This window comes from Ascaphus truei, chromosome 4, assembly GCF_040206685.1.
Source record: "Ascaphus truei isolate aAscTru1 chromosome 4, aAscTru1.hap1, whole genome shotgun sequence".
Classification (NCBI taxonomy): domain Eukaryota; kingdom Metazoa; phylum Chordata; class Amphibia; order Anura; family Ascaphidae; genus Ascaphus; species Ascaphus truei.
In genome coordinates, this window is record NC_134486.1 from 263269054 (window position 1) to 263400630 (window position 131577).

At 44.6% G+C, this 131577-nt stretch overlaps 3 protein-coding genes and 1 long non-coding RNA gene across 17 annotated transcripts; 1 reads left to right on the forward strand and 3 right to left on the reverse strand.

Moving 5' to 3' along the window:
• Positions 1-25433: 25433 nt before the first annotated feature.
• Positions 25434-60752, reverse strand: MTFR2 (mitochondrial fission regulator 2). 3 transcript variants are annotated; one of them, XM_075597418.1, is made up of 10 exons: positions 60604-60752; positions 55793-55929; positions 52608-52700; positions 50636-50740; positions 47507-47631; positions 46796-47028; positions 46110-46440; positions 43975-44155; positions 42230-42362; positions 25436-26776 (listed from the first exon to the last, which is right to left on the reverse strand). In XM_075597418.1, the coding sequence occupies exons 2-9, from the start codon at positions 55853-55855 to the stop codon at positions 42270-42272; spliced, it is 1224 nt and encodes a 407-aa protein (XP_075453533.1). In that variant the 5' UTR covers positions 55856-55929; positions 60604-60752; the 3' UTR covers positions 25436-26776; positions 42230-42269. The 3 variants fall into 3 exon arrangements, with proteins under 3 accessions (XP_075453534.1, XP_075453533.1, XP_075453532.1); XM_075597419.1 differs by lacking the exon at positions 42230-42362 and having other exon boundaries at positions 25434-26776; XM_075597417.1 differs by lacking the exon at positions 25436-26776 and having other exon boundaries at positions 41055-42362.
• A 60-nt stretch (positions 60753-60812) lies between these two features.
• Positions 60813-83998, forward strand: LOC142493402 (armadillo repeat-containing protein 1-like). 3 transcript variants are annotated; one of them, XM_075597421.1, is made up of 7 exons: positions 60813-60955; positions 78186-78403; positions 79128-79219; positions 80083-80272; positions 81699-81815; positions 82024-82098; positions 82719-83998. In XM_075597421.1, the coding sequence occupies exons 2-7, from the start codon at positions 78242-78244 to the stop codon at positions 82908-82910; spliced, it is 828 nt and encodes a 275-aa protein (XP_075453536.1). In that variant the 5' UTR covers positions 60813-60955; positions 78186-78241; the 3' UTR covers positions 82911-83998. The 3 variants fall into 3 exon arrangements, with proteins under 3 accessions (XP_075453536.1, XP_075453537.1, XP_075453538.1); XM_075597422.1 differs by having other exon boundaries at positions 60837-61014; XM_075597423.1 differs by lacking the exon at positions 60813-60955 and adding an exon at positions 60993-61126.
• LOC142493403 (uncharacterized) lies at positions 61727-80023 on the reverse strand. The gene is made up of 3 exons (XR_012801097.1): positions 78575-80023; positions 62667-62715; positions 61727-61893 (listed from the first exon to the last, which is right to left on the reverse strand). It is a non-coding gene; the product is annotated as an uncharacterized LOC142493403 (long non-coding RNA).
• A 1870-nt stretch (positions 83999-85868) lies between the features above and the next one.
• BCLAF1 (BCL2 associated transcription factor 1) lies at positions 85869-107328 on the reverse strand. 10 transcript variants are annotated; one of them, XM_075597414.1, is made up of 13 exons: positions 107085-107328; positions 101732-101798; positions 101128-101255; positions 99576-100469; positions 97975-98622; positions 97710-97879; positions 93234-93339; positions 92409-92493; positions 90838-91013; positions 89746-89908; positions 88132-88278; positions 86609-86803; positions 85869-86189 (listed from the first exon to the last, which is right to left on the reverse strand). In XM_075597414.1, the coding sequence occupies exons 3-13, from the start codon at positions 101223-101225 to the stop codon at positions 86184-86186; spliced, it is 2688 nt and encodes an 895-aa protein (XP_075453529.1). In that variant the 5' UTR covers positions 101226-101255; positions 101732-101798; positions 107085-107328; the 3' UTR covers positions 85869-86183. The 10 variants fall into 10 exon arrangements, 9 of the variants coding, with proteins under 9 accessions (XP_075453529.1, XP_075453523.1, XP_075453524.1 ...); XM_075597408.1 differs by having other exon boundaries at positions 88132-88281; XM_075597409.1 differs by having other exon boundaries at positions 88132-88281; positions 101718-101798.
• Between the last annotated feature and the right edge of the window lie 24249 nt (positions 107329-131577).

Genomic DNA, 131577 nt, shown 5'->3' on the forward strand with positions numbered 1-131577 from the left:
GAGTCGTTGCTGCTGCTGGATAGATACTGTACCTGAATCCTGAATCATGATCCCTCCCTGGTTCCGAATCTCTGCTTCTGCTGCTTGATAGATACTGTACCTGAATCCTGAATCACGATCCCTCCCTGGTTCCGACTCGCTGCTGCTGCTGGATACATACTGTACATGAATACTGAATCACGATCCCTCCATGGTTCCGACTTGCTGCTGCTGGATAGATACTGTACCTGAATCCTGAATCACGAACCCTCCCTGGTTCCGAATTTCTGCTTCTGCTGCTGGATAGTCACTGTACCTGAATCCTGAATCACGATCCCTCCATGGGGCCGACTCGCTGCTGCTGGATAGATACTGTACCTGAATCCTGAATCACGATCCCTCCATGGTTCCGACTCGCTGCTGCTGGATAGATAGTGTACCTGAATGCTGAATCACGATCCCTCCCTGGTTCCGAATCTCTGCTTCTGCTGCTGGATAGATACTGCACCTGAATCCTGAATCATGATCCCTCCAGGGTTCTGACTCGCTGCTGCTGGATAGATACTGTACCTGAATTCTGAATCACGAACTCTCCCTGGTTCCGACACGCTGCTGCTGGATAGATACTGTACCTGAATCCTGAATCACGATCCCTCCCTGGTTCCGACTCACTGCTGCTGCTGCTGCTGGATACATACTGTACCTGAATCCTGAATCACGATCCCTCCCTGGTTCCGAATCTCTGCTTCTGCTGCTGGATAGTTACTGTACCTGAATCCTGAATCATGATCCCTCCATGGTTCCGAATCGCTGCTGTTGCTGGATAGATACTGTACCTGAACTTGCTGCTGCTGGATACATACTGTACCTGAATCCTGAATCACGATCCCTCCCTGGTTCCAACTTGCTGATGCTGGATACATACTGTACCTGAATCCTGAATCACGATCCCTCCAGCTGCTGCTGCTGGATAGATACTGTACCTGAATCCTGAATCACGAACCCTCCCTGGTTCCGAATCTCTGCTGCTGGATAGATACTGTACCTGAATCCTGAATCACGATACCTCCCTGTTTCCGACTTGCTGCTGCTGGATACATACTGTACATGAATCCTGAATCACGATCCCTCCATGGTTCCGACTCGCTGCTGCTGGATAGATACTGTACCTGAATCCTGAATCACGAACCCTCCCTGGTTCCGAATTTCTGCTTCTGCTGCTGGATAGTCACTGTACCTGAATCCTGAATCACGATCCCTCCATGGGGCCGACTCGCTGCTGCTGGATAGATACTGTACCTGAATCCTGAATCACGATCCCTCCATGGTTCCGACTCGCTGCTGCTGCTGCTGGATAGAAACTGTACCTGAATCCTGAATCACGATCCCTCCCTGGTTCCGAATCTCTGTTTCTGCTGCTGGATAGTTACTGTACCTGAATCCTGATTCACGATCCCTCCATGGTTCCGACTCGCTGCTATTGCTGGATAGATACTGTACCTGAATCCTGAATCACGAACCCTCCCTAGTTCGTACACGCTGCTGCTGGATAGATACTGTACCTGAATCCTGAATCACGATCCCTCCCTGGTTCCGACTCACTGCTGCTGCTGGATACATACTGTACCTGAATCCTGAATCACAATCCCTCCCTGGTTCCGAATCTCTGCTTCTGCTGCTGGATAGTTACTGTACCTGAATCCTGATTCACGATCCCTCCATGGTTCCGACTCGCTGCTATTGCTGGATAGATACTGTACCTGAATCCTGAATCACGATCCCTCCCTGGTTCCGACTTGCTGCTGCTGGATAGATACTGTACCTGAATCCTGAATCACGAACCCTCCCTGGTTCCGAATCTCTGCTACTGGATAGATACAGTACCTGAATCCTGAATCACGATCCCTCCCTGGTTCCAACTTGCTGATGCTGGATACATACTGTACCTGAATCGCGATCCCTCCATGGTTCCGACTTGCTGCTGCTGCTGGATAGATACTGTACCTGAATCCTGAATCATGATCCCTCCATGGTTCCGACTAGCTGCTGCTGGATAGATACTGTACCTGAAACCTGAATCACGATCCCTCCCTGGTTCCGACTTGCTGCTGCTGGATACATACTGTACCTGAATCCTGAATCACGAACCCTCCCTGGTTCTGAATCTCTGCTGCTGGATAGATACTGTACCTGAATCCTGAATCACGATCCCTCCCTGGTTCCGACTTGCTGCTGCTGGATATATAATGTACATGAATCCTGAATCACGATCCCTCCATGGTTCCGACTCGCTGCTGCTGCTGGATAGAAACTGTACCTGAAACCTGAATCACGATCCCTCCCTGGTTCCGACTTGCTGCTGCTGGATACATACTGTACCTGAATCCTGAATCACGAACCCTCCCTGGTTCTGAATCTCTGCTGCTGGATAGATACTGTACCTGAATCCTGAATCACGATCCCTCCCTGGTTCCGACTCGCTGCTGCTGGATAGATACTGTACCTGAATCCTGAATCACGATCCCTCCATGGTTCCGACTCGCTGCTGCTGCTGGATAGAAACTGTACCTGAATCCTGAATCACGATCCCTCCCTGGTTCCGAATCTCTGTTTCTGCTGCTGGATAGACACTGTACCTGAATCCTGAATCATGACCCCTCCATGGTTCTGACTCGCTGCTGCTGGATAGATACTGTACCTGAATCCTGAATCACGAACCCTCCCTAGTTCGTACACGCTGCTGCTGGATAGATACTGTACCTGAATCCTGAATCACGATCCCTCCCTGGTTCCGACTCACTGCTGCTGCTGGATACATACTGTACCTGAATCCTGAATCACAATCCCTCCCTGGTTCCGAATCTCTGCTTCTGCTGCTGGATAGTTACTGTACCTGAATCCTGATTCACGATCCCTCCATGGTTCCGACTCGCTGCTATTGCTGGATAGATACTGTACCTGAATAATGAATCACGATCCCTCCCTGGTTCCGACTTGCTGCTGCTGGATAGATACTGTACCTGAATCCTGAATCACGAACCCTCCCTGGTTCCGAATCTCTGCTACTGGATAGATACAGTACCTGAATCCTGAATCACGATCCCTCCCTGGTTCCAACTTGCTGATGCTGGATACATACTGTACCTGAATCGCGATCCCTCCATGGTTCCGACTTGCTGCTGCTGCTGGATAGATACTGTACCTGAATCCTGAATCATGATCCCTCCATGATTCCGACTAGCTGCTGCTGGATAGATACTGTACCTGAAACCTGAATCACGATCCCTCCCTGGTTCCGACTTGCTGCTGCTGGATACATACTGTACCTGAATCCTGAATCACGAACCCTCCCTGGTTCTGAATCTCTGCTGCTGGATAGATACTGTACCTGAATCCTGAATCACGATCCCTCCCTGGTTCCGACTTGCTGCTGCTGGATATATAATGTACATGAATCCTGAATCACGATCCCTCCATGGTTCCGACTCGCTGCTGCTGGATAGATACTGTACCTGAATCCTGAATCACGAACCCTCCCTGGTTCCGAATTTCTGCTTCTGCTGCTGGATAGTTACTGTACCTGAATCCTGAATCACGATCCCTCCATGGGGCCGACTCGCTGCTGCTGGATAGATACTGTACCTGAATCCTGAATCACGATCCCTCCATGGTTCCGACTCGCTGCTGCTGCTGGATAGATACTGTACCTGAATCCTGAATCATTATCCCTCCATGGTTCTGACTCGCTGCTGCTGGATAGATACTGTACCTGAATCCTGAATCACGAACCCTCCCTAGTTCGTACACGCTGCTGCTGGATAGATACTGTACCTGAATCCTGAATCACGATCCCTCCCTGGTTCCGAATCTCTGCTTCTGCTGCTGGATAGTTACTGTAACTGAATCCTGAATCACGATCCCTCCATGGTTCCGACTCGCTGCTGTTGCTGGATAGATACTGTACCTGAATCACGATCCCTACCTGGTTCCGACTTGCTGCTGCTGGATACATACTATACCTGAATCCTGAATCACGAACCCTCCCTGGTTCCGAATCTCTGCTGCTGGATAGATACTGTACCTGAATCCTGAATCACGATCCCTCCCTGGTTCCAACTTGCTGATGCTGGATACATACTGTACCTGAATCACGATCCCTCCATGGTTCCGACTTGCTGCTGCTGCTGCTGGATAGATACTGTACCTGAAACCTGAATCACGATCCCTCCCTGGTTCCGACTTGCTGCTGCTGGATACATACTGTACCTGAATCCTGAATCACGAACCCTCCCTGGTTCCGAATCTCTGCTGCTGGATAGATACTGTACCTGAATCCTGAATCACGATCCCTCCCTGATTCCGACTTGCTGCTGCTGGATACATACTGTACATGAATCCTGAATCACGATCCCTCCATGGTTCCGACTCGCTGCTGCTGGATAGATACAGTACCTGAATCCTGAATCACGCTCCTCCCTGCTTCCGAATCTCTGCTTCTGCTGCTGGATAGTTACTGTACCTGAATCCTGAATCACGATCCCTCCATGGTTCCGACTCGCTGCTGCTGCTGGATAGATACTGTACCTGAATCCTGAATCACAATCCCTCCATGGTTCTGAATCTCTGCTGCTGGATAGATACTGTACCTGAATCCTGAATCACGATCCCTCCCTGGTTCCAACTTGCTGATGCTGGATACATACTGTACCTGAATCCTGAATCACGAACCCTCCCTGGTTCCGAATCTCTGCTGCTGGATAGATACTGTACCTGAATCCTGAATCACGATCCCTCCCTGGTTCCGACTTGCTGCTGCTGGATACATACTGTACATGAATCCTGAATCACGATCCCTCCATGGTTCCGACTCGCTGCTGCTGGATAGATACTACCTGAATCCTGAATCACGAACCCTCCCTGGTTCCGAATTTCTGCTTCTGCTGCTGGATAGATACTGTACCTGAATCCTGAATCACGATCCCTCCCTGCTTCCGACGCGCTGCTGCTGCTGGATACATACTGTACCTGAATCCTGAATCACGAACCCACCCTGGTACCGAATCTCTGCTTCTGCTGCTGGATAGATACTGTACCTGAATCCTGAATCACGATCCCTCCATGGTTCTGACTCACTGCTGCTGGATAGATACTGTACCTGAATCCTGAATCACGAACCCTCCCTAGTTCCGACACGCTGCTGCTGGATAGATACTGTACCTGAATACTGAATCACGATCCCTCCCTGGTTCCGACTCACTGCTGCTGCTGCTGGATACATACTGTACCTGAATCCTGAATCACGATCCCTCCCTGGTACCGAATCTCTGCTTCTGCTGCTGGATAGTTACTGTACCTGAATCCTGAATCACGATCCCTCCCTGGTTCCGACTCACTGCTGCTGCTGCTGGATACATACTGTACCTGAATCCTGAATCATGATCCCTCCCTGGTTCCGAATCTCTGCTTCTGCTGCTGGATAGTTACTGTACCTGAATCCTGAATCACGATCCCTCCATGGTTCCGACTCGCTGCTGTTGCTGGATAGATACTGTACCTGAATCCTGAATCACGAACCCTCCCTGGTTCCGAATCTCTGCTGCTGGATAGATACTGTACCTGAATCCTGAATCACGATCCCTCCCTGGTTCCAACTTGCTGATGCTGGATACATACTGTACCTGAATCACGATCCCTCCATGGTTCCGACTTGCTGCTGCTGCTGGATAGATACTGTACTGTACCTGAAACCTGAATCACGATCCCTCCCTGGTTCCGACTTGCTGCTGCTGGATACATACTGTACCTGAATCCTGAATCACGAACCCTCCCTGGTTCCGAATCTCTGCTGCTGGATAGATACTGTACCTGAATCCTGAATCACGATCCCTCCCTGATTCCGACTTGCTGCTGCTGGATACATACTGTACATGAATCCTGAATCACGAACCCTCCATGGTTCCGACTCGCTGCTGCTGGATAGATACAGTACCTGAATCCTGAATCACGATCCCTCCCTGCTTCCGAATCTCTGCTTCTGCTGCTGGATAGTTACTGTACCTGAATCCTGAATCACGATCCCTCCATGGTTCCGACTCGCTGCTGCTGCTGGATAGATACTCTACCTGAATCCTGAATCACAATCCCTCCATGGTTCTGAATCTCTGCTGCTGGATAGATACTGTACCTGAATCCTGAATCACGATCCCTCCCTGGTTCCAATTTGCTGATGCTGGATACATACTGTACCTGAATCCTGAATCACGAACCCTCCCTGGTTCCGAATATCTGCTGCTGGATAGATACTGTACCTGAATCCTGAATCACGATCCCTCCCTGGTTCCGACTTGCTGCTGCTGGATACATACTGTACATGAATCCTGAATCACGATCCCTCCATGGTTCCGACTCGCTGCTGCTGGATAGATACTACCTGAATCCTGAATCACGAACCCTCCCTGGTTCCAAATTTCTGCTTCTGCTGCTGGATAGATACTGTACCTGAATCCTGAATCACGATCCCTCCCTGCTTCCGACGCGCTGCTGCTGCTGGATACATACTGTACCTGAATCCTGAATCACGAACCCACCCTGGTTCCGAATCTCTGCTTCTGCTGCTGGATAGATACTGTACCTGAATCCTGAATCACGACCCCTCCATGGTTCTGACTCACTGCTGCTGGATAGATACTGTACCTGAATCCTGAATCACGAACCCTCCCTAGTTCCGACACGCTGCTGCTGGATAGATACTGTACCTGAATACTGAATCACGATCCCTCCCTGGTTCCGACTCACTGCTGCTGCTGCTGGATACATACTGTACCTGAATCCTGAATCACGATCCCTCCCTGGTACCGAATCTCTGCTTCTGCTGCTGGATAGTTACTGTACCTGAATCCTGAATCACGATCTCTCCCTGGTTCCGACTTGCTACTGCTGGATACATACTGTACCTGAATCACGAACCCTCCCTGGTTCCGAATCTCTGCTGCTGGATAGATACTGTACCTGAATCCTGAATCCCGATCCCTCCCTGGTTCCAACTTGCTGATGCTGGATACATACTGTACCTGAATCCTGAATCACGATCCCTCCCTGGTTCCAACTCGCTGCTGTTGCTGGATAGATACTGTACCTGAATCCTGAATCACGATCCCTCCCTGGTTCCGACTTGCTGCTGCTGGATAGATACTGTACCTGAATCCTGAATCACGAACCCTCCCTGGTTCCGAATCTCTGCTGCTGGATAGATACTGTTCCTGAATCCTGAATCCTGATCCCTCCATGGTACCCACTCCCTGCTGCTGGATACATACTGTACCTGAATCCTGAATCACGAACGCTCCCTGGTTCCGACTCGCTGCTGCTGCTGGATAATTACTGTACCTGAATCCTAAATCACGATCCCCCCCTGGTTCCGACTCTCTGCTGCTAGATAGGCACTGTTCCTGAATCCTGAATCACGATCCCTCCATGGTACCGACTCGCTGCTGCTAGATAGATACTGTACCTGAATCCTGAATCACGAACCCTCCCTGGTTCCGACTCGCTGCTGCTGGATAGATACTGTACCTGAATCCTGAATCACGATCCCTACACTGGCGACACTCTTTATTCGAGCTCAGCTAGTCCCACGAATTCGGGTATACCCGAGTGTATTGAGGTTTGTGACTGTTTTCTGCCCGAGTGCATTACGTTATTTTCCAGGCAGGGATTGAAGCATTTTATTCCCGCAGACTGCAATACTGCACAGTATATATATATATACTGCATTACAATTCATGAATTTATGCCATCTGGTAGACACGCGAAGCATTGCAGCCTATTAAATCCTAATCATTATCATTTAACAGATCAGCTGCCCATCAGAGGCATGAACCCAGGCTGGGAAGGCAAATGCAACGGGGCTTGTCAGAGGTGAGGAGCGGCGCATTCCAGGTATCTGCCAGGTACATACTGGGTATTTGCTCGAATAAAGTGTGTCGCAGCAGAACCTGGTTCTGACTCCCTGTTGCTGGATAGATACTGTACCTGAATCCTGAATCACGAACTCTCCCTGGTTCCCGAATCCCTGCTGCTGCTGGATAGATACTGTACCTGAATCCTGAATCACGAACCCTCCCTTTTCCAAATCTCTGATGCTGGATAGACACTGTACCTGAATCCTGAATCACGATCCCTCCCTGGTTCTGACTTGCTGCTGCTGGATAGATACTGTACCTGAATCCTGAATCACGAACCCTCCCTGTTTCCGAATCTCTGCTGCTGCTGGATACATACTGTACCTGAACCTGAATCACGATCCCTCCCTGTTTCCGAATCTCTGCTTCTGCTGCTGGATAGATACTGTCCTGAATCCTGAATCACGATCCTTCCCTGGTTGCGTCTCGCTGCTGCTGGATACATACTGTACCTGAATCCTGAATCACGAACCCTCCCTGGTTCCCAAATCTCTGCTGCTGCTGGATAGATACTATACCTGAATCCTGAATCACGATCCCTCTCTGGTTCCGACCAGTCTGGTCCCTCTCTGGTTCGCTGCTGCTAGATATATACTGTACCTGAATCCTGAATCACTATCCCTCCCTTGATCCGACTCGCTGCTGCTGCAGGATAGATACTGTACCTGAATCCTGAATCACGATCCCCCCCTGGTTGCGAATCTCTGCTTCTGCTTCTGGATAGATACTATACCTGAATCCTGAATCACGATCCCTCTCTGGTTCCGACCAGTCTGGTCCCTCTCTGGTTCGCTGCTGCTGGATATATACTGTACCTGAATCCTGAATCACTATCCCTCCCTTGATCCGACTCGCTGCTGCTGCAGGATAGATACTGTACCTGAATCCTGAATCACGAACCCTTCCTGGTTCCGACTCGATGTTGCTGGATATATTCTGTACCTGAATCCTAAATCATGATCCCTCCCTGGTTCCGACTCACTGCTGCTGCTGGATAGTTACTGTACCTGAATCCTGAATCACTATCCCTCCCTGATTCCGAATCTCTGTTTCTGCTGCTGGATAGATACTGTACCTGAATCCTGAATCACGATCCCTCCCTGGTTCCGACTCGCTGCTGCTGGATAGATTCTGTACCTGAATCCTGAATCACAATCCCTCCATGGTTCCGACTTGCTGCTGCTGGATAGTTACTGTACTTGAATCTTGAATAACGATCCCTCCCTGGTTCCGAATCTCTGCTTCTGCTGCTGGATACTGTACCTGAATCCTGAATCACGATCCGTCCCTTGTTCCGATTCGCTGCTGCTGCAGGATAGATACTGTACCTGAATCCTGAATCACGATCCCTCCCTGGTTCTGACTCGCTGCTGCTGGATAGATACTGTACCTGAATCCTGAATCACGAACCCTCACTGTTTCCGAATCTCTGCTGCTGCTGGATACATACTGTACCTGAACCTGAATCACGATCCCTCCCTGTTTCCGAATCTCTGCTTCTGCTGCTGGATAGATACTGTCCTGAATCCTGAATCACGATCCTTCCCTGGTTGCGTCTCGCTGCTGCTGGATAGATACTGTACCTGAATCCTGAATCATGATCCCTCCCTGGTTCTGACTCGCTGCTTATTCTGCTGGATAGTTACCCTACCTGAATCCTGAATCACGATCCCTCCCTGGTTTACCGAATCTCTGCTTCTGATGCTGGATAGATACTGTACCTGAATCCTGAATCACGATCCCTCCCTTGTTCCGACTTGCTGCTGCTGCAGGATAGATACTGTACCTGAATCCTGAATCACGAACCCTCCCTTGTTCCGACTCGATGTTGCTGGATATATTCTGTACCTGAATCATGAATCACGATCCCTCCCTGGTTCCGACTCACTGCTGCTGCTGCTGGATACATACTGTACCTGAATCCTGAATCACGAACCCTCCCTGGTTCCGACTCGCTGCTGATGCTGGATATATACTGTACCTGAATCCTGAATCACGATCCCTCCCTGGTTCCGAATCTCTGCTTCTGCTGCCGGATAGATACTGTACCTGAAACCTGAATCACGATCCCTCCCTGGTTCCGACTCGCTGCTGCTGGATACATACTGTACCTGAATACTGAATCACGAACCCTCCCTGGTTCCGAATCTCTGCTGCTGGATAGATACTGTACCTGAATCCTGAATCACGAACCCTCCCTGGTTCCGACTCGCTGCTGCTGGATAGATACTGTACCTGATTCCTGAATCATGATCCCTCCCTGGTTCTGAATCTCTGCTGCTGCTGGATAGATACTGTACCTGAATCCTGAATCACGATCCCTCCCTGCTTACGAATCTCTGCTTCTGCTGCCGGATAGATACTGTACATGAATCCTGAAACATGATCCCTCCCTGGTTCCGACTCGCTGCTGCTGGATAGTTACTGTACCTGAATCCTGAATCACGATCCCTCCATGGTTCCGAATCTCTGCTGCTGGATAGATACTGTACCTGAATCCTGAATCACGATACTTCCCTGGTTCTGACTCGCTGCTGCTGGATAGTTACTGTACCTGATTCCTGAATCACGGTCCCTCCCTGGTTCTGAATCTCTGCTTCTGCTACTGGATAGATACTGTACCTGAATCCTGAATCACGAACCATCCCTGGTTCCGAATCTCTGCTGCTGCTGCTGGATAGATACTGTACCTGAATCCTGAATCACGAACCATCCCTGGTTCAGAATCTCTGCTACTGCTGGATAGATACTGTACTTGAATCCTGAGTCACGAACCCTCCCAGGTTCCGACTCTCTGCTGCTGGATCGATACTGTACCTGAATCCTGAATCACGATCCTTCCCTGGTTCTGATTCGCTGCTGCTAGATAGTTACTATACCTGAATCCTGAATCACGATCCCTCAGTGGTGCCGAATCTCTGCTTCTGCTGCTGGATAGACACTGTACCTGAATCCTGAACCACGATCCCTCCCTTGTTCCAACTCACTGCTGCTGGATACTGTACCTAAATCCTGAATCACGAACCCTCCCTGGTTCCCGAATCTCTGCTGCTGCTGGATAGATACTGTACCTGAATCCTGAATCACGATCCCTCCCTGGTTCTGACTCGCTGCTGCTGCTGGATAGTTACTGTACCTGAATTCTGAATCACGATCCCTCCATGGTTCCAAATCTCTTCTTCTGCTGCTGGATTGATACTGTACCTGAATACTGAATCATGATCCTTCCCTGGTTCCAACTCGCTGCTGCTGCTGGATAGACACTGTACCTGAATCCTGAATCACGATCCCTCCATGGTTCCGACTCGCTGCTGCTGGATAGATACTGTACCTGAATCCTGAATCACGAACCCTCCCTGGTTCAGAATCTCTGCTGCTGCTGCTGCTGCTGCTGCTGCTGGATAGATACTGTACCTGAATTCTGAATCACGATCCCTCCCTTGTTCCGACTCACTGCTGCTGCAGGATAGATACTGTACCTGAATACTGAATCACGAACCCTCCCTGGTTCTGACTCGATGTTGCTGGATATATTCTGTACCTGAATCCTAAATCACGATCTTTCCCTGGTTCCGTCTCGCTGCTGCTGCTGGATAGTTACTGTACCTGAATACTGAATCACGATCCCTCCCTGGATCCCTCCCTGCTGCTGCTTCTGCTGCTGGACAGATACTGTACCTGAATCCTGAATCACGATCCCTCCCTTGTTCCGACTCTCTGCTTCTGCTGCTGCTGGATAGATACTGTACCTGAATCCTGAATCATGATCCCTCCCTGGTTCCGACTCATTGCTGCTGTTGGATAGATACTGTACCTGAATCCTGAATCACGATCCCTCCCTGGTTCCGACTCACTGCTGCTGCTGGATAGATACTGTACCTGAGTCCTGAATAGCGATCCCTCTCTGGTTCCGACTCTCTGCTTCTGCTGCTGGATAGATACTGTACCTGAATCCTGAATCACGAACACTCCCTGGTTCTGACTCTCTGCTGCTTCTGCAGGATATATACTGTACCTGAATCCTGAATCACGATAACTCATTGGTTCCGACTCTCTGCTGGATAGATACTGTACCTGAATCCTGAATCATGATCCCTCCCTGGTTCTGACTTTCTGCTGCTGGATAGATTCTGTAACTAATCCTGAATCACGAACCCTCCCTGGTTCCGACTCTCTGCTGCTGGATAGATACTGTACCTGAATCCTGAATAACGATCCCTCTCTGGTTCTGACTAGCTACTGCTGCTGATAGATACAGTACCTGAATCACGATCACTCCCTGGTTCCGACTCTCGGCTGCTGCTGGATAGATACCTGAATCCTGAATCACGATCACTCCCTTGATAAAGGCAGTAAGATTCTGCCAAAACGTTGGATTTCTTTGTGACACATTAAATATCTTTTTGCATAGCCCGTGTGCCTGCTTCCCTTCTCTTCACTGTATTTCCCTTGGACGTCTGGACCTCCCTGGACCCAGTGCACTGGCAGATAAGTACCCCCTTCCAGCACCATATTGCAGTGTGCATGTACTCCTCCCTATTACTCTCACTTCCCTAGTGGTCATACCTATGTAGATTAGACCACTAGGGCAGTTAAGATAGTATATCACTCCCTTGGATTTGCAATTAAGAAATGACAACATTTTGAAAGTTCGTGTGCCTGATAAATTAGAAAGGATTCTGTTTGTTGTATAAATCTGCAAGCTGAACAGGTACTACATTTAAAAAAGCCGCTTTTAGCAAAAGTGGAGAGAAAAGTGGTAGGACCTGGGGGGGCATAGACTAGTTCATAGTCACTATCATGCAGGTTTGGTGACCTACGACTGGTTAGACTGACCTTTTCACTCAAAGAGGGTTTGTGGTCCTTGTCTGTCATCAAGATTTTCCTGTGTCTTTGCTGATTGAATGTACTAAGAAACCTTATTTTGTTAGGGCCCTTGTATTTTGGTTTTGGCTGTAACAAAGATTCTCTGTTGCAGCTAAGGCTCTGTTTAAAGCCCTTTTGGATGCTAGTCTTACTGTAACCTCTTCTTAAAAAGCGATCTTTCAGTTCCCGTGCTTTCATTGCAAAGATATCAGGGGACGGGGCAATTTTGCCTAAGTCTAAGGTACTCGCTAACAGGAATGCCTCTCACTTGATGATCAGGATGGGAGCTGGTGGCGTGAAGAACAGAGTTAGTCGCTGTGTCTTTATGGAAAATATACCTAGTAAGACACCCAGCAACATCCACACCAATCCTCAAGTCCAGAAACTCCACACTGGTGGGACTACTGGAATAGTCAAGTTTGATGTTGTATTTATTATGGTTGAGGACATTAAAAACAATCTGACGCAAAGTGGAATATTAGACCACAGCCTAAAACTGAAAGGATCTTTTGTTGAAGACGGGAATAAAATATTAGACTAAGCTTCAATTGATCTAATGAAACTACTTGTAATATACAGAAAGAAAAGTCTAACTACATTAGAAGAAAACATAAAAGGGATTCAAGACAAATTTGAGGTCTTAGAAGAAATAGAAGAATTTAAAGAAATAGAAAATAAAGTTATAATAAGGACAGATAATATTGAGAAAGGACTATTTTATTGAAGCAAAAGAAATTCGGAAGGGACAAGGAAGATTACGAGATGAATAATTATAGAACATGGAAACAACCCAAAGTTAAGCATATACCAGAGCAAAATTGGTCAACAAATTATAAAATAGAATCAAGACATCAGAATGTGATTCAAAATAGATATTATGTTCCTACACAACAGGCATACCAACCAAAGGAATATTATAATAAGTACACTCATGGGAGAGATAGATATAATTTGAGGGATACTCATTTTAGAAAAAATACTTGGAAAGGTAATGTAAAGAAGAATATGAAAAAAACAACCTCAAAATCAGAGAACAGGAGAGAGAAGAGATCTTTTATGATGCAAAACAATATACCCCTTCTTTTTTAGAGAAAGTAGAGGAAAGGGAGAAATCAAGAGATATAGGGAAGAACAAAACCCAGATATCAGATGCACAAAGAATAACGACTCCCTTAAGGAGAGAGAATTGTCACCAAGAGAGGAAAGAGAGGAGTATAAACCACCCCAAACAAATGCATTAAAACATAAAAGTAATGGAATCCTAACTTAAGCAATATCAAATTGACTCAGGAGAAGATGTGTTTTGGAGAAAGGATTATCGTGAGCACCTACAAACAAAATAAATATATTCAATACATATATTGATATTAGCAAGTTTGCGAGGAATCTTACATTAAAAAAGTAGTTCCGTAAGCAAAATGCCACCTTTGAAGGAACAGATGGGATCAGTACGGAGTGCAATAGATTTCAACATATATCACATAGGAGAAACTCCATTTTCTATCCAAGCTACCTAAAGGGAGGATATATCGAAATACTTAGTAAGTTAATACAGACAGATATTGAGAAGTTAGAAACATCTAAAAAATCTAGGGGAACAAAAAACTTTACTTAAAAAAAAATGTAAGCAGTACAGGAATTGTCTAAAATGGACAATATTGTCATAAAACCAGCTGACAAAAAGGAGGGGGGAGTGTTGTTGTACTAAACCAGGCCTGCACAACTCGTATAGCGAGAAGGGCCGAACTGCTCCAAGGAAAAAAATTTAGGCCGCACGGGTAAAATCATCATCATCATCATCTCTCCTCCAGCACCTCTCATCATCATCCTCATATCTCCCCCAGAACCCCTCACTATCAACCTTTGCGATACTCCCCATCTATCTCTCATACCCCCATCTCTCCCCCTCACCCACACACATAATACTCCCTCTCCACATCAAACACACAATACCCCCCTGCACACCACACACATCCCACCCCCCCTGCACCTCACATCCTTCTCCCCCCCTGCACCTCACATCACTCTCCCCCCCTGCACCTCACACCACTCTCCCCCCTGCACCTCACACCACTCTCCCCCCCTGCACCTCACATCACTCTCCCCCCCTGCACCTCACATCATCCCCCCTGCACCTCCAACCACCCTCCCCTGCACCTCCAATGACCCCCCCCTGCACCTCCAATGACCCCCCCTGCACCTTCAATGACCCCCCCACACACCTCCAATGACCCCCCCTGCACATCCAATCACCTCCTATCACACCCTGCACCTCCAATCACCCCCTGCACCTCCAATCACCCCCCTGCACCTCCAATCACCCCCCCTTCACCTTCAATCATCCCCCCTGCAACTCCAATCACCCCCCCTGCAACTCCAATCGCCCCTGCAGCTCACCTCCCCTGCACCTCACCTCCCCTGTACCTCACCTCTCCTGTAACTCACCTCCCCGCACCTCACCTCAATGCACCTCACTGCACCTCACATCACCCCCGGGACCGCGGGGAATCGCCCCCAAATTTTTTATTTTTTATATAAGTTTTTTTTTTTTTTTTAAGTTTTTTTTTTTTTTTAAATCTCATTGCGGGCCGCACAGAGAGGCCGGGCGGGCCGCATGTGGCCCGCAGGCCGTATGTTGTGCAGGATTTACTAAACAAAACAGACAACGATACAGAAGCATTTAGATTACTAAATGATGTGAATACTTACACAAAGTTAAAGGGTAATCCAACAATGACATTTCAAAAAGATCTTACCGAACTACTAAACAAAGGATATAAAGAAGGGATCCGAAACAAATCTGAATGGGAATATCTGAACATAGTAAAATATGGGAATCCTGGGATTCTCTATCTACCCAAACTACATAAGTGTACAACAATCCCCCCCCCCCTCTCCAGACGTCCAATAGTGTCATGTATCAAATCATTGACATCAAACCGGTCAGGTTATATTGATCAGTTCCTTAAAAAACCTGGAACAAAATAAAAATCGTATCTAAAAGATACAATATAGATGCTCAATATCTTGAAAGATACGGTGTGGAAGGATGACTACGTCTTAGTCACATGTGATTTGTGATCATTGTACACCGTAATAGATCACACTGATGGGTATACTACCATTAAAAACAATCTAACGGAAAGTGAAATATTAGACCACAGACATATTGATTTTCTTTTGGAGAGTATCCAACACATTCTCAGGCACAATTAATTCTGGTATGGTGATCACTTTTTCTTGCAGGTCAGGGGGACAGCCATGGGTACCAGGTTTGCGCCGAACTATATTAATATCTTGATGGGTATGTGGGATGACCAATATATTTGGTCTGGCCATGAGTTCGATGCAAACCTGGTACAGTGGTATAGGTATATAGACGACATACTGGTTATCATGCAGGGCAGTACCCATCTCCTAGACCAATTCTTAGCAAGCATGGATAATAATCCATTAATCTGAAGGTCACTTGCAAATATAGTACTTTGGAAGTAGAATTTTTTGACTTGTTGATTTACGTAGAGAACGGCAATTTAGGGACAAAGACCTTCATTAAACAAGTAGATTGTAACAGTTTTCTGCAAGGAGAAAGTGGCCATTTGGACAAATGGATAGACAATATACCACTTGGACAACTACAAAGACTTAAACGTAATTGCACACAAAATAGAATTTTTGAAGAACAAGCACAAGACATGATTGGGACATTTCACTGGCGCGAACGGGACCGGTATTTAGGTGCTGGGTTTGTAGAACAGCAGCATACACCTTGATAAAGGGCACACGGCCCAAAACGCATAGGTGTGGTGCTGCTGGACATGTCTGGGATCATTTTTTTGATCCTGTCATGGAATAAAGAATTCTTCACTTTTAACCCCTGAGCCTCCTCCTGGTTTGTTGGCAGTGTGCGGCCTAATTTTTCATCCTAGATTATATTCAAATATGTTTCGAGATATATTGAATGATTATTAATGAAGTGCCTCTCTCTTTATTGCCGGTGACTATATGTGCCATTTTCTCATGATTTGCCAGTGAGATAGGTTACATCTAAACAATACCAGAGGTTTATTGTAACATCCTAATGGATGTCCAGTCTGTATACTCCAAAGTTAACTGTTCCCCTTTGCTATATGCATTATTTGAGGGTGCTATATATGTGTAATGATACTTATAAATATATCTATCTATTTAAGATTTCTCCTGTATATCAAGTTCAGATATTTGTAAGATCATCTATCTCTATTTAAGTTTTCTCCTTTGTATCAGATTAGAAGTAAAAAATTGTGTAAGATTTAAGATAATCCTATCTGTGTCTTTAATATTTGGATATAGATGGGTTATGTATCTATTTAAGATCTCCCTTTTGTACCAAGTTTAAATTACGGATTCTGTGTTACAAATTGTGTGATTTAAGATTTAAGTGAAAATTTCCCCTCCGCTATATCTACTATTTGATGGTGCTGTATATGTATAATGATATCTATCTATCCATTTAAGATTTCTCCTCTATAACAAGTGCAGATATTTGAATAATATCTATGTCGATTTAAGATCTCTGCTTTATACCAGATTATAAGTGATGAATTGTGCGATTTAAGATAATCCTATCTATGTCTTTACTAATTAGATAAAGATAGGTTATGTATCTATTTAAGATATTTCTCATTTGTATCTATTTCTCATTTGTATTAAAGTCAAATAATTTTTTATATGCATTTGTTTTTTTTATATGTATTTGTTGATTTGTATATGTATATATATATATATATATATATATATATTTATATATACTGTATATATATATATATATATATATATATATATATATGTATATATATTGACAAACAAAAACAAAAAAGCAGCGCCTATAGGGGTAAATTAGTGTGGTGTATAAATATATAATCTATTTAATTGTGTGTAATGAAACGACTAAGTGCCTATCCTAGTGGGTATATGTGAATCAACTATATAAATGAATCAATAGTATAAAGTGTGCTAAAATATATTCATTAATAAATACCGATTAGTGATATGTGACACCCAATATAGATGCAATAAACAGGGTTACATTTACAATGAAAAGGATAATATAATATGAAATATATAAAAATGAAAAACAATAAAAAAAAGAGTGATACCAGTCCTCAATTTGATTGTCCAATAAAATTGAAAAATAAAAATAAAAATGCAAATGGTGTTGGGGATCTCTGGCTGCTCTCAAAGGATTAACCACACCCGAAAGGAATCTGCAGAAGAAAGAGAGGAGAGAGCGCACACCCCATAGCGTAAAAACGTAAATTTATTGAGGGGAGGGGGAGGGGGGGATAAAAAATGCACTCACAAGGGTACAAGTTTTAAAAGCATATTGTGATATAATCACCACCATCAAAGGGTTGCCTTTGAAAAAGTCACCCGTGTGTGACAAAACGCGTCAGGGAGCGCCATCACGCACGCAAGGACATTACGTCATCACGGAGCGCAGCTACCAACTGATTTGAGCGCCGGCTATCGCAGCGAACTCCAGGCAGGGCGGTGTGTTCCTGGTATCGTTGGAAATCGTTTCATACCATCACCAAGCCCAGGACATCCTGCAAACAACGTGGTTCAATACCATCCTGGGACCGAGGATTTATTCCAGTACCTGTTGCAGTTACCGGATGGTGGTGATTATATCACAATATGCTTTTAAAACTTGTACCCTTGTGAGTGCATATTTTATTCCTCCCTCCCCCTCCCCTCAATAAATTTACGTTTTTACGCTATGGGGTGTGTGCTCTCTCCTCTCTTTCTTCTCTCTCTATATATATATATATATATAAACCAAGGGTGAGGGTCTCTTAGTAGATCTCCCTAATTTCTGTTATATTCAGGACTTTTTAACTGTCTTTCTATTTGCTGCAAAGCATTATTTAAAGGCTATTGGGACTGTGGTATCAATCTCGGAATTGAGTCCTGTGGCTAATCTCACTGAGTGAACGGAGCCAGCGTTATCCCTGTTTAGGGGAGTGACGTCACCATTGGAGGACCCACGCAACTGCTGATTACAGCTGAGCAGTGAAGTTTCCGCGTCTGAGCACACAGATGGAGTGAGCAGTTCCTGGGATTATCAGCCCCTTTGATGCAGCGATCTGAAAGCATTTTACTGATATGCCTGTTATTTCTGCTACATTGTAAGTAGCCTCTGTTGCTTGCGCAATAATTTTATTCATAAACGTACTTCACCATATTGGTATCATTTTCATTTATAGGTACATCTCGTTGTGGAATTCGAATAAAGGACTTGTTCACATATTTATCCTTCAGGTGTTGTATATCCATGCACCTGTGTCTCTGGTTTGCGCCTTTTTGTGTTTTTTTTGTACTATATATACATATATACATGTGATGCATGTTCTTGTTAGGGATTAGTAGCATTTCCTATGTCCAAATGTTCTATTTTGTATATATCAACTCTTTCCCTATAGGGTGCAATTTTCAAAAGGCCGTCACTCTGTTTTTGTGAGTTAGAAAGTATCTTGTATTGTATTGTATGTATTGTATGTCTTTATTTATATAGCGCCATAAATATACATAGCGCTTCACAGTAGTAATACATATCATATAAATAACAAATAATATAAATAACAGATCATGGGAATAAGTGCTTCAGACATACTGTAAAAGTAACATTAAGGAAGGAGTCCCTGCTCCGAGGAGCTTACAATCTAATTGGTAGGTAGGGAGAATGTACAGAGACAGTAGGAGGGAATTCTAGTAAGTGTGTCTGCAGGGGGCCAAGCTTTATTTATCATGTGTCCATGATTATCCAGTGCTATACATATGCTTCTTTAAGCAGATGTGTCTTAAGGTGAGTATTAAAGGTGGATAGCGAGGGGGCTAGTCGGGTATTGAGGGGAAGGGCATTCCAGAGGTGTTGGGCAGAAAGTGAGAAAGGTTTAAGGTGGGAGAGAGCTTTAGATACAAAGGGGGTAGAAAGAAGACATCCTTGAGAAGAACGCAAGAGTTGGGATGGTGCATAGCGAGAAATTAGGGCTGAGATGTAAGGAGGGGCAGAAGAATATAAAGCTTTAAAAGTGAGCAGGAGAATTGAGTGTGAGATACAGGATTTAATCGGAAGCCAGGAGAGGGATTTCAGGAGGGGAGATGCGGAGACAGATTTAGGAAAGAGTAGAGTGATTCTGGCAGCAGCGTTTAGGATAGATTGTAGGGGAGACAGGTGAGAGGCAGGAAGGCCGGACAGCAGGAGGTTGCAGTAATCAAGACGTGAGAGAATGAGGGACTGAGTCAGAGTTTTAGCAGTTGAGTAACAGAGGAAAGGGCATATTTTTGTGATATTACGGAGGAAAAAGCGACAAGTTTTAGAAACGTTTTGAATATGAGAGGAGATTGAGAGAGAGGAATCAAGTGTAACCCCTAGGCAGCGTGCTTGGGCTACTGGGTGAATGATCGTATTTCCAATAGCAATGTGGAAGGAGGTAGAAGGGCCAGGTTTGGGAGGAAGTATAAAGAGCTCTGTTTTTGCCATGTTAAGTTTCAGTCGGCGGATGGCCATCCAGGATGATATTCCAGAGAGGCATTCAGAAACTTTGGTCTGTAAGGTCAGGGGTTGAAAGGTAAATTTGTGTGTCGTCAGCATAGAGGTGATATTTAAACCCAAAAGATGTGATTAGGTCACCTAGAGAGAGTGTGTAAAGAGAAAAGAGAAGGGGTCCCAGGACAGAGCCCTGGGGTACCCCCACAGAGAGATCAATAGAGGAGGAGGTCTTGGCAAAAGAGACACTGAAAGTACGATGGGAGAGGTAAGAGGAGATCCAGGATAAAGCTTTATTCCGAATACCAAGAGTATGAAGAATGTGAAGGAGACGAGGGTGGTCCACGGTGTCGAATGCTGCAAAGAGGTCGAGTAATATGAGCAGAGTGTAATGACCTCTGTCTTTGGCAGCATGGAGGTCGACAGTTATTTTAGTGAGGGCTGTTTCAGTAGAGTGAGCAGTGCGGAAGCCAGATTGTAGAGGGTCTAGGAGAGAATAGGTGTTGAGAAAGTGTAGCAATCGAGAGAATACAAGACGTTCAAGGAGTTTGGAGGCAAAAGGCAGGAGGGAGACAGGTCGATAGTTAGAAGGACAGGTAGGGTCAAGCTTGCTGTTTTTGAGTAATGGTATAACGGTTGCATGCTTGAAGGAGGATGGAAAGGTACCAGAGTAGAGGGAAGAGTTAAAGATCTGTGTGAGCATAGGGATTATAGAAGGAGCAAGAGGTTTTAGGAGATGGGAGGGAATGGGATCAAGAGGGCAAGTTGTAGAGGGAGAAGATGAGATCAGCAGTGACACATCCTCCTCCGAGATAGCGGAAAAAGAGTCAAGAAAGGCAGGAGGAGAGTTGGGAAGCATTGTGGGATGGGAGGAGGCAACAGATGGGATGTTCTGCCGTATGGATTCCACCTTTTCCTTAAAAAAGTCAGCAAAGTCCTGAGGTGAGATGGAGGAAGAAGAGGAGGCAGCTGAGGGTGGTTTGAGTAGAGAGTCAAAGACAGAAAAGAGACGGCGTGGGTTAGACTTGTGTGTGTTGATTAGTGATGAAAAGTAGGTTTCTTTAGCCTGAGAGAGGGCAGAGTTGAAACAGGATAGCATAAATTTGTAGTGAATGAAGTCTGCGAGCGTATGAGATTTCCTCCAGAGGCGTTCAGAGGAACGAGTGGAGGAACGCAGCAGGCGTGTGTTGGAGTTTAGCCAGGGTCTGGGGTTAGAAGGGCGGGGACGGCAGAGAGAAAGCGGGGCATGAAGATCAAGAGAGGAACTTAATCTATGTAGTGATACTATGTAGATTTTGTAACAACATGTTCATTCACCATAGACAAGATTGGTCTGTATATGCAACACAGCAGTATATACCAAATGGAGTATGCATTGATCTAATATATATATATATATATATATATATATATATATATATATGTATATATAATTACGAATTACATATATAGCGGTTATGTTATGATATAATATCAAAATGTCTCTCTGAATACAAATATAAACCCATTATATAATATAGTCCACATAGATGGGGTTTAACAATATGATACACTGTTTTCATTAATGGATTATACATTACCAATATCCATTATAGATATGTTTTTGGTAATATTCTTCTGTTTTATATTTGCTAGGAGTATTAACTCTGTGTTTTATGCATGTAGTATTACAAGTTAAGATGTTTTATATTCAATCTTTATTGTGTTCATGGGAACTAATAGGAATAAGGAGGTGCCTATAAAGGTAGGGACAGGTATGTCATCATTAACCCCTGAAGAAGCCTTATTGGTGAAACGTCGGGTGACTAGTGATCGGCGGTATCGCAGCAGGAGGATCTAGGAGAGTCCAAACCGCAAATGGACTGGAAGCGGAGCAAACAGAATCTCATCCGTGAAGCTCAGGAGAGATGCTGTCTCTTGTCTACATTGAGAAGCGTTACGTGCCCATTTTAAATTGTACTATTGTAAGTGCGTTTTTTTATATATTACATAAATATTATCTTTTATCTGGCTGATCTGTGCTATGGAGTTCCATTCCATTTCTCTTTATTGGGTTCATCGCTTCTGAGCTTCATGGATGAGATTCTGATTGCACCAGACCCACTGAGAATCACCTGCTACAGCTTTGTCTGAAACTGCCTTTTAACATCTAGTATCCTGTGAGTAGGCTGTTTAAAGAGCCAAGATATCAGTTGATTATCATCCAACATTGCAATACATCTGCACTTAAATTGTTCGTGTTGCTGTCTTTTCTCCCTACATGCTCCCCCTGGATTGTATGAATACATTACTATGTTTTGGAACCGGCGAAGACAGGTGCCACCAGAGCAGGGAGTCTAGACACTATTTTTGTATTACCACAATTTATATTTTATATTCTATTCTATCACTGTTTGCACTATGGATTAGTTTTTGAGTGCTGGATTAAGGTATTCACGTTATTAAGAGTGATCACTTTATGTTTCACTTTCACTTGTTTACACTATATTTGTTTTTTATAAGGATGACCATTGAATGGTATAGTGGCTTATCATTCCCATATTATATGGGTATCCCCAATCAATGGGTACAGGGTGGGTATAGTGGGTCCGGGGTGTGTGCTTAGGCCTCCCGGGTGGTGAGCGGGGGACAACCCCTTAATTACTATAGCGGTTTTTAACCGCTAAGGGGATTAAGGGGTTAGGCGCCATTAGATTATTTTATTTCATGTATTCTTTATGGCAACAGAGAACATGGCCCTGCAGTATGCTGATGAGGACACCCTTCATGATGGCAGGGGCAAGTAGAACGGTTTTTACTTACTTTATTTATGCGGACTGGCTAATGTTTGTTTTAATAATGGGCAAATGAGCTATTATCCATATCTGGATAAGGCTGCGCTTATAGTGCCGGCGATGCGACATCGCGTCAAAACAAATGCATTGTCGCCGTTGTCGGCGCTTATAGTGCACGCAACGGTGACGGAATGACCAAGCGGCAGCTCTAACAAAAATTTGGTAGTCACTGTTATTTGATTTTATCAGCAACTGTCTCCCCTTGTGGCCAATCAGAGAGTTTCTCCATCCTTCCCCCTTTCTGACGTCACTGGCCTTGTAGCCAGCCATGTCGCCTAAACTTAGATTACAACAATCGCAATGGCAACGTCATCGGTCGCGTCACCGGCAGTATAAGCACAGCCTAATAGTTCTTTTGCACATTACTGTACTATATGTGTCTGGGGGGTAAACGGGGTGAGAGGAGTATTTTTTTTTTTAAAACAGGATTCGTATTGCAGGCCAGCAGGGACCCACTGGGACCACCCAGGGCCCCTAGACACCCGAGGAAACCACCCGATGGACCCCAGACACCCATGGGGATGGCCCAGGGACCCCGTTGGCACCAATACTTGCAGGGACCACCTGGAGGCCCAGACACCCATGGGGACCACCCAAGGACCCCATTGGGGTTCCTGGACACCCGCGGGGACAACCCAGGGACCCCCCGCATGCCTCTGGTATGAATCCTGTTTTAAAAAAAAAAAAATGATGGTTTCATGTGGGGGCAAAGGGTGTGGGTTGTGTATTGGTGATCCTAACATTGTAATGTTTATTGTGGGCAGAGGGGGTGATTGAAGTGCCAAGTATCCCCTTCACTCCCCCCTCCTACTCCAATAAAGCTTGTTGTCCATTAACCCCTTCATTGCCTTAGCGGTTAGCCGCTAATGTAATGAAGTTGACTGTAAATGCATTTTTATTGCATAGAATTGATGACGGGGGTCTCCGGTGCTGATATTAATGGTATCAGCTCCGGAGACTCCCAGCATCAATCCGATGCAGGAAATAGGCATTTTTTTTTTCTATGTCCCATTTCGCCGCTTTTCGGCAGCTTCTCACCACCCTCTTGCCAACTTTTCCTGGCGGGAGGTTTTTGAGAAAAAAATCTCAATTCTAGAGCGACGATTAGCCTCGATAAGCTAATCGGGGCTACTAGAATAGCACGAGTTTGACAAGCTGGCGATAAGTGGCTTCTCGCTGCGCATTTGGCGATTTAATTATTTTTTTCAGTAAAAAAAATTGCCGAAAAGCTCTCTTATCGCCGACTTATTGGGGCTTACTGAATAGCAGTAGGCTTTTTTCGGGATAAGCTGGCGATAAGTGGCTTATCGCTGCTTACTGCACAGGCCCCTCAGTTTGAATAAAAACTCTCCAACTACCTTTTTATGACTTACAAAGTGTGAGTGGATAACCTATATGTTTATAGGGTTTTACTTTATAATAAACTGTGTTATACTATATTTGTTTCACATAATCTTTATCCCTATATGGTGTTCAATTGACATTGAGAACAAGGTCATCTATGCAGGAGCGGACCCTGCAGCAAAAATCCAGTCCCAGAACGCCAGACAACAAGACATCAAGACAGTGTTCCAGATCCAACTTATTTGGATACAGGCTCATTTAATCCATCTAATTGTGAGTGTGTCTCTTACCATTCACACGTGACACTTATTCAGACATACCACTCAATGTTTGTTTCCCCTCCCCCCCTTTTTCTGCACCTGTCATTCTTTCACAAATATATATATATATGTGTGTGTATATATTTAAATATATATCAAATATACTTTTTTTGCTTCTGTGTGTGTATATATATATTGTGATACCATCACTGTCTCTAGGTGCTGGATTCACAATATAGTATATATATATTATATATATATATAAAAAAAAAAATATATATATATATATATATATATATAAAAAATATATATATGTAGCCCATCGACCCCCCCCCCCCCAACTTTATGTCGGGTACCCTAGGGTGTTCCTTGGTCTGGCTATGCGTCTGAATGTGGTGCATACCTACTGGCAACATGAGGCCCTGAGTCTCCCGCAGTGACATGGGGGACAACAGGAACTGTCTCTGGGGTGGATGCCTTCGTTCTCTTCTAATGGTGCAGCGCCTCCGTCTGTAGTAGGCCCCAGAGATACAGGGTGGAATCCCTACTGCAGAATCCCCTCCCAGGGATGAGAGATTCCAGTCTCACACACTGTCTCTTTAAATAGCAGCAGCTCTTTATTAGCTTCTTCTCAGCAGCAGCAGACATGTACAGTTTATACACAGCCAGCCAGCCAGCTGTCCTCCTTCAGGATTTCCCCTGCCGCCACTCTGGGCCTAAGAGCCACCCAGAGTGGGGCTAGCTCTTCCCTCACCCCCTATGCAGGGTGAGAGGTACTTGGTCCACCTAACTCTAACAGCTCTACTCTTCACACTTAACTCTCCGACTGACTCAGACTACTCACTAGACTAACACTCACCCTCTCTCTAAATAGGAAGTTGCACTTCCATAAGTACAGTAGATTCAGCAGGCACCGCCCCTGTGCCTCTTAATTGGACACAGAGTCAGATGACCTCCCTTCACTATCTCAGGGCAAGTGCTTGAGGTATTGTATTGTATGTCTTTATTTATATAGCGCCAAAAGTGTACTCAGCGCTTCACAAAGAATACAGTACAGGGAATTATAATAATACAATAAGTGCAGCAAAAATCAGACAATAGGAAAGGAAATCCCTGCTCCGAAGAGTTTACAATCTAAGAGGTTTGTGGGGAAACTTACAGAGAGAGCAGGTGAGGGAATAAGTGCTGTAGATGGGTGTGCTTGGCCACAATGGGTGGTATAAGTGACTGTGGGACAGTAGCCACGAGTGCAGGCTTTTGGGATGCTTGATTTGTGGGGCAAGTTTTAAGGTTAGTCAGTTTAGTGTTAAATGAAATGGTTAACACCATTTACAGGGGAAGAGATGACAGGGAGGCGTGGGTAAGATCAGGTGTGTATGTCTGGGTCCAGGCTTAGGGGAGATCCGCAGCAGCAGGAAGGAGTAGATAGAGGGTGTGAATAGAGGATTTGAGTGGGTGCTTTTTATTGAGGGGTAAAGAAGTTGTTGGGAGAGAGGTGCATACATAATGGTGCAGTGGGGAGTGGGGATGTTGGAGAGAACAGAGATGTTCACAAAGGAGTGAGGAAACAGTAAACAGACAAAGAAATAGGGAGGGCATAGTGAGTTACAGGAGGAGAAACTGGCCAGTTATTGAAGGATAGGAAGAGTACAAAGAATCACCTCTTTTAGAAAGTAAATTTCTCAGTTTTAAAGTTGTTGTTCAGAGTTCAGATCCTCCTCAATCTTCACCTCCAATTATAACTCCAAGATTAACTCTGCTACACACTTAAATGTTACACAGCCATATGGCTCACAGCCAAAGTATCATGCCTTAAGTATGCTAAAACACAGTCACATTGACTAATAATTAAGGGAGGGGTCTGCCTAATCAACAGACACACCAAATTGTTAATTACATTTTAGGATCTTGCAAATTGATAGTAGATCCAGTTCACACATACCAATATTAATACATTTTAAAATCTGTAGCAATTGATAGTAGAATCCAGTTCACACATACCTGTTTGAAGAAATAAGTCAGAATGTTAGTCCAGGTATTCAGAATGCATCCATGATTAAAGATATAGAAAGAAAACATCCAGGGATTATAACTCCAAGATTAACTCTGCTACACACTTAAATGTTACACTTTGAAGTTACACAGCCATATGAGGTGGGGGAAACCCATGATAACTCCTGGCAGACCTGCCCTTACACAGGGATTACTGCCATGAGGAGTATAAATATAGACCATAAATTTACCAGGGCTATATATATATATATATTATATATATATAAGCAATACAATACCGCTTGGAAACGAAATCAGCAGGCAGCACTCGAGATTTGAACAAACAAGTGTATTGAAAAAATAAACACAAAACCAATGTTTCGGTCCACGAATGGGACCTTTGTCAAGGTCCCATTCGTGGACCGAAATGTTGGTTTTATGTTTATTTTTTCAATACACTTGTTTGTTCAATTCTGGAGTGCTGCCTGCTGATTTCGTTTCCAAGCGGTATCGTATTGCTTATTCTTCGTTATAGGATCTGCAACCACACCAGTGACTATAATTACGGAGTGCTTTTTGTTCTTTATTTATATATACACACACACACACACACACACACACACACACACACACACATAATATATATATATATACAGTGTTCGACAATTGTATACATTTACTCGCCCGTGGCGGGTGGATTTAACCCCCGGGCGAGTAACTATTGGCCCAAGCAGCACACGTGTGTTTTTTTTAAATTCCCCCGTTCGCGCTGAAATTTCCCTGCTCGCGCTGAAATAAAAAAGAACAAAAAAAACTCCCCTACCTGACTCCTGATTGGCGCGCGCTCCAGGCTTTGTGGGCGCGCGGCCAGGCTCTATATGAGCCCGCCCCCAACGAGCGGCCATTCTGCCTGGAGCTCTGTTGGAGGGTAAGTACTCTCCATGCTGCGGCCCCTCTGCTCCTTCCCTGCGATCCCCCTGGTCCCCACATGGCTCCCTACTCCCCACCGCGGAAGCTCTCCTGTCCCCTGCTCCTGTCCCATTCCTGTCCCCTGCTCCTGTCCCCTCCTCCTGCTCCCTTCCCCTCTTCCTGCTCCTGTCCCCTTCCCCTCCTCCTGTCCCCTTCCCCTCGATCCACCGATCGATGTCAGGGGCGGGAGGTCCCCGCTGCTGCAGCCCGGTTGGCTTGCGGGGGGGGGGGGGGGGCTCGGCCCTCACCACGTGCCTCCCATGCGCCCCCTACGTCCATGATGGTGGGGGGATGTCGGCCTGGCCCCCCCCCCCCCGCCACGAGCATCATGCCGCCGCGGGCTGGGGGGGAAGAAGCAGCCTGCAGCTTGGCCAGGCACTGTGACATGCCGGCGAGGGGAGCAGGGCAGTGGCGGCCACGGCACGGCACGGCAGACTGTCACCTGGGGCGCCCAGTGGGGGATACCTCGCCACGTGCCTCCCACCCACCCTGCTGATTGGGGGGGGGGATGTCGGCCTGCCCCCCACACGAGCGGGAGATGGGCGCGGGTGGGTGGGGGATTTGCGTGGTGCTGGTCGCGGCCTTTCCTCCCCTGTGTTTGTGTGAGAATGTGTGTGTGTGTGTGAGAATGTGTGTGTGTGTGAATGAATGTATGTGTGTATGGGAGTATGTGTATGTGTGTGACACCAGAGGTCCCCCCCAGTCAGTAACCCCCCGTCAGTAACCCCCCCAGTCAGTAACCCCCCCCAGTCAGTCACCCCCCCAGTTAGTAACCTTCCCCCCAGTCAGTCAGTCACCCCCCAACCCCAGTCAGTGTCAGTCACCCCCCACCCCTAGTCAGTGTCAGTCACCCCCCACCCCCAGTCAGTGTCAGTCACCCCCACCCCCAGTCAGTGTCAGTCACCCCCCCACCCCCAGTCAGTGTCAGTCACCCCCCCACCCCCAGTCAGTGTCAGTCACCCCCCCCCCACCCCCAGTCAGTGTCAGTCACCCCCCCCACCCCCAGTCAGTGTCAGTCACCCCCCCACCCCCAGTTAGTGTCAGTCACCCCCCCACCCCCAGTCAGTGTCAGTCACCCCCCCACCCCCAGTCAGTGTCAGTCACCCCCCAACCCCAGTCAGTGTCAGTCACCCCCCCACCCCCAGTCAGTGTCAGTCACCCCCCCACCCCCAGTCAGTCACCCCCCACCCCCAGTCAGTGTCAGTCACCCCCCCACCCCCAGTCAGTGTCAGTCACCCCCCCCACCCCCAGTCAGTGTCAGTCACCCCCCACCCCCAGTCAGTGTCAGTCACTCACCCACCCAGTCACCTCTGCCCCACCCAGCCACTCACCCAGCAAACCACTCAACCAGCCAGTCACTCACCCAGCCTCTCTCTCTGTGTATCGCCCACCCTCTGTGTGTGTCACCCACCGTTTCTCTCCTCTGTCTCCCCCACACTCTCTCTCCCCCCACACACTCTCTCTCCCCCCCACACTCTCTCTCTCCCCCACACTCTCTCTCTCCCCCCCACACTCTCTCTCCCCACCACACTCTCTCTCTCCCCCCCACACTCTCTCTCTCCCCCCCACACTCTCTCTCTCCCACACACTCTCTCTCTCTCTCCCCCACACTCTCTCTCTCCCACACACTCTCTCTCTCTCTCCCCCACACTCTCTCTCTCTCTCTCCCCCACACTCTCTCTCTCTCTCCCCCACTCTCTCTCTCTCTCTCCCCCCCACTCTCTCTCTCTCCCCCCCACACTCTCTCTTTCCCCAACACTCTCTCTCCCCCACACTCTCTCTCCCTCTCTCCCCCACACTCTCTCTCCCTCTCTCCCCCACACACTCTCTCTCTCTCTCCCCCACACTCTCTCTCTCCCCCCACTCTCTCTCTCTCCCCCCCACACTCTCTCTCTCCCCCCCCCACACTCTCTTTCTCTCCCCCACACTCTCTCTCCCTCTCTCCCCCACACTCTCTCTCTCTCTCCCCCACACTCTCTCTCCCTCTCTCCCCCACACTCTCTGTCCCTCTCTCCCCCACACTCTCTCTCCCTCTCTCCCCCACACTCTCTCTCCCTCTCTCCCCCACACGCTCTCTCCCTCTTCCCCACACTCTCTCTCTCTCCCCCACACTCTCTCTCTCTCTCTCCCCCACACTCTCTCTCCCTCTCCCCCACTCTCTCTCTCTCCCCCACACTCTCTCTCCCTCTCTCCCCCACACTCTCTGTCCCTCTCTCCCCCACACTCTCTCTCCCTCTCTCCCCCACACTCTCTCTCCCTCTCTCCCCCACACGCTCTCTCCCTCTTCCCCACACTCTCTCTCTCTCCCCCACACTCTCTCTCTCTCTCTCCCCCACACTCTCTCTCTCTGTCACTCCCACACTCTCTCTCTCTGTCACTCACACTCTGGATCTCTTATTTACCCTATATATCTTAACTGCCCTATACTACACCGAAATCTTAACTACCCTATACTGCTTTCTTCCAGATCTGGCTCAAGCTTCACACGGAAGACATCGGAACCCCCCCCTAACCCAGAAGACAGGTAATGAACACCTCCCCAATGTATAACATTGTGGGAATGAGCGTACCTGGACATTGAGGGACTGCGGATCAGGTAAGATCCCAGGTGGGATTGCTGCTTTAGATATTGTGAAGCGGGGACATCCAGACATTGGTTAAGGGGTTCAGGAAACTAGTCATTCACACCTGGCTTTTATTTCTAGATCCGACATTTACACACACACATGTAACAAGGACTAATTGTAGTATAATGTAATACAATAAATACATTTATGTCAAAAACGAATGTTGTTCTGACTAGGAATTTATTAAATGTATTTTATTTATATATTTTATTTTAAAGCGGGGTTGGGGGCGGGACTAGGGGCGGGGTTGGGGGCGGGACTAGGTGGCGAGTAGATTTTTGGGTTGGGCGAGTAGATTTTTGGGTGATTTGTCGAACACTGTATATATATATATATATATATATATATATATATATATATATATACATACATAACACAAAATGTTTAGGGCACTCTATGTGGGCAAGGTAGGATAAATAACTTATCTTTGTAGATCAGGGTGCTTGCAGTGCAGTCAGGATCACCAGCCAGCAACAAAATAGATCAAAAAAGACACAAGAAAAATGGAGCAACGTTTCGGAACCTAGGGGCATGAGAAAGGACTGGGAGGTCCGAAACGTTGCTCAATTTGTCTTGTGTTTACCCCCGGATGCTTGCAGATGCATTAAACCTGATATATTGTTGATTAATTCTGGTGAGTCCTGCGGATTTTTCTTTTTTGAATGTGTGTTCGTGTGCGTGTGCGCGTGTAATTTGTACAAACAGTTTTAAACAGAAAAACAAAGGGAAAAAAACAAAATAAAGGGCGTTATTGTGAGATGCATTTTAATCCCCCACATACTTTAATCAGAATTAGGGGAAGGACAAAATAAGTTTGTTGTATGTTAATGCTTAAACAGTATATACCTATTAGTGTGTGTACGGTACTGTATGTGTTTGTGGGGGTGTAATATTCATGCATGTGTTGCAGCTCCCTGAATATTTTGCACAAAGATTTGTTTTTTTTTTATAAAATGGCTCTTCTTCCTTGTAAGGTTGCAGACTCCTGCCCTAGACCAACACTTTACTTATCTGTGGTTTCTAGGTGATCACAATTGATGCACCTACAGTACTTGCACCACATTTTGAAACAGTTTAGCGTTTTCACAATTAACCAATTGTGTCATACTTCTTTGGCAGTACTTTCTCTGAGAACTGTTCAGAGAACCTCCCCTTTTATCCGCTTGTCTGGGTGTAATCTGATCGTTCTCCATTAGTTGTTTCAATGAGCATTTCTCTTGGTTCGTCTAGTTGGACCTGTATTTGATGTTCCTACCACAAAAAGACTAGATCTTTATTCACCAAATGGGAAAACATATCTACATTGTTTCCTCTTGACTGAACCAGGTAAAATACTGATTTGTTTCTTTAAGCCACTTTGGACAACCCAGTTGTCAGAAATATCCTCCACAGTGCCCACTCTTCCAGAGGTATTATTATACATCACTGATACACTTTAAAGCAATACGATTCTCTAAATAAATAAGTTCTTTCTCTTCCAACATGGGTGATAACTGTTGTGGATGAATATCAGGAAAAGTATCTAGACCACACACTCTTCTGTGAAAATATCTTTAAAAAAAAGTCAATTTTATTAGGACAACAAAGGTAAAGCCCATCTTTAGGAGACTATTTTCTTGTTTAGTGAGGATGTGGCTAGAGAGGTTGAAAATATTTGTTGGTATTTCCAAACCAGCATACTATTATTTTGTTTTCTTGTATTCACACCTCTCTTCCCTCTGCATGTTTCCCTCTTCCACTTCTCCCCCAATACGGGTCCAGGTGAATATATATATATATATATCCAAGGAATGACCTAGGCGCAAAACATGTGGAGAGAAAAAAAAAAGAAGGGGGGGAGAGAAAATATCATACGATAGTATATCCAAAAACAGATATCTTAGAATGGTGAGATATGCACTTACAGTGATATGTAGATATCTACTGTATGAGCCTTTAGTCCACTCCTGGGACCTGGAACATAGCTTGGAAATGTATATTCCAAAGGGGAGGGAATCTCCCACACACTATCCAATGCACCAACACATGCATAATACTCTCAAAGGCGCGATTATTACTCTCAGCATGTGAGTGCATTACCTGGATGGTATTTTTATTCAATTTTGTATTAAATGATTTTACACTATAGTGTGTTTTTCTCTACCTATCTCCTATTGGGGTTTTCCCTGAGACGGGAGTTACCTGTCTAGGTTCACGTACCACTGCTCAGAGGATCCTGATGCTGCATTGGATAGTGTGTGGGAGATTCCCTCCCCTTTGGCATATACATCTCCAAGCTATGTTCCAGGTCCCAGGGGTGGACTAAAGGCTCATAGATATCTATATATCACTGTAAGTGCATATCTCACCATTCTAAGATATCCGTTTTTGGACATACTATCCTAAGATATTTTCTCTCCCTCCCTTCTTTTTTTTCTCTCCACATGTTTTGCGCCTAGGTCATTCTTTGGACATTTCTCTACATACGGCATTTGTGGAGCCGTGGACCTAAGTAGCAGCAGGCTGTGTAGGGACAGTAAACAGTAAGGTTTAACACCTCTCACTGTGTGCTATATTTTAAATGATATATTATAGATAAATGTTTTAAGTTGTGCTGTTTGTATTTTGTTTCAGAGATATATATATATATATATGGCCTTGCGCTTACAGAGGCCTCACGCTCTTCCCAGGCCTAACTTCCATAATCACAGTTTAATAATTGTCATGGTTAAATTAACCACCACAAAATTTGAACTGTGATTACCGGAGTTGGGCAGGGGAAGAGCGTAGGCTCCTATAATCGAAGCATCTCCTCCTGCTACGACGCGTCGTCTTGATGATGTGATGTCACATGTGAGGGCGGGCAAGCGGCCCCACACATCACTTGATGTCGCGTTGTCAAGGTGACGCATTATTGAATGGTAGCAGGAGGACATGCCAGTTCTGGAGGCAGTAAGAGGCCCGCATGCACCGGATCTCGCCATACTCCCAGCCGGCCCGGGACTATACCTAGGGGCCTTAGTATCATAAAGAATGCAACATTTGAACTACAAGAAGTAAAGTACAACAAATAATGGAATAATAGTTTAGACACATGTTCTTTCAACTTGATGAGACTTAAATTAAGAGAAGAGAAACAAAAAATGGTAGAACATATTGAAAACATCCAAGAAAAATTAGAAGGATTTAAGGCCGATTAAGAATGTCGCAACTTTGATGCTGTTATTAATAGAAGGTTTAGAGAAAGTCATCGTTTTGACCAAATTAAAAAAGCTGTCAAGAGATCAGAAAGATCATCTCTATCAAAGACAAAGAAATTGGAATAGATTCAGCACTAATAATCTATATAGATCATATAAAGAGGCACTAAGTGGTAGGAATATATTTAAAGAGAGGAACAATTCAACTTACATCAGGAAGAATCAAACAGGTGAAAATAAAAGCTACAAGAGAACCTTGAGAGACTATAAAGAACTAGCTGAAAGTACCCAGCGTTGCTAGAGAATTCTAAGAAACCAACCTCATCTCTCCCCTCCTCCTCTCACTCCCCCTCTTCCTCTCACTCCCCCGCTTCATCTTTCCTTCCCCTCATCTCTCTCCTTCCCATCAGTTTCCTTTAATCCTTATGTTGTCCCCAATTCTTTCCGCCTCTCTCCTTCTCCAGCATTTTTACTTTCTCCACACGTGCCAACTGACTTCCTCTTTCTTTCTTCGTCTGCTTCCTGTGTAAAGGTTATGGCTATCTGACTATCCATATCTGCTAACAGGCTATGTGCATTATGATGTCACCAGTATGATGTCACGCGCTGGATACATAGCCTACCCTGACAACACACAGTGGCCGACTTGCTTGAGAAATTGTAATAACTCATAGAATTAAAAATAGAATGTAACTAAATAAACACAGCAGAGAGATGTTGGCAGACCGCCAAAAGGCGCCACACGCAAAAATTAGCCAGCCACAGAGGTTGAAGTAAAAAACGATTTTATCACCAATAGTAGGTCACACTGACCTGTTTCGCTTAGAAGAGCTTTATCAATGTTGAATTCAAACAGCGTTATTTACATGCATATATTTATTTAATGCAGTATCATTATGCATCTATGTAAGTATTGCTTCAGTAATTGTTTAACTAACCTGTATTGTTTTATGATTTCTATCTGACACTGGTTATGTTTATAATATATATTAATATTCTTTCCTTTTCCCCTCTTTTCTATCCAGATTATGCTGTCATGTTAATTGTTATTTAAAACAGTATATCTTTTGGTATGTTGTTTTAAACTAATTGACAGCAGCGGGTTCACTGTCCTTTGGGGCAGGCATTTATTGCACCTTTTCTTCTCAGTGCACACTCCTTGACAAAGCGCCCAAGTGGGCGTGAAACGCGTGGGAGGAGGAGTTTTGTTCTATGTCCATTTTTTATGTAGGTCAAAAAGAACTTTTTATTCTCTATCACCTGGTGATTTCCTAATACTTTTTCATCCACTGGAGTGGCAGTCATCTCGATACAGTCTCTTTTGTTGTCCCAATAGTTCTATACCACATCACAAGGTGACCTCAGATGTCCAAGACTGGATTAAGTGCTTAGAGGGAAGTAAAAAGAGGGCCGATTCCCTATTTAGCCTGGTACGCTCATGTAGTAGATCGTTGAGTCCCATGTGTTTAGTAATTTTGTGCACGAGTCATTTAAGTAACTTGTGTTTTCTTCCATGGAAAATGTATGCCATATTGCATCAATTTGCATAATTGTGGGGAAATCTCTGTTTAAACCATAGGGATGCCAGAGCATTTTGTGCTGTGGTTTTATGGGACATTAATTGTTGAGTATTTGTATCTGTTAGGGGTTTGTTTAGTAACAATAACCATGGGGATGGAAATGTCTAAGATTCTTTGGATTAGTTTGTGTATTTTTTCCAAGGTGCCTCTACTTATGGACATGTCCATTACATATGAAGCTATGTTGCTCTTCATCCGCAACCCTTTGGGAAAATGGGTGTCGTGCCTGGGAATATATGGGCCATTTTTTCTGGGGTTTGGTACCATCTGAGCATCACCGTGAAAGTGTTTTCTCGTACAGCGAGCTACAGTTTACCGCTTCAGATTTTTCTGTCCAGTCTTCATTTCTGAGGGTCTCAAAAGACTTTATTGACTGAGCCTCTACCATGTCCTTGATTCTGGTTATATTTTTATTTTGTCATATTGTGAAGGTTTTTCTTGATATTCCCAGGAGAAAGATTGGGTTGTCAAATAGTGGTATCGTTTGGGAACTTTTGTTAGATTGCAGTACATTTCTGTTTGCTTGTCTCCATAATTTTAGAGACTGTTGTCTTGTGGGGAGGAATGTATTGTATGGTAACTTTTAGACTTTGGGAACCAAATTAACATGCCTCTATGGGTGTTGTAGTTGTCGCATAGGATTCACTTTCGAGCCACCTTTTCATCTTCAAGTTGGATGCCATGATATTAATTGACATCTGTACGGATCCGTAGTAGTTGAAGAGGCGGGATAGGGCCAGTCCATTATTTATTAGTGAAACTAGATTTCTTTTTAATGGAAGGTGTAACCTCAAAAAAAACACCATCCGAGGGGAAAAACAACATTTAATGAAGAAACATTTGGTAAGATGGGAGATGAAAAAATCAATATCCCCACACACACACAGAAATACATGGAAAAACAAGAACCAATACCAAAAAAGGAACAAAAAAAAAAAAAAGTCAAAAGAGGAAAGGAAAATAGAGGTGAAAAGAAAAACAGGAGAGAATAAGGCCATAATTATACCAAAAACTGCAGAGCTGTAAAGTGATCCAGTGACGTCATCATAGCGACGTCACTGTGCTACATGCCAAAGAGATTTGTAGCGCTACTGCAGGGAGACATGGCAAGACTGGTTGGTTGATGATGCACTGTGATTGGCCATGCAAATAACGTGATGCAGCCGTCTTGTGTCAATAACAAAATCTCAAATCGCTTGAGGAGACAAATGCTTTGCATTATGTCACAGCCCTTATGTCATGCTTGGTACTGTATGTGCACTAGTATTTTTTTTTTCAGGTATGCGGCGTTGCGCCAAGCGCAATTTTTGGTATAATCACGGCCTAACACTGGAGAACATTTTCAATGTATCCAGTCTTACTCTCACACCCGAACAATTACAACTTCTTGGGTTGGGACTTTCTTTTGTACCATCTAATACTGATCCCTTTGAACTCAAATAGATTGTAAACTCCACGGGGCAGGGACCCGTGCCTGCAAAATGTCTCTGTAAAGCGCTACGTAAAACTAGCAGCACTATAGAAGAACATGCTATTAAATTATTAACTTTTCATTGTCAAGAATATCCCGAACATATTTAACCAAGTCTCCCTCTCCTACAGTTACCTTGTCTACCGGGTTTGCTGCTGCCTTCTCTGGGACTTAGGCCTCGGTCATTGACACTTTGCCCGTGCGCAGGTGCGCTGAGGCTCAGGGAAAGCGGTGCTTTCCCTGGCCTTAGAGCGCGAGCCGTCCGTGGGCGGGCCAGTTATGTCACGGAGCTGGTTCGCTCTCATTGGGCGAACCGCTCACATGACCGGCCCTGCGCTCCAGCATGCACAGAAACTTAACTTTTGTTAAGACACACGCAGGCGTGCGCGAGCCCCTGCTAAAGCCACTCTCATTGCAGCTGCAGGGGCTCAGCAAAGCTCAGCCTGGCTCACACTACTATGTCCCAGGCCTTACTCTGTATGTCTTCTCTTGGTTCTCCTGTCCTTGCCCTGCCTTTATAGTTTCCTGTCTTGTTTCATATGCTCTAGACTCTTTTCTGCCAAAGCCCGTTTCTGCCGTGGCCTTAATGTTTAATAAAAGGTCCTTGCCTGCAACTAGTCTTTTCCAATTTTTGTTCCTGTGCCCTGTCCCTGCCATAGCCCCTGTGGATTCCCTGTTGCTGACCCCTGCCCATGACCCAACAACGATACCTTGCTGCCTGCCTGTGTCCCAGATTATGCTTTCGCTTACTCCCTGTTGTTCCAGCTACTAAGGTCCATCCCACACCTGGAGTCCTGATAGTCTTAGACCCCCATAAATTCATCCACAAACTCACCCGCAAAAGGCATTTTCTAAAACAGAACTCTGGTAAAAAACAAACCATTACCAATAATAGAAAATGTGGATAAACATTATTTGATTGCCCTTGAGGTACTCTGGGTAGGTTTGAATAATGAATTTGAGGCTTTAAGCACAATAGATATTGCTGAAACAGAATTAAGGTGCGCTCTGGACTAATGTTGTCTACGTCTAAAAGTGTGGAACAATCCAAGTACTAGTAACCAGAATATGGATATATGATAGAATGCTGCTTGTATAAAATGTTGGCTTAAGACATCAGTATAAGGAATATTTAAAAAAAAAAAACAGCACCAAAAAACACAATAAAATTTATAATGGTTAAAAAAAATATTAATATATTCAAGAGGTAAAAGGCTTGAGACTAGTACAGTGCTGAGTTGAGCAATAATAGAAATAGACAAGTAACAACGTTAAAATATAGCAACAAAGCAGCTGTAGAAACGATAGTTACCAGATCACGAGCTGCTCCCTGCCAAATTGCTTATTCGTAGAGCAACGTAAAGAATGTCCGTACTCCAAAGAAGAATACCGCCGATAGGGAAAGCACCTGCTCCGACTTGGGGAGAGGAATAGTCGGGCTTCAAGGCGGTGAAAGATTTGATTATAGGTAGAAATATGCCTCTGATCGTCACTCCAACCAAATGCCTGCTGCCCGTTGGAGAGATATAAGGTTCCGTTTAGGGACTGCACCCGCTCCTGGTCCTAAGTACCGGGTACCACGTAGCAGAGTCCTCGAGGTGGGGGGCGAGTGGGGAGGAGGCTGAATCACCTTTTAGCGCCGTAGGTGTAATCGGCGTATATAGAGCAACCTCGCTTTCTTAGTAAACCCAATAGGATGTTATAGAAATTGCTATATAGGCAAGAAATTAGCAAAAGTATTCTAAAAAAAAAAAAAAAAAAGATCTTGCTCCAAGAAAAGAACCCTTAAGAGTAATGAATTGACATGGTTACCCCCTAAGCCCTTGGGGAATTACATGTGGAAAATGTTTAGCATGTAAATATATCCATCAAAACCGCGAAACTTTTTAGGCACAAAATGAAACACCTTTGGGTGTCCCAGAACACAAGTCACTACGCTATGGAGACTGGTACCCTGGAGGCCTCATAATGTAGTGCCAACGTAATGGCCAACTGAAGGTTGTGGGGGGTTTTTTGCCAGCTTATTTTGCATCCTCCATGCCCATGCGGTGCAGGATGCAATCTGCACAATGCGGAAATGGAGGTCTCTTCAGTTTCCTGCATAATGTCCCTCACTGCCTATTGAAAGCGGTAACATGACCACACTGTGGCAGAGGAGCCGTGGCACCGACACCACGACCCACAAAATGTTAAGGAACCAAAATAACACAACCCTTTATTATATAGACACATACTTTAATATTGTGAACTTATTGAAACCCTCGTCTGAGCCGGGAAAACTTTAAATTTGATTAGTGCATTAGGCCTAAGTGACTGAGAGACACTGCTAGAGACCTTTATATACCAGTGCGTCTGTATTGTTGTACATATACTTCAATGATAGTTGTGGGGAGAAATCTCACAACTGTAGAGAACTTGTATGCGTGGCTAACAATAGGCATAAATACAAACCGCAAAACCCCCAGAATAGGTCAAAGTAGTGATCTAATCACCAAAATCTTGTAGAATTTTTTTTACATTTTATTTCAGGAACAGTGAAGTGTACGTTTCAGGTCCAAGATGGACTTTATCACCCTGAAAGCGTATTGTGAGTAGAGCTTACCTATGTTTTCTTGTTTTTCACTTTGCATAGGAACCTAAAACAGACTAGAGGTCAAAGCAGATACCCGATATCCTTAAGTTTGACAAAAGATACCAAGATACAATGTGTGGCATACGTGTATACATATAACACACGCACTCTTTGAAAGCCATATAAATGTTAGCACATGTACATACATGGTATGACAGTAGGCCTTGTTACTAGTATGAAAGATGCAAGCACCTATATCACAGCAAAGCTATATGCAGAACCTTTAAACCAAATTAATTACCTTCCAGATCTCCTAGATAGGCGTATGTTACACCTGGTACAGCTAATATATAAATAAATCGCTTAGGTATTTTTCCATACATGGGTTCAGCTGTTATACGGTTGCTAGACAGATGGGGGGGAGGAGACAGATGACGCGGCAAAGGGAATGGAGAGCGATGTGTACTTGGGGCAGGAGGGAGTGCAAAGAGGAGAGACCGCAAGGTGAGGAGGAGGAAACCGTGAGATAGCAAGGAAAAGGAGACAGATGAGTGGGAGAGGAGGGTAGTGTGCACAGAGCGGAGCAGACACCGTAAGGCAGAGAGTGCATGATGGAGGAGAGGATGGTGGTGACAAGAGACAGCAAGGAATTACAGGGAGGGATGTGAGCGTAATGTTTAATTAATATGCTTTAAGAACTGCTCGATCGACGTATGTTACAGCGGGTACAGATATTGCATATGATCTGTGAATAAAGTCATTGTATTAGGCAAATTCACAGTAAGGGCCATTTAAAATGGACCATAATACCCTCCTCTACCCCACCACAAAAAATAACGATTGAAAGTGGTAATGCAACAAATGAAAACCCTAAACCTTAGCATTTCTGTATGAGTGTAATATCAGCTGAACTAGAGAAAAGAACCCCTATACTGAGAGCACTCTGAATTGGCCAGTGAACTTATACTACCGGACCGAAGACCTAGAGATAAAGGTAAGTACACTAAACGAGTTGTAATGATGGATACATTAAAAATAAACTTTATTTGGAGGAATCCTCAATTAAAATACTGATCAGTGAATAAACCTCAGTCTGAGGTGTACCTAAACAAAAATGTGAATGAATAAAATGGGGGGTGGGTAAAATAAAGGGTAGGTAGCCACACTGATTGTAAGTAAATGGGCTCCCAGTCACACAAATAACCAGTATACAGTTACTGAGTGATGACAAAACGGGTTAGTGGACGTGAGCCACAAGCCATGTATATCTGTTGTGAGTTCGTATGGCTGGCTAGAAAAGCTCAGCAATAGAGGGTGTATCCCTTGGCAGATACCGATGTTTGTTATCAGTCTAACAGATTAGTTTGCTCACCGTGTATCACACCCTCCTCATGGAAATATCTCATACGTCACAGAATGGACACACATTGTATGTCCATTGATTGTATTAGGGTAGTGAGAGACGGAAGCTTTGGGATATTTCTATTGAAACGTCATGTCCAAGTGTGATGTCAGAAAGAAAGAGAACCGAGACTGAACATAATGATTTATTATTAAAACCCTATTTACAAAAAGAGAAAATATATACAACACATTTTGTAGGTTATTGTGCAATAGAGACCCATATTTTGTAACATGCAGGTATAGCACATGTATGACTTTACATAATTGCAGCATTAAAGTGGATACAGGGATAACAAACCAGAGAGACCATGTTTATATTAAAATAATAATTTGTGCATCAGTCAACAGTTGTGAAAATAATGTCAACTTTATTATAGTGCAGTTTGAAAATGTTCGTCCTGCCACAATTATAGATCTTTGGCTCATTTAAAATCTAAAATGTTTCTCCCTCTCCCTCCCCCTCCCCCCTCCCTCCCTCCCCCCCCCCCATATTTGCAAGCATTTTTGGAAAAATTTAAGTTTAGGTTTAAAATCAAAATTAGGATGTTGCTTACATTTTTGGCATGTCATTTTCCAGGGTTCACAATCGTGGCTGTTTCTTTTTGTGAAAATACATATAAATATCTAATCTTGATATAGTGACATGGATATGTAGGAATGGAATGCAAAAGCTCATTCGAAGCTGCACAGGAGACTTAACATGGACAACTTTCAAGTTTACTCCAGCATTGATCACATGGAGGTATAAAAATATTGCAAATGAGAAGCAGGACATTACAAGTTTCTCTGTTACAGGATCAAGCTTGGAATTTGAGAGCTTGAAGTCAAAGCACCTTGATTATAATCCTCAGAGATGTTCGCATATGGAATATTACCATCATTCATATGAAAGAAAATGTTTTGTTATAACTTCGGCACTGGGAAATTGAGTTATAGTAATTAAGGGGAGGTTTTCCCATCTTTTATTCTTATGAGCAGGACTCATAATGGTAACTAACGTTAAGGGATATTCCAAAGATCTGCTCAAAAAGCAACACTGGTTTTATTTGACAACTACACAATTCTCTGTAGCAGGAAGCTGCATATAGTGCCACTACTGCCCTTTTAACCAGTCCACACGTGACTAATACTGAAGAAAATTGTGTCACCTAGTATAACCTTAAGAGCACAAATCCTAATTAACAGATTTGAAAAAGAAACAATAAAAAAACACCTTTTCCACCTGTCCAATAAAATATACCACTTAATAAAGCCACCAATTCCTAGAAAAGGAGTATCCTGAAGTGGAATACTCAAACTGTCCTAAATGTGAAGTGTGTAAAACAGTCCTAAATGCCAAAGCATGAGGTTTGGTCAAAATGTGTCCAGACAAAAAAATTGCAAAGGAATTTTTTTTTCATGGCAGACGAGAATTCTTTTGTAAAATAAATATCGTCCATGTTTCATTTCAGTGTCTTCAGAAACATAAAATTACTTCAAAATGTGCCTATAAAATGGATCAATATGGACAGCAAATCAATACTCAAATCACAACCATGTGTTCTTTAGATGGAGGCAAATGAGTAATGAGTACATCCTAGTACTTGTACACTGAGCACCTTCACAGCGTTAGAGGGCACCAACCCTGTGCTTCAGCACTAAAGGGGTTTACACTACTCACAAAGGGGCACCCATTGCATGTTCCGCGTTGTTCCAGGCTTCTAAACATTGGGTCCAATTGTCACCAACACCTGTTTTCTTTTCAAATCGACCTGCGGGCGCTTTCCGCTGGGCTTCAAGAGGTGACGTCCAAACTACAGATAAAAAGTATTGGTAGTGAAGGTAAGACATAAAACCAAAGATTAAATACAACACAGGTTTGTCGCAGATGTAATGGAATATCCATGTCTGTTGAATATTCGCTCACGTCTTCTGAAAGTTAACGTGTTGCAATATACAGCAAGGCCGAGTATCTGCATCGCCATATACTTTCTGCAGTCTCCTGTTGATTGTGTATGCTTGCCTCGCGGTGGTAATTTCCACTGAAACAGTACTCCTACAGAGCAGAGGCTTCTCTGTGTTTGGAAGGTATAATCATATCGCAGACCACTTCAAATGTTAAAAAAATATTTGGAGCACCTTGATAATTGCACATTTTGCTTTGTTTCACTGTTTTATAATAGACTGCGCCCTTATAATATACATTACACGAGTTATCTAAAAATCAGCCTTTACTAGTGTTGAGAAATGCATAGAATACAATAGTGCTGCACAAAGTAAGTTTTAGAAAGTCTTCAGTGATTACCAGTGGTCCACACAGAGAACAAAATGCCTTAGAGGCAGGTGGTTCAAGCGTCAGTGGCTGAAATTATTAGTGGGCAGCAGTAAAGTATTTCTGCTTCCCATAAATAAAATAAGTAACCAAGATTCAGTTATCCCTGAACCAATTTGTGCTTCCTATTTAATGCCCTTTGTGCAATCACATTTCAGTTCTACTTCCAAGCATGAAATGTTGCACCAAGAACAGTATTCAAAGACATTGCTTATTATTCTATTGATTATTACGGTCTTGGCATTGGAAGACTTCATTACAGTGATCCTCCTTTATTATGATATCAATAGCAGCTTTAGAATGTAGAATTGAAATTGAGGCTTTTTACTACCCAACTAATTTCCTCCCTTACACTTTCTACCTAAACAGTAACCTGATCTCCACCCAAACAAAAAACAGTATAGTAGCATAGTATTTTTTCAGGCATTTATAAAAAAAAGGTGCATACTTATCCAACTTTCTTGGCAATATATGAACTTTAACAAGCCTGAAATGTGCAATGTAGCCCTACGGACCAACAGATGAACGCACATATTTCTCAGAATTTGGAATGAATGAAATTGTACATTTTACAGAAAGTGCCATATGTACCGCTGCTGAAATCGCTAGAAATAGTATATGGGACACTGCTTTTGTATGTTTGACAAAGAGCCACGTAGGCTGGACACGGCAGTTTTTTTTTTACTTTGTAGTATTTTGATGGAATAAATGTATATCTTTTATATTTAGCAAGTGCCGTGGCTTCTTGCACTTGCATTATTTTCAGACTAGATAGATATTTTGGATCTATCCACTAGCACCCCAGACAAATAAAGTGGTTTGATCTATTCTTTATATTTTTTTGGAGCGCTCCTTACATATAATTTTTGTTGCAAAGCGTCTGAAGGTATAATGTAGTGATTATACAATTGAAAATCAAGAGAAAATGTGAATCTGAATAAATAGACAAACTTTTTTTTTTTGACGAAGTGAGAAATAAAATATAATCGGCTTCTCCTTTGAAAAATATAGCACCCCAATATATATTCTTGTTGCTACTTGGTATACGAAAAGCAGGTAAGAAATGTGTTTTAATACATTAAGGAATTCTGTACCTGTGGAGTTTCAGGGCTGGAGAACGAAGATTCTTCGGAAGATTTGTTTTCTTTATCGAATGAATTGTTGTTCCTTGTGTGTGCAAACTTCTGCTTTAAAGCATGAGCTATAATAGCCGCTGGATCATTTAAAGAACGCCTTTTCTTGTCTTTTCTAGTTATAGGTGTCCCCCCTGGAGACCTGGGGGGGGGGGGGGTAAACAGAAAGACAAAATAAACATACGCACATGGTGGTGAAGCACGTAATTGCGAGACAAATAGAGGTCACACATGAGGTTGCTGCGTGTGCTCTCATTGGTGAAGCTCCAGACCAGTCGAGAAAGGTTTCATCCAGCTGACGGTGCTCGTGGTCCGAACCCACTACATCTAACCCATCGGCTGTATATCCGAATCTCCCGGTCTGCGTTCCCCGCATTTTCTAAGCACATATGTAACTTTCGATACTTTTTTTTATCATGTTGTCCTTTAGAGGACTTTGAAAAATATATGGTTTGTATTTGTTAAACTGTTCCTCAAGTGCGCTTTCTGCTTTGTCTGTGTGCGTTTCTGACAGTTCCCTTTTGGAAGCTCATATTATAAGGGACTTTAGAGTACTCCTGCACATGGAAAACAGTTGTACATCAGATATATGGTACAACAAGCGCAGATATCCTAAAATGTTGTACATGGTAGCAGAGTAGATACATGGCATATGCAGCACAGCATGGTGGAGCAGGTAGCATATATACCTAATGTTCTCAAACTACTAACCGGAGGCATTCTGCAACCACCTTCGCCAAATACTTAAAGACTGAGTGAGTAGGTGACACTTCTGTTCCAGCACAATCTGTGCCAGATGTTAAAACTTTGCGTTATTGCCATACTTTTGAAAAATGGAGAAACGTAGATGTGGTTTGTGACTTTGAGTTGTGAAACCATAGGTGTCCATAGAATGTCCATAGAAGCCTGGAGAGCTACAAAACGTCGCCCAATCAGAATGCCATGGAGCCATAGTGAACAGTTAACATGGGCTTTGAAAAAGAAGTGCATATTCGGTCTTTAATCGAACCAATGTAGCTTCTTCTACACAACTCATGTTTTCTAGTCATGCATTATATGAATAAAAGCAGTCAGTTTTGGAACATTTTATCTATATTTTCTAAGTGCTGATCCATAATCCTTCTTTCATTTAGAATTAAGCTCCCTTGTAATAGAGCACCTCCCCTATTAGTCTTCAGCTTGAATAGTATCACTTTGCACCACAGGTGGAAAACTACGGTTTGTAGACAGGCAGGCTATGCGCATTTAAATGTAAAACTAGTATACTGAACTTTCGAAAAACTAAAATGTCAGAAAAATTAGGTAAACGGTCTTAAAGACTACAAGGCCGTGATTATACAGGAAAACGCGTGCGGCGCGCTGAAAAACCAACTCAAAAAACCAAAACAAATAGCAGCGCACATACGTGCTGCGGTGCGCGCGCCGCGTGGAGCTGCAGGGTGTCTGCCTCCTGGCGCGATCTGCAGATTTGTTCTTGGCTGGCAACGGCCGCGTCACGTGAGCGGTTCCAGCTAATGAGGGCGAACCGCTCACGGCCACGCCTCCTTGCCTGCTCTCCACCAGCTCCCTGGTATAAATCACTATGCTGCTTGGCAGCAGCGCTAGGTAATGTCACAGAATAGCGCTGCCGCCTTGCAGCATTTGGAAGAATTGAGCCGCTGGCAACAATATCTTTCTTACGGCAACTCTGCCATATTCAGAGAATTATTTAACATGTCACAAATCTTGGCACAATTCAAAAATGAAAAAAAAAAAGTACATTTATATTGGAAAATAAGAAATTAAAAAAATCTTTAAACACATTTGTACAAATATTCACAAAACCAGTGTCCCCACTGTCACGGCTTGTAGAATGGTCAAGCTCGGTGTGCAAAATGTATCAATATTGCACGTCTGATATATATTTATTTATTTTAAGGGTTGCAGCTACCCCGCACATTTTTTGCTTTAGATCCATAACTTTCTAAGCAATACATTTAATACCATCGTATGTGTGGCCAAATTTAGTTTACTATTAACACAAAGCAGTAGGTGGCATTGTACCAACACAACAGGTAAACTCCTATGCCGATTTCACGGCGTTCACTTGGGCTTACCTCTCAACCGCACGCAATCTGATTTTAGTCATATCTTTCAGAACATCCATCATACTGAGAAGCTTGGACTCATCGTCTTTTTCGGCCGTCTCCCTTACTTTTGGGCTATGCTTGTGCGCAGCCTTGCGCAGTTTTATGAGATCTATTGCAGATTTCCTGGAGTCCAATCTAGCAGATGCAATAGGAGGGGGAGGAGGGGGAGGTGGCGGTGGTGTGGGGGCAACAGCCTGATGCAGCAGTGCAGAAAGGGGTGTGGAAAGGGGTGTGGAAGCTAGAGATGGTGGTGGAAGAGCGTTACTGGGACTTCCAAATAAACACAGCGTATCAGAACCTATAAAAAAAAGGTCAGATGGGGAGGGGAAAAAAAATTGTTACCCAAGTTTGGTACTGTATACTACTGCAACAAATGCAGTATGTGCCATAACACTGTACTCTGAAATATTCAAGATTTAAACTTTTCGGGCACAAATGGGCGGACCAATTTTAAATACAATAAAAAAATAAAATTAAAAAAAAAAATCAAGTCTCATCCTCCCTTTCCTCATACCCATTTTTTTTTGTATCCCTGCCCATTCACTTTTAAAATTTATGACAAATGTTCAAAATATTGCATCTCTAATACATGGCGATACGTGGGTTTCCTCCTTTAAAATGTAGAAGGAAGCTGTGAGTGAGAAGTGGCTTACATGAATGCACGCTTTTTGTTTCCTGTATGGCGACAATGGCAGCAATCTGTGCACGAAGCTGCATCAGATCATCTTCCAGGGCTGCTATTTTCTGGATTGCATTGTCAGTCACGGGAAGATGACCCTCGTGTGATGCTCTGCTGCCTGGAAACGTAGGCACCCAACCTGGATTTCCCTCGCCGGGCATTGCCAAAGTCTTTAGCTCACCACTTTTATTTGCTGCCAGATCAGGTCTGATAAAAAAAATAAAAGATGTAATTTGATAAGCATTGCATGAACAATGGGATTTTTTACAAGAAAAACATGCGCTTAAATAAAATACTTTATAGTACTTTACCAATTGCGTGTCTGCATATTGACAATTCCCCTCGTTTATGTAGTCAAGCAATACGTCTGAGAGTACTTTTACCCATGCATGTATGGTGCAATCTTTTGATGCTAGCATATTTAAAGAAATTAAATAAAATAGTCGCAATTAAAATAGTTAAGTACGTCAAGCACCAAGTCCAAAAACAAAACCGCAACTAATAAAATACAAAACAAGATCTTAACACTGCAACATAAAGAGCAGAAACAAAGCTTTGCTAAACAATCATTTTCTTCATTGACTGGGGAGACTGCTGCTCTTAATAAATATATCCTTTATTTTAATTAGTGTGTTATTTTAAAGCTCGCTATCAATTTTGCACGCAATCAATTTTTAATAGTTACCTAAACCTGGTGTAAGACGTGTTGTGATCATCAGTTAGCCACGTGACATCTGAGAGAGAGGGAATCCCAGGCCTGCAGACAGCTCCATGCAACGTAGATTCTACTGCACCAGCACCCAAGACGTGCTGCAGGACAAGAGTATTTAGGTTAGTACAGTACTTAGATTTTCTGTGCAGGGACTCTTTATGCAATAATCTACACCTGCCATATTTTTCTATATTAATATCTTGCATATTATTTATGTAATGCAACACGTACATAATCCACACTGAAAAAAATTAAATTATATAAAATGTTGATTCATGAAAATAGGGTAATCTAATGAAACAATTTGAATACATCCTTTAGATGATCCATTATTAAACCATCAAATGCACGGTTGGAAAACATCAGAAAAGCAACTGTACCTTCACAAAAATGTGAAGGAATAAGGCAAGGCAGCAGGAACACCCCCATATTTCCCTGATATGTTTTGTGGGACAAAGGATGTCACTTTGTAAGAGAGACTGTTTCCCCTCCCCCATTCTTGCTAAAAAAAATAAAGGCATTTAGAGTATAGGTGTCTTCAATAGTTGTAAATTAACAAATATAGAGGCTGGTAATGTATATGCCCATAGAATAGACAGAACAAAAGTACAAGGGATCCCTTTAATAGCTCCCTAATGGTTAAAAAAAAGCTGTGTGTGCTGTGCACGCGCATAGTAAGTGAAACTTCTTTGACTTTTGTCACAGAAATTGTATTTGTGTTGGTGATGTTTTAATTAAAAATAAAAATACAATTTCATTGACAAAACGCAAATAAATTTGACTTATAATGCGCGTGCTCGGCACACATCCCCTGTATTAGCTATTTGCACTAAGTGTGAATTCCTTGTGTGTATGTGTGTCAATCAGTGTATGTGTGTGTGTGTGTGTGTGTCAATCAGTGTATGTGTGTGTGTGTGTGTGTGTGTGTGTCAGTCAGTGTGTGTGTATGTGTGTCAGTCAGTGTGTGTGTATGTGTGTCAGTCAGTGTGTGTGTATGTGTGTCAGTCAGTGTGTGTGTATGTGTGTCAGTCAGTGTGTGTGTATGTGTGTCAGTCAGTGTGTGTGTGTGTGTGTCAGTCAGTGTGTATGTGTGTCAGTCAGTGTGTATGTGTGTCAGTCAGTGTGTATGTGTGTCAGTCAGTGTGTGTGTGTGTGTGTCAATCAGTGTGTGTGTGTGTGTCAATCAGTGTGTGTGTGTGTGTGTATGTGTGTCAGTCTGTTGCTAGGATACGGCAGGTGCTGGCTAGACAATTACCCTCTATTGGCTATAGAGGGCAGGGTATTTGCCTACAGTGCACAGATTTCAGGGCAGCTCCCTCTTTGCACATGAACATTGACAGGAGAGGGTTTCCTGGGTGGGGACAGTGACAGGAGAGGGTCCCCTGGGTGGGGACAGTGACAGGACAGGGACCCCTGGGTGGGGACAGTGACAGGACAGGGTCCCCTGGGTAGGGACAGTGACAGGACAGGGTCCCCTGGGTGGGGACAGTGACAGAAGAGGGTCCCCCGGGTAGGGACAGTGACAGGTGAGGAGGGACCCCTGGGCGGGGACAGTGACAGAAGAGGACCCTGTGCCTCATACATCTGTCCTTAAGCCCAGGTCACAGTCCTGAGCCAGCCCTGGCTTTCTATCCCCCCATTACTCCCTGCCTGAGGTCCCGTCCCAGGGGTGGTTGCACTCATTGTCTCACAAGTGAACCTGCCTCCATACAGGAGACTGGGGACCCAGAAGTGTGTGTTCAGCAAGAACCACAAGTACCACAATGCACTGGGGGGGGGGGAGGGGAGGCTGGAACCCGGAAGTGGGGGTCTCAGCCTGACATGCGCCCATTCGCTGCACCCCAATATGTGACCCTTTCCCCTGCCCCCCGCTCGGACATTATTGGGGGTCTCCCTCACCTAACGGGGGTGCGCATGGCTCCTCCTTGCAGCGGCTGCCGCTGCCGCCGCCGCCCTCCGGGCCTTCCTCCCGGCAGGCCTCGCTGCTTCCGGCCTCCCCGGTACCGGAGGAGGCACAGGACAGGGATACTGTAGCCCGCGCCAGAGACATCAAGCGGTTTCCTCCTATGTGTGTCAGTCAGTGTGTCTGTGTGTGTGTCAGTCAGTGTGTGTGTGTGTGTAAGTCAGTGTGTGTGTGTGTGTAAGTCAGTGTGTGTGTGTATGTGTGTCAGTCAGTGTGTGTCTATGTGTGTCAGTGTGTGTCTCTCTCCCCCCCCCCTCCCCGAGGTACACGACCGCGGAGCAGCCCCCATTCTCTACCCCCGGTAGAGCTGCGTTTCCTGCTGCAGGAGGCTCCCGGCGGAGGTACGGGGCCACAAGGGGGTTACAGGAGGGCATGAAAATGCGTGTGGGGCGCTCTTCCTCACCCCCCTCTGATGGTGCTGTGTGGGACGCATTCCCTTGCACAGCCAACATCAACAGCCTCTTCTGCCGCCATCACTGCGGCGCGGGAGCGGCAATGGCGGCCGTTCACTCGCCCCCGATAGCAGCACAGTTGCGCAGCATGCAGACCCCGCAGCCATTGGTATTGGCTTTCTCCGGCAGCCGGGTCAGCGGCCTCCAGCCCCCCGGGGAGCTGCTGTAGCAATGCATCTGGGGAGAATGGCGGCACGCATGTGCTGGAGCGACCGGGGCTGAGCAGCTGAACAGCGCATGCGCGGCATAGCAGCGAGCGGAGAACGGCGGCCATTAGGAGCGGCGCCGGCGGCGATAGCCGCCGCCGCATATGTCAGCAGCCATGTGGGGGTTGCGGCGGCCATCAGGAGCGATTTTTTGAGCGGGTGTGATGTCAGTGTTGGGGTCGGGCTGAGCCAGAACACAGCCCGGCCTCAACTGCCAGCACTGACGTCACATCCGTTTCATTTCTGTCTCCACAATCCATTTTTGCCCCAGTTCGAATGAGGTGCCACTAAGGAAGTTTCACTTCAAAAAGAGAAAGATTTAAGGAACACTAGGGTCGCTTCTGTAGCTTGTTTTTATGGAAAGCTGCTTGAAGGAACTTGTGTTCCTAAAAGCTGGCACTATTCTAAATTATTAGTTAGCTATTAAAGTCATCACATTTTCCTCACCATTATAGCAGCATCCTGAATGAAAAGCACTCACTTGAAAATGGGGTCTTGGGCAAGGATCCAGAGGAAGCAAAGTCCCAATAACACGGACCATGCTGCGAGTGCAGCCATACTCCTTATGCTCCCATCCTCGCAGAACCTGTGTTTAAAAGTTATGCAAAGTGGGATAGGATTAAACAAAGCAAAAAAGAAAACACCTGAAAGTCTTTACTACCCATACATGAGCTTTCCGTGTTAGATTTGATCTTAAGTAGCTAGACACATTTGGGCCTGCTCATTAAGCTCAGAGGCGGTCGGCCCAATATAATTGAAACAGGCGATCGAAGAAGAAAAAAAAAAAATAATTAAGGACACAGGATAATCTTTTCTGGAATCTAGACAAGGGGTGCGCAAACATTTTCGTCTGCACACCCCTTGCCTGCTCTCCCCCCCCCCCCCCTTGTCTCTGGTGTTCATTCACGCTGCGTTGTCATGGCGACACATTGCCAGAAGCCACCGAGATAAGAAAACTTAAGAGGCCTCGAGCGCTCACCCGGCATTTCATTGAAATGCTTTGGTGAAGAGTGCGGGGCCTCAGTAAGCGCCGCACCCTACCCCAGACAATTAATGCCCCCCAGTTCTTGACCATGGCTCTTCAAATCCAGCCCAAGAAAGGCTTTGATGTGGCCCTTGGACAGACACACACACCAAATTTCATACCTGTTGCTTAAGCACCCAAGTGCAGTTTTACACTGAAATACACTTATAATTTATGGGAACAAAACGTATACGGTACAAATATTGTAAATAATATTGAAACATTTTACATGTATAAAATGAAGTTACAATATTCTTGTGGCCTTTTCTAACCTGGCCACTTTAGAAAACTTGTTGAAAAGCCCTGTTCTGAACCCCTGCTGCCCAACTCGTAGTAAAGGACAGCCTAATAGACCAGGTTTTAATGTTAACTCTGTTTGAGCCCAAAGCTCTTAGATACAGATAGCGTCAGTGTGGTACTCAGAGTAGTTAGAATATAGTGGTCTTTGGGCATCTTTCATGGAACCGCAGTTCCAGAAAGTATCACTTTGTATGAATATCATAATATAATATTATATATACACACAATTTTTTTTGAACCCTGCACAGTTTTCACTAACTTAGTACAAAGTTTATTCACTTGCACGTCTTATTGCATGGACTCACATGTATACAATATCAGTGGCCAGTATTACTACTGTGAAGCGCCATGTACATTGGCGCTATATAAATAAAGACATACATACCTACCAATGTCTTGTTACAGGTGAAGCTACCATTTTATCCTTTTTTAAATCAATTTGTTCTCAAGAATTCCCCCCCTTACATTTATCCATTAAAAGGTTATATTTTAATTTATTATTATTCTACGAGGGCTTTGAGAGCACCATGATGGGATCCTTTTGTAAATAGTGTCCACTGTAATCAGTTCCCCGATAGCACCCCTAAAGTACCAGTAAATTTACATAGCTGAGATAGTTCTTATGGAAAAACCTTTTAGGAAGTGTGGGACGCAAGTCCTTTAAATATACTTTGCATATCTCATTAGCCTAATCTCCCAGGTACCCTAGGTGTGCTCTTTATGAGCACAGAGTTCTCTCCCTGTGGTTATTTGTGAGGAGGTTTGAGGGGATACACAATTTGAGACTAGCAAAATAGGACTCTCCTCCCAAAGGCATATTTTAGTGATTCCGAATCGGATGAATTCCAGATTTCTAAGAATCCGGAATCAGATTCCGGTCAGAATCTATCAGAACAGATTCAATGGGGATTCCGAGGAATCCGGGCAGATATTTTTAAATTTTTTTAGTGCCCAATACGCCTTCGGATTCTGGAGTGTGGATTGGATTTGGGTCAAATCTGTGCCGGAAATTTAGAGAATGGATTCCATCCGTTCAGCCCATCTTGACTCTTCATGACAAATAGGACTGCTCTAGTTCTATACTGCCCAAGTTGCCAGTGTGAGAAACATACAAAAAAAAAAACCATACCTGTACATTCCTTCCTAGTAAGAAGGGAAGATGAGTCCCAAGAGCACGAAAAAAACTGCGTCTGTTGGTATAACTTTCCCATATTGGCACAAGCTGAGAAAAATAAAGTTTTGTAGAATTGACATGTAAGAAATTTGCTTTATAACGTAACAGTTAATTGTTTGTAAGATGTCAATATTATTATTGAAGTATTGAAACTTTATACCTATTACTTTATATGTTTTGTCAATTGGATGTAGCATTGGGCACCCCTGTCTTTTGTTGTATACATTTGCCACGCCCAGTAGCACTCTTTTTGACATAAATATATATTCATGATGTGGTGGCACAAAAATGAAGGAAAGGAGGAGCACACAGGAGACTTGATTTGAGCTTTGAAAAACTTCAATAAAAGGTGTTCACAGCATCAGAGCTTTATCTGTACCAAAGCTCTGATGCTGTGAACACCTTATTGAAGTTTTTCAAAACTCAAATCAAGTCTATTGTGTGCTCCTCCTTTCCTTCATTTTTTTGCCATGATCAGGTCGAGCCTTGAGACGCTGGGACCATTGGGAGGGAAGCACCAGAAGCAGAATTATACCTGCATGTCTTTATTAACAGTGGTGTGCCATTTATTTCTATGATTGCTCTTATACTACATGATGTGGTGGGTGTGGGAGTTTGAGCTAGCTGGGAATGTGTGTTTGTAAGATGTCAAATAATATTTGTTGGATATGTGTAAAATTGTTCTTGAAGGGTTATAGAGACAGTATCCAATATGAAATATTATTTTTCAGAAGGAAACTACACTCAGTCCATGGTTTGTACAATCCTTAAATGGCTGGAGACCCGTACTTTGGTAAATAAAATTTAGTGGTTTTGCAGTATTGGGTCATGTCAAACTAACATTATTAGCTTCTTCACGGAAGGAAACAGTAATTTAGATCAGTAGATATCTGCTTTGGACTTCCCACACTTTAGGCAGGAGAGGGTAATTCGTTCATGCAGTGGTGTTCAACCTTTAAACGGGGCACCCTTCAAGGATTTTTTTAAATGTTGGGGCACCCCTGCTCTTCAGATCTCACTCCTCCCAGTCCGAGCTTACACATACACACTCACCCCCTGCTTTCCACAAGCACACGCCCAAGATACTCACCCACCATCTTCTTATACTCCACATACACCTCCACACATCATACTCGCCATTTTACGGCACACGCACCACACAATCACACCAACACTAGACATCACATTCACCACTACACTCTTACTTGCATCGCATAACTTCACCCACCCCACAAAAGGCGCTAGCCTTCCTCACTTCCCCCACACACACTGCCATCACTCTCCTCCCCACAAAAAGCCCTCACCCCCACACCTCAAATAGGTGCTCAGCAGGCACGTCCTGCACGGTCTGGAGAGAAAGAGGGGTTGGCAGCCTCTGTCTCCAGGCAGCGCAGAACGTGCCCCCTGAGTTTTCCCTTTGTGGCCGTGTCACACCAGGGTCCCCGGTTGGGAAATATTGCGTTAAAGGGGCAATCTCCTGTTGGGAATAAAGCGAGCCAATTGCAGCGAGGCACGCCAACAGAGGAAGACACAGCAACCATGTTTGAGTACTTTCATTCCCCATTATACCGTGAAACATTATGGGAATCCCTGTCATTGATACCACAGGGACACTTAGGCTCTAGGGAGGCGGTCCATATAGGAAGAGAACCAGAGGGGCTGACACATCACTACCCATCTGCATTATCAACCAGGACATCAGTTTCATACCTCCTTCAATATGAACAAGGAGAAAAAGAACCCCTATATTGGGAGCACACTATGGCTAATGATACTGATGTGAGAGTAAAGTGTTAAAACCTGATAAAGACACGAATGTGCTGAAGTATGTGTATAATGGATTGGGATAAAAACAACTTTATTAGGAGAAATCCTCAAATAAAATGAATGTCTCTATAAATGAATCCTATATAAACGGCAAATTAAAACACGGTGAAGGTGGGGTGGATCAAAAGGATATAGTAATCCAATGTAGCTACAGGCTATCAAGGTACCCTCAAATAGGGATAGGTAGGTATGTGCCAACTGATGGTCAAAACCACATGCAAAGTTGTGAACTAGCTAGTGTAATCCAGTGCTGCGAGTCCAACAAATTGGCAGGTAAGGAATCACTTCCTAGATGTTTCTGACAACGTCTTTTGCCCGGAGCCCTCTCTGCAATATAGAGTAGCTAAATGCTGTTCATATCATAGCTGGCTCAGAAGTTTTTAAGCACAATACATATGGTAAAGCTATGAAAATCCAGTGCTGCGAGTCTAACAGATGGGCAGCATAGATCTCTGCCCAGATGTTTGTAGACAACGACTTGTGCCCAGTATCAATTGCCCTCACAACTATAAATAGATGACTATCTGGTGAAATACACATACTGAAGGCTTAATATGTGATACATGAGAAATGAGTAAGTGGTACTGGTGTCCAGTCCCCACACAATGTATCAACAGCAAGCTGATAAATGACAGTATTTAAATCAATGTCCAGTGTTCAATGCTCTCATGGATATGAATAAATGACAGGCTTATAAGATACACAATTGTACACAATCTAAAACCCAAATATATATGAAAATGGGATTAGAGAGATCAGTGGTACTGATGCCCAGTTACCACACAAAGTAACAATAGTGAGCAGTAACTGTCAAAGACATAAACTCCAAGCGTCATGGGGTAGTGTACTAATAACAACTTAAACCCGACATGGCTAGAACACAGAACAACTGAAGCATATTCCTGGCACACAACAAAACTATATGTCCTTAGATAGCCTATACATCACCCCCCTATGCACACCATACAAACCGTGGAAGTCTGTGAACCGGGTGCTTCTCGGCGTCAGTTGTTCTGTGTTCTAGCCATGTACCACTGATCTCTCTAGTCCCATTATCATATATATTTGGGTTTTGGAGTGTGTACAATTGTACATTCAGAGTCCCACCTTCCCAACTCCCCTTCACTGGTTCTCGGATTCTCTGATAAAAACAGAGTTCGATACGGTGTAAAAAAAAAAAATGTAAATAGAAAAACACACAACAACACTTCCCCAATTAAACCCTCACCAATTATTTTTACCCGCTTGTACTTAGTGGTAAGCTATATAAAAACACATTGAAGCAATATAAAAATACAATGATATCTTCTTACCCGTTCAGCTGGTATACCCAAATATTCTAACAATTGCCTGATGAGCTCCAAAAGCAGAGGCATTTATACTCAGAGAATTCAACAGCATGGACCGTCAATTTCTCTCAGATCACCAACATTCTGCAAGTTCAATAAATCTGAAAAACAGAAATCAGAAATGGGTCACTGGGTAGCAAAACAGGAATCTATGATGTACGTGTAAGTATTACTATATACATAGGGAAGCAACTCCTTAGAAAAATTAATTCATGTTTGATGTTATACACGAATGCAAAAAATAGCTTAGAATATATTTTGTGCCAAGAGCCTACCGTGGATAATCCTCTGAAAATGTATGATCGAAGATGATATTTTCAGAAACCAGAGTTGCAATAGACGGCATAAAAGGTGGCATCAGCTCAGGTGTGTTTATGAAGCATTAAGTATTTTACATTTCAATTTGTTTTTATGAAGGACAGCCTCTCAGCGATGCATAACCATTAATAAAAGAAGCAGATTTTTAATATAATGAAGTACGTTATACAAGCAGCCAGGGTATGAATGCTAAATAATCTGGAGGGGGAGGGGGGAATAAAATAAGGTACCACAAATGTTTGCACCCAATTGAATCCAGCTTTCCTTACTTTGTAAACAACGAAACCCAAGATAACTTGCAAAAAGTAGTAGACAAGCTTCTGTCACTTTGTTCCAGAATGGGTTTTTTTCCGAAATAAAAAAACAGAAAAAAAAAAAAAAAAAAACACAGAACTGTGCCCTGTACAAATCTAAATCAATAAGGATTTAGGAACACATTTATACATACCAATGTATTATCCTCTACTGAAATTACCAATGTTTGCATCTGCTTTAGGGGTTTTGGAGTTTCGAGCCCCACAGGCCTTGAATGGCTTACAATACTTCCCAAGTGGTGACATAGGCCTGGAGTCAGCAAAGCGTGATCTGTGCCATCGCGGCTGAATCAGCAATACCGCCTTTGACTTTAATGGCAACTATCGCCGATTTGGCTGAGTGTGTGTGTATATCTCACTTTGATGACTCCCGGACAAACACTTTTGTGTTTATTAGAATTTACTAGTTAGAGCACTAGTGCCATGTAATCAAACTAGCGCCAGGTAATTCAACAAATTCTAGTCTAGTCCTCTCCAGGTCTCAATCATCATAGAAACACAGAACTACCAAGAATTCAAAAACACAGGAAGTAGTTATAATCAAGCGGATGATTTTGGGGAGGCAGGCTGGCAAATGTCACCTATATAGTTACATTTGACACTAGGATTACCAACTAGACCCAAGATTGATCCAGCTCAGCAACCAACACCAGGATTTAAAAAAACAAAAAAAAATTAATTCATCTCAAGCACCTTAATTTTACATCCTGAAGTTTATGATTGTATGAGATGAAGGACCCCTTCCCTTTATTCCATATTGTTTCTAGTTGCATTATGTTTCCCTATCTCACTCATCCTGTATGCTCAACTCGAATGATATTTTTCATGCCCCCTCTAAAAAGGCAAGTCTTGTGAGTTATCGTTAAAGCATCAACCCCCACCAGAACCGTAGGCCCGTAATATAGTGTGTGCGGCCGTGCGTGCCGTACACTTTGTGTGTATGCTGTGAGCGACAGTGAGGTACTGTGTGTGTGTGTGTTTGTTAAATACGTTTATAATAAATAAATACGTTGGTAAATTATTTATTAACATTGTACACACTTTAGCTGCGGTAGCGGCGCCAAATCTTTATTTTCCCAGTCTTCCCCCTGACGGCCGGCTCCATGCTCACTGCTGTGCGCGCGGTCCTATTATAGGAAGGCTGACTAATCACAGCCAACTATAACTGCCACGCGCGCACGGCACAGCAAGCGCGTCCTCTATAGGAGTGGGTGCGACAGTTTTGACCGATTTGACGTCCGTCGCACACCCCCTCCCGCACGCTGTATAGACGCGATCCCTGCCTTTAGGCAGTCTGATCGCGCAGCGTGCAGACGTGTCAGCGCGGTCTGCCCTTCTATGTATATACATTTTTATACAGCCTTAAAGGGCACGTTTCTAACTGAAAACAACAAACAGTGGAAGAACACTTCTAAATACACACAAACCTGTTTACAGGACTCCCAGTGAGGACCACAGGCTGAACTCTGAAGAACAGCCATGAGTCCCTGCCCGGAATTACTTACAGTCTCATGCCCGAGGCACAAGGAGATCCAAGAGATTTCAACATATGCAGAAAGAAAACGGACACTCCCATTCAAACCAAGTTCACTCACTTCAAAAAGATATTGAATGTTATCACTTTGACACTGATGCAAAATATACCATGAACAAGATGGGAAGGAAACTAAGACAGCAAGATTTCTATCTGCACTGTGAGAGGGTTCAAAGGATCAGATGTAGGCGTCTTTAATGTCAAACAAAACAAAGTGATGTATTGCTTTCTACGTGTGAACACAGGAATAAAGGGTACACGCAGGTGCCAAATCACAACACACAGATCCAGAACAGTATGGCCCTACTCATATGGCAGATCCAGTTCTATGCAGCCACCGGAAAGCGAAAAGCGCAACGTAGCATTTGCTATATGTCCATCAGCGATATTCTGTCTTTCCTACCCATTCTGCACAAGTGCAGACACGCCTGTCACCCTTCTGCGCATGCGCAATCTCGGACGCTCCACATTCTGCGTAGACATGGCGGCCCCCTTCTTGGTATCGCCGTAATGGCGGATCGCCAAGATGCGGGGCCCTACCCTACTGCAGCTAGATCTGCATTCCAAAGGATCCAGGACCTGACTAACTTCTTATAGCTCCCAGCATGCTTTCCTTTAGAGACCCACACCCCAATCATATAATAAAAACTTATATTTTATACTGTATTATAGAAACGTAAATAAAACAATCCTGTCCATGAAAAAAGATACATCATAAAGATATGTGGAAGACAGAAACAATATGTGACCGTGTCCTGTCGCAATGTCTCCTCTTCCTCGGCTCGTGCACAGCCGGGGTTAGGGTTCAGACCAACGTACAGCTTCCTTTGATGAACTCCCGTCTGTCAGGTTTTTCTACCGATGTAGGAGTCAGGCAGGCAGAGAACAGATCAATGCGTCTCAAACAAAAAAACTACGGTGTCCTGTGGGGGTCACCCTATGCATTTCGCTTTTCAAGCTTCCTCAGGGAATATACCGTAGTTTTTTCGCTTTAGATGCAAAAGTTTTCTGCCTGCCTGACTCCTACACCGGTGGGGCACGGCAGTTACAGAGGCCCAACGCTCTTCCCCAAGGCATTTAAATTAAATGTCGGGGTATCAAATGAGGGTTCCAACTTCCCTTACCTGTGGCAACACGTCGCCATAGCAACGCAGCATCAAATTACGCCATGGCAACGAGGAGGGAGCGAGCAGGGAGGGAGAGCAGGCAGGGGGGTGCAGCGGGGAAAATAAAACCTTTTTTTCCCTTACTGCAAGACTTGGAGTGTCTGCTTTTCTCTTAGGCCGAGTTCAGGGTGCCAGAGACAGGAGGTGGAGAGCGCGCGTTCGCGCGTCAGTCTGCTGGGCGATGTATGCACATCATCCCCAGCAGACCTTCTCAAGCTTTTCAGGAGGCGGGGAGGACAGACAGCAGCTTAGGGATCGGTGTTGCTGTGTTGAAATCATTTTCAAGAATGATTTCATTGGCTGCCGAGGTACCAGTGACGCTGCTGCAGCTTCAAAAAACAACTTGGGTTGTTTATTGAAACTGTAGCCAGCGTCAACTCCGTACTTCGGCGACAGGGCAGCTGCTACCCCGACAACCGATATTAACTTTAAATACATTGTTTCGGACGTCCGCGCGCACGCCCCCCCTTCCGAAGCGGACACCCTGAACGAGGCCCTAGGCCAAGTTTAGGATGGCTGCTACCGACATGAGCGTCCGTGCGCGCCTCCCCCGCGTGCTCCTGCAGTCCAGCGATCTGTGTTCAGGCTGCAGGAGTCAGGTCGCGGCTTTTGGGGGCGGGGCAAACGTGTCACGGAGCTGGTTCGCATGACGCGACTGCAGCCCCAAATATCATGTTTTGGTTGTAGCGGCAAAATGTAGCAGCATCAACACTGCACTTTGCCGCCAGTGTAGTTTTCACTTTGAACACTCCCACCGAACAACCTGAAATTGCGACGGACGTGTGCACGCGAGCGCACGTAGCAGCCACCCTGAACACGGCCTTATATGTATATGCAGTTATTGATTTCTTCAGAGTGCCACTGCACCCCCTGGTGGGTGTGTATATACGCACACTCCTGTAAGCGCTCAGGTGATCCAATAGTTTACTGGTTATAGAAAACATTTTCTTAATCCTAATTATACTCCATCTAGGGGAGTTATACTCTGTCCGATTAGCATTGCCAAACTTTGTATAAAATCTCCAAAGAAACGCCAAAATACAGAAGCGTACATACCCCATCTCTATGGTGCAACATCTTCAATAACAGTTCAAAATACCCTTCAGGTAGAAATTGTGTTTCTCTATGGTAAAATAAAAAGGTAATTAATCATATTAAAGATGTTGCACTACAGAGGTGGGGTTTCTACTTCTCTGTGTCTTGCAGTTTCTTCAGAAATATATATATATATATAGACACACACACACACACTATTTTCGTTTAATATGCCATTAATAACCGTATTCACACAGAACATACCGAAGTTTACATTAACATATGCAGTATGGTGTGGGTATGTAATCCTCGGTGCTGCGCATGGAGCAGCAACAGCTCATATAGCCATGCTGCCCCGGCTACTAATGATTAGTATTAGTGATTGTGTCCCGGCAGGACTGTACTTACCAGCTTTCATGTGTGCAGCTCCCCGGTCCGTAAGAAGACGCCTGGCAGTCAGGCAGCGGCTCAGCCCCGGGCTCTCTCCTCTAATCGGCCGGTTGGTGTGCGAAGCAGGAAGCAGCAGAGCAGACACAAGACACATTCAAACCAAGCGCCGCGAGAACAACAGCCGCCGCTGATTGGACAGTGACCTATTCTGAGGCAGAACACGGAGGTTCTTTCCCCTCCCCGCAGCCAATCAGATGCGGGCTCGCGGTTGTGCAGAGACGTTTCGAACCGTGGCGGTTGTAACGGTCGGAGCTGGCCTGGTTGCGGGAACGGAGGGTCACCACCAACATACCCGCGCAGCATCTTACAGGTGAGCGTCAGAGACCGACATGCATCAGCGGGAAAGTGTCTGTTCGTGTTCTCTATAACGTAGGTATTGGTATAGAGACTTTGCCCACGCCTGAAATAAACGTGTCAGGGGAAGTGCGCGTGTAACCGTTCAGATGGAGGCGCGGTGTATGCGCGTGATACGCTTATCCAGGTACAATTCTACTAATCGCTCATTCGCCTTTTGTACGGTAACCGGTTTAGAAGTGTGTGTGTATGTTTAAACCCTGTCATGCCCAAGAGCCGGGCGTTCTGATTGGCTCGGAGTTCTGCGCTTCGACCAATAGGAGTGGAGACGGAAGATCCCAAGCTGTCAGCAGGGACAGTGTGACTGAGGGTTGTGGTGAATGGGGGCCAGAGAGGAAGATACACTATTAATACTACCCACTATTCATAATTAAGTAATAATCTCCGAAGCACCTGTTCTAAGGGGATTATTACTATTATAGGCTGAATGTAGGCTTTTTTCTTAAATAAGACACTTGTGTAGTTATATAGATTTTTATTAAAATAAAATGGTAAATACATTAAAGCACCTCTATATACGCTTACACTGCAGCTATCTATATCCACACACTGCCACACACACTGCCGCCCCCTGTGTGTACACACACACACTAGCTACATCCAAACTCTGCTGCTACACACACAACACAACAGCACCACACACACACACTGCAGCTACACATACACACAAACAAACTGCACCTACACACTAGACAAACAGAAACTGCAGACACACTTACCTGACACTCTCTCTCCCTTCTCTCAATTAAGTCTGTCAGCTCTGTTTATGGAGGGAGGGGGAGGAGTCACAGCCTGCAGCTTCTTCCTGACCAATCCCCGGCCCTGTCTCAGAGCTGTTCCTTCCTCCTGACCAATCCCCTGCCCTGTCTCAGAGCTGTCCTGAAAGCTGATTGGCTGGAAATAAACACATTGGAAATAAACACTTTGCAAGCAGCCAAAAATTCTGGCCATTACTGATTGGTTTTAATTCCAGGCATTATCCACTTTGCTAAAGTCAAAAAAGCTCCAACGCTTCCAGGTGCTTCTCACCGAAACATTGGAGCTTTTTTGACTATTTTATATTTTAGTCATTAAATTACTTTTTTGTATTAAACCCATTTTCATTTTTTTCCAGTGTGCTTGGCTCGGTCTGCTTGCCATATTATTCATTGACTAAACACTCTATTTCTTCATGTTCTAGTTAGTCCCCATGTTAAAGGGGCAACCCAAGTTGCTTTGTCCTGATCCCTCTGTTTATTCTATATAAATCTCCCATCATACCACTTAGATTGTAAACTCTCCAGGGCAGGGATTTCCGTTCCTGTTGTGTGATTCTGTTTGTTGCATTTATTATATTATAATTTCCCTTACTCTGTTGTCTGTTATGTAAAGCGCTGAATAAACTGTGGGCGATATTACACTTTCCATCCCCATCATTTTAGAAGCATCTCTCCACAGCCCTGTATATTTGCCAACAATGTCTTAATACCAAATTGGAACTGAATGCAATATTTACTGTGTAAGTGTATATAATATATGTGCACATATAATGTATTTTACAGTCCCTCCTAGGACACGAGTGCATGTGTAACAGTGATATGTTTTACACCTTTAAAAAACAGGCAAAATTATTTTCAATCTTAAGATTCATTTTGAACAAAGCTTTAGATGGTTTTTACAATATTTACATTTTTTTGGTGTCAGTCCTCAGACGTTATTTTCTTTTGTCCATTGTTTCTATTGTAATCACAAAATCATCATTAATCAAACAAATAAATATTAGCTTACATGCTTGATTCTGCATACATTTGAACAGGACAGTAAAATTGTTACTTTCAGGGTGATTTAATCTTTCTAAGAAAGCTGATTATTTTTTTTGACCCGCTCTGTGGGGTTGCTCCTTTAAATTGGTTATAGAACCAGTTTAGTAATGTCCAAATGTCGTGCAAAGGCACTCCCCTCATTTACATTTCTTTGTATATATAACTTCTCATGTATAACTGGTCTTAAGCTTGAGGGGGAAAAAATGGAGAATAAACTCCTGAGTTCCAATGCTACACAATCATATATAATAGTGATAAGCAATCTCTGTCCAGGTGTAACTAGGAGTGGAGTCTCCAGCAGGTATAAATTAGAAAAAAGTATAAAATAAGGTAGGAGTTGATGATGGATATAAGACAAACCAGTCGGGGGTTAATTAAGCAAATGTGGACCAGGGGTACAGGAAAATGTGACAACCGTAACAAGTGCTGTGACCCTTGAAATGTCCCAATAATGCTAACCTTACCCGACTGGTATCCGGAACAACCCCTGAAGGCAAACAGTATACTGGGATGGTAACCCGTGTTGAACCATGCACGGCTGCCGGGTACACGATACTGTGAATCCCACGTGTGTGGCGTCCTTGCCTGACACTCCGGTAAAGAGTATCGCTGCACCGCTATCTGGCTTGCAAGCCTTCCCCTTCTGCTCACCGATGTAGGTGGAATGGGAGCTGCGTGTCTGTACCAGCTGCGTCGATCTGGGGACCCACGTGATGGTGCGTCAGCACGCACGGATGATCCTCGAGCCGCAACCAGACGGCAATCAGCTGTGTGAAGACCGGGGAGCCTGTGTGCGATGCCTTGCAGCGTGTGTCAGCTGGACGCCGCCTCCTCCGTAGGATAGGGAGAATACCTGCTGCAGTTGTAGACTCCTGTGTGCTCCGTTCGTAAAACGTGGCATAGGAGGTAGAAGAGGAAAAACGGTCACTACTTCCCAGTGAACCAAACAAGTAGTTGTTGAATAAAAAGTTCTTTATTTCAAAAGGCTGAGCATCATGCAAACACTCTGACGCGTTTCATCCCTTAGAAGGGACTTTTTCAAAGAGTATTTTGTCTCCAATGCCAGACACATATATATACAGACAAACAACATCTGATTGGACCATTCTTAAACTAGACACAGCAGATAGCAATCATAGTTAAGTAGTGACTCAGATGTATAACATATATTAACCTCAGCTAGTCTGATAGGAAACAAACAGGCATAATTATACTAATAGACAGTGTATATACAAAAAGCAATGTGAATATAAAAACAAGAACATGATGATAAGCAAAAATGACTAAAAAGTAATGAATAACTATCATGGAAAAATATATAGCAGATATTAATAAACATATAAATCATGATCATATTTATAAACCGAATAATATAATATGACTCGTTTATATGGAGAAATCATTACACATGTTAGATGAAATAAGGAACAAAAAATAATAATAATAATAATCTCAATCAAGTATAACAATTATGAAAATTATATAATTAATCTAAGAGAAAGTGTTTTAATTCCCAGTCTGAATTCATTCCAAATGGATGGAGAGTATCGAGCATATATATCCAGTACATTTCTCTTTTGTTTAGCCTGTTCTCCCTATTGCCCCCTCTTGGATGATGGGGTATACATTCGATGGCTGAAAAGGAAAAATTACCAATGCCCCCCATTGGGCATTGGGAGAAATGCCTGGATACCGGATGGTTCAAATCCTGTTTTTTTATTAGACGTGTATGTTCAGCTATACGAAGTCTCAATGCTCTAATCGTGCGGCCCACATATCTGTGGCCACATGCACATGAGAGTACGTAAACAACATAAGATGTGTTGCAGTTTAAGAAGTTTTTGATGTAAAACTTCTTTTTCCCTTTTGAGTGTGTAATAAACTTTGCAGGTAATGCATACTGACACATAGTACAATTTGCGCAGCTGTAAAATCCCTTAGGTATGGTTGTGATTCTGGGACTTCTAGTCTTTGAGTCAAAAAGACTGGGAGAAAGATGAGCGGCCAAGGTCTTTGCCTTACGAAAGGTAAATCTTGGGCCACTAGACAATGAAGAACCAATGTCCTCGTCTAATAAAAGTGTGTGCCAATGTTTTTGTATAATTTTAGAAATTAATGATGACTGTGAACTAAAAGTAGTTACAAAGAAAGGACTCTGTGTGTTATTGGTTGCCACATTTTTCAATTGTTTAGGTTTTTTTATTCTTGAAACAGTTCGTTGTATAAGATCCTTTCTAACCATAGAATCAGCTCTCATGAAGGCCACCTCCAAATCTTTGGTAGAGTAACCCCTGGTCACAAATCTGTCAAACATTTCCTTAGATCTTGAAAGGAAAAGATCGTTATTGGAACACAATCTTTTAAGTCTCATGAATTGAGATCCCGGTATATTCCTTATCAGTGAACGGGGATGGCAGCTCCGTGCACTGAGAAGCATATTCCTTGAATTCTCCTTCCGGAAAACATCGGTTTGAATATTCATCTCATTATCAATGTAAAGGGTTAAATCCAAATAGTTAATATAGTTAATATTGTGCTGAAAAGTGAATTTAATATTGTAATCATTAGTGTTTAAGTAGTGTATAAAGGAATTTAAAGTGTTTTCATCACCATCCCAAATTATGATCAGATCGTCAATATATCTCTTAAAAAAGATGATATTTTGACGAAAAGAGTTGTCAGCGTGATAAATAAATAGTGACTCCCAAAAACCCATAAATAAATTTGCGTACGAAGGTGCAAAACTCGTGCCCATTGCAGTGCCTAATTTTTGTAAATAAAAATGTGAATCAAACATAAAATAATTGTGTGTTAATAAGAAAAATATTGATTCTTGTAGAAAAGTGCAAAGTGAAACAGATAAAGTTGAAAGATCCAAAAAGTGTCGAATAGCTTTAAGTCCGTGATTGTGATCAATAATAGAATACAGGGAGGTCACATCTAATGTGACCCACCTGTATTCCGTTTGCCATTTGATGTCTTGTACCTTGAAAATGAGATCCGATGAATCTCTTAGGTAGGAGGGGAGTAGGAGGACCAGGGGTTGTAAGAACTTGTCCACATACCGCGATAACCCATCTCCCAAAGATCCAATGCTCGCCACTATTGGTCGTCCAGGAGGGTCGACTAGCGATTTATGGATCTTTGGGAGATGGTGGAATACCGGAATCACGGGATGTGGACAGTTCAGAAATTCACACTCCTTAGTACTAATAACATTAAGAATACTACCAAAGGATAATAATTCGGTTAATTCAGAAGAGTATAATTTTGTAGGGTCCTTCTTGAGAGACTGATAATAAGTATCATCCCCTAACTGTCTAAGTGCTTCTCTTTTGTATTGATCTGTGGATAAGATAACTAGGGCTCCCCCTTTATCGGCATGTCTGATCATAATATTGGGATTATTCTTAATTTCTTCAATTTGTTGTATTTCAGAGTAAGTTAGATTCCCAGACATGACATTGGAACAAGAAAAGCCTTGAGACAGAAGTTTCAAATCTCGTTCTACCAACCTTTCGAACGTTGTTATAGATGGCCCTCTGTTATAGTTTGGGCAGAATATAGATTTTTTTCTATAACCTGAGTCTTCAGACCCAAAAAATGGTTGGACGAACGTATTGATGGGTTCCCCCTGTGACTCTAACAAAGTTTCCATGTCAGAAATGACACAATTTTCTTGGAAATTGAGTGAGTCGTGGGGTGAGTCAGACATAGACTGTATTGGAGGTAATGAAAGATTATCGGATTTGTTACCCAGTAAACGATTTTTTGAACTAAATAACTTTTTAAGGGAGAGTTTGCGCGTAAATTTCTGGAGATCTATAACCGTTTGGAACAATTGGAAATTCTGAGTGGGTGCAAACCCTAAACCTTTATTCAAGAGCTTCAGCTGGTCCAAGGAAAGATCTATACCTGACAGATTGATAACATTATCAGGAGGAATCATTCGTATTTCTTCCTCTTGGACCGGCCTCTGCCTTCCTCGTTTCCTCTGTGACCTTCTTGTTCTCCTCGGCCCTTTGGGTTTGACTGTAAAAAAGCCGAGGAGGGTTGGCCTGATGATTTTGAGACTTTTGATTGGAATGAGGTAGTGGGTGCTCTATCATCATAACCTGTAGCCCCCCGGTCATCTCTAGAATGGCCGGTAAATCTATCAAAGGACACCGACTGAGACCTAGCCGCATAATCTGATACGTCTGAGTCAAAACTCGAGGTCTCAGTTCTGGTGTTCTTCAAAATAGATTTGTTTGGATTTTTATTAGACCATTGTTTGGATTGTTTTGAATTACCCCTAGGTGTACTGGAACCTACAAATTCTTTTGTGGTCTGCGGTTTTTGCCAACAGTACACTTGGCTTTTAGTATAGTCTATACGGTCTCTCTCGAATTTGGAGTGTTTTTTCTCACTGATGGTCTCTTCAATTATGTCTACATTAAAGGAAAGGGTTTTGTCATTTTTTGTGAATTGTTCCATTCTGGAGAATGGTTTCAACTTATTTTGTAAAGTTGCTATTTCTTCCATGAGTTTTGATTTCTCTAGTGTTTTCTGTCTTATAATGAGCTCCATAAGCTGTCTAGAACAAGTATCTAGAATTTTAATCCAGTCTTGTTCAAATTTGTTACTTGTAAACCCAAATGAAGGCACCTTTTTAACTCGTAGACCCCTAGGGATTTTGTCACATCTAATATAATTCTCTAGTGAGGTAATGTCCCACCAGAGTCTTATATTACTAACGAGGAGTTTTTCTAATTTTACAAAATAGTGTGTCAGGTCTGACGGTTCATCACAGGTTATATCAAGGATGCCATCAAATAGATGTGCAGCTTTTCTAGAGCGTCTAGAATTGTCTCCACATGAATGAACAAACGTATCAACTTCTATATCTGATACAGCATTAATATCGTCGCTAAATTCTTCCATGATTAATGAAAAATATAAATCACACAATAGAATATATATAAATCAATAAAACTACTAATTAATACTTGTTAAGGTAATCCTGAGCAGAAAATTGCAACAAATGTATCTCAGTGATAGGCAATAAGATCACATAAGAACTGTAAAATATTCATAAGCATATAATCACATAAACTTTGATGATGTATAAGAGGAGCAACTGGAACCAAGTCTGTAGAGGGGGAAAAAATGGAGAATAAACTCCTGAGTTCCAATGCTACACAATCATATATAATAGTGATAAGCAATCTCTGTCCAGGTGTAACTAGGAGTGGAGTCTCCAGCAGGTATAAATTAGAAAAAAGTATAAAATAAGGTAGGAGTTGATGATGGATATAAGACAAACCAGTCGGGGGTTAATTAAGCAAATGTGGACCAGGGGTACAGGAAAATGTGACAACCGTAACAAGTGCTGTGACCCTTGAAATGTCCCAATAATGCTAACCTTACCCGACTGGTATCCGGAACAACCCCTGAAGGCAAACAGTATACTGGGATGGTAACCCGTGTTGAACCATGCACGGCTGCCGGGTACACGATACTGTGAATCCCACGTGTGTGGCGTCCTTGCCTGACACTCCGGTAAAAAGTATCGCTGCACCGCTATCTGGCTTGCAAGCCTTCCCCTTCTGCTCACCGATGTAGGTGGAATGGGAGCTGCGTGTCTGTACCAGCCGCGTCGATCTGGGGACCCACGTGATGGTGCGTCAGCACGCACGGATGATCCTCGAGCCGCAACCAGACGGCAATCAGCTGTGTGAAGACCGGGGAGCCTGTGTGCGATGCCTTGCAGCGTGTGTCAGCTGGACGCCGCCTCCTCCGTAGGATAGGGAGAATACCTGCTGCAGTTGTAGACTCCTGTGTGCTCCGTTCGTAAAACGTGGCATAGGAGGTAGAAGAGGAAAAACGGTCACTACTTCCCAGTGAACCAAACAAGTAGTTGTTGAATAAAAAGTTCTTTATTTCAAAAGGCTGAGCATCATGCAAACACTCTGACGCGTTTCATCCCTTAGAAGGGACTTTTTCAAAGAGTATTTTGTCTCCAATGCCAGACACATATATATACAGACAAACAACATCTGATTGGACCATTCTTAAACTAGACACAGCAGATAGCAATCATAGTTAAGTAGTGACTCAGATGTATAACATATATTAACCTCAGCTAGTCTGATAGGAAACAAACAGGCATAATTATACTAATAGACAGTGTATATACAAAAAGCAATGTGAATATAAAAACAAGAACATGATGATAAGCAAAAATGACTAAAAAGTAATGAATAACTATCATGGAAAAATATATAGCAGATATTAATAAACATATAAATCATGATCATATTTATAAACCGAATAATATAATATGACTCGTTTATATGGAGAAATCATTACACATGTTAGATGAAATAAGGAACAAAAAATAATAATAATAATAATCTCAATCAAGTATAACAATTATGAAAATTATATAATTAATCTAAGAGAAAGTGTTTTAATTCCCAGTCTGAATTCATTCCAAATGGATGGAGAGTATCGAGCATATATATCCAGTACATTTCTCTTTTGTTTAGCCTGTTCTCCCTATTGCCCCCTCTTGGATGATGGGGTATACATTCGATGGCTGAAAAGGAAAAATTACCAATGCCCCCCATTGGGCATTGGGAGAAATGCCTGGATACCGGATGGTTCAAATCCTGTTTTTTTATTAGACGTGTATGTTCAGCTATACGAAGTCTCAATGCTCTAATCGTGCGGCCCACATATCTGTGGCCACATGCACATGAGAGTACGTAAACAACATAAGATGTGTTGCAGTTTAAGAAGTTTTTGATGTAAAACTTCTTTTTCCCTTTTGAGTGTGTAATAAACTTTGCAGGTAATGCATACTGACACATAGTACAATTTGCGCAGCTGTAAAATCCCTTAGGTATGGTTGTGATTCTGGGACTTCTAGTCTTTGAGTCAAAAAGACTGGGAGAAAGATGAGCGGCCAAGGTCTTTGCCTTACGAAAGGTAAATCTTGGGCCACTAGACAATGAAGAACCAATGTCCTCGTCTAATAAAAGTGTGTGCCAATGTTTTTGTATAATTTTAGAAATTAATGATGACTGTGAACTAAAAGTAGTTACAAAGAAAGGACTCTGTGTGTTATTGGTTGCCACATTTTTCAATTGTTTAGGTTTTTTTATTCTTGAAACAGTTCGTTGTATAAGATCCTTTCTAACCATAGAATCAGCTCTCATGAAGGCCACCTCCAAATCTTTGGTAGAGTAACCCCTGGTCACAAATCTGTCAAACATTTCCTTAGATCTTGAAAGGAAAAGATCGTTATTGGAACACAATCTTTTAAGTCTCATGAATTGAGATCCCGGTATATTCCTTATCAGTGAACGGGGATGGCAGCTCCGTGCACTGAGAAGCATATTCCTTGAATTCTCCTTCCGGAAAACATCGGTTTGAATATTCATCTCATTATCAATGTAAAGGGTTAAATCCAAATAGTTAATATAGTTAATATTGTGCTGAAAAGTGAATTTAATATTGTAATCATTAGTGTTTAAGTAGTGTATAAAGGAATTTAAAGTGTTTTCATCACCATCCCAAATTATGATCAGATCGTCAATATATCTCTTAAAAAAGATGATATTTTGACGAAAAGAGTTGTCAGCGTGATAAATAAATAGTGACTCCCAAAAACCCATAAATAAATTTGCGTACGAAGGTGCAAAACTCGTGCCCATTGCAGTGCCTAATTTTTGTAAATAAAAATGTGAATCAAACATAAAATAATTGTGTGTTAATAAGAAAAATATTGATTCTTGTAGAAAAGTGCAAAGTGAAACAGATAAAGTTGAAAGATCCAAAAAGTGTCGAATAGCTTTAAGTCCGTGATTGTGATCAATAATAGAATACAGGGAGGTCACATCTAATGTGACCCACCTGTATTCCGTTTGCCATTTGATGTCTTGTACCTTGAAAATGAGATCCGATGAATCTCTTAGGTAGGAGGGGAGTAGGAGGACCAGGGGTTGTAAGAACTTGTCCACATACCGCGATAACCCATCTCCCAAAGATCCAATGCTCGCCACTATTGGTCGTCCAGGAGGGTCGACTAGCGATTTATGGATCTTTGGGAGATGGTGGAATACCGGAATCACGGGATGTGGACAGTTCAGAAATTCACACTCCTTAGTACTAATAACATTAAGAATACTACCAAAGGATAATAATTCGGTTAATTCAGAAGAGTATAATTTTGTAGGGTCCTTCTTGAGAGACTGATAATAAGTATCATCCCCTAACTGTCTAAGTGCTTCTCTTTTGTATTGATCTGTGGATAAGATAACTAGGGCTCCCCCTTTATCGGCATGTCTGATCATAATATTGGGATTATTCTTAATTTCTTCAATTTGTTGTATTTCAGAGTAAGTTAGATTCCCAGACATGACATTGGAACAAGAAAAGCCTTGAGACAGAAGTTTCAAATCTCGTTCTACCAACCTTTCGAACGTTGTTATAGATGGCCCTCTGTTATAGTTTGGGCAGAATATAGATTTTTTTCTATAACCTGAGTCTTCAGACCCAAAAAATGGTTGGACGAACGTATTGATGGGTTCCCCCTGTGACTCTAACAAAGTTTCCATGTCAGAAATGACACAATTTTCTTGGAAATTGAGTGAGTCGTGGGGTGAGTCAGACATAGACTGTATTGGAGGTAATGAAAGATTATCGGATTTGTTACCCAGTAAACGATTTTTTGAACTAAATAACTTTTTAAGGGAGAGTTTGCGCGTAAATTTCTGGAGATCTATAACCGTTTGGAACAATTGGAAATTCTGAGTGGGTGCAAACCCTAAACCTTTATTCAAGAGCTTCAGCTGGTCCAAGGAAAGATCTATACCTGACAGATTGATAACATTATCAGGAGGAATCATTCGTATTTCTTCCTCTTGGACCGGCCTCTGCCTTCCTCGTTTCCTCTGTGACCTTCTTGTTCTCCTCGGCCCTTTGGGTTTGACTGTAAAAAAGCCGAGGAGGGTTGGCCTGATGATTTTGAGACTTTTGATTGGAATGAGGTAGTGGGTGCTCTATCATCATAACCTGTAGCCCCCCGGTCATCTCTAGAATGGCCGGTAAATCTATCAAAGGACACCGACTGAGACCTAGCCGCATAATCTGATACGTCTGAGTCAAAACTCGAGGTCTCAGTTCTGGTGTTCTTCAAAATAGATTTGTTTGGATTTTTATTAGACCATTGTTTGGATTGTTTTGAATTACCCCTAGGTGTACTGGAACCTACAAATTCTTTTGTGGTCTGCGGTTTTTGCCAACAGTACACTTGGCTTTTAGTATAGTCTATACGGTCTCTCTCGAATTTGGAGTGTTTTTTCTCACTGATGGTCTCTTCAATTATGTCTACATTAAAGGAAAGGGTTTTGTCATTTTTTGTGAATTGTTCCATTCTGGAGAATGGTTTCAACTTATTTTGTAAAGTTGCTATTTCTTCCATGAGTTTTGATTTCTCTAGTGTTTTCTGTCTTATAATGAGCTCCATAAGCTGTCTAGAACAAGTATCTAGAATTTTAATCCAGTCTTGTTCAAATTTGTTACTTGTAAACCCAAATGAAGGCACCTTTTTAACTCGTAGACCCCTAGGGATTCTGTCACATCTAATATAATTCTCTAGTGAGGTAATGTCCCACCAGAGTCTTATATTACTAACGAGGAGTTTTTCTAATTTTACAAAATAGTGTGTCAGGTCTGACGGTTCATCACAGGTTATATCAAGGATGCCATCAAATAGATGTGCAGCTTTTCTAGAGCGTCTAGAATTGTCTCCACATGAATGAACAAACGTATCAACTTCTATATCTGATACAGCATTAATATCGTCGCTAAATTCTTCCATGATTAATGAAAAATATAAATCACACAATAGAATATATATAAATCAATAAAACTACTAATTAATACTTGTTAAGGTAATCCTGAGCAGAAAATTGCAACAAATGTATCTCAGTGATAGGCAATAAGATCACATAAGAACTGTAAAATATTCATAAGCATATAATCACATAAACTTTGATGATGTATAAGAGGAGCAACTGGAACCAAGTCTGTAGAGGGGGAAAAAATGGAGAATAAACTCCTGAGTTCCAATGCTACACAATCATATATAATAGTGATAAGCAATCTCTGTCCAGGTGTAACTAGGAGTGGAGTCTCCAGCAGGTATAAATTAGAAAAAAGTATAAAATAAGGTAGGAGTTGATGATGGATATAAGACAAACCAGTCGGGGGTTAATTAAGCAAATGTGGACCAGGGGTACAGGAAAATGTGACAACCGTAACAAGTGCTGTGACCCTTGAAATGTCCCAATAATGCTAACCTTACCCGACTGGTATCCGGAACAACCCCTGAAGGCAAACAGTATACTGGGATGGTAACCCGTGTTGAACCATGCACGGCTGCCGGGTACACGATACTGTGAATCCCACGTGTGTGGCGTCCTTGCCTGACACTCCGGTAAAAAGTATCGCTGCACCGCTATCTGGCTTGCAAGCCTTCCCCTTCTGCTCACCGATGTAGGTGGAATGGGAGCTGCGTGTCTGTACCAGCCGCGTCGATCTGGGGACCCACGTGATGGTGCGTCAGCACGCACGGATGATCCTCGAGCCGCAACCAGACGGCAATCAGCTGTGTGAAGACCGGGGAGCCTGTGTGCGATGCCTTGCAGCGTGTGTCAGCTGGACGCCGCCTCCTCCGTAGGATAGGGAGAATACCTGCTGCAGTTGTAGACTCCTGTGTGCTCCGTTCGTAAAACGTGGCATAGGAGGTAGAAGAGGAAAAACGGTCACTACTTCCCAGTGAACCAAACAAGTAGTTGTTGAATAAAAAGTTCTTTATTTCAAAAGGCTGAGCATCATGCAAACACTCTGACGCGTTTCATCCCTTAGAAGGGACTTTTTCAAAGAGTATTTTGTCTCCAATGCCAGACACATATATATACAGACAAACAACATCTGATTGGACCATTCTTAAACTAGACACAGCAGATAGCAATCATAGTTAAGTAGTGACTCAGATGTATAACATATATTAACCTCAGCTAGTCTGATAGGAAACAAACAGGCATAATTATACTAATAGACAGTGTATATACAAAAAGCAATGTGAATATAAAAACAAGAACATGATGATAAGCAAAAATGACTAAAAAGTAATGAATAACTATCATGGAAAAATATATAGCAGATATTAATAAACATATAAATCATGATCATATTTATAAACCGAATAATATAATATGACTCGTTTATATGGAGAAATCATTACACATGTTAGATGAAATAAGGAACAAAAAATAATAATAATAATAATCTCAATCAAGTATAACAATTATGAAAATTATATAATTAATCTAAGAGAAAGTGTTTTAATTCCCAGTCTGAATTCATTCCAAATGGATGGAGAGTATCGAGCATATATATCCAGTACATTTCTCTTTTGTTTAGCCTGTTCTCCCTATTGCCCCCTCTTGGATGATGGGGTATACATTCGATGGCTGAAAAGGAAAAATTACCAATGCCCCCCATTGGGCATTGGGAGAAATGCCTGGATACCGGATGGTTCAAATCCTGTTTTTTTATTAGACGTGTATGTTCAGCTATACGAAGTCTCAATGCTCTAATCGTGCGGCCCACATATCTGTGGCCACATGCACATGAGAGTACGTAAACAACATAAGATGTGTTGCAGTTTAAGAAGTTTTTGATGTAAAACTTCTTTTTCCCTTTTGAGTGTGTAATAAACTTTGCAGGTAATGCATACTGACACATAGTACAATTTGCGCAGCTGTAAAATCCCTTAGGTATGGTTGTGATTCTGGGACTTCTAGTCTTTGAGTCAAAAAGACTGGGAGAAAGATGAGCGGCCAAGGTCTTTGCCTTACGAAAGGTAAATCTTGGGCCACTAGACAATGAAGAACCAATGTCCTCGTCTAATAAAAGTGTGTGCCAATGTTTTTGTATAATTTTAGAAATTAATGATGACTGTGAACTAAAAGTAGTTACAAAGAAAGGACTCTGTGTGTTATTGGTTGCCACATTTTTCAATTGTTTAGGTTTTTTTATTCTTGAAACAGTTCGTTGTATAAGATCCTTTCTAACCATAGAATCAGCTCTCATGAAGGCCACCTCCAAATCTTTGGTAGAGTAACCCCTGGTCACAAATCTGTCAAACATTTCCTTAGATCTTGAAAGGAAAAGATCGTTATTGGAACACAATCTTTTAAGTCTCATGAATTGAGATCCCGGTATATTCCTTATCAGTGAACGGGGATGGCAGCTCCGTGCACTGAGAAGCATATTCCTTGAATTCTCCTTCCGGAAAACATCGGTTTGAATATTCATCTCATTATCAATGTAAAGGGTTAAATCCAAATAGTTAATATAGTTAATATTGTGCTGAAAAGTGAATTTAATATTGTAATCATTAGTGTTTAAGTAGTGTATAAAGGAATTTAAAGTGTTTTCATCACCATCCCAAATTATGATCAGATCGTCAATATATCTCTTAAAAAAGATGATATTTTGACGAAAAGAGTTGTCAGCGTGATAAATAAATAGTGACTCCCAAAAACCCATAAATAAATTTGCGTACGAAGGTGCAAAACTCGTGCCCATTGCAGTGCCTAATTTTTGTAAATAAAAATGTGAATCAAACATAAAATAATTGTGTGTTAATAAGAAAAATATTGATTCTTGTAGAAAAGTGCAAAGTGAAACAGATAAAGTTGAAAGATCCAAAAAGTGTCGAATAGCTTTAAGTCCGTGATTGTGATCAATAATAGAATACAGGGAGGTCACATCTAATGTGACCCACCTGTATTCCGTTTGCCATTTGATGTCTTGTACCTTGAAAATGAGATCCGATGAATCTCTTAGGTAGGAGGGGAGTAGGAGGACCAGGGGTTGTAAGAACTTGTCCACATACCGCGATAACCCATCTCCCAAAGATCCAATGCTCGCCACTATTGGTCGTCCAGGAGGGTCGACTAGCGATTTATGGATCTTTGGGAGATGGTGGAATACCGGAATCACGGGATGTGGACAGTTCAGAAATTCACACTCCTTAGTACTAATAACATTAAGAATACTACCAAAGGATAATAATTCGGTTAATTCAGAAGAGTATAATTTTGTAGGGTCCTTCTTGAGAGACTGATAATAAGTATCATCCCCTAACTGTCTAAGTGCTTCTCTTTTGTATTGATCTGTGGATAAGATAACTAGGGCTCCCCCTTTATCGGCATGTCTGATCATAATATTGGGATTATTCTTAATTTCTTCAATTTGTTGTATTTCAGAGTAAGTTAGATTCCCAGACATGACATTGGAACAAGAAAAGCCTTGAGACAGAAGTTTCAAATCTCGTTCTACCAACCTTTCGAACGTTGTTATAGATGGCCCTCTGTTATAGTTTGGGCAGAATATAGATTTTTTTCTATAACCTGAGTCTTCAGACCCAAAAAATGGTTGGACGAACGTATTGATGGGTTCCCCCTGTGACTCTAACAAAGTTTCCATGTCAGAAATGACACAATTTTCTTGGAAATTGAGTGAGTCGTGGGGTGAGTCAGACATAGACTGTATTGGAGGTAATGAAAGATTATCGGATTTGTTACCCAGTAAACGATTTTTTGAACTAAATAACTTTTTAAGGGAGAGTTTGCGCGTAAATTTCTGGAGATCTATAACCGTTTGGAACAATTGGAAATTCTGAGTGGGTGCAAACCCTAAACCTTTATTCAAGAGCTTCAGCTGGTCCAAGGAAAGATCTATACCTGACAGATTGATAACATTATCAGGAGGAATCATTCGTATTTCTTCCTCTTGGACCGGCCTCTGCCTTCGTTTCCTCTGTGACCTTCTTGTTCTCCTCGGCCCTTTGGGTTTGACTGTAAAAAAGCCGAGGAGGGTTGGCCTGATGATTTTGAGACTTTTGATTGGAATGAGGTAGTGGGTGCTCTATCATCATAACCTGTAGCCCCCCGGTCATCTCTAGAATGGCCGGTAAATCTATCAAAGGACACCGACTGAGACCTAGCCGCATAATCTGATACGTCTGAGTCAAAACTCGAGGTCTCAGTTCTGGTGTTCTTCAAAATAGATTTGTTTGGATTTTTATTAGACCATTGTTTGGATTGTTTTGAATTACCCCTAGGTGTACTGGAACCTACAAATTCTTTTGTGGTCTGCGGTTTTTGCCAACAGTACACTTGGCTTTTAGTATAGTCTATACGGTCTCTCTCGAATTTGGAGTGTTTTTTCTCACTGATGGTCTCTTCAATTATGTCTACATTAAAGGAAAGGGTTTTGTCATTTTTTGTGAATTGTTCCATTCTGGAGAATGGTTTCAACTTATTTTGTAAAGTTGCTATTTCTTCCATGAGTTTTGATTTCTCTAGTGTTTTCTGTCTTATAATGAGCTCCATAAGCTGTCTAGAACAAGTATCTAGAATTTTAATCCAGTCTTGTTCAAATTTGTTACTTGTAAACCCAAATGAAGGCACCTTTTTAACTCGTAGACCCCTAGGGATTCTGTCACATCTAATATAATTCTCTAGTGAGGTAATGTCCCACCAGAGTCTTATATTACTAACGAGGAGTTTTTCTAATTTTACAAAATAGTGTGTCAGGTCTGACGGTTCATCACAGGTTATATCAAGGATGCCATCAAATAGATGTGCAGCTTTTCTAGAGCGTCTAGAATTGTCTCCACATGAATGAACAAACGTATCAACTTCTATATCTTCTATATCTGATACAGCATTAATATCGTCGCTAAATTCTTCCATGATTAATGAAAAATATAAATCACACAATAGAATATATATAAATCAATAAAACTACTAATTAATACTTGTTAAGGTAATCCTGAGCAGAAAATTGCAACAAATGTATCTCAGTGATAGGCAATAAGATCACATAAGAACTGTAAAATATTCATAAGCATATAATCACATAAACTTTGATGATGTATAAGAGGAGCAACTGGAACCAAGTCTGTAGAGGGGGAAAAAATGGAGAATAAACTCCTGAGTTCCAATGCTACACAATCATATATAATAGTGATAAGCAATCTCTGTCCAGGTGTAACTAGGAGTGGAGTCTCCAGCAGGTATAAATTAGAAAAAAGTATAAAATAAGGTAGGAGTTGATGATGGATATAAGACAAACCAGTCGGGGGTTAATTAAGCAAATGTGGACCAGGGGTACAGGAAAATGTGACAACCGTAACAAGTGCTGTGACCCTTGAAATGTCCCAATAATGCTAACCTTACCCGACTGGTATCCGATATTGCACTTGTTATTCTAGCAAGAGAAACAAATAATTAACATTCCCCAAAAAAACCTTTACAGGTGTCACAAAGTCCAGGTGAAGGCTAAAGGACTTACACAGTACTCCAGTTAGCTGGATGCTCGTGAAGATGGGAGCTGTATCTGTGGTGACCCACCTGAGAGACCTTGCTTCAGACCCACAGAACCGAGCAAGTATCGTGAGGGATAAAAGCTGCATTGCTGGCCTCATTCTCTTCCTAAGCCATCAGGACACACGTGTGATAGAGTCTGCTCTCAAGGTGAGAGATGTGAGATACTGCAACGGATAGGTCTCACAATTATTATAGGGCACAGTTACTGGATAGAATTGAAACTTCAGCAATGACTGTACAATTTAGTGGCTTGATAATAACTTGCTATTGGAGAGCAATGTGATTTTTGCTACACTGGTACAGCACCGCATTACTTACCTTAAGATTTCTAAATTAGTTTGTGTAACGAAATAGAAAGTATCATGTTTAAGGTCCCTGACACCGTCCCGCTTCCTTGACGTTTGACGGTCTCCTCTTAAATTTTTAAAGCCAGCATCCTTTTTTGGCCATTAGAAAAATGTACAGATGTAGCTGCATTTCTTGTACATCACTCATCAGGGCAAAGACATCCATAAAGCAACATTTTGTAGTGGGTCATGTCCGAAAGTGCCGCGGGTCATGGCGACAGTTGCGTTATCCATGATCTCATAACAGGTTAAACCGTACAATAAGGCCACTACATCTGTATGTTGGAAAGCAGGGGGTCCTCAGAGCCAAAAATTAACGGGGATTCAGATATCCCCTGCTTCAAACCTACCTTAAGAATGAAAAATGTTTTCAATTACAATTTTCAATTACAATTTATGCCACTCCCAAGACTTGATGGACACTTTCAGTTGTGTTGAAGATTAGATCATTTACAAATTGATTTTTCAACTTGTGTTAATTTGAAGTGTCCTTAATGTTCGAATGCTCTTCTTTCCTATAACAGACAATTCACTATCTATGTGAAAATCCTACCCATTGTGAAATAATGAAAAATGAGCTGGGTATGATGGTGAGCTTGGAAACCATAAGAAACCGGTAAGGTGAAGAAAAAAAAGGCTAGCCTAGCTCTGCTTCATACTAGTGACAGATATAGTGTCTGGCCTACATTTGTATTAATCAATATGCTTTTGCAATAGGCAAATTAGCGTAATCCAACACATTTGTTTGTCGCAATCTCACTGTATGCTCTGATACTGGGATACTTGGATCACCCAAGCTATAGCTGCACCTCCCTTAGAGTTTAAGGCCCATATTTACTAAGCAGTGCTATTCCCCAGCGCACATACATGAATGGGCCATTAGGTGTTTCATGGCACAGCGATGCTTAATGAATATAGGGTCCTACAATACATGTTTTCACCAGCTGCCAATAGCTTACCTTACTGAAGGAAGAGCTAAATTGTTATTAAATCCATGTTTTACAAGGTTAAGACTGCTGCAATACATTTAATCCTAAACCAGACTACTCATTCAATTCTGTAATCCAGAAATGACCAAACCATTGTAAACGTCACAGAAATATTAGTACCGTTATAAATCAGAGGTTGCTATTTCTCTTTGGCACGTGAAATTGGGTGACCACTTTCCTCATTGACTAAGCGCAAAAAACTTGGTTTACCGCCGATATTTTCTTGTCGGTCATGATCCATTTTGGCGACATTCATTAGTTGTTACCGCACAGTTTTGGTGCGGGTGATGTTCTAGAACGTTTCACCTCCCCAGGATAGCTCCTTGTAATTTGTTTGCCCATATACATCTGAATAAAAAGACTAATAATAAAACGTTGTTGACAAAACATGTGATCAAATCATACATACTTTAAATTAACCTGAAAGCCTGAAGTGGATGTGGATATGCGTATACAAAAGACAAAGTCCTGTATTTGTTTATTTTTGCAGGTGCGGTATTGGCGATGATATCAAGTTGCTTGCACAGAGTGTTCACAGTTTGCTAAATACGCCTATTCTTTTACACAATGCATACACACCAGGACCAACTGCTAGAAAGAACAGACCACAGTTTTTCTTGGCAAGCTCTAACAAAAGAGCCAAAACCATAACTCTTCACATCCATGGACTTGATAATGTGGTAAGTACAAGGTACGTGACTTGTGATATTTTCCATGTAGATACCTTTGGCTTACAAAAATTTGTCAAAAATCAGTGTTCCATATAGTAAGTAAATAGTTCACCTTGAAACAAATTTATATTAAAAAAAAAAAAAAACAACTCCTTGGATCAAAGCAGCAAACCGTCCCAAGAGCTTACATTTAGTTTTTACCTGTAATGTTAGCGCCAAATAGATAACAGATCTTTACCAATGAATAGTATCTGGGTATTTTGTAACCAAGCATTTGAAACTGGTTTAAAGTGCTGCACCCAAACAGAAAATGAGAAATACCTGAAGCAAACACTATTATATCAGATTATAGTATTCATTGTTATTAAGCTACACAAATGTTATTTTCTGCACTAGGCAGCAAAATCTATTTTTACACTGCCCCACATTCTACAACATGCAAGCATGCCATCTCTTCATGTTACCACATGAAAAAGAAAGGTGAAATAGCGAACGTTTTTCCTATCGCAATGTTTTTGATGCCTACTAAAGGAGAATTTAAGTACAAAAAAAAGTGCATTCCTTAAAGCAGCAAAACGTGAAATCCTTTTTAATAAATCAGGTCTGTAGTATTAGATAACTGTCTGCATTTTTTTTTTAAACACCCAATACCATTTTTACTGATTTAAAAAGTTTTATTTAAATGTACCAGTTCATTCTGTGGTTGCTACAGCAACCAATTAAGTCCTATCGATTTCCTTTTTTGAACTCTGGCTTGTGATACTTTGTTGCCAATGTACAATCTGTTGCTGTATTCCTAAAAGCAGACTATTATTCTGAAAGTTTTAACAATGTGTTACACTTAGTAATATAATGTTATACATCAGCTTTAGCATTTCAGCCTGCAGCACACTCAGAAGGCGGCCATTATGTTAGGCACACAATCAGAAATAGAAAGCTGTGTGCATAGAGCTTGGCATTCCCTAATGTGTGACTGGTTAAGGCCCCTGGCATTCTATGGTTACATCCATTTACTGTACTTGTTGTACAGACATTACACAAGGAAAGTCCATGTGAGGCATTCACAGCCGTTGTGGACCAGATGTATTTACAGTATATGTTTTCTCATAATGCTTAGTGTTCAGCAGAATACAACATAGATTTAATGGAAGCATTTCCCTAAGTCTACCCCCAGACTCCCACTTTCCATTATTGGAAATAAAATGAAAGATATATATCTATATAACAGAAGTCTGTTTTACTGTATGCATATTTTGGACACCACCTGCATCAGCTCTTTATGAACTACACACTTGGCCAGGAATTCAAATCTAGTCCAAGCTTTTTAATAATGTGTGTTTAACTCCTTACAACAAAGCAAAACCTTGTTAGAGCTATTAGGACAACTTAATACTTAAATGTTTCATTTAACTTTTATTCCTTTCGTTAAAACTAGGAAAAGAAAAATCTATGTGAAGATGTACTGTTAAAAGTGAAAGGTGTAATCAGCATTACTTTTCAAGTAGCCATGAGGAGGTGCACTGTCAGAGTCAAGTCAGACCTGGCAACCGAGGTAAGAAATCCAGAGACCACAAAACACCAATGCAGATCTACCATTTTAATTTTAAAATGGTTAAAATAAATACTTTCAAAATGGAAAACAGCAATAATTAGGCATTTTTGAAGAAAAATATGAATAAAATGCATTTGAGGGGATTGATTTAGTGATAATTAAGTATTTTTTTTTACATTTAAGCTGTATGCCTTAATGTGTCTTACAGTGTTTAACTTCTGCTATTGCTGAAACAAGAGTTCTAAGAGCACAGCAGGTGATCAAGCATGAATGTGGAAGAGAGGTACAGTATGGCCTCATACATCATATTCTGTTACAGAACAATTAAACGCTTCATTTGTACTCAGTCCTTTCCTTATATAATGTGCTGCATGGCATTGCACATAATATTTTCTTATATAAACCATTGAGAGTGTACACAGCGCTCTACATAGAATTTTACAAGGCGAGTCTGCCTCAGAGCTTACAATCTAATTTTACAGTCATTGATGTTCTATTCAGTGCATTATTATTCTGTCAATTATTACTTATACCCCTATGAATTTGTCACGTAGCATAGTTGACAGACAAGTTAAAATCTATCCGTAGTTCTAATTGTACTTGAAACTTTCCTCCCGAGTGTGGGTAAAGAGGCCAGCACCTCTTCAGTGCCTGGAACACTACATCATCTTAGTACAGAAAGAGATGCAGTGAATTGTCTTGGGGGAGAGGGGAGCGGGGCTTAATATTGCAGTAGATCACATTTGCCAAGAAAATAAAATGGGAGCTTTTATTAATGTAACCTTTTCACCATTGGGCGCTGTGTAACATACTGCTTTTCAGTCTGTTAGGAAGTAAAGGGATTTATGAATTGGCTTTCTGCATTTAGACTACAATTAAGATTTCTATTCTCTATCTACATAGGTTGACGCTCCACTCCCAAACATGAATTCACCTATGGAGAAGAATTCATACCTGCCGGACTATCTGCCTGAAGAGGAGAGTCCTCAGAAAGATATGGAAAAAGCTTTAACACAAACCGGATCGAAGGATGAAACTCACGGAAGCTGGATTAATGCTGCTGCAAATTTTCTCACTAAAACATTTTACTGGTGATACAGTGCTATACAAATAGTAAATGTGTATTCTTGTCTGTCATGAATTTGTTTGTCGCTCCTAAATCACTGTATAATGAAAACATGCCTTATTGTATTAATCAGTACATTCCATTTTAAATGTTTGTGAAAAGTTGCAACTAGTGTTTAAAGTCTTCCAGAATCGTATTGTACTCATTTATTTTATTCTAAATTATACCTTAAAATCAACTTCCATCTGTATTGCTTTTCTGAAAATGCTGTTTACAGCAAATACACCAATTACTTTTTCATTGTATCCGCTTGGTACTTAGAGTGGTATAAAACTAGCCGTGCATTAGAGAATAAAATGAAACATTTCATATCAAGTAGATTATTTTTAATGAAAATGTTAGAGTACCTCAACAAGTACATTGTTTGATACCTATTTTTCTGGCTGGCTGTTTACAAGACTTGTACTCCACTTGTGACAGAAGCCTATTTTGTAAACTGAAAACATACATTTTCAGTATAAATATGCAAGTGAAGCTCAATATTCAGCGTGAATAGTTGTAATTACTTTTTTTTTTACCTTCAAGAAAAATGTACTTTTTTTTTTACCTTCAAGAAAAATGTACGTTTTTTTTAATGTGTCATTTGCCGCACTAATGGGGAAACAAAAGGAGTTGAATCTAATGTCTAGGTGTTTGATCACCATATGTTTTGTGCAGAGGGGTTTTCAGATTTTCATAATGAATTCCTCCATTGCATGAATTGTTGCTTAAAACAGCAGTGCGCAAACTGGGGGGCGCAAGACTGACTGCAGGGGGGGGTTTACAGAAACTTAAATTAAGTGACAGGGGAGCGGCAAAAGGCAGGGAAAAAAAGTTTGCGCCCCCCTTGCTTAAAAGAAGCTGCCCCACATAGCAAGTAATCTTATTTTTTAATAACTTGACTCTTAGCTGACATGACCCCTAAAAGTAACAAATGTATGTGAATCTTGTGTAAAGGTGAATTTACCTGTATGTAGAAGTCACAAAAAGATATTAAAGAATGTTAAAAAAAAAATAACACTCCTACATATTTGTTACTATGAAGACATTAAAAGTTAATAAATTATATATAATTAAATACTTATACTTGCCTATATTTCTTTGAATGGTGTAAATAACCTACATGTATCCCATTTACATTCATTCTTAATGGTCCCAAGAGAATGGTTGATAATAATGGGGAGGGTACCTGCTCAATTATGGTCAATAGAGGGTGTGCTATCTGGGATAAACAATCTTAAAAACAGTACTAGATGCAACAGGATCCCAAGGGGATATACCCAAAGAGCAACCTCTAATTGTAAAATAGATCTTAATATTAAGCTTGGTATAATATATAGTAGCAGCATTAGGAAAATAAAATAATCAATTAAATACACTTGTGCTGCGACCTAAAGTGCTATTTTGACAGTAGATGATTCATATAGAGCGGGTAGTTGCCGAATATAAAGAATCACTATGATAAGTACTCTAAACAATCAAAATGTGATACAAAAGGAGAGTAGCTATGAAAATATGTTAATCATTGCATGTCAGAGGAATGAATAGGCTGCAGCCAAACCGATATAGACCATGTGGCTCTCATCATATGCCACAACAGAGTGAGCACAATGTAATGCCAGCTATCCAAATTTCCCGTTGTAGATAAATTGCTAGAGTTGCAATTGTGGCTTTTAGAATAATACAGCGTACACTTTTAGGCCCGTTACTGGGTCGTGCTGATGACGTCACTGATAACCGATGCGTATTTTGTTGAGTGAAACCCGCTCTATATGAACTATTCTATCTACTGTCCAACAAGCACTTTAGGCCGCTGCTAACTTTTTTTATACGAAGTTTAAAAGTTAGTTTATTATTAGAGGTTACTCTCTGACTGCATGACATTGGGATCCCATTTCTAATAATGGTCCCAAGAGGAACAGCGCCCTAAAATATTATGAAAGAATCCCAGCTTGGCTTGCTATTATAATTCTTTTAAATACTGCCTGTTAAAGCAACTATTGGTAATTTAGTGTTTAAAGTGGAAAGCTCAACTTTTTTTTTTTAAGTAACCTGGACAAGGGCCCTCCAGAGGCAATCAGCGATTCCTTGGCCACTGGGGATCCCTGGTTCCCAAGCGGTTTGTCATTGTGTGTGGCACCACGAAAATAAAAATAATACAAATCTGACCGAGGGATTCCCAATACAAACCGCAACATCATCTGACACAGCAGCTTTCTATTGGCTGCCAGACAGTCACCCAGCAACCATTTTATCCTATTTTGTCCGACGGTGAAACAAATTATTATTATTTTTTTTTTAAAGCCCAAATGCAGGATGGATTGCTTTAAGCTGGTTTTCCCCATGCTTGCTGATCTCTCTCGACCCCCACTATTAACGCTTTGAGTGCCCTAGGGCATAGCTACTATGCCCGGGGTAGTAGCTACAGCCACCAAAAAAAAAACTGCTCTCTTTGGAGAGATCACGTCCTGCACTGCTATGGAGACCAGGACGTGGTCTGAAGCGATGAAGACTGAAGGAGGGGGGCTCCTCTCCTTCCGTCATCAGTGACAGAGGAGGTCACATGATCGCAAGTGTCAGATGGGTCGCGGCCCTGAGGGCACTCAAAGGGTTAATGTAGAACCATTGCTTCCATATTGCAGTAAGTAATCCTGGATTTATATTTAAAAAAAATAAAGATAAATTCTTTACGATCTTCAAATAAGTCCACCTCTTCTTTCACCTTTCCATCGGACTTCAAGCTATTCCACGACATTTGTGTGATCGGTTAACATGAAATACTAAATAAATGCTCTTGGACCTAGACATAGAAAACTCTGAGCAGCAGCAGCAGCAACGTCCTTTCAGGAAATATTATTGGTAAATACTTGATATGAACAGAAATTCTTTCCAGCTGTGCAGAGCAAAATGTTTACTTTTCGAACAGAAATCATTGACAAAAACAAAGGTAACTTTCACAGTCTTTACCACACATCTTAGCAGAAGTACATTGCATTCAGCATAAACACTTAAAAAGCATCTCCTTACAAATTAACATTTTTCCAATAGTGCTTCAGTTAAGCATTGTCTATGCTTGTTTCAGGATAGTTGTCAGCATAAGTCTATGCAAAGGTTTGAAGTTCTTTAAAATAAGGTTACAGTCCAACTAAACTATTGTTAACCGACAGTAACATTGAAGTAAAATGCTTACATTCATTTAGTGGGAAAATAGATCACATAAAATGTTTCCTGTTTTAGCTCTGATCCTCCCCAATTCTGATACATCACTCCTGTAAAAACAAATACAAAAAGTTGAACTACTTATTTAAGCAATGCTAATAATAATAATTATAATAAAAAGCACTAAGATAGGTGAAATGAATGCTGCATGGACAAGGGATGCAACAATTTATTTAAAGCAGCGCACAGTAAGACTGAAATGAAGTTTCCAATGTTCCTTAAAACTTACAAATGAACCTTGCCATAGTGATTGGTAGAAGCAAGTGAGGATACATGCTGTGCTTACATGATCTACTACAATAAGGACACTTAAAGGACCCATGGGATCAAGTAAAACAGATTCTTTTAAGGTTATCCTACTGCTCCAAACTTAATTTTAAAAATAAATGAAAGGCTTACAAAAGAAACGTTTGAGCATGGATTGCTCCCTATAATAGTAGCTCCGTAGCTCAGGAGAGTATTTATTTACCTTTTCTTCCTTGCGTCGGTCTTCCATCGCTTCCTCTTCATCCTCCACCAGACCATCACCTTGGTATTTGTCATGTGTCCATTTTGGACTGCTTCCTGATTTTTTAAAGGGAAACCGCCCTCTGCCACGCTGGAAGTTGCCACGGCCTCTTCCTCTTTTTTCCCAATAATCCACTCCATCATCCCTGTCATCGTGCTGGAACATCAAATAAAACCCAGATGACTACAGTCACTACAGAATGAAACCAGACAACGTATCTTTTCATTCCAAAAAGAAAAAGAAACATTTGGTCATCAAGTCAAATGAGAAGCCAGGATTAATACAAGAAAATAATAGATATATTGTTGCAATGAAGACCACAGCTGTTCTTAATATAACTAAACTGTCTTTCATAAACCTTCACACAAGTTCACAGGTGCAAAATATCAATAGTGGCTTTCCTTCAGCTGATGTAAAAATCTTTGTATGTCCTTTTTATTGAAGAAAGTGCGTTGTACCAAAAATCGCACTTCATGATGTTTTGCTACAATACTGGGTGTTAAAAATGTAGAGCATCAGTCCCTTTATTTGTGTTTTAATCAGAAAAAGGGGAGATAAGAGCCTTTAAATAGTCAACATTGTTTCTTATGCAAGGACGGCTGTTTCTCTCAATAGGCTCGCAATGAATGTCAGAATTGACACTTCTGTGCAACATTGGGCTGCTATGTCATACAAGTATTGTCATCAGTAGCGAAGTGAAGTAGATTTTTGACAAAATGTTGGTAGTTACATCATAGTTGACTAAATTTGCTTTGTAACCAACTTTATTTTGCAAAACGGACTTGTACCATACTCTAGACCAGGGGTGCGCAATCTGTTCTCCTGCGCCCCCCTCGCACGGTCCTCCGGCATTTAAATTAAATGCCAAGGGGGAGAGCGCTGTACCTCTGTAACCACCGCCGCATGCCCCCCCCCCCCCCCCCCACCTCCCCGAAAATCTCGCACCCCTGTTCTAGTCCAGTGGTAAAACAAAAACTTAGGCCAGGATTTATCAAGCTCGGAAAAGTGGTATCACAGCACCATCCAGTGTTACCTGCCACTGACTTTAAAGGCAATAACACTCAGAGCTTGGCGAATCTCCCAATAAGACCTATATACATTAAAGGGTGTTACACTTTAGCACGCCATAACTCCCATCAAATGAATGCCATTTAAGATGTGCTAAAGCTTCGCACCCTTGAGTGCATATGGACCTAAGCGGTGCATTCATCATGTACCCCCAACAGCTGAAATTTTTTTTTCTTATAAACCAAATATACTATTTCTACATTTACGCAGCATAACATTGAAATACAAGAAAAAAAATAATGGCTGTAAAATGTTACATTTTATTGTCCAGTACTATGAAATGTGGAATTTATTTTGCTCCAAGTGAGCTACAGGATCCCAGTTCAAATGAGTGATTGCCCCAAAATAAAAAATAAAAATGTATAAAGTGGAAAATAAATCTCGACATGCAAAGAGAAAAACTCTTCAACACCCACCAGAAAGTACTTCTTGCTTTTAGGAGTATATTCTGGATCCCACTCCTCTTCTTTAGGCCGCGTTTGAAAAGCTGTGCTTGTATTCACAGGACCAGTACTTGTTCCAGCAAACACCCCTTGCGCGCGACCTCTGCCTCTAATTCGAAACTGCTAAACAATTGTCTAAGTTGGTGAAGCGTTCACTTTGAACATAGCAAAGACAATTATGTGGTGTGTTATCTATGCTAAATACTGCTGACAAAAGAACAAGTAGCAGTGTGAAGCCAAGAGACAAATTATTATTGTATGTCTTTTCAACACTATTTTCAATTTTATGGAGTAGATTGTCTATTGCATTTGCTTTTCTTAAAATCATAGCAATCCTGGCGTGTTTGATGGTAATTTTTGTACAATCTGATGTTAAAACCACAGTATTTTTAATCAGATTTGCTAGAGATTCCACAGATGCCCCAGTGACAGGGAGAGTACTTTTTAAGTCTTGTTCAAAGAATACCCAAAGTATTTTTGCGAGTATATGTCGCATAAAATAGAATCCTTCAGTTAAGACTAAATCACATTGGTTTATTGGCAGCAGCAAAAATGACATGGCACTCCTCAGTATCGAAAACAGTAAGTCATTGAAGGTGCATAACTAACATTTCTGTGATCAGGAAAAACGTAATACATGAGACCAAAATGCTGGTTATGCACTTATACTCTTGCAGACACGCTGGAACGCTCTGTATTATTATCCATTACTACTGATGGGTTGGGCACTGTTAACCAGTAAGCACCAATTTTATACAAAATCAATTTCAAGAAGGTGTACATGAATACACATTTTCTGACACTGTAGTGGCAGTGAGTCCCTTTGGCACTGCTCCCAAACCTAAAAACAGGATCATGCTAACTATGAGGTCTAAATAGAAAAATGAGAAAAGATAGGGTTGTTACCTGCCTTTACATCACATCAACACGTCCAAACAGCCCCCATTTTTAAAAACCTCCAAAAGGAAGCCAAATTTAGTTCAGGTGATAAACACCAAAACCATAACAAAAGGACTGTCCGAGCCTGTGTGGGTGACAGAGTCAGGCGACAACCCTGTATAAAGCAGTCCTTGCTTACCATAAGAAACAAAATGTTTAGCCCTGTAGCTCTCTATTAGAAAGAACGTCAAACTATATGCCTTAACTTTCCAAAACTTTCACATTCTTCACAATGTCGCTTACAGGGGACCATGTTATATGGTTTTGAAGCAAAAAGGTGGCACTGTGTGCTCATTTGCATGTCATTTCCCAGAATCCCTTGCTGCAGTGGAAGCGCTGGGTGATAATTTTGAAAGGCAAATATACAGATACTAATATACACATACACACACAGTGTATGCACTCTACAAGACATTGAGAGAGATATAGATATGATGATACTTGCCATGGTTCTGGTCACCATAAAGCTTTCTTGGTCATATGTGGAAAACTATTGAACACAGATTCTAAATTACAAAACACTATACATTTGGTAGGTGGTGCATTACAACAAAGCTGGGCCATTTCATGTGATTGCAACTCCAAAATCTACACAGCCCTGCACCTTTAGTACTGAAATAAATCAACAGATCCTCGCTGATAACTTACAAATGTTCCCCTGGGTCGGCTGACTCCTGCAAAGCCTGAATATTCTTTGGGCTCTAAAGGGCCTTTGAATTCTTCCTCTTTGTCCTTCTTATTGTCTTTTTCTTCACGAGAACTGCCAGTCGAAGGGGATGGAGAAGGTTCCTGATGCTCCTTTCTACGCTTACTGCAATAAAAACAATTAAAAAAAAAAAAAAAAAAAGGACACATACAAAATAACTCTTAAACCAGAAACAAAGAACAAACTTTTAAAAGCGCTTCATTATGTCCCTGAATTTAAAGATATGGTCTTTTGTTTGAAACAAAACATATTGTGCTTTTTACATTTAGCTAGGTTACGTTTCTCAAAATAACAATGTATAGCATTACTGGTATGCTTTTCAAATTAATTGCTCGTCTGCTATCTACAGACAGACACGAGAACGGAGACCGGTGAGGCCTGTGAAACCCATTGTATAGCACGTAGTAGTAAAACAAAACTGTAATATATAGTATAAAACATATTTATTTTTCTTTCAGGAAAGTCAGAAACATTCAATACATCATTATTAGGAAACAATTTTAGTTTACCGTTTACATCTACAAATAACCTAGCAAACTTTGCTAGAAACCCAAGTAAATACCCTTTTGGAAACAAAATACAAAGATTCTTATCTATTAAAGTTTGTATTGGCTTCAAAAACATTATTTTGGAGCAAATTAACATTAAACGTTGTCACTACTTAATTCTGTGAACGAAATTAAACCAAAGTTAGGTCTACAGCAATGAGTCATTTTGTTTGTACTGCGGTGTTGAGTTGAAAAAGTGCGGAATCAAGCATAACGAACCAAAGTTCTTACACAAACGCTTTTAGAAATGCACTGAAGTCCAACCTCCTGATGTTGCCTGGACAATAGGACACAATAATTTGTCATTTTTTTCAGTTAGCTTGCTATTCCAAAGTTTTTGTCCTCATCCACCATAAGCCGTGTAAAAGACAGATTATACAGTTTTGCTGCAAGACAAACAATTGTGATTGTTTACATTATACACGTTTCAGATGGCAATATCTCGCAAGCAAAGCAAGCACAATGTGCGTCTTTCAAAATGCTTACTTGTCATCCTTTACAAATTTGAACTCCTTTAGATCCTTTTGCACTTTATCCCGCTTGCGAGATCCACTGGATTCCCGGGAGCACTTGGAGTCGCCCCGCTCTTTACGGTGCTCCTTTCTGCGGCGATCAACATCACATCGCACATCAGCAGAGCTACTCCGTAGCTTCTTTTCTGCCTATTTGGAAAAGAGATTATACGGTGGAAGGAAGGATAGTCATAGTCAAACCATTCCTGACAGTACAAATGTGCAAATTCTCAATATATATTTTAACCATTAAGATATTAAAATAATAATAAACTCAGATTCAGGGCATAAACTAGTAGCTTGCAAGATCTCGCTTTCGCTCACTGTAGAGGGAGAGGGGGGTTGGCCCGGTATTAGAGGGGTTGCACCCCATATGGCCACCCCCCTGACCTCACCAGGGAGGCAAGGGGTTAACTGGACTGCGGTCCAGGAATGTGGCTTACACCTTGTCATGTCAGGAAAATGTATGTTCCCCTGTTCCCATGTTTTATTATAATATCAGTGTCTGCACCACACACACACACACACGAGAATTTTGTGTTAAAGTATGAAACGGTTTAAGTGGTATTTGTGCATCTCCGGTTCTGAAGGTCGCAGCAGGCTGAAACTTGGATCATATGATGTCCCAGTTCCGGCATTACGATCTGGAAAGTTTGGACCCGCTGGACGTAACGGAACCGGATATTTTAATATGTCTGTGTTTTAACTTTAATATTGTATTCCAAGGCGGGGATAAAAACCCGCGCAGATTCCTTCACACAAAGGAATGCAAATGGTCAGGGGGGCGACCCAAAGTCTAGGAACCAAGTACTGATCAAAAGACTGCCACTCAAACTGTTTACCTGAGGGCGGAGAAGCATCAAACTAGACTGGTTTGTAAGTGTTATATCTACACCTACAAACAATGAAGATCCTACCAGATACTTCATCTGGTAGACTGGTCGTCGCCCCTGATTTAATTATGGGGCTACAGAAATAAGACCCTCAGAGTCCCAGTACGCATGGGCTAACTAGCTGGGGGGCATGGGTTAAACTGTGTCTCCACGTTAGGGATTGGATACAGATAATTGTTCACCAATAGTCTGTATTCAATGTTGAGAATAGGGTTACAAAGGTATATAAACTGTGTCAACCCTACAGTTGTAGTTCTTCTGATTTCACCTTGAATGTCACCGGATTGCTGGAGAATTGCTAGCTGATACTTCTCCATTCCCCAACCCTAAGTAAGTGTTACCTTCTTGCCTGTTAATTGTACTATATTGCTGTGTTCACCTTTTTAAGGAATAAATATATTTTATTATATCTAAGCCTCGTTCAGTTCAACCCAGATATTTGGTGTTCATCATATCTTGTCATAAGTTACCGTGACACTCACTCAAAAAATTAGTTACCCACGCAAAGTTGTCTACACTTAGAAATGTAACATAATTTAAGATGGAAAGCATGGTTGAAGGCGATGATTTATGGACAGTTAGGTCAATTAAAACAAGTACAATTGTATGTACCACTGGTACAACTGATATTTTGTCATGTGAAACTCCATACCTTTGGAGGCTCTTCCTTTATAACTTGGTCTTCATCCTGCAAACGTGTGGGCTTCATAGGGACATTAGGAAAGATGTCTAGCCTCCTGCATCAAGATAAAAAGACGAACACAAGGCTATAAGAATAGAGGCTGAAAACTAATACAGTACAGTTTGTGGCAAAACACAAGTTTATATCACCGCATTAAAGAATTCCAACTGGCTAAAGCCTTTCCAATTCCACAACAGAGCGTGTGCGGATATCTATCTACATATAAATATATCAATGTCTTAACAAGGAGCATGTTTAACAAAACAAAGAAGAAACAGTGCAACCTGTAGGATTTTCCTTTTAAACTTTTATTCTGGACTTCATTTTATACACTTTTTTTTTTTATCACTTCTTCCTATATTTTATATATTTGATGCTTAGCTTTTCCAAATGGAATTGTTTCACCGTTAGTCTTAATTTAGAGTGCAGCCTGTGAGGCACGTCCCCATTTTACACGCGCCCTACGTGGGTAGCTGGGCTTGTTTGGCTTGTTTTACCTTTTGTATGGCACGTTTAACAGACATGTATTTTGTGGTGGCGCACGTGCAATGCTGTGCGCCGGCCAAGAGCACGATTTTGAAAAATACACTTGGAATTGTTCTTGTAGCACGGCGGCCGTGTCAGGTGAGCGGTTCAGCCAATGAGGGCAAACCGCTCACGCCACGCCTCCAGCCTGCAGTGCATGTTTCGCGTGCGCAACGTCCCGCGGTCTCGCACGCGGACACTAGAATCGCGGACTTAGTCTATATACATGCCTTATTTTGCCCAATTCTGCCTGGGGCGATCATGACATACCTATGTATCTCAGGGCTCTTTGGGCGGGCGGAAGGGGCTGCAGTGACTTTCTGGTACCCTGTAAATCTCTCATTGAGGGTCTTTCCGGCAGACTTGAAGTAAAGTTCTGTTGGGTGCAGAGGAGAAACACTGCCCCCGTTAGTTCAACTCCCCTTAGACACAAATCCACATTTCCTGACAGTGAGTATGCAGGATGTAAAAAAAGTCATTACAATTATTAAAATCCTGATGAGACAGAAAAGAAGAAAGAAAAACACGAAATAAATTATGCATAACAATTAACGCAAATATTCCCCCAACCTCCCAAATTCTCTGACAGAATCCCAGGATCCTAGACTTCCTGAAAAGAATAAAATACCATGGGTGGAAGTGAGCCAGGAATTACAGGTAATATTGTGTTGTATAAACTCAAATCTATCATAAGCAGTGGTGGGCAACCAAAGTTAAGCACAGGACTATGTGTGGCACTCTCATAGCTCAAAGTACAGAAGACTTAATTTTCGCCAAAATGCCTTTTCAGAATTTATAAAAGTTATGAGTTTTGTAAGTAGACCTATCCAATCCAGAAGAAACACTTAAATGGCTGAAAGCCTTTAGAGTTGCCCATCACACGTCTAAAATAATAAATACAAAAAAGTAGTGTTTTCAGAATTTTCTGACCATATAAAGATATAAAATGTAGATACCAAGTCATTACTGTGAAGGAAGTCCTCCCCCCACTGGCAAAAAGACCTAAAACTAGCTCAAAAACATGTTTAAAAGGAGGAGGTCACATACGGTGAAACTGTTCTTTAATCCCAGGAATCCATACAAAGTTAACAATTACTTTTTGTTGCAAGTCACAAATCACAGTGGTAGTTGTCAAATTCGGTTATCATTATCAGATTGTTGCAATTGCGTAACATTTAACCCAAAAGAAAATAGATGACTAACATTTTCGATAACCTAAGCGGCACCTATTTTGTTTCCCTATCGGTATGTGCGTCTACGGCTATGCCAATGCAGGAGACTGCAAAGAGTACCTATATTTCAAACATATTCTTTACTTCCAACACAACAACATGTGTTTTAATGTAAGGAGACGTAACAAATCATGGGGCTGTGAAATGCAATATGTGAAGCAAGTTATCCTCTTTAACAGGTCAACATACAACTGTGTCCACTTACCGCCCAGCATCCAGCACAAGTCTCACAACCAATCAATACACCTTGAAAGAGCCACTACAAGGGTAGGGCTTCAAGCATAATTCCATCATACTCAGGAATTTTTGGAGCTAGCAATTCAGATTTAGGCCATTTGTGTCAGGAAGACTTTGCATGTTTTTGCATCAGCAACAGTATATATTATTGTGTAACATGGGTTTTGCCATTTCAAAACATTTTCCAGGACCTAGTCATAATGAAAAAGAAATCAACACTGGGTATTTCCAGCTCATGGTCAACAGAGCTGTGTACACTTGCTTGCAAGATACTGACAAACAAAACACCATACGAAGGAAAGAATGAATACAGAACAGTTTAATTCTGTAGCAAATAAAACTAAACGATTGGTTACAAACAGGTTCAGGGTGCACGGAGATACTTAAAAATTCAAACTGGTCGTTATAATAAGAGGAAGCAAACACCGTAACAATCCTGTTTGTTCTTATTTGCTGCTACATTTGAAGTAGTGTAATGTTTTACCCAGCACTGCCCTGGGCATATTGTGGAACAATGACTCTAGTTTTCATTTATGATGATTTGCTTTAGTAAGGCGATGTAAGCTACCCACCTAATGTTTTCTTATTCTGCATGTACAGTATGCCTGTCGGGCATAAATTCCACATCAGAAACTCCAGGTTATGCTTTATAGCTGGTAGTCATATCTAGGACCAAAATAAACTAATGCCAGTGATATGTTTAATGGGTTAAACATAGCTCATGGTGTCTTTAAAAACAGTGGCGTATAAGTATTTTACATTATGTTTAAACAGTTGTTGTTTTCATAGTACCCGAAACACTAGGGATACTTATGATTTTTACCTGCATTTCTTTTTGCTATAAATGGGGACCTTTTATCTAAATCTATTCACCATTGCACACTTATTTTACTGTTAAAAAAAGAACCGGGAAAGAAGTGACCGTATCAATGTAACTGGCTACTTAAAAAGATCCAATCACACAAAACGAAAAAGGTCACTTGGGTCCTGTTCAAAATGAGTTTATTTGCACTAGACCATAGGAAATACACAGAGACTATATGGGCAATTCCAGTCCTTATGGGCCACCAATGGGTCAGGTTCTAAGGAAATCCCTGCGTCAGCACAGGTGGTTCAATAACGACTGAGCCACCTGTGCTGGAGCCAGGATATCCTTCAAACCCAACCTGGTGGTGGCCCTTGGGGACTGGAGTCGGCCACTCCTTATCTAGTCCATCTTATGAATGTATCATAGTCACGTCTCAAACAAAGTACAAAAGAAAAACAAACAAATCTTGGGATCCCCAACTTCCATGTAAATAAAGAATGTAAACCATGAAACTACATTTAGAAGCATGATCGTCTTTTTTATTATTTATAGAAGACTAATCACATAATTGACCTATTAAACATGCTGCTCACTTTAGTCCTAGGTGGGACCGTCTGCAGAGATGTTTAAAGAATTGTGTGGTGGATTAACCTCGGCCTCCAAGAGCACAAAAATAATTATTCCGAGATACTTTCTACAATTGTACGACCGATTAAAGCATTAGACTCTTTCCCTTACATGGAGTTGTGCACATTACCAAGCGCTAATGGTCATTACCATTTCGAGAATAGTAAGATCACAAGTTATGATCGAAATATGAAATTCTGGCTAAAGAGCATGCTATCTTTCATTCCCGTTTAGAGAAAATCTCCCACATACATTGTGAGGGGGAAAAGTTTAAGAACTCCCCAAAGGCCAGATAGAACAGCGTAAACCAGGCTCCTCTCAATTGTCAGATCATCAAAATAGCGGTTCTACCAAGCTTCTAAATGTCACCTCTCATTTTTCTAACCAATGTTTAGAAAGCACAGAATTAATGGTTTAGATGACTTACTTTTTTTGATTAAGAGCCAACAATTTATTTTAGAATTTACAATTAAACAAAAAAAAAAAAAAACAGCCATAATTTAAAAAAAAAAAAAAAAAAAAGAGATAATTGGTTGACTTTGTGCGCCTTTATCACTTTATCATAGTTCATATTACCGACACCAACAAATTATACTGTTTCCATTAAGAAAACTATATATTTAAAAAAAAAACAGTAGTTACGCAAGTATGTTTTATTATAAAATGTTGCTTATTCGGTCTAAAAGATTGAATGACTACAACTCAGTCCAGACACTGAATAAAAACCACAATATGATATTATAATTTGCTGCTTACCAACAAAAAGCAAATAAATGTTTACTTAGTACCTATTGCAAAAGAACACATTTGTTATACAGACACAAAAACGTAGGTTATTTTCCTTATTTATTATAATACTACTGGAAAACATAGGTGGAACACACAACTTTTAGATTTAATTGGTCACCATCATCCCATCGGGGCTTATTCTATATCCGCCAAAGTGGCCAATTGGGCTATTTTCAGACAAACTCTTCCTTTGAAGTCAACAGCGAATTTTGATGCAAAACTGACCCATCGGCCGCTACGTCTGATTTGAGTCTTTAACATTTGACTCAACCAATGGCTTTGGTGCTAGAATGCAGCACCTGCGTGCATATAAATGCCTTTTACACCACGTTTAAGTGTGATTATGATGAAGAATAAAAAAACCTGTTTGGTCATGAAAATTAAAATTAATTTCCCCCCACACCAGTTTGTGCTTTCTCAAACCAGAAAACTAAAGATGCATGGTCAGTGCATTTAAAGCAACTGAATCAACAGCCCCCTCCTCTTAGGTACTAGATAGTTATATAGAAAGCAGCACTTTTGTCTCTGATGCCAACCAGAGATACAGCCAATCCCTGACAATTAATAGGTTTAATCACTTATCACAAGGCAACAACACCTTTACTACATATTGACAGGAGTGCCACATTAAATGTTATTATTATTATTAAGTGGCATTTGGAAAGCTAACTCATAATAAAAAAAATGAATGTTGTATTTTTACTCCTATTTCAGTCTGTGCCCTGTGATGTCAATTAAGTCAAACAAAACAATTTTACACCAATGTAACAATGTTGACAACATAAATGAAGATACCATTTTATTTCAAATGGTGTTTAGCTTTAGACAATGCATTGGACAAAGCAACTGCAGTGTGAATCTGTATTGTTGTGTATGGTGTTATTTTCCTCATAACTTCAGAAATAGGGGGGGAAAAAAGGTCACAAAAAAACAGCTCTGAGGAGACTCCTATCTGTAAAGCAAACAAATATTTAACATACTAACACACTAGGAAGTATAGACATCCTATTCAATCTATAAATTCAACATTGGCAATTACACAGAACAGCTTACCTTTCACATGGTGTACTATAGACACAACATGGTGGGCAAATGACTCTGGGGATGTTTTGCTGGCGAAGGACACCTTGATGTGATCAAAGATGGAGCGGAACTCTTGCCCTTTCTTGACTGAATGAACAAGTGTGTTGGCTAGCAGTCTGTCATTAGTAAGAGAGGTGGGCCTTCATGCACATGACAAAAAGGAAGAGAATATCATTTAGTAAAATGACATGAATGCCAAGAAAAAAAAAAGAAAAGAAAAAAAAACAGCGTTTACCTGTTATCATCAAGGGGCACGGTGATCATTTTGAGTTTGACTTCAGGATGGTGCGACTCAGTGGCTATCATTTTGATCCTAAGTGGACTTTCCTCCCTGAACACCGTCTTCTCTCTCACGTCGGTACTCTGGCGTAAAGAAATGCTGTAACTGAAGATATCTTTCTTCTTGTCAGACTTCACCTGGTCAGGAGACTGGGTATCTTTCGTCACCATAGATCTCTCTGTACCTTTGTCGTCATCCTTGTGTCTGTCTTTTGATGCTTTTTTCCCCCCTTTATGTCCCTTCCCGTCACTAATTTTCTCTCCGTCTCTAGCTGTTTTTAGCAAAACTTTAGCCTTGTATTTTGCCCCCTCGTCCTCAGCATTCCAGTTAGATGCAGTAGAGAGACCTTTGCCCTGATCTGCAAGGACAGACTTTCTAAACTGCCTGTAGTCCTCTGCCTCCTCTAGGTCTTCACTTTCAGAAATAGTCTGAAACTGAGACTTCACTGCCTCTTTCTCAACAAAATAATCTAGAGTGTCATGACCATCCCAGACTCTTCCCCCTTCCTTCTTGATTTTCTCTGAACCTCTTTCCTTCTGGGATTCTTTATCTCTGGCATTACCCCTATCAATAGGAAATAATCTATGTTCTTCATCTGTATACCTGGAATGGCAGAAGAGCAGAAAGGTTACACCAATCTGCATTTCCCTCAAAAAGAAATTAACGCAGAAAAGGGAATATTCTGTGATCCTGCAAATCAACAATTTCTTCAAAGTCAGGTGTTATGGAACAGATGACTAGTGGTAAAAAAATTTAAAAAAATCAACAGGCTGCTGAACATTGAAAATAATAGGATATACTAAATATTTTTATTTATTTATTTATTTAAATGCCGACAGTACTGGCTCTATTACCAACATTGTGTGAAATGATGCACTGAGCCCACATTGCAAAAAATACATATACGTGTTATTCAGCAGAACATGTTAAACACGGACAAGTCTAAAAAGAAAGCAAAACATTGTTTAGACATACTGTATACTCCAAATTAAAAGCACTTCAATAACTTCTATTTTCATATAATACGTTAGTATATTACAAGGAGCGTTACTTTAAATAAAAAAATTCATTCAATTACCCATAGGTGGGGAGCAGAGGGTCTCCGGAGCTGAACCGCATTAACTGGGGAGCCCCTGCTTCCGGAGATACTTAGCTCCGTAGATGATGCCAGCATCGCCTTCATTTTTAAAGGTTGTGCATACCATTAGGAAGCTGCGACAGATGTCACAGCAGATTTGAGCCGCCATATTGCGTGCCCAGTTAGGGCTGGTACCTACCTTCATTAAAGCAGGGGGTCAACTGAGCTGAAATTAACAGGGTTCAGCTCCAGAAACTCCCCGGTAATCATCGAAAATAAACACCCTAGGCAGAAACATCTAAAAGCCAACAAACAGTGCAAGTTGACACCTATTATAAACTCAAGGATTCATCATATATACAGAACAGGTAGAAAGCACCTCATTGCAATAAAACAAAGCCCTGCTCTTTCCCATCATGCAAGCTTGTTACTGTTAACAAGATAAAGGGTAACCATTGACCAAGAATGCTTCACTCACCTTTTAAGAAACTTTGAACCCTGTTCTACAGTGTCCGTGTATAATTGGTGGCGAGAACGCCCATCCTCCCGAGAAGGGTTCTGGGTCAGTACAGTCTTTGTTGGGCTCCTCTGCGAAGGGATATGAAGTGGGCTGTTCTGCGAAGGACTGTAGCGTGTAGAACCATTCCCACCAGAGCCAGAACCAGATCTTTCAGGACTGTGCACGACGGAATGTGAATTTTGAGACAGGGTGTCTTTGGCAGAGTGGACCACACTCAGAATAGGACAATCAGAGTGGGATGAACTCTGGCTGGGCGGTGAGGCCACAGGCGATGGGCTACAAGGTGACCTTGGGCTGTTATCATATGCAGAAAGACCTGCCCAACTGTCACCATGCACCTCTAACTCTTTGCCGAGTTCATCTAGGGGCTCAGAGGGGTCAAATGCATCCTTCTGCTCGTCACATGACTTGCTATTTAGGGGGCTTTCTGATTTATCAGCCCCCTCATTCTTCTGTGTCTGCTTCTCTTGGGAACTACGTTTTTTTGTCACTGGTGACTTGCTGTACCGGGATGAGGAACGGGATGAAGAGGACCTTGGGGAATGAGAAGATTTATAGGACCGATGGGACCGACTCCTAGACCTTTGAGATGAGACAGATCTCCTCTTGGGACTCCTGGAGCGCGAGCGACCACGCCTTGGACTTCGAGAGTATCTTCGGTTCCACATTGGCCTGAAACCCCCACGATGATATCGGCCTCCTCCTCCTCCTTGATAGTAGCCTCTTGGTCTTCCTCTGAAGCCATAGGGGCGTCTCATTCCTCTATTGTTTCTGTAATCTCTGTTGTAATCCCTATTATAAACACGATCTCTACTGCGAGATCGGGAGTATGTTCTAGATCGTGACCTGGAACTTAAATTACAGATTAGAATTAGGGGAAGGAATAGGACATATTAAAAGAGGAAGCTTTTATTTAAAATGTTATTGGTTCTTCAGGTGGATATGTTGTGGAGGAAATAAAAATATTCCTTTCAAATAAATAACTGTTCACTGATGATTTACAGAAGAGACTGTATTACACTTTAATCTAGACTGCTGAATTTTAGAGCCAGGTGAGTAAGTGAGAGTATTTATGCATAGATCTGAAATAAAAATATTAATATAACCTGAACGTTTAAGTCATTTTCATTTGTGACACTACACAGCAAAAGGCAAATTGTTCTGGATTCTGCTTTTTCTATGGAATATCACAATAAATATCTATTCCACAGCTACTTCATCTTATGATTTCTGGATACCATTTTTTTTAGATGGCTAAGGAAGAGACAGACTGTGCTGCCCCAGCACAAGCAGAAACAGCTGATTTTATTAATCCGTCTCAATATGCTTCAGTCTAGCTGTAATAAATAACACTAATAAAATAATAAGTTAATAGAATTCTATAGTTCTTTCCCATACCACCTTTAAGTCTTTTTGAAGTCAGACTATATCAACACCATCCAACGCTTGTATGTGTAAACATGTCGGATAAAACAACTAAAACAAATGAAAGTATTGTATGTTTATTTACCTGTAGCGTTTTTTTCTCGAATGTGACCTTGATCTAGAGGATGACGGCGACCGGGACTTTGACCTCGAAGAATGTGATCTTGAGTTTGATCGAACCATTTTCACAGGGTAATAGTTCTACTAACCGTACTTAGAAAATAACAATATGGTTGAAATAAAAAAAAAAGTTACAATTTAGAATGTTATCTTTTCATTTGTTATTATAATGGCTTATAGAAATATCACTTGTGAGCACATTCACATGTCTCAGACAGGTCTAACACTGCTTTTTACCTTTATCTCTTAGCATACAATACGTCCACTGCAGCTAGGGATTCTGGGTAATGACATGCAAATGAGCACAATGGCCTGTATAAGCTTATAAATCCTATAATACCCTGCACGAGTGTGTTCTTTGCATGAAAGAAGTGCTTTGTTTTGTTGAGCACCATAGAAAGATATCTCTGCACCTTTAAGAGTTTCTTAATAGTATTTAGCCAGCGTAACTATAGTCGAAATCATGAAATGTGCTTATACTAGCTTAAGTATTTGTAAACAAATAAAAATGTAAAATGCATTCAAACTAAATAGAATTATGTACAGAATACACACCAATTTATTTTTACCTGTGATCTCCAGCAAATAGGTATACGCTTTTCTACTTTTTTTTTTCCCCTCTTGAAATTAGTGCTTCTGTAAAGTAAAAGAAATGTATATTTTAAAATTCTCACTTTTCTTAGATGGGAGTTTTAAATAGAATTTAGTAGTAAAGAGCAGAAGAATCACATTGAGTGACAGAGAGAGAATACCAAGGAGAAAGGAGGCAGTTTATCTGCATCAATAACCCAAATGAATATATTCCACTAAATGTGGAATCCATATTCTTTTAAAATTTGGATTTACTGGGGACCAGAATACATATTAAAGGGGGGGCTTGATTGTAAACGACTGTTCCTGAACATCAAATCAGCAAACGTTTACTCATGCTGTGCTATTATCTCCGGTTTCATTTGCATTTATTGTGGAAAATGCAATCTGGCTCAACAAACTTTAACCTCATCAGTGCACAAAATACAATCCCACCTATGCTAATTGTCTATGCAGCATTATAACATTAAATATTTAAGACAACTTAGTGAAGTGTCATGTAATAATTTTTTTTTTTTTTACAGTCAAAAGATAATAAATAATTCAATAAATATAAATAAGCTAATGAAAGCTACCCCTTCTCCCACCCACCCCAGACAACTCGAAAACAAATCACTCGGTTTATACTTTTAATATTACCATGCTGCAGAGTTTTTTCCCCAAGAAATACCAACAACGTGCAAGTTTCAGTTCTGGGAACGTCAATGAAATAGATGTACACTTCCCACAAAAACCCACTTTTTATTATAATTTCCCCAGGTGGAATTAGGGTTTGGCCATAACAGAAATGGTTACAATATTAAAATGTGTATCATGATAATACAGGGATACCCCGGTTTAAGGACACTCGCGAGTAAGGACATATTTTCAATAGCACCATTCCCCTGTGTCCGTAGGCTCGCTTCGCAAGTACGGACACTTATTCTGCCCGACAGACCGCCGTAGTAGTGACGCGTTGATTCCCCTCATCCAATAGGCAAACGGCAGCTCGCGCATGCGCTTATCAGCACGCCCTGAACAGCAATACCGGCTCCCTACCTGTACCGAAGCATCGATAAGTGGGAAAAGGTAGTGCTTCACTTTAAGTACATTTTCTCTTTACATACATGCTCTGGACCCATTGCGTACGTTAAAGCGGGGTATGCTTGTATAGCAAAAAATATCTGCTCAATAGTGGGGGAGGGGATAAACTTTAATGAATGGAAAAAAAAAAAATGATGATTTAGTATTTAGTTTCCAGTTAATTACTCGTTAAAGGTGTTCTAGATATATACTATTGTAAAATATATAATAATGTCCTTACTTCTGCCCATCACTGAATATCAGGGATGGAGGTACTGCAGGTGCCATGGGCCTGGGATACCTTTTACATTGGCAGAGAACAGACATCTTTAAACATTAATGAGTCCCAACACATAAAAAAAATATCAATTTATTTTGTATTATTGCGATATTACTATTGCATCGATTATATTGTTAAACCATAGCTGGAATATTATTTCCACACAGATATGGTAGTTATTTATGTTACAAGCATACATCGTCTAGTTTTAATATAATAAACATATCACTGGCATTCCCTTTGCCTACTGTGGGACTATGGTGCAATCCCACGTAGCCAGCTAACAAAAGCCTTTGTAAAGGATTTAGCAATGTAACTGGCTTCCTTTAAAGAAAATCTAACCTTCCTAAAAGAAAATATTTTGCTGCATTTGTCCCTATAGAAATGAAATATTTTCTTAGGGGGCCTCTGAATGGGGAAGTGTTTGTCAATCAAATGTTGTTTTCTTTACCCTTATCCCACCTATTCCTAATCAGAGAGCCAATAAAGATATAGATATAGATATATTAAAAAAAAAAAAAAAAAAAAACACAGGTCTCCCGCCTTTAAACTCCTTCAATACCTTGCATTCCCCTTTTCTCACCTCCTAGATCCTCTACAATCTGGCTTTTGCACTACTCACTCCACTGTAACAGCCCTCACCAAAATAACCAATTACCTCCATGCTACCAAAGTGATTACACTCCACTTATATTCTTCAATCTTTTTCACAGCCTTTGATTCTGTGAACCACTCTTCTCCTTCTTCATACACTTGGTATCCGTAAGAGAACTCTATCCTGTATCTCCTCTTACCTCTCCCATCGTACTTTCAGTGTCTCGTTTTCAAAAAAACATCCTCTGTTGATGTCTCTATGGGTATACCCCAGGGGTCTCTTCTTTCTCTTTACACACTCTCTCTACGTGACCTTATCACTTCTCTTAGGTTCAAATATCACCTTTAAGCGGACACACAAATGTACTTTTGAAACCCATACCTGATCTGCTGTACAGACCAAATTCTCTGATTGTCTCTGCTATATCATCTTGGATGGCCCACCGCTGACTCAAACTTAACATGTCAAAGATGGAGCTGCTCATACTCCCTCCCAAGCCTGGCCCTACTGCCCCTTCTCCTTTGCCACTGGCAGAACTATCATACCCCCAGTATCACAAGCATGCTGCTAGGCGTCACATTTCACTTCTCCCTCACATTCACAATATAGCAAAACACGGTAGTTTTTACCTCCATAGAGGCATACTCCACATTAACGTACGCAATGGGACCGGAGCATGTATTTAAAGCGAAAATGTACACTAAAGTGAAGCACTGCCTTTTTTCCACTTATCGATGCATGTTCTGTACTGCAATCGTCATATACGTTTACTGATGTAAATAACGCATTTGTAACAGGCTTTATAGACTCCCCGCTTGCACACAGCTTCGGTACAGGTAGGGAGCCGGTATTGCTGTTCAAGACGTGCTGACAGGCGCATGCGCGAGCTGCCGTTTGCCTATTGGGCGATATGTCCTTACTCGCGAGTGTACTTAAAGTGAGTGTCCTTAAAGCGGGGTATACTTGTACATTGCAAAAAATTGCCCTTTCCTCTGTCCCTCTACACCTTAAACTCTAATGTAGGCTCTTATTCTCTCCCGTCTCTCGACTATTGTAACCTACTGTTCCGGCAGTGAAGAAGAGGAGATCAGTGTATCTCGAAAGCTCGCACAAATAAAAGCATTCATTTTTGATTATTCATTCATTTTTGATTATTAAGCTCGGCAAACACGGTACAGATACACACACAACATTTGAACTCAGAATGATAAGACTGACACCAAAACAAGAGGACTTAATGCGGATATGGGGTTTCTCACACACTATCACACTATCACAATTGTTTGTAATTATCCTGCCTGCCTCTCTGCTAATATTCTTATCCACACCTTCCCCTCTCACAGCACCCCCTTCCCTCTCCATGCTGTCACTTACTAGCCTTCCTATGGCTTCAAACACCACTTTCTCACCCTACTGGAGAGCTGGTGACGTCACCGCTCAAGCATGAGCGCGGTCCGCGCCTGCGGGGCCACAGCCTTAAGACAGGTCTGCAACCTGTAATAATGGATTTAAGACAAAAGGTGGCACTGTGTGCTCATTTGCATGTCATTTCCCAGAATCCTTTGCTGCAGTGGAAGCACTGTATGCTAGGTGATAATGGCAAAAAGCAGGTTTGCAGACCTGTCTAAGGCGGCGCTTATAGTGCTGGCGAACAAATGCATTGTCGCCGTCTTCGGCGCTTAAAGTGCACGCGACGGTGCTACCAAAAATCTGGTAGTCACTGATATTTGATTTTTTTCAGCAACGGTCTCCCCTTGCGGCTTTTCCGTGCCTCTGCCCTCCCCTTTATGACGTCGCTGGCCTTGTAGCCATCGACAAAATTTGAAATGCAACTTTCGCAATGGCGACGTCATCGGTCGCCATCAGTATAAGCGCGGCCAGAGACATGTGAATGTGCTCACAAGTAATTTGTATACGCTATACGGTGGGGGTTTTTTAGTTACCTTTTCACCCACCATAACCTAACTAATATATACTGTACATATATTATATTTGCATGTAATTTAATATATGCAAACATCATTTTACCGACACCTGTATTTGTACACTTACTAATGTACATGAAAGTGAAGGGGTTCCTTCATTCCTCTTATACACTGGTAATGTGTGTGTACCTGCAGGCTGCTGCAGGCTCTGAGTTTCAACCAATGGGGGAGCAGGCAGTGCTCACATAGGCAGGGATAGGCAGAGCCCGTTTTAATAGGTACACAATATATACGCAGGTAAAATAGCTGCTGAATAAGTAAAGCTGGCGTGTGTGTGTATACATGTCCCCCAGTGGTAGGTGGCTGGGTGGGTGTCCCAGTGGTAGGTGGTAGGTGGCTGGGTGGGTGTCCCAGTGGTAGGTGGTTGGGCGGGTGTCCCAGTGGTAGATGGTTGGATGGGTGTCCCAGTGGTAGGTGGTTGGATGGGTGTCCCAGTGGTAGGTGGTTGGGTGGCTGTCCCAGTGGTAGGTGGCTGGGTAGGTAGGTGGGTGGGTGTCCGTGGTAGGTGGCTGGTGAGGTAGGTGTGTGTGTGTCTCAGTGGTAGGTGGCTGGTGAGGTAGGTGTGTGTGTGTCTCAGTGGTAGGTGGCTGGTGAGGTAGGTGTGTGTGTGTCTCAGTGGTAGGTGGCTGGGAGGTAGGTGTGTGTGTCTCAGTGGTAGGTGGCTGGTGAGGTAGGTATGTGTGTGTGTCTCAGTGGTAGGTGGCTGGGGAGGTAGGTGTGTGTGTGTCTCAGTGGTAGGTGGCTGGGGAGGTAGGTGTGTGTGTGTGTCTCAGTGGTAGGTGGCTGGGGAGGTAGGTGTGTGTGTTTCAGTGGTAGGTGGCTGGGGAGGTAGGTGTGTGTGTCTCAGTGGTAGGTGGCTGGGGAGGTAGGTGGGTGGGTGTCCCAGTGGTAGGTGGCTGGGGAGGTAGGTGTGTGTGTCTCAGTGGTAGGTGGCTGGGGAGGTAGGTGTGTGTCTCAGTGGTAGGTGGCTGGGGAGGTAGGTGTGTGTGTCTCAGTGGTAGGTGGCTGGGGAGGTAGGTGTGTGTGTCTCAGTGGTAGGTGGCTGGGGAGGTAGGTGGGTGGGTGTCCCAGTGGTAGGTGGCTGGGGAGGTAGGTGTGTGTGTGTCTCAGTGGTAGGTGGCTGGGGAGGTAGGTGTGTGTCTCAGTGGTAGGTGGCTGGGGAGGTAGGTGTGTGTGTGTGTCTCAGTGGTAGGTGGCTGGGGAGGTAGGTGTGTGTGTCTCAGTGGTAGGTGGCTGGGGAGGTAGGTGTGTGTGTCTCAGTGGTAGGTGGCTGGGGAGGTAGGTGGGTGACAGTGTGAATGATATAAGCGCCTACCCTCTGTGATAACGGCCGCTAACGCCACCGCGCGCGCCCGCTCCGCCCCACTTCCCACACACCGGGCCAGATACAGCGCGCGGGAGACATGCACCTGAGTGGCAGGACTGACGTGCTGAGGAGTACGCCGGGGCCTTCACACCAGGTCGAGCTCCACCGCAACCGCCGCCATTTTCTCTTCTTCCTACTAAAGTGATCCTGGGGAAGGAAGAGAAGACGGCGCCGGAAGAAGAAGGCGACGACACAGAGAGAGGAGGGGGGAGATGATGTCACGCAATGTCCGCCCCTTGGCATGGTGCATCAGGATGTAGGGCTCGGGACGTCATATGGTGACACAGTGACACTCTCACGGTGCGGCTGTGTGTGGAGAGAGATGTGACGTGAGGACGTGGGATGTCACTTCAGCGTACACGGGGGGGAGACTTTTATATACTTACAAGAAATTATTAAATGATTATCATTTATTAGATTTAAATTGTTACTGAATAATTTAAAATGGAATGAAAAAAATGAAATCATTTTCACCGAAAATAAAACACTCTTAATACATCTGTGCCTATAGATGTGGTGAAGTGTGTAGAAAACTCAATATAATTAGTGAAGAGAACGGTGTTATTTTTTCACCTTAAGGAATACATTCTTTAAAAGTGTGTGTGATATATATATATATATAAAAATAAAAAATAAAAAAAGACGTTAATGTGCTCACAAGTGATCTTTTTATTTGCTATATGCAATACGGTGGAGGTTTCTTGTTCCCTTTATCACCCACCATAACTTAAAACGTAATGGTAAACCCTACGCCTTGAAAATTGCAGAGCCAGCAGTACAACTAACTTCACACTGATGATACCCAATAAGGTTGAAACATGTCTGTGAATGGTTTCTCTGGCTTTGCATCTGATTCCCATGCTGTGCTTTAAAGCGGTGTTAACAGCGAGCATTAGCTTATATGGGCTCCATGTAACAATGGTTTTTCAGACAAACGGTGACACATTGTGTGCTCATTTGCATGTCATTTCCCAGAGTTCCTTGCTGCAGTGGAAGCACTGTATGCTGGGGATAATGGTGAAAGCAGGGTTGCAGACCTGCCTAAGGCGTCGGGCATGGTCAGCGCTTATGCGCTGACCCGTGCTGAGGCGCGCTGCTGCTCGGCACTGAGCCCCTGCAGCCGCAATGATCGCGGCTTTAGCAGGGGCTCGCGCATGCGTCCGCATGCTTGGGGAAGCGTGTGTCTGACGGAGTTTTGACATTTTCCTGCTTGCCGGAGCGCAGGGCCGGTCACGTGAGCGGTTCGCCCCAGACACACCCACGGACGGCGCGCTGTGTAAGGCCAGGGAAAGCACCGTTTTGGGCACTATGTCCCAGGCCTAAGGCTTTGGTCCCGCTGCGTCCGGCGGCGTGCACGTTACTCACCAGCAGGGGTATCCTCCCGAGCTGGTCCCAGGCCCCCCTCGCTGCACGGCTCACTACGCGCTGTGACGCAAGAGAATTGCGATCCCGAGCTGTGACGCGTCACGCTGGTGAGCCTGGCGGGGGCTGGAGCTGTCAGAGCTTCCCCAAAAAGGGTGGGGGGGGGATGTGTACCGACAGAGAGGAGGGCATGTGGGGGGTGGGGGAGGAGCTGCTTACCTTCCAGCATAAAGCCGGCAGCAGCACCCTCCTGCAGCCCGGGAGACAGACCCCCGCTGCAGCCATCCGCGGGAGGGAGTGAGGGGGGTATCGGACGCGAGCTGCACGGAGCAGGGCCGTCTTAACGTATGGGCACGCTGGGCAGTTGCCCGGGCATGCGTGCCCACCAAAGCTCTCCCCCCGCCCGGCACCCCAGCTCCGCTCGCTCTCCGTCCGCCCGGCACCCCGGCTCTGCTCGCTCTCCGTCCGCCCGGCACCCCGGCTCCGCTCACTCTCGCCTGCCCGGAAGTGGAACCCCGGCTCCGCTCGCTCTCCGTCCGCCCGGCACCCCGGCTCGCGTCACAACCTCTTGCAGCCTTGCAGTGCAGCACTTCCGCTGCCTGCTGCTGCTGCGTGGGAGGCTGGGAGCGACAGTGTAGGCCGGGCTCCGTGCACTAATGTTGTTAAGATGACCCTGGCATGGAGAGCAGCAGAGGGCATGTGGGGGGTCCCTCCTGCAGCCCGGGAGACCCCCGCTGCAGCCCTCCGCTTAAACCACGCCCCCCGGCCGCCGCTCCCGCTCCCTACAGACCGCAGATAGTGGTCAAGTGCCTCTCTACGCGCCGCCTGTCTGCAGTGCGGGCGCGTGGTCTGAGGCAGCGGGGCCTTAGCCTAAGACATGTGAATGTGCTCACAAGTGATCTTTAATTTTATATATATATATATATATATATATATATATGTAACGGGTATTCCACCCCACCCAATCGCATATATAGTGTGGGTGCGTAGAACATATATTGTTACCAGGTGTGGTGCGTATACCTGTCAGGCTCACAGGAGGCAGAGCCTCCGCTAGTGAGAGCCTGGGGTGAATCCTCTGGAACGTTTCTTTGTTTTAGCGCCTCCACCTATGTAGGATTCTATGAGTATGTAGAATAACCCTAACATAGGAACCACATGCAAATAATCAGTACACCATATGTATGATAACCAATACCGGTTTACTTGTGCTCACATGAACCATATAACATCAACATAATAACGGGTGTCCCTCTCTAGAGGGGACACAGACTCTTGAGTCTCGCAGGATGCTTTCCCCTACACCGGGTGATCCCACCCCGTGTCCAATGACCCCACACAATATGTCCCGCACTCTTTAGGTGAGATGATATGTGTGACTGCGCAGCCACCGGTACCAAGTGAGTATAATGTATGATTGTTGGTGCACTTGAAGATTGATACCTGCCCGGGGCTCCCACCCCGGGTTCCGCAGACTACGTCAGGGATTCCGCCCGATCCGACGTCGTCCTCCACACTGCGTTGGGTGAATTCCAGCGTGGATAATATCACCTTTGTCTCCGGGTCTTTGATGGCGTTCTGAGCCCAGAACCCACCTCGCAGGGCTGCACGGCTTCAGCGCTGTGTCCCTGACTATCCAAATAGCTAATGGGGAAGTGTCCCTATCTAGGGCCTGTCCCTGTAGCACCACAAGCTAAACAGTGTCTCAGGACCTAACTGGGACCTAGGGGGCTGCTGCTAATGCAGTGGGTCACTCACCCCTGCACTCACCTCCTTCCCCTAGCTTGTCCGAGGGTTCATGTCCCCTATTGTTTTCTCCATCAGTCGCTGGAAGGTAGCAGGAGCTCCACATATACCTTGGGGCATACAAGTAAATTGGTAGAAGCCCAGAGGGCAGACGAATGCCGTCTTTTCCTGATCCTCTTCACTCATAGGTACCTGGTAGTACCCAGATCGCAAGTCGAGCACACTAAACCATTGGCTCCCTTTTAGAGCATTCAGGATTTCTTCAATGCGAGGGAGGTTGTATTGATCGGGTACCGTACGATTATTCAGAGTTCGATAATCGACGCACAATCTTACAGATCCATTCTTCTTCCTTACCACCACTATGGGTGATGCATAAGGACTCCGCGACTCTGTCAGTATCCCAGCGGTCTCCATTTCCTTCAGTACGTTCCTTACATCGTCCACATCCCTGGGGCGATGCGACGAGGGCGTTCACGGAACGGAGTGGCGTCACTCGGCCTAATGGTGTGTTGGGCGCTGCGACTGCGGCCCACATCCATCTCGCTGGTGGAGAATACCGTCCTCCTTTTATTCAGCTTGACCATCAGTCGATCCTTCCACTCAGTTGGCAGCGTCGAATCTCCGAAGTTGAAGTCCAGATCGGCTAACTGCTCACCCACTGCAGCGGCGCTCACCTGGGGCACTGTTTCTACCGGGCTGACGGGATATATGCTGCCCAGACTTTGTCCTACATCAATGTCCATTGGAAATGGAGAGATATTTTGAACATACACGTAGGTTCGTAGAGGAATTCGGGTCGTTCACTCTCTCACTTCAGGTATTACCCTATACCCTCTCTGGATCTCTTCCTCAGGGTCATTCTCCAGAGAGAACAGATGATCGGTCTCATCTCGATCCGGATAACAGCACCAGACGGCCTGGCGTTGCACTCCTCCTGGGGAAATGGTCGTCAGTCCGCGTTGACGATTGTAGAGGTCCCCGTGACGCTCCAAGACATATACTCTGTTACACTCCTCTCTCAGTACAGGGTCCAGGAGTGGATTGGCCATTGGCATTTCATTAGTCTCTTTCAAGTAGGCTCTGATTACGACTCGCACTATATCCGTATTCGTTCCTACGATGACAGGGTACTGACACTGTCCTTGAGGCTTTGGGCACACCATTGCCTCCACATGCATGGGATGTTTCTTGCCGGTATTCAATTGAAGTATTTCCAGTTGAACACTCACAATCCCATCGATGGGGTAATCTTCATTGCTCAACCCCCTCACCTTCATATGTTCCGCCGACCGCAGGGGGCAGTGCTTAAGGTGTTGGTCGTAGAATTGCCGGTATATTATGGTCACTTGGGACCCGGTGTCCAGTAACGCAGAAGCATAGACTCCTTCTACTACCACACGCACGATTGCAGAGGGGCCTACCTGACAGTACCCATCTCCGGACGGAATTCCATCGTCTGGGCTTAGGTCAGTAGGAGCTTCGGGTGGCGCAGGGGTGGCCTCGGATGTCTTGGCTTCTGTGGTCTGTATCCGACAGATCATGGACCTAGCCGGGCTTCCTTTACTGGGCGGTTTCTTTTCTTGGGTGACTCCATCAGGGCACTCTGGAGAAATGGCCTTTCTGTCCACAGCCATAGCAGACGACATCTTTAGGATCCAGTCGTCTTGGGTAAGTGGGGGAGGATCTCCCCGAAGCCCAGCCTTTCGTTGAGGGCGACTTGGGTGGTGCCTCTTCCTCTCTGACAGGTGTCTTGATCCGGCGAGCGGAGGCTCCCGGGATGTCACTTGCCGGGGGATCTCTGACCTTGGTGCCTGTATGCAGCTTGGTATAGGCTTCATGCCCTTTGACGATCCCCAAAATGTCCATGAAGGTAGGGGGAGGCCCCTCCATTAGTGAGCACCTGATCACGATGTGATGCGTGGGAATGGCCCCTCGGAGGAACTGCTTGCGCCGGTATTCGTCCATCTCTGAGGCTATGATGAGGCCGCAAGTTCGCAATTTCCACAGGACCAGCTGGATTCGTTGAAGGAAGTCTGACAGGTCTTCCTTCTCCTTCTGTCGGAGACCGTAATATTTGAACCACAGCTCACTCTCCTCTTCATCTTTGCCATAGATCTGGACTAACAAGTCTACCATCTGATGAGCAGAGAGATCAGGGTCTTGGTCGCGCTGTGCACTGACCATGGTGGCTGCTGGTGGTCGGAGGCTTTCCAGGATTCTCTGACGTCTGACCGTTTCAGAGCAGGGCCATTCATCGATCACCTTGAGGGTGTGTTCCTTCCAAGAATCGATGCTTTCTTCGCCTGTGGGGACAGGAACCATTCCTGAAAACGCCTTCAATTTCCTATAATTTTGAGCTTGGGCGGACGTAGTTATCGCTTCCACAAGCTGCGGGAATGTCACTCCTAGCATGGAGCCGCCACTGTCTGAGGAACTTGCGATCCCCGCCCCCTGACTGTTAGGGGTTGGGGTGAAGCTGCTCACTAACCGGTTAGGGACCGGTGATGTTGGCGGGCTACCGGCCTAGCTGGTGGCCCCTTGCCTAGCATCAGAAGAGAAGGTCACTCGGGGTAGAGATATGTCTGATCTGATGGGTGCACTGGCGGCCATTTCTTTACCTTCCCAACCCGCATGTCTGGTAAGGGAAGTTACGTGACTGGAAACGGTTCCAGGGTAAATTAGAGGGCACCCTTGCGGCAAAGTCTCTGGTAGATACACTACTCGTGGGCCTCTATCAGGGGGTATAGCTTGTTCGGTGGCCAGCAATAGAGTGTTCTCTTGCCGGTCAATGTTGTAGTGCTTGCTGATGAGGCGGGCGCCCGCCAGACCAGGTAATGTCCTTACTGCGCTGCAGACAGTAAACATGGATACATCGGCAGGTACCCCGTCTACGGCGACTACGTGTCGCAGGAGCTCGCCCAGTTTTTCGGCCCAGTCGGCCACTTGTTTGGGCGTGAGCGCAGACATGCTGACTGATACAATACTACGTTAACTACTGCGTAGGGCACCCCAGGACTTATCTCAGCAGCGCCTCCAAATGTAACGGGTATTCCACCCCACCCAATCGCATATATAGTGTGGGTGCGTAGAACATATATTGTTACCAGGTGTGGTGCGTATACCTGTCAGGCTCACAGGAGGCAGAGCCTCCGCTAGTGAGAGCCTGGGGTGAATCCTCTGGAACGTTTCTTTGTTTCAGCGCCTCCACCTATGTAGGATTCTATGAGTATGTAGAATAACCCTAACATAGGAACCACATGCAAATAATCAGTACACCATATGTATGATAACCAATACCGGTTTACTTGTGCTCACATGAACCATATAACATCAACATAATAACAGGTGTCCCTCTCTAGAGGGGACACAGACTCTTGAGTCTCGCAGGATGCTTTCCCCTACACCGGGTGATCCCACCCCGTGTCCAATGACCCCACACAATATGTCCCGCACTCTTTAGGCGAGATGATATGTGTGACTGCGCAGCCACCGGTACCAAGTGAGTATAATGTATGATTGTTGGTGCACTTGAAGATTGATACCTGCCCGGGGCTCCCACCCCGGGTTCCGCAGACTACGTCAGGGATTCCGCCCGATCCGACGTCGTCCTCCACACCGCGTTGGGTGAACTCCAGCGTAGATAATATCACCTTTGTCTCAGGGTCTTTGATGGCGTTCTGAGCCCAGAACCCACCTCGCAGGGCTGCACGGCTTCAGCGCTGTGTCCCTGACTATCCAAATAGCTAATGGGGCAGTGTCCCTATCTAGGGCCTGTCCCTGTAGCACCACAAGCTAAACAGTGTCTCAGGACCTAACTGGGACCTAGGGGGCTGCTGGCCTAATGCAGTGGGTCACTCGTCCCTGCACTCACCTCCTTCCCCTAGCTTGTCCTGGTCCTCACTGACTGCGTAGCTGCAAACCCGCGAAAATGTATCTATCTCCCTCCTGGGGAGATACTGTAGCCCTATTGGCTCCCTGGAGTCATGTGGCTCTGCCCCTGTGCACCCTGGGGGCTGCTACTCTCGGGAGCTATTCTCCCTTGCGGGGGCCTCGCACGCCTGTCTTTTGCGCATGCGCCAACCTAGCAATGGCGGCTCCCTGCTTCCCGAGCCGCCGGGACCCTCGCGACGCGACCGCGGCCTTAGCAACGGCCCGATCGCGTCCCCGGCAACCGGCCCGCTCGCGTCCCTAGCAACCGGCCGCAACTCACAGGTAACGCGCACCTGCCCCCTCCCTCGCGCGCGGTGGCTGTGCGCTCTGGAAGAAGGGGGGTCAGCTAGAACAAGGGGGGACCTGGCTACACATATATATATATATATATATATATATATATATATATATATATCTGTTAGAATATAGACAAGACTGTGCTCTTCTGGACTCCAGAAAATCCACGTCTGATCTTAGCGTCCCTTTGTGCACTGTATGAGTAAAGACATCAGCTCTCTATACAATGACATTGAGTTTGAATCATGGGAACCTGGTTTATCACCCTGTGCCTCAGGCACCAAAATCATAGATTACAGGCCCATCTGGGCAGGGACTGTCTTACAGTACATTCCTATGTGCTGTGTAATACCACGTGCTGTATCGTAATTGTGAAGCGCTTTGAGTTCCCTATATGAAATAAATTTATTACTATATAAACAGGACAGGCGCACACGATTGCTGATGCTGTAATAATGTATTTTAATGACTGGAATCATTTTAAATCCAACAGACCTAGAGCCCAAAACCCTGCTTTTCTAGGCCACAACACTAGCAGAGTGAGCTAAACCAGCTGATAAGTAGAATGACTGTCACATCCTACTTTTGAGCTGCTCACTGCTCACACATGTAGGCAATCTAGCTATTAGCGTATCTCACAGGTATCTCCGATGTGCTCCGCAAGAAACATTAAACTGTAAACCAGCAAGTGGAAGTTAAATGCTTTTAAAGATAGCACGGGGAGGGAGCTACTACAGGCATGTGTACTCATTTTGGTGCTACATGACGGCTACGGTATAACAGAACAGGGACAAAAATATCCACTGTTCCATGTGCCAGATACATTCTGAATTGAAATACTTTATTTTACAATAAATAAAACTCTACTAACTGCAGGAAGCTATCCCACTTGCTTCCCACAGCACACAAAGTGTTATTAGGTTGACACGTCTAAGGCACCTTAAGAATGGGGTCTGGTGTCAGACCCAAGAAGATAAGAAGTTGAACCCACACAATCTGTGTTATTCAGAAAAACAGCTCTAGAAGTGTGAGCTAAACCAGCTGATGGTTTGCAGTGCATACAATCTAGTAACAACATGCCTCCAAGGGATATCTATGTTGTTGATTGTATTTGTAACCTTGAAAGCACTTCAAGCACAAAGTAATTATATGTACTGAGGGCTATGAGTAAGGCCTCGGTCCCGCTGCGCTCGTTGGCGCGGGCGGCGGGTCGCGAGTTCCCCACCAGCAGGGGAATCCTCGCGAGCCGGTCCCGGTCCCCACTGGCGGCACAGCTGACTACACGCTGTAGCGCGTCAGCCGCTGGAGACACCAGAGAATGGTGTTTTCTAGCTTTGACGCGTGACGTGTGTGGCTGTGAGCCAATGGGGAGGGGAGGCTTCGGGAGGAGGAGAGGCTTCGGGGAGCGGGGAGGAGTGTGGAGTGAAAGCAGGTGAGTTTCTTTCTCTGTGTGTGTGTGTCTGAGTGCGTGCCTGTCTGTGTGTGTATGTGTCTGAGTGCGTGAGTGCCTGTCTGTGTGTGTGTGTGTGCCCGAGTGCCTGCCTCTGTCTGTGTGTGTGTGTGTGTGTATGAGTGCGTGAGTGCCTGCCTGTGTGTGCGCGCGTGTGTGTGTGTATGAGTGCGTGAGTGCCTGCCTGTGTGTGTGTGTGTGTGTGTATGAATGAGTGCCTGTGTGTGTGTGTTTAAACTTACCTTCCAGCTCCAGCCCGAGTCCGTGGAGGGAGGGGGGGGAGAGTAGCGGGTCCCTCCGCTCAAGCCACGCCCCCCCCTCCCTGTCAAACCGCCCACCTCCCGCCCACCTCCCGATCAAACCTCCCACCTCCCGCCCACCTCCCGCTCCGGCTCCCGCTCCCTACAGACCGCAGATCGCGGTCTGTGTATCTCAGCGCACCGCCTGTCAGCAGCGCAGGTGCGCTGACTCTGGGAGCGGGGCCTTAGCCTTACTGAGGACAGGTGACATGAAATAAAAGTTGAATAGAATATGTGCAACCTCACTCTACTGGGTTTGAAGAAAATGGCGGCCACCTCTTATTTATTTATTTTATTTATAAAATGTTTTACCAGGAAGTAATACATTGAGAGTTACCTCTTGTTTTCAAGTATGTCCTGGGCATAGTTAATATGACAAATAATACATGGTTACAAATACAGTTACATAAATGAACAGGGTAAACATTATATACAATACATTGCATGCACAGTTAGAGAAGATGTATATTATAGGCTTATATAACAGTTACAGACCAGATTAAAATGTGAGACAGACTTAGTTTTGAAAGAACTTAAACTGGTGGTGTATTTCGCAGTGATGTGTGTTGTAGTTGCATTGGAGAACAAAACGACAAATTGAATTGTAGAGGGTGTCAAGTTTGCCACGGTGGGTTTGGGGTGCCGAGCCATATACTATGTCCCCATAGTCTTTGATTGGCATTAGCATCTGCTGTGCAATACGCTTTCTGACCAGCAGACTTAGGGAGGATTTGTTCCTGTAAAGTACACCTAGTTTGGCATAGGTTTTGGATGTCAGGGTATCAATGTGCATTCCGAATGTTAAGTGGGAGTCAAAACATATGCTCAGGTATTTAAAACTAGTAACAGGAGTTAGGGTGATGTTAGCGTTGGTTCTGATCTGGAGCTCAATCACTGGAAGCTTTAAAAATGTAGTCTTGTTTTCAAATACCATTGTTACAGTCTTGTCAGTGTTTAAAAACAGTTTGTTTTGGGAAATCCAGTTTTCGAGTCTCAAAAAGTCAGACTGAAGTATGTGTTCCAGGTCAGAGAGGCTATGGCTGTGTGCATATAGGATTGTGTCATCTGCATACATGTGTATTGAAGCTTCCTTACAAGCTGTGGGAAGATCATTGATGAACACTGAGAAGAGTAGGGGCCCCAGGACAGAGCCTTGCGGGACGCCATAGGTGATATCCAGGGGGTTGGATTTAGAGCCTGAGATGGACACATGTTGGGATCTACCTGTCACACTTGCCTCTGATCCGCGCGGAGACCGACTCAGGGAAGCACCACGGGGCAGAGTCATGCGCCCACGCACTGCCAGGGCAGTGCAGGCGCAGCGGCGTGATGGCGGAGCTCCGCGAGACGCATCGCGCACGCGCACGGGTTGCTCGGCAACCAGGAAGCAGGAGAACGTGAGGGAGCTGCTGGAGCCTCCCACAGGCGGAGACTTGCTGAGTAAACCGCATGATGTCATCACGTCGCGACGCGCATCACGCACGCGCGCGGGTTGCCCGGCAACCAGACCTAGCATCAGGAAAGCCTAATTGCAAGCTGTTTTTGATCAGTGTCTCTCTGACACCATTGGTGGACCAGTACACACCCCTGCAAGGTAATTGGACCCTTCCCACATATATACCTGCTTCTGCCTGTCCTTCATTGCTGAGCATAAACTCCTGTTTATGCATTGTGCTCACCGCTGCTGTCTAGTTTTGTCTTGAACTTTGTCTGACCTGTTTGACCCTGCCTGTTACTTGGATTTCTACACTCTCCAGCACTTTGACCCCGGCTTCGTTACTCGACTACTCTACCTTCTATTACCCAGGACCTTGGCTACGAGACTCTACCTACCCGGACTCTCCAACCCTGGAACACGGCAAGTACCCTGACTACCCTGACCTCTCCAACCCTACGACGCGGTACGACTAGGACTACGCATTCCGGACAGGACTGCGTGGTTGTGGGTCGGTGCCTATCAATCCCCACCTCAGCCCCGCGGTCTTCCGTCCTGTTTGTGGTGAGCGCAGCGTGACAATATGCTCAGCCCAACAAAAATGGACGCCGCTGAGGTGGCCCGACGCTTAGACACCCATGAGGAATGCTTCCGGCAACTTACCGGCTCATTTACACTAAAAGAACAACTAGTTTCCCAACTTAAACAAGACGTGGATACCCTGACTGAACAAGTTAGACGTCTAACAGTATCTACCACCAACCCCGTTCCACTCGCAGCCACTCCTGCACTTATCACACCTACCTCCGAACCACGACTACCTGCGCCCAACCGTTATGCAGGGGATCCCAGCGGTTGTCGGGGGTTTCTGAACCAGTGTTTCATACAGTTTGAACTAATGCCCTCTCGCTTTCCGGTTTCTCGTACTAAGGTCGCATACATAATCTCCCTGCTGACTGACGCCGCCCTGGCATGGGCTTCTCCTATCTGGGAGCAACGCCCAGATTTGACCTCTGACCTTACTCTCTTCATCACCGAATTTAGAAAGGTGTTTGACACCCCAGGGCGTAAGGTTACGGCTGCATCCACTCTGCTTAATATTTCTCAGGGAGACCGTACTGTGGCTCGTTATGCTCTGGACTTTCGGACGGTGGCGGCCGAGACCGGCTGGAACGATGTGGCTCTATCTGCAGTCTTCTGGCAGGGCCTGTCCGAACGGTTGAAGGATGAATTAGCAGCTCTGGATCGTCCCGCTGGACTTGAGAACCTGATAGACCTGTGCATCCGGATGGACCAGCGCCTCCAAGAGAGAAGGATGGAGAGAGACAAACACCCCCGAGGTATACAATCGTCTTCTTTGTCTACCATAGGGCCTCTACTCTCCACAACTCCTGCCCTAGATGAACCCATGCAGCTGGGAGGGACTAGCCTTTCGCCTATCGAGAGGCAACGAAGAAGACGAGCGGGACTATGCCTCTACTGTGGCAATAACGGCCACCTGGTATTCAACTGTCCACTGAAGCCGGGAAACGCCAAAGCCCAGTGAGTATAAGGAGGATCACGCTGGGTACTGCAACTCTTCCCCCTCCTAAACCCTCTACGAGGTTTTATCTACCTATCTCCATATCCGGTGAGACCTTCACAGTACAGACACAGGCCTTTCTGGACTCGGGGTCAGGAGGAAACTTCGTGGACCAAAAGTTCGCCTTCAAGAATAAAATACCGTTGGTACCCAAAGATCGACCGGTAGGTCTTGAAGCCATTGACGGACGACCCTTGCAGCCCGCGATCATTTCCTTACAAACCATACCCCTTAACATCATGACTAGCGACTTTCACTCCGAGACTATAACCTTTGATGTCATTCACACCCCCTCCTCTAACATCATTCTGGGACTTCCGTGGCTCCGGATCCACAATCCTGTCATTGACTGGACAGAGGCCACACCACTTCGTTGGAGTTCTTTTTGCTTGGAACATTGCATGTCTGCTCCAAAGGCAGTGGCAGGAATGGAGGTCACGGATCCTGACAGGGTACGGCTGCCGGGGATATACGAAGATTTCCGCGATGTATTTGACAAACGTCAAGCAGAGGTACTTCCTCCACATCGGACGTACGACTGTCCTATCGATCTTCTACCCGGGGCCATACCTCCCAGAGGAGGGTCATACCCACTATCTATTCCTGAGACCCAGGCCATGAGAACATATATTCAGGAGAATCTCCAGAGGGGGTTCATTAAGAAATCTTCATCACCTGCGGGGGCAGGATTTTTTTTCGTCAAAAAAAAGGACGGAACCCTCAGACCCTGCATTGATTACCGGGGCCTCAACAAACTCACCATAAAAAACCGCTACCCCCTTCCGTTGATAGCCGAACTGTTCGACAAACTCCAGGGAGCCAGGATCTTCACCAAACTGGACCTCAGAGGAGCCTATAATCTCGTTAGAATCAGAGAAGGAGACGAATGGAAGACAGCATTCAATACTCGCGACGGGCATTACGAGTACCTGGTCATGCCATTTGGATTGTGTAATGCTCCTGCGGTCTTCCAAGACTTTGTCAACGACATTTTCAGAGACCTTCTGGACCACCATGTTATAGTATACCTGGACGATATATTAATTTTTTCCAGATCCATGCCGGAACATATGATGCATGTCAAACAAGTCCTGCAGCGTTTAAGAGAGAACCATTTGTATGCCAAGCTCGAGAAATGCCATTTCCATCAAACATCCACCTATTTTCTCGGCTACATCATATCGGATACCGGTCTTGCTATGGATCCTACCAAGGTCAAGGCGGGTACTCGAATGGCCCTGTCCCCTCTCCCTCAAGGCCATCCAAAGGTTCCTCGGTTTCGCTAACTACTACCGAAGGTTCATTCAGGGATTCTCATCGGTAGTAGCACCCATCACGGCACTCACACAGAAGGGAGCTGATCCTACAAAGTGGACTGAGAAGGCCCTCCAGGCTTTCGAGAGAATAAAGACGGCATTCGCCTCAGCACCCATCTTAACCCATCCAGATCCTTCATTACCTTTTTTTTTGGAGGTCGACGCCTCCGATGTAGGAGCAGGTGCTATACTTTCACAGAGAAAGAATCCTCAAGCTCCACTTCATCCTTGTGCATATTTTTCAAAGAAATTTTCCTCCGCCCAAAGGAATTACGATGTAGGTAACCGGGAGCTCCTCGCTATCAAGCTGGCTTTGGAAGAGTGGAGGCACTTACTGGAAGGCACAGAGTCGCCAGTCACGATACTTACGGACCATAAGAATCTTCTGTACATTGAGGGAGCACGGCGACTAGGATCTCGCCAGGCAAGATGGTCCTTATTCTTTACTCGCTTTAACTTCCTCATTTCCTACATCCCTGGTTCAAAAAACATTAAAGCCGACGCCTTGTCACGACAGTTCCTGGTAGAGGATAACAAGGTGGATCAACAGGAGACCATTCTCCCTTCCACTTGTATTTTGGCTGCAAATACTTTTAGTGCCTTAACGGACATTACTAAGGCTCAGAACAACATCCCGGCAGGACTCAACGTTCCGGAGGACCGGTTGTTCACTCCCCGTAAATTCCAGAGGAGAGTCATGGAGTGGGGACATTCATCCAAGACTGCAGGCCATCCTGGCACCAAAAGAACTACTGAGTTCATCGAACGCACATTCTGGTGGCCCTACATGCGGAGAGACATACAAGCCTTCGTAGCTACGTGCGCTACTTGTGCTCGAAGCAAGACGCCACACAACAGACCAGCAGGTCTCCTTCAACCACTACCCATCCCAGTACGTCCATGGACACATATATCGATGGACTTCATCGTTGAGTTGCCCAAATCTAGAGGCATGGACACAATACTTGTGGTGGTGGACAGATTTTCCAAACAGGCACACTTCATCCCTATGAAGGGTTTACCCACTGCACCAATGTTATCCGAAGTTTTCATCAGGGAGATCTTCAGGTTACATGGGTCCCCTCAGGTCATAGTGTCCGATAGAGGATCCCAGTTCATCTCCCGGTTCTGGAGGGCGTTTTGTAAAAATCTGGACGTTACCCTACACTTTTCATCAGGATATCACCCCCAGACCAATGGACAGACGGAACGCACCAATCAGTCTCTGGAACAGTTTTTGAGGTGCTTTATCGCTGACACTCAGGACGACTGGGCGGAACTTCTCCCATGGGCAGAATTCTCCCACAATAATCTACAGAACGAATCATCCCGACAGTCACCATTTATGGTCAACTATGGCTTCCATCCGTCGGCACTTCCTTCCCTCTTCTCCAAGTCTGGAGTCCCGGCCGCAGAGGACAGGATTCGCCACTTACAAGACCTATGGCAGAAGATCCATCGGAATCTACAGCACGCTGGTATATTACACAAGAGACAAGCGGATCGTCACCGAAGAGAGGTCCCAGGGTACTCTGTAGGACAAAGGGTTTGGTTATCTACCAAAAACATTCGGCTAAAGGTAGCTTCACCCAAACTGGCACCACGTTTTATCGGCCCTTTCCGCATCACCAAAAGGATCAACCCAGTAGCCTATCGGCTTGAACTGCCAAAAAATATGAGGATTCCTTCTGTATTTCACTCATCCCTTCTCAAACCTTATCATCAAGACTCATCCTCCAAAGGACAATCTAAACCTCCGCAAACCATACTGGTAGAGGGCCAACAAGAATACGAGGTTCAGACCATTCTCAACTCCAGAATATCCAGAGGAGGATTACAATATCTTGTACACTGGAGAGGCTATGGCCCAGAGGAGAGAGAGTGGATTCCTCATCATCAGGTACATGCCAACCGCCTCATCTCTGCCTTCCACCGTAGGCATCCTGAGAAACCATCTCTGGTTCGCCCGGAGGTCTCCCCTCAAGGGGGGGATACTGTCACACTTGCCTCTGATCTGCGCGGAGACCGACTCAGGGAAGCACCACGGGGCAGAGTCATGCGCCCACGCACTGCCAGGGCAGTGCAGGCGCAGCGGCGTGATGGCGGAGCTCCGCGAGACGCATCGCGCACGCGCACGGGTTGCTCGGCAACCAGGAAGCAGGAGAACGTGAGGGAGCTGCTGGAGCCTCCCACAGGCGGAGACTTGCTGAGTAAACCGCATGACGTCATCACGTCGCGACGCGCATCGCGCACGCGCGCGGGTTGCCCGGCAACCAGACCTAGCATCAGGAAAGCCTAATTGCAAGCTGTTTTTGATCAGTGTCTCTCTGACACCATTGGTGGACCAGTACACACCCCTGCAAGGTAATTGGACCCTTCCCACATATATACCTGCTTCTGCCTGTCCTTCATTGCTGAGCATAAACTCCTGTTTATGCATTGTGCTCACCGCTGCTGTCTAGTTTTGTCTTGAACTTTGTCTGACCTGTTTGACCCTGCCTGTTACTTGGATTTCTACACTCTCCAGCACTTTGACCCCGGCTTCGTTACTCGACTACTCTACCTTCTATTACCCAGGACCTTGGCTACGAGACTCTACCTACCCGGACTCTCCAACCCTGGAACACGGCAAGTACCCTGACTACCCTGAGCTCTCCAACCCTACGACGCGGTACGACTAGGACTACGCATTCCGGACAGGACTGCGTGGTTGTGGGTCGGTGCCTATCAATCCCCACCTCAGCCCCGCGGTCTTCCGTCCTGTTTGTGGTGAGCGCAGCGTGACACTACCTGATAGGTAGGACTGAAACTAGTTTAAAGCATGCTTCCCTATTCCAGAGCTCTGGAGTTTGTTAAGCAGGATAGCATGATCAACAGTATCAAAAGCCTTTGCAAAATCTAGGAATATTGCACCAGTGAGTTGACCCCATTCCATTCCACACTGGATTTCATTGCAAACTTTTAGCAGGGTAGTTACTGTGGAGTGTTTGGGGCGAAAGCCTGATTGGAATTGGTTAGGGAAATTTGTCTTGTTATAGTAATCGCTTAATTGGGAGTGGACACATTTTTCCATGACTTTGGATAGGAATGGGAGAAGGGAGATTGGCCTGTAGTTTGAGACAGTGTTTTTGTCCCCACTTTTGAAGGTTGGGACAACTCTGGCAGTTTTCCAGGTTTTAGGGATATGGCCTGCAGACAGAATAGAGTTGACTATGGAAGCAATTGGTTTGGCAATTGCTGGGGCACCAAGTCTTAGGAAACTAGATTGTAGTAGGTCAGGTCCACATTGGCTGCTTAGTTTTAATTTGAGGAGCGCTTGTGTAATCTCCTCTTCGGATACTGAGCCAAATTGAAAATTGTGGGCAGTGTTGGGAGGGGGTGGGGCTATATGGGTACTCCCAGGATGAGATTCAGGTTTGTGGTTTGGTTTGCGTTTCGCTAATAAGTTAGTAGCACACCCCACGAAGTAATCATTGAATGCATTTGCAATGTCGGTGGGGTTTGTCAGAGTAATATCCCCCTTAGTGATATTACTTGACTATTGATGGTTAGAAGGCTGGAATATGTTGTTGATAACCTTTCAGAAGTTAGCTGGGTTTGATGTGTTCTGGTGGAGATTGTCAGAGTAATATTGTGCTTTTGCATGCCTTGTTTGCCTTGTGCACATGTTCCGCAGGCATCTGTAGTGATTGAGATCCTTGGTACTGCCAGTTACTTTGTAGCTTTTCCACAAGGCATCCCTGAACTGGTAGAGTGCTATAAGGTCAGGTGTAACCCATGGAAGGTGGGCACCCCGTACCCTTATTCTGCGTAGTGGAGCATGGGTATCACAGAGTTTTAAGAACTCGAACTGGAAATAGTCGAGCGCAGAATCAGGGTCGGAAATTTAATCGATTTTGTGCCAAGGGCAATTGGTAAGGTCATCCAAAAACTGTTGTGGGTTAAAGATTCCAAATGTTCTAGTGAGGAGAACTTTAGGGCTTGATTGGGGCACTTTAATTTTCCTTACACAGTACACTATTGGGGGGAGGTCACAAAGCGCAAAAACTTCCTCTCCAAGGTGGAAATAACACAAGGAATCTCAAATGGGCAGCATATGTAAACAAAAAAGAAAATAGTGCAACACAATTTAATTATAACATATAAGCGAGCAAGGAAGCTCCAACACACTCACATGCTCCAAGGTAAATAAAAGCAATTTAACCACTCTGGGTTCAAACGCTGTGTACAGGACTCCAAACAGCTGTTCCTCGCTCTCCACTTCCGTATTTGATCGGCGTCTGACGTCACGAACCAGTTCTCTCACTCTCCAACAGCAAGGGGAGGACCCTCTGGCTCCGTGAAGATCAGCACAGCGGAAGATATCCAAACACAGGAGCGCTGGGGTAAGGTAGCTGGCAGCACAGCAAAGAGTCCGTCACAAGCACTGACTGCTAACACAAGGTCCTAGCGCATATAGAACCCTACGCGTTTCATCCAAGGTATGGACTTCTTCAGGGGTGTAGGGATATATGGCAGTGGCTCATCCTTAAATAGTCCCAAAAAGGGGAGGCATCAAAAGCGTCACAGCCCAAACCCAAATCTAATAGGCTCAATGCATCTCCGCTAGCAGCCCTACTGACATACTAAATACATAAGACAAAAACGGAATATTCCATATTCTAAAAATGGGCAATACATAATAAATTATATAATAAAAAAGGCATTACTCATAAGTTTATATAATTAAAAATACAATGAGAAACACACGACGCAAAAATATAACATTATGAACCTCATAATGGATCTAGATGGAAACAAGAAGAGAATCAGTGCAAATACATAGAAGGCATGCTATATTAAAAAACCATAAATATAGATACTATAAATAAAAACATATATATATATATATATATATATATATATACACATTAAATTACATATTATAATCATATAATAAGAAACAGACCTTCTAAAAGAGGAAAAATAATCCTAAATGCACTATAAATATGTAAAAAAGAGATATTATAAATATTAATTCAAAAAGACACTGTAAATATTAATTAACTAGCTAAGAGACGATGTAAATGCGTAATAGGTAGTATTATTTATAAATCGTAGAACAATAGATGACTATTTGTTGTAAAGGTTGGATAATAATGTTGAAAAGAAAGATGGAAGAAAATGTAATACGATGTTGTTTAAAAATGGTTTATTGTAAACACACCACAGTACAATGTATATTTTGGTGACATAACAGATGTAAAAATGTGAGGCGTGTGTCCTGCTAGGGTGGTGGCGCGTGTGTTGTGAGTGCTGTCTGTGAGTGGGGGTCCTGCTAGGGTGTGAGGCAGTGGGTCAGTGATGTCGGTGCGTAGGGGCGGGAGGCAGCAGGTGTGTGTGGCGGCAGGTATGTGTCGAGTGTGGCGGGTGTCTGTTGAGTGCATGCAGCGGCTGTGAGGCGGTGGGTGAAAGGCAGAGGCGGGCGGAGTAAGGGCGGGTGAAAGGCAGAGGCGGGTGGGCGCGAAAGCAGAGGCGGGGAGGCAGGAAGGCGGGCAGGAAGGCGAAGGGTGATGGGAAGGGGTGGAGGAGGGGGGGAAGGGGGTGGAAGGGTGGGAGGGGGTGGAAGGAGGTGAAGGGGGAAGGGGTGGGAGGGGAGAAGGGGGTGGGAGGGGGGGAGGGGGGAAGGGGGTGGGAGAGGGGAAGGGGGTGGGAGGGGGGAAGGGGGTGGGAGAGGGGAAGGGGGTGGGAGGGGGGAAGGGGGTGGGAGAGGGGAAGGGGGTGGGAGGGGGGGAAGGGGGTAGGGGGTGGGAGGGGGGAAGGGGGGAGGCGGGGGGAGGGAAAGGGGAGGAGGGGGGAGGAAAAGGGGGGAGGAGGGGGAGGGAAAGGGGAGGAGGGGGAGGGAAAGGGGAGGAGGGGGAGGGAAAGGGGAGGAGGGGGAGGGAAATGGGAGTAGGGGGAGGGAAAGGGGAGTAGGGGGAGGGAAAGGGGAGGAGGGGGGAGGGAAAGGGGAGGAGGGGGTAGGGAAAGGGGAGGAGGGGGGAAAGAGGAGGAGGGGGAGGGAAAGGGGAGGAGGGGGGGAAAGGGGAGGAGGGGGGGAAAGGGGAGGAGGGGGGGGAAAGGGGATGAGGGGGGAAAGGGAGGAGGGGGGGGGAAGGGGAGGAGGGGGAGGGAAAGGGGAGGAGGGGGAGGGAAAGGGGAGGAGGGGGGGGGGAAAGGGGAGGAGGGGGGGGAAAGGGGAGGAGGGGGGGAAAGGGGAGGAGGGGGGGGAAAGGGGAGGAGGGGGGGGGGAAAGGGGAGGAGGGGGGGGGAAAGGGAGGAGGAGGGGGAAAGGGGAGGAGGGGGGAAAGGGGAGGAGGGGGGGGAGGAGGGGGGGAAAGGGGGAGGAGGGGGGAAGGGGAGGAGGGGGGAAGGGGAGGAGGGGGGGAAGGGGAGGAGGGGAGGGAAAGGGGAGGAGGGGGAGGGAAAGGGGAGGAGGGGGAGGGAAAGGGGTGGAGGGGGAGAGAAAGGGGAGGAGGGGGAGGGAAAGGGAGGAGGGGGGGGAAAGGGGAGGAGGGGGGGAAGGGGAGGAGGGGGGAAAGGGGAGGAGGGGGGGGAAAGGGGAGGAGGGGGGGGAAAGGGGAGGAGGGGGGGGAAAGGGGAGGAGGGGGGGAAAGGGGAGGAGGGGGGGGAAAGGGGAGGAGGGGGGGAAAGGGAGGAGGGGGGGGGGAAGGGGAGGAGGGGGAGGGAAAGGGGAGGAGGGGGAGGAAAGGGGAGGAGGGGGAGGGAAAGGGGAGGAGGGGGGGGAAAGGGGAGGAGGGGGGGGAAAGGGGAGGAGGGGGGGGAAAGGGGAGGAGGGGGGGAAGGGGAGGAGGGGGGGAAAGGGGAGGAGGGGGGGGAAAGGGGAGGAGGGGGGGAAAAGGGAGAGGTGGGGGATTGGGGAGGAGGGGGGGAATGGGGAGGAGGAGGGGGAAAGGGGAGGAGGAGGGGGAAAGGGGAGGAGGGGGGGGGAAAGGGGAGGAGGGGGGGGGAAAGGGGAGGAGGGGGGGGAAGGGGGGTGGGGGGGAAAGGGTGGAGGGGGGGTAAGGGGGGGTAAGGGGAGGAGGGGGGGGGAAAGGGGGGGGAAAGGGGAGGAGGGGGAAAAGGGGAGATGGGGGGAAAGGGGAGGAGGGGGGAAGGGAGGAGGGGGGGGGAAAGGGGAGGAGGGGGGAAGGGGAGGAGGGGGGGAATGGGGATGGAGGGGGAAGGGGTTGAGGGGGGGAAAGGGAGGAGGAGGGGGAAAGGGGAGGAGGGGGGGAAAGGGGTGGAGGAGGGGGAAGGGGAGGAGGGGGGAAGGGGAGGAGGGGGGGAAGGGGAGGGAGGGGGGGGGGAAAGGGGAGGAGGGGGGGAAAGGGGAGGTGGGGGGAATGGTGGGGGAAGGGGAGGAGGGGGGGGTGGGGGGGGTATGGGGAGGTGGGGGGAATGGGGAGGAGGGGGAAAGGGGAGGAGGAGGGAAAGGGGAGGAGGGGGGGAAAGGGGAGGAGGGGGGAAGGGGAGGTGGGGGGGGAAGGGGTGGTGGGGGGTTTGGGGTGGAGGGGGGGAAGGGGTGGAGGGGGGGAAAGGGGATGTGGGGGGGGGGGAAGGGGTTGAGGGGGGGAAAGGGGAGGAGGGGGAAGGGGAGGAGGGGGGGAAGGGGTGGTGGGGGGGTTGGGGGTGGGGGTGGTGGGGGGGAATGGGGAGGGGGGGAGGGTGTGGAGGTGGGGGGTAAAGGGGAGCGGAGGGGGTAAAGGGGAGCATAGGGGGTAAAAGGGGAGCGGAGGGGGGAGGAAAAGGGGAGCGGAGGGGGGGAGAAAAGGGGAATGGAGGGGGGGGAAAGAGGAGCGGAGGGGGGGAAAGGGGAGAGGAGGGGGGGAACGGGGAGTGGAGGGGGGGGAAAGGGGAGCGGAGGGTGGGGGGAAAAGGGGAGCGGAGGGTGGGGGGAAAAGGGAGCGGAAGGGGGTGGGGAAAAAGGGGAGCGGAGGGTGGGGGAAAATGGGAGCGGAGGGGGGGAGAAAAAGGGGAACGGAGGGGGGGGAAAGAGGAGCGGAGGGGGGGGAAAGGGGAGCGGAGGGGGGGAACGGGGAGTGGAGGGGGGGAAAGGGGAGCGGAGGGTGGGGGGAAAAGGGGAGCGGAGGGTGGGGGGAAAAGGGGAGCGGAGGGTGGGGGGAAAAGGGGAGCAGAGGGTGGGGGGGAAAAGGGGAGCGGAGGATGGGGGGGAAAAGGGGAGCGGAGGGCGGGGGGAAAAGGGGAGCGGAGGGCGGGGGAAAGGGAGAGTGGAGGGCGGGGTGAAAAGGAGGGCGGGGGGAAAAGGAGGGCGGGGGGAAAAGGAGGGCGGGGGAAAAGGGGAGTGGAGAGGAAGGAAAGGGGAGCTGAGGGGGGGGGGGAAAGGGGAGTGGAGGGGGGAGGAAAAGGGGAGCGGAGGGCGGGGGAAAGGGGAGCGGAGGGCGGGGGAAAGGGGAGCGGAGGGCGGGGGAAAGGGGAGCGGAGGGCGGGGGGAAAGGGGAGCGGAGGGCGGGAGGAGAAGGGGAGCGGAGGGCGGGGGAGAAGGGGAGCGGAGGGCAGGGGGAAAAGGGGAGCGGAGGGCGGGGGGAAAAGGGGAGCGGAGGGCGGGGGGGGGGAAGGGGAGTGGGGGGGGAAGGGGAGTGGGGGGGGAAGGGGAGTGGGAGGGGGAGGGGGCGGGGGAGAAGGGGAGCGGAGGGCAGGGGGAAAAGGGGAGCGGAGGGCGGGGGGAAAAGGGGAGCGGAGGGCGGGGGGAAAAGGGGAGCGGAGGGCGGGGGGAGAGAAAAGGGGAGAGCGGAGGGCTGGGGGGGGAAGGGGAGTGAGTGGGGGGGGAAGGGGAGTGGGGGGAGGGGAGTGAGGGGGGGAAAGGGGAGTGGGGGGGAAAGGGGAGTGGGGGGAAAGGGGGAGTGGGGGGAAAGGGGAGTGGGGGGGGAAAGGGGAGTGGGGGGGAGAAAGGAGAGTGGGGGGGAGAAAGGGGAGTGGGGGGGAAAGGAGATTGGGGGGGGAGAAAGGGGCGTGGGGGGGGAAGGGGAGTGGGGGGGAAGGGGAGTGGGGGGGGAAGGGGAGTGGGGGGGAAGGGGAGTGGGGGGGAAGGGGAGTGGGGGGGGAAAGGGGAGTGGGGGGGAAAGGGGAGTGGGGGGGGAAGGGGAGTGGGGGGGGGAAAGGGGAGTGGGGGGGAAGGGGGAGGTGGGGGGGGAAGGGGAGTGGGGGGGGGGAGAAAGGGGAGTGGGGGGGGGAGAAAGGGGAGTGGGGGGAGAAAGGGGAGTGGGGGGGGAGAAAGGGGAGTGGGGGGGGGAGAAAGGGGAGTGGGGGGGGGAGAAAGGGGAGTGGGGGGGGAGAAAGGGGAGTGGGGGGGGGAGAAAGGGGAGTGGGGGGGGAAGGGGAGTGGGGGGGAAAGGGGGAGTGGGGGGGAAAAGGGAGTGGGGGGGGGGAAGGGGAGTGGGGGGGGAGGGGAGTGGGGGGGAAGGTGAGGTGGGGGGGGAAAGGGGAGGGGGGAAAGGGGAGGGGGGGAAAGGGGAGTGGGGGGGAAAGGTGAGTGGGGGGGAAAGGGGAGTGGGGGGGGGAAGGGGAGTGGGGGGGGGAAAGGGAGTGGGGGACGGGGTGGAGAGCAGTGGGCATATGTATTGTCATACTCGCGGCTCGCCCCCCCCGTTCCCTTGTGACTCGCGGCTCGCCCCCCCCTCATTCCCTGTGACTCGCGGCTCGCCCCCCCCGTTCCCTGTGACTCGCGGCTTGCCCCCCCCCCGTTCCCTGTGACTCGCGGCTCGCCCCCCCCCCATTCCCTGTGACTCGCGGCTCGCCCTCCCCCGTTCCCTGTGAAAGGGGGGGGGAAAGGGGAGGAGGGGGGAAAGGGGAGGAGGGGGGAAAGGGGAGGAGGGGGGGGAAAGGGGATGAGGGGGGGAAAGGGGATGAGGGGGGGAAAGGGGAGGAGGGGGGGAAAGGGGAGGAGGGGGGGAAAGGGGAGGAGGGGGGGAAAGGGGGAGGGGAGGAGGAGGGGGGGAAATGGGGAGGGGGAGGAGGGGGGAGGAGGAGGGGGGTAAAAGGGGAGCGGAGGGGGTAAAAGGGGAGCATAGGGGGTAAAAGGGGAGCGGAGGGGGGGAGGAAAAGGGGAGCGGAGGGGGGGAGAAAAAGGGGAATGGAGGGGGGGGAAAGAGGAGCGGAGGGGGGGAAAGGGGAGAGGAGGGGGGGAACGGGAGTGGAGGGGGGAAAGGGGAGCGGAGGGTGGGGGGAAAAGGGGAGCGGAGGGTGGGGGGAAAAGGGGAGCGGAGGGTGGGGGAAAAAGGGGAGCGGAGGGTGGGGGAAAATGGGAGCGGAGGGGGGGAGAAAAAGGGGAACGGAGGGGGGGGAAAGAGGAGCGGAGGGGGGGAAAGGGGAGCGGAGGGGGGGGAACGGGGAGTGGAGGGGGGGAAAGGGGAGCGGAGGGTGGGGGGAAAAGGGAGCGGAGGGTGGGGGGGAAAAGGGGAGCGGAGGGTGGGGGGAAAAGGGGAGCAGAGGGTGGGGGAAAAGGGGAGCGGAGGATGGGGGGGGAAAAGGGGAGCGGAGGGCGGGGGGAAAAGGGGAGCGGAGGGCGGGGGGAAAGGGAGAGTGGAGGGCGGGGTGAAAAGGAGGGCGGGGGGAAAAGGAGGGCGGGGGGAAAAGGAGGGCGGGGGAAAAGGGGAGTGGAGAGGAAGGAAAGGGGAGCTGAGGGGGGGGGGAAAGGGGAGTGGAGGGGGGAGGAAAAGGGGAGCGGAGGGCGGGGGAAAGGGGGAGCGGAGGGCGGGGAAAGGGGAGCGGAGGGCGGGGGAAAGGGGAGCGGAGGGCGGGGGAAAGGGGAGCGGAGGGCGGGAGGAGAAGGGGAGCGGAGGGCGGGGGAGAAGGGGAGCGGAGGGCAGGGGGAAAAGGGGAGCGGAGGGCGGGGGGAAAAGGGGGAGCGGAGGGCGGGGGGGGGGGAAGGGGAGTGGGGGGGGAAGGGGAGTGGGGGGGGAAGGGGAGTGGGGGGGAGGGGGCGGGGGAGAAGGGGAGCGGAGGGCAGGGGGGAAAAGGGGAGCGGAGGGCGGGGGGAAAAGGGGAGCGGAGGGCGGGGGAAAGGGGAGCGGAGGGCGGGGGGAAAAGGGGAGCGGAGGGCTGGGGGGGGAAGGGGAGTGGGGGGGAAGGGGAGTGG

What these genes read in the sequence shown, in the direction of transcription:
- BCLAF1 (XM_075597413.1), bottom strand. Translation starts at nt 101,225, where the DNA reads ATGGTTCGATCAAACTCAAGATCACATTCTTCGAGGTCAAAGTCCCGG. An exon ending in AAGAGCCCTGAGATACATAG is followed by an intron (nt 92,494 to 93,233) that starts GTATGTCATGAT and finishes ATCTTGATGCAG; the next exon opens with GAGGCTAGACATCTTTCCTA. An exon ending in TAAAGGAAGAGCCTCCAAAG is followed by an intron (nt 91,014 to 92,408) that starts GTATGGAGTTTC and finishes TTTTCCAAATAG; the next exon opens with GCAGAAAAGAAGCTACGGAG.
- MTFR2 (XM_075597418.1), bottom strand. Translation starts at nt 55,855, where the DNA reads ATGCCTCTGCTTTTGGAGCTCATCAGGCAATTGTTAGAATATTTGGGT. An exon ending in TACTAGGAAGGAATGTACAG is followed by an intron (nt 50,741 to 52,607) that starts GTATGGTTTTTT and finishes TTTTAAACACAG; the next exon opens with GTTCTGCGAGGATGGGAGCA. An exon ending in AACAAAAAGCGTGCATTCAT is followed by an intron (nt 46,441 to 46,795) that starts GTAAGCCACTTC and finishes TTTTTTTTATAG; the next exon opens with GTTCTGATACGCTGTGTTTA.
- LOC142493402 (XM_075597421.1), top strand. Translation starts at nt 78,242, where the DNA reads ATGCTCGTGAAGATGGGAGCTGTATCTGTGGTGACCCACCTGAGAGAC. An exon ending in TCCATGGACTTGATAATGTG is followed by an intron (nt 80,273 to 81,698) that starts GTAAGTACAAGG and finishes CGTTAAAACTAG; the next exon opens with GAAAAGAAAAATCTATGTGA. An exon ending in AGCATGAATGTGGAAGAGAG is followed by an intron (nt 82,099 to 82,718) that starts GTACAGTATGGC and finishes CTATCTACATAG; the next exon opens with GTTGACGCTCCACTCCCAAA.